The sequence below is a fragment of the Varanus komodoensis genome, unplaced genomic scaffold (genome assembly GCF_004798865.1).
Source record: "Varanus komodoensis strain SLA01 unplaced genomic scaffold, ASM479886v1 scaffold7_3, whole genome shotgun sequence".
In the NCBI taxonomy this organism is placed as follows: Eukaryota; Metazoa; Chordata; class Lepidosauria; order Squamata; family Varanidae; genus Varanus; species Varanus komodoensis.
In genome coordinates, this window is record NW_025336480.1 from 9,287,554 (window position 1) to 9,402,670 (window position 115,117).

Here is a 115,117-nt window from a genome sequence, read left to right on the forward strand (position 1 = left end):
AATGCTGCTAAAATCTGCTGAGAGGTCTGGGAGAATGAACAGGATTGTGCATCCCCATCTTTATTCCAGTGTAAGACATTCAGTGGAAATCAAGGCTGTTTCTTTCCCCAAAACTGATTGCCAACCAGACTGGAATAAATTGGACAGAAGTTTTCCTGCCTCGAAAGTGCAGGCTTAGTGGGTATTTTGATTTTTTTTAAATGCATGAAGATGTACAGAAGTTTCCATTCAAGCCTGAAACAAGTTTTCTATTTTCCACATTTCCAGTTGTGTTCACAATAATTGTCCTCATTTGGCTAAGTCAGATCTGTTTCTTACTGAATGGTGCTTGGCAGGAAATGTACCATTTACAGGATCAAATATACTATAAGGAATTATTTTAAATTTAAGATGTGATATGGTCCAGATTTTCAGATTTTCCAGCAGATTTTTTTGATGCAATCATATCAAAAAGTTTATACCTCTCAGCTATGCTGGCTGGGACATGTTGGGAGTTGTAGGTATTTTTTCTGTCTAAATTTGCATAGGAACACACTTTTAAAGTCTTATTGTTGGAAAAGGATTACCATGGCTCAAGAAAAGGAATGTTAATGGAAATGTCTTTCTGTTGGGTAAAACCGTGTGAGCTATATTAAAGATCAAGGATTTGCATTGTCATTGTGCTCTTGAAGCTCAGTTATTTACCTACTGTATCAATTTTATATAATGTGTATGCATGTGAGTTTGATGTATACTTTCAAACTGCCTTAATGTTAGGGACATCTTACAGTAGTCTTACCACCAAACTTTATGATTAAGTAGATACTCAATTAGAAGTACCTATCTGAATACCTAGTGTAAGACGTTCTTGCAAAAGTTGTAGCTATGACGTCCTTATTATAGCATGTTGTCTTTATTCAGATGTCTATTCTGATCAGCCCTAAAGATAATGTGCTAAAAGTATAAGCACAAATACACAATTAAAATGTACCACTGTGCCACCAAATGCTAACTTAGATATATTACTTTAAAGCATTTGCAGAAACTCCAGTCCTGTATCCAGTTAAGCACTGCTGGCTGTAAGTTCTGTTGAATTTAACAACAGGCATAGGATTAGGAACTGTTTTGCCTTTGACAGTTAGGTGGTATAGAATTAAAATAAATAATAATACTGTTAGGCTCATTTTTGGGAAGTCTCTGTGGGAAGAACATTGTACTTATTCTATAGGTGTGGATAATCCAGGGAACCTTTATACTATAATCCTCAAAGTCATAATCATTTTAAAATTTATAATCAAATTTTATTCAGATAAAACATGATGTTCTGATATCTGAATCATGATGTTCTGGATCAAATGGAGAATTAATTATTATGGGAGGGGGAGATGAACAGTGAGGACCCCATTGACCCTTTGATGAACAGGGTTCTGAGAAGGGCTTAATACCTTGATTAACAGTTGTTTCCACTAGGGGGAACTGCTTTCTGTAAATTGGTGCAAGCCACTGCTTCTCTGCTCTAGTAAACTTAACTGCTTGTCTCATTTCCCAGAATGCTGGTTTACAGCCCCAGTCCAATTAAAGTGATTTCTAACATGGTGCATATTGCAGGAATTTGTTACAGGAAAGATTCCTTTGCTGTTATTCCTCCTTATTCCTATGATCAACACCTGATCTGAGGTGTTCCTGGTCTGAGGCTTCCAAGGAGATTAGAGGTAAGAATTACAACAGTAATAACCTTGTCAATACATTAATAGTAACTACTAACCACTCCTTGTCATGGTTAGATTAGCACCTTCATTCAGATACTCATACATCCATTTTGGGTATCTTCTAAATACCAGCATTCCTTTAGAAATAATGCAATCTGGAAACTTTGGATTTGAGCTTGTTAGTTGCTTTTTAACTGCAAAACTTAGGAGCTGTTTATCTCAAAACATGAAAATTATATCTGATGGACCTCATTACTGCATCCCCACCCAAAAACAGACTACGGTCATGTTCCTGCCACTTAAAATTCCTTAACCTAGTATTTTTGTTCTCAGTAAGGTGAGTAAGGGGAGGCATGATAGAGGTGCTTTCAAATGGTGTGGAGAAAGTGGAGAGAGAGACATTCCCCCCCCCCCCATAACACTCGAACCTGGGGTTGTCTCATGAAGCTGATTGGTGGGAGGTTTAGGACAGACAAAAGGAAGCACTTTTTCACACCACGTATAAAGTTGAACTATGGAATCTACTGCCACAGGAAGTGGTGATGGTCTCCAGTTTGGATGGCTTTAAAAGGAGACTGGACAGATTCACAGAAAGGGAGGCTCTCAGTGGCTACTAGCCTTGGTGGCCGAGTGCTGCCTTCTTCCCCAAAGGGGGCCTGCCTGCATGCACCAGTTGCTGAGAAGCTTGGGCAGGTGGTCTTGCACCCCTCCTGCTTGAGGAATCCTGTGGGCAGCTGGTTTGCCACTCTATCTAGTCCATGGAGTGCTGTGAACCCTTGGTCTAATCCAGCATGGCTCTTCTTGTGGTCTTGGAAACTGGGCACGTGTCATGGCAGAGGACAGAATTGTTTACAGCATGTCGTCTCTACCCCGTTCCCCAACCAGCTTGCTGGTTCAGCAAATAGTCAGAAAAAGTTGGCAGCAGTGTGCGCACTGAGGAATGGTCCTTGCCTGAGTGGTTTGCAACTTCTTGCAAACAAACTGAGCTGCAAGGCAGAGTGGCAAATGAACAACCACTCCTTGCATGCAGGAGCAGAGTTCACTGTTCAATCGTGGTGATTTAGTTGTGAAATTGGAACAGGCAACTATCCCGAGGCTTTTAAAATGCATTAAAATTTGTCAAGGTTAGTGGTACAATCATGTTGAAGATGTACCAGTAAAAAAAAAAAATTTCTCTCCCTCTGGCTTTTTTCCCCACCCCTTTCTGTATTCCCCCAACCAAGGCTCCACCCAAAGTTAGAATACTGTTTTTTCTTTTTATTGAGCCACTGATTTGTTGTTGTATAAAATACCATATTTTTCGCTCTATAAGACGCACCTGACCATAAGATGCACCTAGTTTTTAGAGGAAAACAAGAAAAAAAATATTCTGAATCAAATGGTTTACTGAACTATTTAATAAACTATAACAGAATACAGTAATACCGTATTTCAACCTTGTAATGTGAACAGCAGTCAACAGTGGCATTAAGAACCATCATCACTGTCATTAACAAAAGAGAGACTTTAAAGTTCGAGTACTCATCTAGTTTTCGTTGAACCCACAGAACTCATCATCACTAGAGTCAGAATTTATGAAGCTCTGTTGCTCACAATCACTGACATCACTTTCTTAGTTAGTGGTGGAATTATTGAAGGAATCCACAATCTACACCAGTTATACAAGAGCTGCTGCAGACAATGCAATAACAAATCTAAAAAAGCCAGTAATGTCCACGCTGCCCTACTAGTAAATAATAGAAAAAAAACTTCTGCCAAAAAATGAGATATTATACGGTAAATCAAACACACAGCGGACTAAGTAGCCTTTGAAGAATAAACTTGATACATGAAGGTAATGCTGTTCAAATATCCACTGATCCTAAAAAAAAAAAAAAAATGTGTCTGATCAACCAACAGATAACTGATCCATGGAAAGCTTCCTGATAATCACAGGCACATTCCCCATCTCTTCCCCATGGACTTCATTAAAAGACGGGTTGCCATTTGAAAACACACACTGACCTGTGATTAACAGCTCTCACCTGCGCCGGAGGAGGGGGACGGAGCAGGGCACGCCGAGCGCGTGCTGGCCAGGTGGTGCCACGTGGTGCAGGCGGCCAGCAGCGTCCCGGGCGTCGGGCACACAAACATTCGCTCTATAAGACGCACAGACATTTCCCCTTAGTTTTGAGGGGGGGAAAGTGTGTCTTATAGAGCGAAAAATACAGTACATCTGATGGATAGTTGTGCTGGAGTGAATGCAGAGACTTGAAGCAATCTAGGGAAGTGCAGTTTTTGTTGTCGCTGATAGAAAAGTGGGGAAAAGTAGGTCCAGTTCTTCCATTAGGCCTAGTGAATTACTTGCTGTAGGAGGTGGCAGTGGTAGCCCTTTCTTGCCGTTTCTTAACATTGATTCAATTTATGTCCTTCCTTTCTGTTAAAAATGGCATTCAAGGCAGTTCTCACCAAGCTAGCCTGCTGCTTTTAGATTTGGTCTAGTGCAGGGGTCTCAAACTCGCGGCCCGCAGGCCAATTGCTGGGACGGGCGGAGCACGAGGAAGGGGCCCTGCGGCCTTCAAAGCACCGGCGGCACCTGGGCCGGCCTCCGGATGAGCAGCCCACCACCACCGCGGTGGTGGACTGCTTGATGCGGCCCAGCCTCACCCAGACTCTACTTCCAGCGGCCCCCAGGTAAGTTGAGTTTGAGACCCCTGTTCTAGTGGAAGATCCTGTAGCAAGACCAATACTGAACTAAGATTCAGTGGGGTGATCAGATTCTGTATAGGTAATGCAGGTGTTGTATCCTTAGCTTTCAGGCAGCAAAATGCCTTGGGCCAGTCCCAGGGCAGGCATCAATTGAGCATGCTCAGTCCAACTAGTACTTTTCTTCCCTCGAAGCCTTTTTCTTTAAAATTAATTCTTTGAAGGATTCTTCCCATCTGTGTGTGGAAAAGGTTTATGTTTGGTTCTCTTTCAATGGATGATTTGATCCTAGCACCTTTTAAAAGTAATGTGTTTTTTTAGTTTGCATCCCTCCTTCATACCAGAAAGTAACACTCAGGATAGCTTGTTTGTAACATTTAAGCCCAAACTTTTACAAATTGAAATTTAGAGCCCTGCCTTTTCTTGAAGTTTAAGGCAAAGAAAAAATGTGCTTATCTCAACTGTCAGTAAAGGAAGGAATTGAAAAGCTTGTGACAGGTCAACCCTGAAAAATTGTTTCCAGTAATTGAACAGAGAAGTTGAAAATGTGAAATACAAACAGTGTCTCTGAGCACATGCAGAATTCAGGCAAAAATGACATGCAGAGAAAGCATTACAGAAAAAATTCTGAGTAAAGAATTGGATAGGCTCAGGCTGGTCAAATGATTTCTCGTGGGTAAATTCAACAAGGTAGACATACATTAAACTCGTAGATAGTCTGTTCCTTATGGTGAATACTTAAGTGTGGCCCTATCTCTTTTTCTTTTGCTTGTTTGATGGGGAGCATGTTTTCAACCCTACTCAAAGAGGACACATTAATTTGGATTATGTGTGTTCTAGCTATTGATCTGAAGTAGACTATTCCTTTAAAAACCAGTCTGTGCTGTCTGACAGGGTACGGTGCACCTTGACTTGAAGAAGGAGGCACCTTTGGACGGGGGGTTAGTCTTTTCATAGGATCATAGAAGTGTAGCATTGGAAGTGTGGTGTAGTGGTTAAGAGCATGGGACTGGGACTCAGACGATCTGGGTTCTAGTCCCCGCTCAACCATGGAGCCAACTGGGTGACTTTGGGCCAGTCACAGACTCTCAGCCCAACCTACCTCACAGGGTTGTTGTTGTGGGGATAAGATGGAGGAGGAGATGTAAGCTGCCTTGAGCCCTTTGTAGGAAAAAGGCAGGATATAAATTGGAAAATAAATAAATAAAAATAAAATAAAAGTGGCTAGAATGCCAACAGGTCCAACCCCCGCTATTGCAGGACACTAAGCTACACCATCCCACTCAGATGACTGTCCAGAGGCTTTTTGGATGTCTCTAGTGAGGGAGAGCCCACAACTTCCCCAGGTAATGGGTTACATTGTCGTATTGCTCTGACTGAGAAAATTCTTCCTGGTGTCCAGTCTAAATATGTTTTTTTTAAACTTAAGTCCTTTATTCCATGCCCTGCACTCTGCAATGAATGAGATCTTGTCCTTCCTCTTTGTGACAGCCTTTCCGATACTTGTAGAGTATATCACCCCTCAGTCTTCTTTTCTTGAGGCTAAACATGGCCAGTTCTCTCGATCTTTCACACAGGACTTTTACTTTCTTTCAGTGCATTTTCTTTTTCTTGTAACCTTGTAAGTCTGAAGACATTTGTAGCACTGTTTGCTTGATATAGTGAAGAGCTTCATGTGCGTGGAACTCAACTCAGTATGTTTGCTAATCTGCTAATCTGCATGCTTGCCCTTACCTTTAATTCTTCTATCCTTACTACAGTTAGGCGTGGATAATGAAAATAGAGACACGGCTTAGGAGACAGATCGCAAAACTGAATTAACCCAATATCTATGGAAGGAGTAGGGTTGATTTGTTCTCATGCCAAAAGCAAGGAAGGAAACACATCACATCAGAAACAGCTTTAGCAGATGTTATTATTTCTTTACCCTCAAAACACACCCAACTCATGAGGGCAAGTTCTCGCTCACCCCTCATCAAATTGCTCCCAGTGTAAATTACTAGGCTATGTGAACATGAAGGAATTCAATTGAAACTGAAAAAAATCAATTGAATTTAAAACCTCATAATGAAAGACAAACTGTCTAATTTCTAAGTGTATTCAGATATTTAATTTATTTAATTTCTATGCCACTTGTTTGTCAGGATGACTCTCTAGGTGGTTTACATAATTAAAATGCACAAATAAAAAATAATACATTAAAGTCAAAGATAAATAATACAGCAATATAAAAGCAATGCTAAAATAACAACCATTGTCCTTGTAGTTTTAAATTCATTTGTGTTGGTAAATGCTATATTGTAGCACTGCATTTAAAAATTCTCCCTTTTAAATACACAAAGGATGCATGTTTGAGTTTTACTTAACCCTCACATTTTTGCTTGTTTTATATGTCTTCTAGTTACATGAATCTATAGTCCAGTATGATGTGGGCTCTGGGACTGACTGCCCCTGTTTATCTTGTGTCTCTACTGGAGCTGTAAAATTAGACCTGTAGAACAAGGCTTCCACTTGCAGAAGATGGACTTCTTCTACAAGGAGCAATCTTGATGTAGGAATTGCAGTCAGCGGAGACCAGGAGCAGATGGATGGAAGAAAATTTAATCAGGTGCTTAAGTAGAATCCGTTTGCCCTGAAATCATATTCTACTATATTAACATTAATTATTTAATTATAATTAATGATTTATCCATCGCATTAATAACACAATACATAAATTAATTGTATTAATATTAATAATACATTGATTACATTATTATTAAGATCTGTAGGGGGATTTAGAGAGCATTGCTCCACAAGTTTAGGCAGAAAAAAGACCTTTTTTTCTTTTTTCTCTCTCTCTGCACTTGCATAGGATTATTCCTCTAAGGATTTACAGAAGGGGTGGGCAACTTGCAGGCAAAAACACTTGGAAGGTTACAGTTCTCATTGTTCATCACTTTTGGGTATGCTAGCTAGAGTTGATGGGAATTATAGGCGGAATTTCTGAAGGGCAACAAATTGCTCACCCCTGACTTTATACCTTTCCTCTGATGGTGTTACTAATGCATGCCTTTATCAGGACCAGCCAGAGTGTCATGAGATAGTGAATTAGCTTTTAAATTCTACAGAACTCTTTATCAGGCTACATGTTAAAAAGCTGGCTGAGTATTGTAGTCACATTGTCTGCGTTTAGTCACAGCCTTAAGAGGGGAGTGCAGAGAGACACTTTTCTCCTAACGCTGGAAGTGTTCTTTGTGTCTCATAATAAACATACACATAACACACTCACTTGCATATAACCAAGTAGTGAGCGAGCCAGATAGACCCATTAAGCTATTTCTACAGCAGAGGTTTTTAAAGCTGATTACTTTTAAGTGCCTGGCAGATGTCTGGTTCTATGATGGCAAAATCTCAACGAGCACCTTGAGAGATCTAACAGTGCATCTGTTGCTGCTAGAAAATGAGGTTGTAGGAGTGATCCAGCCGGTCCCTGCAATCTTCCCCTGCTTCTCTTTCAAGCACACTGTTGGATTTGTGCTCATTGTGCCAAAAGGAGCACTCTAAATTATCCTTTACTACTCTCACTGTAAGGCAGCTTTCCCTTAACCTGGTGCTCTCTAGATGATGGGGATGATGGGAGTTGAAGCCTGACACACCTGGAGAATACCAGGAAGGCTACCGTGAGGTATGGGGAGCTTGCTTGAGGACTTGTTCCAACATCTCAGATCTTTTTTTCCTCCATTTTCCCTTATGAGACCAGTCTTCCTCCAGGCTCTCCTGGTGGCATTAACTGGACTTCTGATCTCCAAATAAACATGCAGAAGCAGCCTTAGAGAGGTATTTTTAAACAACCAGGATTACACTTGCTCTTTGCACTGCTGCTGATGATCTGAGGACAGTGGAAAGTGGGTAAATTAGTTGTCAGTCCTTGACTCCAATTTCCCTGTGTTCAGGTGGAAATATACTCCACTAGGGGGAGAATACAGGTGGTCTAGCACTGTTTGTGCCTTCACAAAACCGTATCCATGCTGTGGAGTGGAGCAGACTTGAAGCAAAGATGCATGCTGCAAGACTGTGTTCATGTGATTGAATATTTTAGTGACACTGCATTTCTGCCTAAGATTCCCTTCTGTTTCCCTCATGGATTTGCAAGCTCCATAATTACTTCCTTGGGCTTTTTTGCCTTACTTGAAGGCCAAGAGCCGCTCTGCTTTAAAAAATAAAATTAACTGGGCACTACTTCATGCCCTGTATTGCATCACAGGAAACATGGGGCAAGGCATGCATAACTATTCCTTCGCACTTTACTTGTGTAAGAAGTGGTTTAGAGACTGTTTATTTTCCTTGTCTGTATCTTTGACTTTCCTCCAACCTGCAGAACTTCGCAGAGCTGACCCCTGCAATCTAGCACATCATGTAGTGGCCACCCACCCTTGACCTCCACACTGCCTTGCCCCGGAAAAGTAGGAAACAATGGATGCTAACATACAAAGTTAGAATGTGAGGTCCTTCAAGCCCAGTATTGTTGTCCAGCAACAACCCTCCAGAGTTTTCAGCGCGAATTTTCAAGGTGAACCTGGAGATTCTTCCTGGGACTTTCTGCATTAAAAGCATGTGCAGTCCCAACGCTAATGCTAATGATGTCGCACCATTGCAAGGCAATGTTTGCACAATGTAACTAAAACTTGCTAAGGCCCAATTCAAGGTGTTGGTGATGACCTATAAAGCCCTAAATGGCTTGGGTCCTGGTTACCTGAAGGAGCGCTTACATCCATATATGCCCGGCCGCCCCTTGAGATCGGCGGGAGAGGCCCTTCTCCGGGAACCCTCCGTGAAAGAAATTAGGAGGGTGGGTACTCGGAGGAGGGCTTTCTCTGTGGTGGCGCCCAATCTATGGAATGCGCTCCCCAGAGAGGTCCGCCTGGCGCCGTCGTTATTTGTTTTTCGGCGCCAGGCGAAGACCTTTTTATTTAAGCGGCATTTTAACTGTTAATATTATTGGATTTTATCTGGCCAGGGCGGCTTATTTTATATTGTATTTTTGTATTTTTAATCTAATGTTTATATTTTTTAATTTAATATTATAATTATTTTTTAATTTATTGTTGTAAGCCGCCCCGAGGCTTCGGCAAATGGGGCGGCATAAAAATGTTTTAATAAATAAATAAGGCAACAAGAAAAAGTGGGGATGTACCGCTGAAGTTTGGTGACAGTGCTGAATTTTAGTGCAAATTGTAGCTTTCTTTGATTGGAGGAATAATTTCTTTCCAATTGCAGCTTTCACCCAGCAGTGCTAGCAGGTGTGTGTGTCAGTTTATGCTAATAAAACAGATTTGGTATAATTATGCCAAATCAGCGCTGGCTACTCAGCCAAGGGTTAGCAGGTTCAATAACTTCAGCTCTGTCTATGAGGGTGCTTTTGCTGTTCCTCCATGAAGATTCCCTGGGTCCTTCATGATAGTCCATCAATGGATCCATGACACTCTTCTTAGACCGAGACATGAAAGTGAACTTCAAAAAGTTGCATGAATTTATATTATTTAAATGCATTTGCTTTGTGCCAGTTGTCTACTAATTGTCGATATTTGTTCACTGATCTAGTTCACTAGATTTGCAATAATCAGGGGAGAAAGATATTTTTGTATATTGAATGTTGTGCCTTTCTGGAAGTCTTCCTTGGGAATTTTATGTAAACTAAACTTCTGATTTGTACATTATGAGGTAGGAGACCTAAACAAGTGGTTGTATTTCTGTAGGTATTAAAATGTAGAGCGCCATAATTTGCCTTTCTGGAAAGTGGGGGGAAAGAAATTCCTAGCACAACCTTGAAGTTAAAACATGGACAGCTGAAAACCATGAAACTTCTGACTGAATGAACGAAAGTAACCTCTTTGCTGCACTTGAGTGTAATGCTTTAAGCGCTAATTTTATTTTCTACTGAAAGGATTTTTTGTTGTCCATTGACAGTGGCTTTCTTCTGGCAGGATTTTTCAGCCAACTATCTGAATAATAATAATGTTTAAAAAGATCCTTTCAGTTCACAGGCTGCTGAGGGTGGTGTGATACTGTGATCTGCCAACACCAATTCAGGCTTGTGTTTCATTCAGGGAAACTATTTGCATATTCTCTGTTCACCTTATTTGCTTAAACATGTCTGAAAAGGCAAAGGTCTAAGCCACTGAAGTTGAAGAATGAGCCGTCTGGTAACTTAGTTAGGTTTTAATACTTGTTACTTGCTTGCTTTGTCACAGAGTGGAGTTGTGAGATATCAGGAGACGTCATGATATCTCTTAAAAATTATTCCGAGAAAGAAAAAAAGGAAAGAGCAACATGAAACAGCTGGAAGGGGGGCAGGGAGGAAAGGATTTCATTTGACATTTCATTTCTGTTAGAACTAAAGGCCATTTAGTTGGTGACCTATTCCGAAAAACTAAAATTTTGCAGCAAATAAACCTGTCACTGTATTAGAATTAGTTTGTAAAGGGACACTTTATGGTAGTAGGTTCAAAGTTAATAAAAGGCAATGTTTCTTCAAATAATATAAATTAATATATAGATTTCATTAAGATGAAGTGACAAACTGGATTTAGATAAATTTAAAAGTAGGTCCTTGTGTTTTTATTATTGAGAACTAAATAGAACATCCATTTGCAAGGTATTCGGTCAGTCCCTGAGTTAGAAACTTCTGAGTCACAAACAATTCATACTTACAAATGAGCTGCCATAAAGCCTATTAACTTTTAAAAAATGCTGCAGAAAATCACTGTAGAAAGAAAGGAAGCAAAAGCGGGGAGATGGTGGGCTGGCAAGCATGCCTTCTTCCCCTCCCATCTGGAGAAGGAAATCTGCGACAAGGAGGCACTGATGAATTTGGCTGGAAGAGAAGCTAAAGCTATTCATGGTGTCTCCAATTGCACAGGGGTCTTGTGTCCCTGAGCCCACAAATGTGGGGGGCAACTGTACGTGATCCAACTTACATACAAATTCAACTTAAAATTTCTGTTTTCTCAGGAATGGAACTCATTCGTAACCCAGGGACTGCCTCTACATATGATTTAGGAATTGCCATGAAGTTGTTATGTTATCAGTAAGATTTTACACTCTGATGAGATGACTGAAGAAAGTTAATTCAAAGCAAAAGTAGCTTCCTGATTGCCTCCGCTTATTCCCTCCACTTCCTATACTCTCTTCTGTGCAACAACTGCTTAGGTGCTAACACAACCCCTGCCCCCCACCATCTTCTCAAGGCTGGGCAAAACCAGTTCCACCAGTCCTTCATAGTAGGGCTTGATTTCTAGTCCCTTGATCATCTTTGTTCCTCTTCTCTGAATTTGTTCCTATTTGTTAAAGTCCTTCTAGAAGAATGGTGCAGTATTTGTAGTCCGACCAAATTAAATTATACCTAGCTTGCAATTGACTACAATGCCAAGATCCTTTTTACACCTACTGTTGTTAAGCTAGGCATCTCCCATCTGATTTCTCTTTCCAAATTGAAGAACTTACTTACTTGCTTAAGTTTCATTTTGTAACTTTCTCTCCAGTTTCCTAACCTAAGGATATTTGAAGTTTCTTTCTATCTTCTAAGGTATTAGCAGTCTCATTCAGTGTTCTGTTATCTGCAAATCTGATAAGGAACCTAACCTGTGCAACTCTTCCTCCACCTTATGAATAAAAGTGTTGCAGGGCCAGGATTGAATTCTGTGGTACTCCACTTGACACATTTCTCCTGTTTGATGAGGATCCTCCGAGAAACATTCTTTGTATATACTTTTCCTGGCAACTCCAGAATAAGTGCCATTAAACTTGGTAGGTAGCCCCTTTTGAAGCAATACCTGGAAACTGTTCGTGAAGATCACTGTTTTGGTTCTGCTCTAACAAGAAAGACAGAGGAAAAGACAGACAAAAAGGGAAAATAACAGGCAGGATATTTCAACATCCCAGTTCTAGGCTGGTTGTTTCCAGTGTGGTGCCCTCTGGAAGGAGTGACCTGCAACTGCTGTCATCCCCATCCACCTCAGATAATTGCCAAATTGGTAGGAGATGATTGGAACTGTAGTCCTGTGCAGCAGGTTGGAGGAGGGAAAAGTATCGGGCTCCTCACACACACCGGCTGAAAGTCCTTGTGTTCCTTGCCTATAATATATTACTACATTTATTTCCACCAGTTTTATAAGCCATATTCAGCTCCACTGCTCTGGTTAGGACTGATGTTCTAATGAGTACATTTTATTTTTCTTACATACCAGCTAGTCTGCAGAGTGCATCTGTGAGTTCTGTGCCTGCTGTAATTACCCTCTATTTGCATTTGTGCAGGGTTTTTTTTTGTTTTGTTTTGTTTTTGGGGGGCTCAATAGCATTCCTATTTCACTCAGTTACTTCATCCAGTGAGAAAGGATCTATGAAAAATGACATCTTTAAAGCCTGACCAACTAAATGGGTCTCTTCCTTAATTGAAAAGATAGGAAAATATTCCATTATTAAAGAGCACATGATCTCATGAATTACCAGAAACTCTTCATCTGGTATCATGAAAAACCCTACTAACTATTTTTTAAAAATTGCACAGGGATTTAATGAAAATCTTTACTAGCTTATTTTTAAAAAGATCTACACTTCTATACTAGATGGTATTAATATTGAAGGTTCTGTGCAACCTGAAACTTGGTATATACTTTTACTAGTAAAGTGGATCCATAAAAGATACAGGCTGGATTTGCATAATCATAGTGACTTCATGCTCCCAGCATGCTACTTATGCATAATGCAGTTTGCCTAATTACCTTCACTGTACACTGCTTCCTGTGTTATCTGAACCTGGTGGGATGTGGCTTCAAAACAATCTGACAACCCTACAACAGGTCATGAAGCCACCCCTCCTGCACACTTTGTTGGGCTCAAACAACACAAGACGCCATTTAGAGTTTGGAAAATCATGTTGCGTGTAACCAGCAGGCAGGTGGCAGGATTAGGGTTACCCTCATTCCCCACAAGATCCTGGAAATTTGGAGCTCTTGCCCTCCCAAGTCACCTTAGATATTCGGTACCTTCAGATATTTTGCAAGGTTCAGAAATTCAACAGCTGCATTCATTCCCAAATTTAAGATTATTACTTGCTGTGTGTGCAGATGTTAAAGGTACAAAAAAGGTAACTTTTGTTGAAAAAGTGGAAGCAAATGAAAAAGTTCGCAAGATCCAGAATTATATGTCAGTGACTCTATACTGAGCTTCTAATTGTTGAAAGGTGGAATATAAAAATATAGAACAAACCACTGGAAACAAAGAGGATCTCGGATATAGTGAGGGTTACCTAGTAAACCCTTTGTATTCACTGATGTATATTGAGTTAAGTACTTACCTACAACTTGGAAATGGAGGAAGCTGTTATTACATAGAAACAGAGTGAGTCAGAAGGGGTCTCCCGGGCCATCTAGTCTGACCCCTGGCTCCAGCCAGCTCCATTCATGACATACCCACCATGTACATGTCCAGCCTTTCTTTGAACACCCTCACCAATGGGACCTCAACCCACCTCCCGTGGAAGCCCATTCCACACCCTCGGGGGCCTAACTGTCAGGAAGTGCTTCCTGGCATCTAAATGGAACCTTGGTTCAACCCTAACCCTTATTGGTCCTTCCTAGTTCTGAATAGTGAAGAGGTTTATTCTTAGGGACACCAAGTAGAAGAAAGGGGAAAGAGAAAAGTGTGGTGAATAAGACTTGAGAAATAAAGTGAAGACCTGTTTGCATTCAGTTCTTGTTTGTGGATCTGCCTTACTGGGAGGAACAGTCAAGAGAGGCAAGAGGCTTGATGTTTGTAACTGCTGCAGGCTCTTTCTTAGCAAGTGTCTGGCCATCCTCCTGGGGGGCAGGTTCTGAGTTGATTGGGCCAGGGCAAAAGGTATGCTAACCTGTCCCCCTCCTCCCCTGCATGCACCTCAGAAATGTATGCCATTTATCTTAGACTTGCACTCAGTGGGGAGTTGAGAGAACTTACCTGCTGGTTTCTTCATTACTGAGATGTGATCATGTGTTCTTGTGCACAGTGTGCCCAAAGCTGTTTGAAGTGGCTGTAGGTATTTGGCAAGTAGGAAGGATGTTTTAGCATCTGGCTATCAATGAGTTCTCAGATGCTGCAGGGTTCCTAAACAACTCTGCAAAGGTAGAGCATGGATTTAAGTATTTTCTTGGCATGCTATTGCAGTTTAGGGAAAGTAAGCAAGCTGGAGGCTGGGTTAGAACTGCATTGCAAGAGTAGCCCAGCATCATGTAAAAATGCTGCCAGCAGGAGTATTTTATAATAGAAAACCTCATTTTAAATTTTATGTCTCAAGGGCTTAACTTGAGCAAGAGTGCAATGAAATTTCTTTGTGCAGTGCTTGGGTTCAGACCAGAAACATGCAACACACTTTTCTTTTGTCACTGAATATCCAACAGCAGCGTCTACATGTGTAGAGGCATAGGCCAGGCAACGTAATCTCCAGTATTGCTGCTGCCAGGCAGAATATTCTTTTGTGTGTACATATGGCTGTTTATGTTGCATGGACTTAATAGCCTTTAATCCAACAATACCTTGCCACCAGCTGCTGCTGAAGGATTGCCTTTCTTGAGGCAGGAACACCCCTATGCGGCTTTCTGTGTGTGGTGAGATGTGCAAAGGTAAAACACCATCTTTAGGAACAATGAACACCATTAAACTGAAAGTGTTTGCTCTTTCAGTGATAACATGGTTTGTTGTAATTTTAATATCCTGCTGCACTGAGCACTGGATGATCTAGACTAGCTATGCTCAAGGCAGTCTTGGCTCAGTGAGGAAGATGAAGGAAACCTAGCTAGTCCTGGAATGTACAGTTTTCTTCTTCTGACAAAACAACCTGACCCTAACCCAGTGGGGAGGTAGAATCTATTTTGAGTTTTATTTCGATCGTGGTAGAATTATCATGGTTTTAGTTTGTCCCAGGAGAGTTGAATAGTTCCAGTTCCACAATGCCGATTAATGAACTTGAGCTATAAGCCATACTCCAGTGACTGGACAGCATTGTGTGTTTGCCAGAAGCTTAGCTCAGAGGAAATGCAAGGTTTTCAGTTAATGATCCTGAGAATATTTGTTGTCTCAAACAGATGTCTGAGTTCCTCTCCCCTTAAGTAATAAATTTAAATCTAAGATTTATTGGAAGCGAGTAGAAGCTGAAAAGCACTGACTGCAGTGCAATGTAAGCAATGAACTTGAATGGGAGCAACCAGAAGAACTGTGATGCACAAATAACCAACAAGCTTTGCCTTTCAACTCTAGCTTTTGAAACCTGAAGGGTGCAAACCTGTGCATGTTTAGACGGGGGAAAAAGTTCCACAGCTCACCAGGACTGGCTGAGGCAGGCAAGCAAGGAGTCTTAGCCTTTTTTCTGCCTAAACGTGTATTGGCTCCCATCTGAATCCTGCAGTCCTTTAACTTGCTTTCTGAAATCTTGAACTTGGTGGGGCTGCATGGCCAATATATCTGTATCCAACGTATTACAGAATGATGTTCCTGCCTCTCTTCCAGCTATTTCTCTTATCATAATACAAGCTCCAGATTCTGTCTTCATCATTTTCTCTGCTTCTCAATTCTGCTTGCTTCTAGCTTCCTACCAACCAGCCGCAGCAATGGCTCTTTTCCTTCTCCCTCTTAGCCCCACCCTCCTATGACAGTATGCAAAAAATACATGCAGTCTGGCTAAGGCATTATATTTATATGCTCAGTAGTTATTCTATTTAGTATGCATTTCAGAGATTGAATATGCAGCCCTGTATGTAGAGTGTCTGTGCAAAGAACTCTCTGACGAATGTGTTAGATCCAAGGCTGGAAAGAACAGTGCTAGTTTTGAATAGCAAGGAAGCTTTGTATCCGCCTCAGAATCTTTTGGCGGGGATCTTTGTAGGACAATTTAGGTAGGGAAAAAGTTGATTGCAATTCTTGATGTACTTGCCTGGAGCTAGTCCTGTTAATTCAATGGGACTTGTTTCTGAATAGACATAACTGGAATTAACTACCCTATAAATCATTTGGGTGCCCAGGTGGCTCATGCCTTCCCCACAGTCCTTCCCACAAACACAATGTGCACATGTCCTCTCTCATGCATCGCTTTCTGCACTGGGAGAAGAGTCATCCTAGGATGCATTTGGGCATCCCTCCGCTGCAGCAGATCACTGCTACTGTGGGCCAGTTCACACAACACATGCCACGGAGGGTGCTGGGTGTAGGCAGCCACTATTTTGGATTGTGTTTTATGAGCCTGGCCGCTGTGTCTTATTTGAGGATTAAACCACAGCTAATCAAGGGCAAGCCTTGGGTTGCGCTATGTCTTGTGGATCTGCTGATCAACCCACAGTCAACTTGATTGAGGGTTTCAGACAGCATCTGTATGAATCTAGCTCGCACGGCAACCCATCCTTGTCATGTGAACCCCATCAGCAGCACTACCTATTCTTCAAGGAGGATGGATGAAGGGAAATACAGCTGCTTAGAGTGAAGCAGAGCAAGACAGGTGTTAAGCATCCTCTTCCTGCACTACTAGATGATGGAACTGGAGAGGTCTTTGGTTGCCATCCTGCTCAGGAGGCAGCATGATAGGACCTAAGCTCCTGTTTTGCCACATACGTTACATTAGGCAGCCACTCATTATGTGGTATTTGGGCACGACTTTCCAAATCAACCATGCTGAAATCAGTTATGGAGTATATGATGCCTACCTACCATGCCTTTCTTCTCAGCAGTAAGTCCTAGTGTGGCATTCTACAAGCATGCTTCTAGAAATAAGGTTGTATGTTGACACTGTAATTCCTGTGGAGTCGCTGCCCCAGATTAGAACAGGATGGCTTTGAGCTGCTGAAGTCAGCTTAGTGGCTGCTCCGTAAAGAAGAAGCGGTGGGGGTTTTTAAGAGAAAAGAAGAGCAAGGAGGAGATCTTCAGTCACTTTGTTGTTAATGGAAAGTCCACATTGGCAGCCACATTCTGAGGATTTCTCCCCAAAAGTGATCGAAAATCACCCTACCTTTTATGGGGAATGAATGGTATTGCGAAAATCTATGAATGGGAATGGATATTTGACCTGAAACAAGTCACAGGAAGGGGGATACTGTCTCTTGCTAGCAACATGTTAACATTATTTATTTATTGTGAGCCACCCCGAGGCTTCGGCGAATGGGGAGGCATAGAAGCTTACTAAATAAATAAATAAATCATAGTCATAATAAAAGGCCTCTGAAAACATACTGTGACAAACAGTTCAGTCACTAGTGTCCTAATTAGGGTTGTTGCCTAATTATGGAACACTTGTGGCAATTAAAGACACAATTAGTTCTGCTGGATCATTATAGATGTATTAGCTCCCCTTTGTTATGTCATTTTATGGATACATGTCATTGCTTAACTCATTCACAGAGCCTCTTATGGGAACAGTTTTGTAGGGGTTCCTCACCATAAGCCTATGAATGGGTGCATTGTGATCTAGTACTCATGTCTGAGTAGTTCAGGAGAAACAGATATTGTCAAAAGGTCTATGCAAGGTTTTTTCTTTAGTTGGCTTATTTATTTAATCCCACCTTTCCAAATTGCAATGACATGTGGAGGGAGACTTCACATCTTCATATGTGACTTCAAAAGGGTCATATGGTCTGTTTGGGAGATATTAGGAGTTGTAGTCCAACACATGCACAGGACTAGTTTGGGGGAAGGTTGAATAGGTTAAATTAAGGGCACAATTCCATGCATGTTTTGCCAGAGAACATGGCTGGGGCATGCTGGGTGTTGTAGGCCTTATGGTAGCATAAATGAGCGATATGCAGCAAAATTAAAAGCCATTCAAATTGTAGATGGGACAGAGTAAAAACATTTTGGTGTGGCATCCAGGGGCCATGAGGAAAGGGTGGGGGGGCATCTGATTTTCCAGCGTATGATGTGGTACTTCCTTGGCATTATTATGGAAAGGGGGGTTTTCTGCCTCTCTGCCAGCTGCACCAGTGACAATGGGAGAACAGGGAGAAGATCTTCCTCCAAGGATCTGAGTAGGCAGACTGGATCAGGGATGGCTCTTCAGGGTTGTTTAACTCTTTACCTGCAGTGATGCACAGGAGTGCTGAAGAGGGAGAGAACAGGGCCTCTGTTGTGGGTGTGTACTGGCAGCATATGGAATGATCAAGCATGTACAGCCCCATCACACCTGGCTATTAAACAGCCATGAAAGGGCCAGGACAGTGAAGACTTTGCCATGCAGAAAATAATGTACATAAAAGGACCTTTGAACTTCAGGCCTGCAGGTCAAATCCAGCCTGCTGTGCCCTAGTCTGGCTTTCTGAGTTTTCCTAGGTGGCCATGTCTCCTTTCTCTAGCCCTGATGCCTTTCCCCAGATGTCAGCCTATTTGGTGGTTTCCTGACCTTTGTGCATATTAAAAGATTGAAATGGCTCTCCTATGGTTCAGTTACCAGCAGTAGGAACTTTAAAATATCATTAGACAGTGATAACATATATTCAAAGATTAAATGTGGATTGTTCTTGAACCATGTGTTTTTGTTGAAATTTGAACTGTCGTGTTGTCTGAACCTAGCAGAGATAACAAACCATGGTGAACAACCCACAGTACATAATCCAGCAACAAACCATGGGTTCTCTTCTTGTATTTGTGGTTAACAAGCCATAGCTTTTTAGTGCAGGCGGGTTCAAGCAACACTGTAAGGCATTGTTTCAAGAACAACCAGTCTTTCAATTACAATGTACACTTAACACATACTTTAGCCCAGTATATACTGATATGTTTGCTTGCTTTGCCTTCAGCCCCACTCAGCCCTGGAATGAGCACTGAGACCTTCTCCAAAATTTCCTTGGCTGAAAGATTTTTTGATTTGTTTATAATATTAGCTGTTTTTAATAATCACTATGTTCCCGCAGAGAAAAGAATTAAGTTGGAAAAGGACAGGAAGGAGTTTGTGAGCCTGTTCTGTCAGGTGCTTCACAGCTCAGATAAAGGTCTGTGTGATGGTCTGTTGTGACAAAAGATAATGATGCCCTCCTTCTCTCCTAAGATGCTTGTCTGAACAGCTGCCCATATCAGTTCAGTATAAAATTTGCAAAGATCTAATATATGTAGCAAATGGTGTCCTCCGCCCCCCCTTCAGTTTGTTTTGTAAGGCAAACAGGTCTGTTTAGTCATTTTGATCCATGAATAACTTGTTTCTGTGGTTACACCAGCATACAGTTATACCAGCAGACATTTTCCTGTTTTAATCAAGCAGTCATCTTTTGCCCTTTGAAACCAGTACAGTGTCAGTAGAAACAAAAATGCCAAGAATGCAGAGAAGGGAGCTTTGGGACAATGATGGGGTGGAGGCTGGGAAGCTAGGTTTCGCAAGAATCTTACTGTATTTCCTGAGTTTGAAACAGTCAGTTCACCTTTTGTTTAATGGAAAGTCTGTTACCATTTCAGCAGATTGGACCACACTGGATTTCTTAGAGAGAAATCTGGAGACAGCACGTTTGCACTGAAGTGTACAGTGGTACCTCGGCTCACGAATGCCTTGGTTCATGACCAAATTGGGTCGTGAACAAAAATGTCATGAAAATTTTGATTTGGGTCATGAACTCCGCATTGGGTGGCGAGCAAGATCGCATCCATCTCCCCTGCACCCCCAAGTGGGGAGATGGCCACGATCGCAGTTGCATTTGTGCAGGGAAGACGTGCATGATCACGGCTGTGCTGTGCTGTGTCCGTCTTTCCTGCAGGAGCGCGTCTGCGCCAGCGTTTCTTTGAGAAGCACCACCCCAACATAAGTGTAACAAACGGAGTGTTGAATCTGATGAACAATAATGTGGTCTCTCATTTCCGGAGGGTTATGCAGCTCAGGAAAAAACAAGTGACTATAGACAGATTTTTCACCAAAATTGACCCTGCAGCTAAACAACAGAGAGAGGAAACCCCTGAAAGAGATCTCCCCAATGTCCTTATGGAGGGGGACTCTCCCTCAAAACAATAATCTCCCCCCTGCCCAGGTTAGTGTTCTCCACTGTACTGTACAGTACTTTGTCACTTTGCTGTTCTTTGTCACTTTGTTTCAATTTTTTCTGATTAAAAAACATAGTTACAGAACAGATTAACCTTATTTACATTGAATCTTATGGGGAAATTTGACTTGGGTCACAACTAATTTGGATCACAACCAGAATCGTGGGACGAATTAAGTTTGTGAGCCAAGGTACCACTGTGCTTAACTTCGAAGTGCAAATTGTGCAGGGCTGAGGTACAGTTTTCAAGTTTTCAAACATTCATAGTGCATATAAGGATAAAATCCATCTGTACATTCTTATTATGTTACCACTTTCCATGGGGATGATTTTAAGAGTTTATATAATTAGTCCTTATTCATAGAAACATAGAAAGAGAACATGTCAGAAGGGGTCTCCTGGACCATCTAGTCTGACCCCTGGCTCTAGCCGTCTCCGCTCACGACATGCCTGCCATGTGCATGTCTAGCCTATCTTTGAACACCCTCACCGATGGGGCCTCAGTGAGGGTGTTCATTTAGTATTCAACTTTCATTTAGCTGCCATTAATTACAAGTGGTTGTTTGCACAACTTTTGACCAGCCAGACCAAAGACAGCTCACCTGTGCATTATCTGACATGCTTGCTTCTTGGTTTTGTTTGCTGCAGCAGGAAGGCAACACATTCAAAAGTTTGTTGATATAGCTGCTCAAGAAACCAAGGTGGCCATCCTAGCCTTAGGAAAAATTCCAAAATCCATATTAGAGCAATACGTTGCTTAGCTCAGACACACAGATGCTATATTTCAAAATGGGGGATCAACCACTGCTTTGTTGATTGGTGAATCCCATCTGCAACCTGAGACCATCACATCACAAGCTGAAGCCTAATTTGAATGTCTACGTCCTACGTCATCTTAACAGTGACTCTGAAGACTTGTTCTAAGCATATTTTTCTCTGCCTCTGATTCCCCCCTGCTTTTTGTGACATTGTTCCTGATGAGATCTCAAAAGCATGCATGTTTGTTGTGCCCTTTGAGTTGGCCTGACAAAGCTATTATTGCAGTATGGATGTTCATATGTGCTTGATTGACTACATCCTGACATGTTTTTTGATAGTGCAGCTGGTAGAGCAGAGGACCTCAGAGAATACTTGAAGATCTCCTTGGGCTTCTGCTTCTGCTCTGTCTCAAAGTACCATCTTTCCTTGGGAGCATTTCCGCCTTCTATGCTGAGGCTCGCAGGCTCACCCAGCAAATTAAGTTATAAGAATTTCTGCTTCCAGAGCTTTGGGAAAGTCAGGCATGGGGAACATTTCTCTGTCAAGGGCCACATTCCCTCAGGGTGGTGGCGCTAATCTAATAGTGTCTCATGCTGATTGTGAGCAGGGCTCGCCACAGTGGTGGACACAGTCTGGCCAAAAGTGAACGGGATGTTACCTTTTTCAAAAATGGAGGGGTAATGACTGCTTGGTGCTTTCTTGCTTCCAGTGGCCCTTGGACAGCTGAAATCATGGCATCACATGGCAGAGCCCCATTTGAATGTCCATAAACTCTCTGCCGCCGCCTCTGCTCTCTGCCTATTTAGACATCCAGACTACAATACCCCATCCCTCTTCCACACACCCCATCAACCTATTTTTTGGAGTATAGTCCCTGAAAAAATGCTCTGGCGATCTCAAAAGCTTGCATGATTTTTGCGATCTTTGTGTTGGCCTAATAAAGGCATTATATGGATTTGGAAACTTTTTTACTGCTTCCCACTTTGGTGCCTTTAACAACAGCTTCATCTATACACATTGCTAGGAATAATTTTCAGGCTGCGACAGTTTTCAAGGCTGCCCCTGTTGAATTTCTGTCTGTGACGCATTTGAAGTTACAGAAAAGTTAAGGTTTGGGGAAGGCAGGAGCTGGTACCCTATCTATTTTTAATGAGTCCATTCTACTGTTAATGGAAGACAGATACTTCCAGATTGCACAGAACTCTTCATCAAATATTATATAAAACCAGTTAGCATAAAAGGTTAGATTTTTTAATATGCTAATACAGAGTTACAGTTAAATTACCATCTAGCTTAACTGGATAAAAATCAAAATACATGTGTATTTACAAATCCACTTAACAGATTATTTTGAGCTAGCCTTATAAGATATTACACTGTATGGATTCTGATGCATTTCTTAAGTCTGAAAATTCAGGATGCAGTCTTGGGAAGCTATTGGGAACTTTTTAGCTCTGTGTGCTACAAGAGAGTTTGCTTTGGTGGGGATTCAGGGTATTTCTAAAAGGTAATGGTGGGAGTCCGAGACCTTCAGGCATCTGCTCCAAGGGAGAACTTGATGCTTTACGGAGGTGATCTGTCAGCCTTTCAGGGACTCAGAAGGGGCGGAGCTTCCATTGTTCCTTTGAATGTTAGCAATGGTAGAGTGATGTTGCCTCTTGAAGGCACTTACTTGTCCAGAGCTGTATTTCCCTTGCTGCTGGTACTACTGCAGTTCTGTTATGGGAATGAGGAGTAATACCTTTAGGTCAAAGGATATGCTTGGTTGTGGGAATCTTGGAAGAATTCTTTGGACCAAGTAAGTAACTGCATTTTGGTGGGTTCGTGTGTTCTGTATATGTCAGGCTTGATCAAAGAAACTCTGGCACATGGGTGCCAGATCTGCTGCACTGTTATTAAGAGTGGGGGCAAAGAAAGAAGGCAAATTCCTTTTTGTTCTTTCCCCTGCAGGATAAACTTTAGATCACAGAAACATTGTTAATCCCTAGGAGTAGCTGGTACACAAATCTTGCCTCTAAATGCAGCTAGTGTTAGTACTGAACACGGTGTGCCAGGGACACACACTGAAATAAAACACTTGGGAGGTTGGGAATCTTTCTATTGGGTGTTATTTAGCATTGAAAGCACTGGAGGTCTATTGAAGCGGTATGATTTCCTGCAAATTGGCTGTTCAACGTTCCTTTGTAAGGGACAGAATAGAATCTATAGATGAAGATCCTGAGATTTGCAAGCATCAAAAGTAAGTGTTCTCTAATAAATCACTTTACATAATTTTCACTAATTTAATGGGATGCAAACAAATAGCTGCCTGGTAGTTGCCCCACTTTTGGAAGATGTCGGGCCGAAATAATGAATGTCATTTTAACCTACATCTTTCTTTCCCAGCCACATGCTGGGAAAGCTGGATATGTATAACAATAACTCAGGGGAGCAAAACTGAGTGCAAACTCAATGTGTAACAATAGAGCCGAGCAAAGAATCATATGAGCAATGCAAGCAGCAGCACCTTTTTGCAGTAATGCAGCTTGGATTTTTCCCAACAGAGTAAAACAGTGCAGCTGTGTGTGTAAGTTTGTTTGTGCATTCATACGTGCTTATGTATGTATGCAAGATGTTAAAGAGGTTATAATGGCACAATACAACAAGCAGCCCAATATTTTGCTAATTGGACAGTCAGTCTTAATGCAGTTGAGCGCTCTCATGCTGCAGCCTTTAACAATTCAAAAGGCATATGTTGTAACTGACCACTTCTGCAAACCAAGAGCTTCTGTCCTTGACCGTTTTAGTCCTAGATACTTTAGAGGCAATAAGCACTTTGTTTCCTAAGCTCCAGTCTATTCAAACATGATAGAACTAATGGCATTGTAGACTGGGCAGCCTTTTAATGTTTATGCTGCAGAGTGGACTTTGGCTTTTTATGGCTTTTCCTGTGATGCACAGTGAAAGTAGTGTTGGGAATTTGGGGCAGTATAGAGGATTTTTAAAAAGTTGTTAGGCTGAGGGAACAGTTCTTTCTGAAGTGTTAGTTGCAGTTGCTGGTTCAAGCCTTGCCCTGGTAAATACTGATTGACAGTGGAAAAACACTGGAGCCTCTTGTACTTTTTCTATAGGTAGCAGCAAAGGCAAATTGAGATGGTTGGGCTCTGAGATGTAGATGCAATGTTGCAGGATCATTTTGCATGAAAACATTGCTTTGGTTTCCTCAGGTGTAGGAGGTCTTGAAAATGACAATTTTGAAATGACACCTTCATAGAAATACTTTTTTTCATGCTTTCTGGTTCTGTTTGAAATTGCAGTTTACGTGCCTGCTTCTCCCACTGAAATATATGGAATTTAAAGGTGCTCAGTTTTAGCTGCAGTTTCAGGACTACAATCTCAAGTGTGATTAATTTTGGAAGTTACATCAATGGCGTTCTTGTGAACATGTTTAAAATTGGACTGAATTGTATAATACTCCATGCAAGCTTTAGAACAATACATCTCTTGTTGTGTAGTCTGTTGTCTTCCAGCTCAGTCCAATGATGGCTCAACAGTAACTTGTTTAACATTATGGTCTTCCTTAAAAGACTGTACATATAATTACAGTAATTGTAAGAACACAACTGCCATTATCATTATGAACTACTTGGGTACATTTGAAATTTTGAGAGAGTGTTTTGGGCACTTTCTCAAGCTTTCTCATGCTCCATGATTGGCCATGCCCACAGTGTCAACCATTTTGTAAAATGGCTGCCATGGGATGGGTCTTGCCATTCCCAAAATGGCTGTTATGGTAGATGTGGCCAGTCAGAAAAGTGGCGAGGCTAAAAACAAAGTTACTTTACCAAGAGCAAGAAAACCGTCTAAAGCACATTGCTTTTCTGCCCCATTTGACAGGAGGCAAACTGACAAGTTCAGAGACAAGTAGCTGGTCTTGCAATAGAGAAAGGGGATGAAGTGCTGCCTGAGTCTCAAATGCCAAATAATATATTTGCCTCTCAAAACAGTATTCATTGCACCAAAGACAAACTGGTGCTGCCCACATGGACCACGGGCCCAGGCAAAACACACACAGACATCAGCCTTCACAGCCTATGCAAAACACGTACACAGAAACCATCCCCACAGAGGTTGCAGCCACCCATGTTTTTATTTTTTAAGTATACCTTTGTGGCCTATGTGGGACTTACAGGCATTTTTGGCAACAAAGAGAGCACTGAAGACTGGTATGTTCCCTTGTAATATGCCAGCTTTCCAGTCAGAAAAGGCCCCTTTTTAAAAATTAAAACACACCCCCAAAATCAAGACGAGCAGGGAGCCTGGCAGATGCCTGGAAGGTGTTGGTGGGCACAATGTTGTTGACTTCACTAGCAGGCTGTGCAGTGTTAGCATTGTCAGTAAGGGTGTGCCCTACAAGCTAATGACCTGCAGCCATTTTTTGCAGTTACAATGAGTCGGCAGTAGGCAATCCGGGTGGCAGAAAGTCCTGGAAACAAATGCTTTGTACACTGCATTTGTGCCATTGTATGGAAAATGCTATTTTTTGTTTATGGAAAATCAGTATAGATAATCAGTCATGGGCTAATAAATCTTAGATAACACAATGGAGCTTCCATCTTTTTAAAATATTTCAAACTCTGGTCCATGGCTCTGATGCTGGAATGTGCTTAGCTACCTTTTATACAGAGTAATTGGGATATGGTTTGTCCTTCTTTAAAATGGGTATTGCATGGAAGTAACTAAGATCCTCCCAGTGAAGCATGCCTGCCTGGGTATTTTCCAGTTAACCTTACAACCTGTATTAGGTGCTGTCTTCAGCTCTGTGGCTATAAGAGTAAAGAGTAAAGTATCATTCATCAGGCAGGATGAACAATACTCCTGAGAAGCATGTTCCAGAGAGGTGCAGAAAATGTTTTTGAGCCCACTGTCAGACAGCTCATGCAATGCTCACATTAACACAACAGTCACATAAATTGATTCGGTCTAGTTATGTGAGTGTCTGAAAATGAACTCTTTTGAGTCTTGAAAAGTGGCATTATTGTAGCAGAGCAATAGATTAAATAAATGGCACTGTTTTATCAGCTCACTGATGTCAGAAGAGGGGCCTGCAGAAGCTAATGGCAATTCTGCTTCCATCGCTTCTAAGAGAAGTGGCTGCTTCTATCCCAGTTATCTAAAGCGGGCTCACATTCCTTCTCTGCCTTGCAAGAAGCTGCTGCCTTGCTCCCTTGACTTAGAGGGAGGTCACTGTAAGTGCTGGGCCATGTGCCAAAACAGGGCTGCTGACTCCAGGCTAAGGACAAGCCACTTGTGGATATAAAATCAGGATTAACCTTCGCAAGTACATAGTTAGATAATCTGTGAAATGAAGAATTCAAGTTTGAATTAGAGGTAATGGTGGTGACTTGCAAGTAGTTCAGATGTATTTTTATCGCTTTTATTTTAAAGAGTTTAGAATCACAGGGACCCCTCCCCCCATATTGTTTTTATTTTACTCTGAATCTGCTTTAAGGATTATTGGCAGTGCCCCTCTCTAAACTGTTTGCTTTCTGTATTGATTCCTTGTCAAGATATGGGTGTATATGATTCAGGATATGAATGTGTTAATCCAGGCAATTTTTCAGGCAAGCTTCATTTCTCCAGGTATTTCCTTACATATCCTAGGAAGGAAACAGGAAACCATGAGAGGTACTCAAGTATTCTGAACGCCTTATGATTCTTCAGTTCAGTGATACCTTCATCTAAGGAGTTTCGAGGACGGTGTTTCTTCCCACATTTTATCAATCTCATATTGGAATGCGTTTTCCCCCTATGAAAGTTTTAAGAAGTGCGCAGCAATGAGCAGATTTGTGTTAAAATCAAATGGGGAAAGATAGAAACTAAACTGTCTCTGCGTTAATTAGTTACTGAGTCACTTCAAGTAACTTAACAAATCACGGTTTAAACAAACTGTGGATTGTTGAGAGTGTGCTGGAAAGAGCAAGCAAGCATGCTAGTTCCCAACCTTCCCCACTGTACAAAAGAATCCGAGGGTGCTCCAACCTGGGTTGACCAGTGTGACATACAAACCTATAATTGTAGTAACAAATCTGGGTTGCACCTCCTGCAACAACCCAAAATTACAGGTTTGTACATTGGCCCAGAGTATGGTCTGAAGGCACATAATGTAGGGAGTGAGAAAGATTACTGCTTTGGATGCTTATTCTGAAGGACTGCTAGCTGGTCTCTAGAAGAATCAGAATGTGAATCAGAACTGGGAGGAGCCTTGGACTGTGGGCCATGCTGGGACACTGAGATGAGGGAAGTCGAGATGCTTAGCTCAAGGCCAGACTCCCCAGGTGAGTAGACAGTTTCTGGGAATAACCATGATGTACAGCTGACAGGAGGGGACTCGGAGCAGGGGAGTTTTTCAGACACAGGCCAGGCAGCCCCAGCTCTTGATCTCATGACATGGCGCCAGTAGAGGCGGGTGGCTCAATTAGAGGACTGGTGCGCAGAGAGGAAGTGTGCTTGTTTTCGGAAGGCCCTTCCCGAAGGGAGCCCAGGCGTGCTTATAGGGAGAGTTCCTGGAGGTGAATACTATATTGGGTTCAACATACTGCTTTGTGTTTGCTCAGGAATTCATCCTGAGTGCTTTGTGCTTTTTGGTCAGTAAGGAATGCTTTTCAAGAAGAAAGTCTAGCTTTTGAATGCACAAATAAGGAACCCAGTTCAGGGCACATAAGGCATCTACCATGTTGAATATAAGGAGGCCTGGGGCTGACCTGAACTTGGAGGGGAGACCACCTGGGAACCACATGTAGCTGCCTTGAGTTCCACAATGGGAGAAAGGTGGGATATAAATATAATAAATAAATAATACTAAACAGCCCAGGGAAAAGGTGTCCCTGAATTGTCCACTATAGTGGGATTAGATGAAGGGTTGGGAGCCAGGATATTCACACCTAAACGCAATCCACAGTTTATATAATTGTGAGTTGTTCTTCATGGATGTGTTTGAATTGGGAAAACGTTTGAAAATTTAGTTTAAATTTAGGTTAATTTGTATTGGGTCATTTGAAACATTTTTAGTTTGCTTTGGAAAATGACCTAGAGAGATGCGTTGGAGAGACTTAATCTAGTCTGTATATATTACCTGTATTTAGTAAACAACAAAGCTAAAAAAGTAACTTGTGTTAATTTTCCCCCAGTGACCTGAAATATTTGAAGTGGGGGGAGAACCCTAAAGCACATTTAATATTTAAATGTACTATTATGTTAGAAACTTTTATTGGGATAACTGTAAAAAATTTGAAAACAAAACCCTGTACTTTCCTTACATTTTTGACATCGTTTAAAGCATCAGAAAAAAACAAGGGAACTGAAAACTCTGGGCATACTAAAGGTGCTTCCCTGTGGGCGTGCCCTCGACGCTCATGAAACCTGAACTCAGGCTTATGAGCACCCTGTGCAGAGCAGGAGGGGCAGCTACGGTGATTTTCCCTTCCCTGCTCCTCCTGCTTTTCACTTTTGAAAATGGCAATCCAGCTGGGCTGCTTTGGAGTGGAAGGGAAGGAGGCTGCCGAAGACACATAAGCACCTGGCTCTGTGATCGCTGGTCATCCAAGCTGCTGTATTCCTGTTGAACTAGTAATAGTGAAGTTGACTGCAAAGTCTTCAAAGAAAATGAAAAATTAACATGCCGTTGTTTGGGAGATGAAGGTGAAGTGCTGAGCAGCACATAATATTAGCATGCCTAATAATTTCACTCTGGAGTAGATAATGGTTTGTGTACCTGTCCACCAGTTCTATTTTTGAGGCTAAATCTGCTTAAGGTACCTATTAACAGTAGCACCTGTGTGTCTCCTGTCACCACATGGAATAGGAAGCAGAAGGCAGTTGGCTAAACTGTAATGTGGGTAATGTGCTAAAGTTTGTGACAAACTAGTGGTAGATCAGGGGTGGTCAGGAAATAACAGAACTCCACAAGTTTATTTTTATATTTTGAATGTCCCCTGAGGCATGACTTCTTGCTGATTATTCCCATTAGAAAGAAACTTGTGGGCCATTGTGATCTTCATTTTAGAGCATTTATCAGCAGCCATGTGTATGCTTTCCATTTCTTGTCTGCTTCAATATTTGTATGTAATAAGACTTCTCTCTATGGAATAATGAACAGCTTCTTTTTTATTATATCAGCCACTCTTTTTGTATTGGCCATTTTTTAAATTCTGTCACTATAAATTTTGGGGCAGCATACCTCTTTACTGAGTAAAAACAATATAATCCTTGGGTAGGAGTGGAAATGGTGGAAAACTCATTATAGGCACAATCAAAGAAAGGTGAGAGCTCATTTATGGACTTAGGCTATGGCAATGCAGAAATCTTATTTCTCTGCTGCTGTTGTATCTACAGAGTTGCTATTTAAGGTGTTTAATACTTTCTTTTATAGAGGAGTGTGGAGCAGGGTGTGGAGTTTTCAGAAGCCTGCTGCGATCAATTTGCCATATATTTTTGGAGAATAGCGCTCTTACTCTACTGACCTAGATACCTATTTGTTAAATATGGAGTCTGAGATGGGTGGGATTGGGACACTATCTTACTATCTTGTCAATATATCTAAAGTTTGCAGCCTGAAGTTGTAGAGAATCTGTTTAGAAGTTTAAGCTTACCACTTGGTGTCTGTGCCTTTCATGGTCTTGGATTGAGAGCAGACTTGAAGATATGGCTTTTGGGGGTTCTGAATACATCCTTGAGGAATCAGTTGGGTGATCACCACTAAATAAATCAAGCAAGGACTTGATGATCTATGAAAATTATTCAGTGTTTATCTTGCCTTTTTTGGTTAAGATGTCAAAGGAGGTGATGACTTCTCAACTCCAAGTGCTTTTAGAAGATACTGATCATTTGGATATATTCTAACATGCATTGTATCATAGTCTTTGGATGTAAGCCTGAGGCTTCTTATTAGAAGACCCAGGTCAGGAGCTGGATTGAGGAAGTACAACCTGGTTGTGCTCTTCAATCTCTCAGCAGCTTTTGCTGCCTTTGCAAGTGGTAACCTTCTGGGACTTCTTATTGGGTTGGGCTATGGGAGCATGATAGTCCTAGAAGGTCATGCTGGGGACTTTTGTGCTACACCATGGAGCCCTGTGGGGCAGATCAAAGTTTTAACTTGCCTCTTTAATATCTACTGTTAAATGCATTTAAAATCTACATGACACTGTGGGGAGATGTCGTGCAGAATTTAGGTTACAGTGTCTCTAATATGAGGCCCATACCTCACTCTACCTCTGTTTTCCATTTACGAGCCCCAGAAACTCCCCAGGCATTTGTAGATAGGTTTTAGGTTTGATAAGGAGAACAAGCCTCAATTTAATCCAGAAAAGATGGAGGTACTGTGGATTGCGAAGTCAGTTGAGCTGAACTGAAGGAATGCAGCTGGTCTTGAACAGGGTTATATTCTCACTAACCAGGTAAGTTTGTAGCTCAGGGGTCTTCCTGGATTTACCTGTGTCTTTGGAGGTGCATGTGACTTTTTGGTACATTAGCTGTGACCCTTCCTAGATAGGTAAGATCTTCTGCTAGCTATTCAAAGGCTACTGGAACTTGTGAAATGAATGAGGTATCAGATATACTGTTGCTAAAGTATTTTTGGACCACCATGTGTGAAATTGTAATAGTGATTTTATTGTCCCATTAAAGAAGACCAGTTCATGTTTGAAACATGTTTGGTGTCTGTTGTAGAAAAATATTGACCTGCTGTTTACTTTAAAGGATGAGCAGCGTTGTTTAATTTTTTGATCCTGTAACTATTGTTGCATGTATTTGTATAGTGTTGTTTGAATTCATTCATTCTTTCATCATTGGATATTCCAAACTGTTGATTTTTTGTTGCCCTGGTTGTTGCCATTAAGTTCCAGTTGTATTTTCTTTCTGTGTTTAAGCACACCTTTAAGATTGGTTTGCTAGGTGGGTTTGCTGGTGGCTCCCCGTGAACTGCCTCCCAGCTGTGGCATTCTGCCAGCATTCAAGCAAATTTTTGAAATTTATCCAGCTTGGGTTGTTTTTTGTGAACAAGGTCTTTATCTTTTCAGCTTTGAAATTAATCTGGTTTATGTTATCATTTGTTTTAAATGACCTGTCTTAACATTATTTTGCATTGCTGTTGGGTTTTATTTTGATTCAGTTTTATAGTATGTTTATTTTTGTTTTATTTTTATATGAGCTGCCTTGTAAGGTCTATATTCTGTGTATGTATAAGTAACAATTTAGCTGATTCATTTCAATGAAATGGCTACCTTTTGATGAGGGAGATGGGACGACAGTGCAATTTGATCATTTGCAGGCTTATTTTATTAATATCCATGTCATCTGTTTAAACGGCATTTTGAAAAGAACACCCTTGACAGGATCCTGCTGTCAAAGGTCTTAACATTTAAAAATAGACACAAGATAGCAGAAGAGGAGGAAGGAAATGAAGGAGAAGAATATGAGAATTCAGTTTTATGTGCTTGGGAAGCGATTTGAAAGAAGTAAGGGGATGTTGCAGAATATTTTGGGATATAGTTTGGGGAATGGGGGTCTGCAGGGGTAAGTATAAGGGTAATTTCATAGGACTTACAGATGACAGAGTTGTGGGCACATATGTTCAGTAATGGGACATGCTGTCATTATAACCTGGGATGTGAATGGCCTGCTTCTTAACACACTTATTAGTAAACAAGTTGCATTTGGGTGCCAGTGCTCAGCTACAAAGATATTCATATGTCAGTTAGGAAGGATGCATGTGTCTATAATTTGATGTTTTCCCCTCTAAAATGCTTGGAAGGGCTGGCTCATCTGCAAGTATTTGAAAAGGAGAGTAAAGGAGTATCTGATAGAGCCAGCATGGTACATATTTAGTATTCTTATTATGAAATCTTTATTCCTTGAGTTCTTAAGTCTTTATCTGCTCTTTCAAGTTGTTAATATTTGGTTTCATGAGCAGGGAAACATGGTCTGGTAGTATTTGAATTTGTAAACAGCCATTCTTAACAAAGAGCTTTTGGAGGTTGGCTGCTACTGCTTAGTGCAGCATTCAGCTACTGATTCGGCACTGGATTTAGTCACATATAAGAAAAGAGTTCAGTATAGGCTGCTATAGGCCTTTGATAAGCAGAGACATGGTAATAGCCTTCCAGGTATTAAAGGAAATGTCTTTATAAAATACCATGACTTGGTTTTCTTTAATGCACCTAATCCTAAAACTGTTTGAACCTAGCTGTTTCATTGATGGGAAATGGCTGTTACAATTACAGATCAGTGGCTTTTACAATGCCATATCTCAGACAGTTGCTTCATCAGTTCCTGTATAGAATTGTTACTAGTTGCGAAGTTGCGTCCGACCTATCTTGACCCCATGGACAACATTCCTCCAGGCCTTCCTGTCCCAGAGCCCACACCAACTGCTTCAGTGACTCCATCTAGCCACCTCATCCTCTGCTGTCCCCTCCTTCTCTTGCCATCTATTGTTCCCAGCATTAGGCTCTTTTCCAGGGAGTCCTTCCTTCTTATTAGGTGGCCAACGTATTTGAGTTTCATCTTCAGTATCTCCTGTATAGAATAGGTCAACTCAAAGCTTTCAGTGTGTAATGGGTCACAATTAGTATTAGAAACTGCAGTGTGAGAACATAATATCAAACCTGCATCGGTCCAAGCAAGGGAAGCATTCCAATAGCACTGCACAGCAAGAATATCTAAAACAGGTAAACTGTATTCTCTTTGGACACAGCAAGTAATACTGTAGGATTCTGCTTAGTCAGGACAATAGTAAAACATGCTTATTTAGAATTAAAGCCCAATGCATTAAAATAGATTTTAATTATTATTAAAAGAGACAGTGTGGTATAGTGGTTAAGGGTGTGGGACTGGGATTCAGGCAAACTGAGTTCTAGACCCTGCTCAGCCATGGAGCCACCTGGGTGACTTTGGGCCAGTCACAGACTCACAACCCAACTTAATTCATAAGGTTGTTGTTGGGGGATAAGATTGAGAGCAGGAGGAGGAGAATGGTGTAAGCTGCCTTGACTTCTTTGTAAGAAAAAAAACCAGGATATTAATTGGATAGATAAATAAATAAATAGGATTTGCTTCCAGGTGCATGTCTATATGGCTACAATCCAAAGATCAATAAGCTACAATATGCTTGTTTCTTAGACCACATTATTTCTTAACTCTAGCAAAAGTCATATGATCCTAGTGTGTCCGCTTTCCTAATGGATTTTTCAGATGGTGTCCTTACTATGATCTGGAACACAACATTGGTAGAATAATAAGATATCTGCTGATTTCATTCATTGATTTTGAAATTATGGTAAGCGTATTACTGAAGAATTACTGTAATAGGATAAACTTTGGAGCATAAGCTCTATCTGATGTTTAATGGCATATTTTATTTAATAGCAATAGTGATAGTGGCAATACTTGTAGTTGCAATAAGATGTAGTTGCTGATGCATGTACACTTAGCTGCTTATGTAAAATATCTATAGCAAAACCAGTGGCATTAATAGATAGACTGATACCTACAGCCATAAGTGATCAGTTCATTTGATATTTATTTTAGTTGGCTGAAGTCCTAAATGTAATTGCACTAGGAACATCAGTGTGAAACAGTTGCAGCAGGTGTATTTCCAAATGCTGGAGTTCATTTATGATTGCTGTATTATGGGCAACATGTTCAAATGTTAGTTTAATATGTGACTGTATTTTAGAGTTATAAGACCTATAATATAGCAAAAATTTATTAAATACAGCAATCTGTGAAACTGCCACAGTATTCTGCTTTGCGTTATATGAGGGGCGTTCAATGTATTCTCAGTATCAGCATGAAGAAAGAGGAATAATAAATTGAAATAATTTTTATTTTTCAATGTAATCCCCCATAACTTCAATACACTTATTACATCTAGAAATTAACTTTTCAATTCCCTGTAAAAAATACCCTCCCCCTCCTTGTCTAAAAAATGTGCGTTAATTGCTGCCTTGAGCTCTTCATCATTGGAAAATTGCTTTCCATGAAGATCTTTTTTTAAATTTGAGAATGGGTAGTAGTCACTGGGGGCCAGGTCTGGGCTCTAGGGTGGGTGGTATATTTCTTCGAAACCACAGTCTCGCACAGCAGCCTTCGAAACACGCACCATGTGAACAGGCACATTATCATGAAGAAGCAACACACCTGCATTCAGTTTTCCCCGCCTTGCTTTAATTGCTGCTCTTAAATTATGCAGAGTGGTTGCATAAGATGCTGCATTTATGGTTTCACCTTTCTTCATGTACTCAATGAATAAAATTCCCTTTGAGTCCCAAGACACTGTGGCCATGATTTTTCCGGCCGATGGAGTGACTTTGAATTTCTTCGGAGGGTCAGTACCTTTTTTATGCCACTGCATGGACTCCTGCTTACTTTCAGGGTCATAGTGATGAACCCAAGTTTCATCTCCAGTAACAATCCGGTCGAAAATACTCGATGGATCTTCAGCACAGAGCTCTAAAAACTCCCTACAGCACTCGACTCGCACTTGTTTCTGAGGCACCATGAGCATCGCAGCACCCATCTTGCACAGACCTTTGAAAGGTTAAGATGGTCATGAAAAACAGTAAATATGCTACCAACAGATAGGTTTGTCATATCTGCTCACATTTTGATTTTTATTCAGGCATCTTCCAATACAAGTTTCTCAATTTTTTTCACATTTTCATTCGTAGTGGCAGTAACCAGCCCGCCCGAGCGAGGGTCGTCTTCAGTGTTTTCTCTGCCCCTTTTAAATTCACTTGGCCACTTTTGAACAGTAGATAATGAAGTTGCAGAGTCCTGGTAAATGGCCACCATCCCTTCGTGAATGATTTTTTGACTTTTTCCTTGTTTTGTAAGGAACTTAATCACAGCGCGGTGCTCGATTTTCTTCAACATTGTCATGTCAGTCATCATGGTCATCTTTCACTGAGGATTACTAGGGAACTAATGATCACACTTATTTGAAATTTTGCATGTATACCCTCAGGTAGTGTCATTAGCTAATGAAATAATTAAATTACCCACATCAATAGCAAATCAACTCGATACCGAGAATACATTGAACGCCTCTCGTAATAATAGTTTTACTAATATGTGCAGAACATTTTATCCATCTAAGTGTGTATAAACAATATCTAGGATTGATAAGCATGGAATTATCACTTGGAGCATCCAAACAGGGGAATTGTCAGGCAGGCCAAGCTATCTGACTTGGTGGGATATGTTTTAAGAGCTTAGTGAAGTCTCAAGGGATGCAAGTATCCATTTGAAAAAGAGAGAGGAAATGCATCACCAAGGTTTGTATGTCCTGATTTATACCATAGGAGCAAATTTGGAAAGAATGGTTATTAGTTGAATAGAAATCCTCTGCTTCCCATACTTCTCATAGAAGACTGTGACCAGGGCATCTGTGTGCCGTGCTCGGGCTGCTGTCCAGGTGCTGTTGATGGGGAGCTTCAGGCCCAGCTCTTCCTTCAGATGGTGCTTTAATTTTAGATCATGCATAGACTTAAACAGCTCTTCAGGTGGAAGATGCTTTCAGAACACAATTCTTCATATGGAGAACTGTCCTCTGGAAAGGTGGACACATGGCCACCCCACTCACAAATCATGTGGGCCTGATATAAAATAGAGCAGTTCTGAGTCAGAAAATGAAGATAGGAAAGACATGCTAGAACAAAAGTACCAGAACTGTTGGAAAAGTTATGACTTCCATCATCCCTAAAATACTGTGTACAATTTTAACACCATCCAGCTTCCCTAGAATTGTATTTACATTTCCTCTGTTAGTTGAGAGTCAGTGTGGTGTACTAATTATGACAACATGCTGGCCTGGAGATCTTGACTCCCACCCCCACTCAGCCATTAAATTCACTGGGTGACTTTGGGTCATAGACCCTCAGCCAACTCCTACCTCACAGGGTGGTTGTGAAGATGAAATGGAGAGGACGAGAGCCTTGTAAGCTGCATTTGATTCCTTGCAAGAGGAAGCAAGCTAGGATATAACTGCAATGTGGTGGTGGTCTTATGAAATGGAAGATTTTCTGTAGGAAAAATAAAGCACTGGAATTTTTTCCAGAACATTTTCTGTCCTGGAAAATGTTCTACCCCAGATCACTGTGTACCTGGCTGATTTAAGCATTTGATCACATTGTAAGACTTTTGTTGTTATTTTCAAGTAAGCCACTTCCCATCTCAGTTGTAACAGATATCTTGCAAGTGTGGTTACAGGATGTATTTTGCACAGCATTTCTTGGAAGCATCACCGTGGGTGCCTCTGAATACAGGGGGATGCTGTCATGGCAACAGGGTGTCGCTTAGCAAGCGTCCACTTTGTTCAGCCAAACCAGGAAAGGTTTTGAATGTAGAAGAGTGTTAAAAGCAGTCAAAGCTGCCTGAGGATGCGTGGCTGCCTGCACGGGCTACAAATGGATAGGCTGCCAAAGCAGTCTGATCTTCAGATCCATTGGGAAGGTTGAGAAAAGAGGATATGAAAGTTAGGCAGCAGCGACTTAAGAAGAAAACCCTATTGCAGGCACACAGGAAGTGAAAAAACAAAGAGGCTGCAGACCACAAAGACACATGAAAAACAAAGAAGAGATGGAGTACTTTGTGAAGCAGGACACACAAAAGAAGCATTGGAAGTTGAAGGACAATTAAAAGGATTCAGTGGAAAGGACAGATTTCTGTGGTTTTGTCATGATGTTGGCTTTGTACAAAACACTTGGTTAAAGTCCATGATGATTTTGTAAAAGGATATGACTTCAATAACTTTTCTTAATCTGTAAGGATCCTCAAATATGCCAGACTTCTTAAAGCAAACAGGGAGGATTTTTAACTTTTGCTGTTGCAAAACATTTCGTATTTAAATGCCGCCATAGGCTCTGGTGTGTATTTGTACGTGTGTTTGCAAATCAATCCTATTCTTGCAGAGCATTGCAGTTTATAAATCGAGCTCGTAGTCATGCTGGACCACCATTTGCCATTCTCTGTAGAGATTATGTCCCCCCACAGCACAAGAGAAGGCTCACACTCTTGTAAAGGTACAAATAGACCTTGCATTCCTTGTGTAGCAGTGTTGTCCTCAGCAGGTGCAAAGCGTTATTTCTCCTTTCCTTCTCCAGTGACTAAAGTGGTACTGGGAACAGAGCCACTGGAATAGTAAGACTGAAAATGATTCCTCAGATTTGATCATTTAGAAAGTACCTCAGCCTCCTTGCTCCTGTCCTTCTTTGAAAAGGTCACTTGACAACTTTTGTATCTCCCTTCCACTGATCCTGTAGCAGGCACTTGCATAATGTAGTCATGTGTAATGAGGGATAAAAAGTTCTGTGTTGGATGTTAGAGTACGATGAGGAGCTGGAAGCACTAAGATTATCATTATTAATTTCATTTTTTTCTGGACAGCCAGTAGCCAAAGCTTTCTCAGATGTTCGTAAGAATTCACAAAAATTATAAGTAACAGACTACAAAAATTTAAAGGAATTTTAACATTTAACTGGACTCGGAGGAATGGTGGAGGACAGGACAGCCTGGAGGAATGTTGTCCGTGTGGTCATGATGGGTAGGGCACGACTTTGGGACTAACAACAACAAAACATCTAAAAACCGTTTTGATAAAATACTAGATCTGAGTTAACAAACTTATTATCATATGCCATTAAATGTCTGGGAGTAGAAGAACAGACTTAACATAACATCAAAAATATGACAATGTTGGTACCAGGTGGGCCTCAGTAGGGAGATGGTTCCATAGCCATAACTGAGCAGGCCTTCTCTCTTACTGCTTATTGCAAGCATCCCTTGTGGGAGGTGCTCAGAGGAAGGCCTCAAATATTGAACCATAGTGTCCAGGTAGTTTTATGCTGGGAGAGGTTTTCTATCAGGCATTCTGGTTCTGAGAGTGTAAGGCTTTCCAGATTAAAACCAGCAACTGTAATTGGATTCCGAAACATACAGGAATCCAATGCAAGTGGGATATTTCCTGTGTTCACAGTTAATTTGGCTGCTGCATTTTGCACATGCTGCAGCTTCTGAACAGTCATAAAGGGTAGCCCCCCATAGAGTGTCTTGCAGGAATCTAACTTGGAGGTTATTAAAGTATCCATTACTGAAGTCAGGTTATTTCGGTCCAAAAATGAGGCACGGCTGGATTATCATCTAAAGTTAGCAGAAGGCCCTTCATGCTACTGAAGCTACTTGGAGGTTCAAGGGACAAAGGTGTCTCCAAGAGAAGCTACAATCCTGTATCTTCTGACCTGGTCACAAGAACCACCAACTCACAGTATCTCAGTTTTATAAGGATTTAGTTTCAGCTTATTAGCCCTCATCCAGTTCATTGTGGCGGTTTGGTAATAATTTAGCACATCTACAGCCTCACTTAGTGAAGATAAAAGGGAAATCGCATACTGAGGGCAACACACTCCTCAACTCAGAGGTTTCACATAAATGCGGAATAGCAGTGTTGATACTTTCTTTGTACTTCCACTGCCTTGAGAGATGCATTCATGTTCTTAAAACAATTTTTAGTTGTGATCATGGTGCCCGGGAATAATAATGACGTGGATTGCTCTGTGTGTGTGTGTATTTGAATGACAGAATTAGCATCTAATTCATCAGAATGTTTTTGGGTTATTGGTAGCATTATTTGTCTGAAAGAAATGAGGAGTATGGCACTCTGTCATTATCAGCAGAGCCCCATTCCGTGAGTCAAGGGAAAGCAGGTCAATTAGTACGGCCAAGCTTCTTTTTAGTTGTCCCTTCTTATGGCCTTGTCCACTTTCAGCAGCTGGAAATCTACCCTGCCCGCCCCCACTGGCTGCATCTACCAAACCAGGCTCAGAACCCTCTGGGTCTCCACTACCTCCTTTAGGTAGTGCCCTGGCTAGGTAGTGTCATGGGACAGGTAATGCAAAAAAAAAAAAAAAAAGAGAGAGAGAGAGAGAGACCACAAAATTTCAGTTAAGGATGTGCTAGAGAACATGTTCAGCAGTAAAGAATATATATATACTTAAGCATTTTTTCACTTCTGTTTATATGCTTCAGTTCAGTTGAGCACTAGCGTAACTCTTCCAGGATTTATTAGCCAATTTCCCAATTTTCCTTTAATTTTCTTATACTGAGAAAAGTTCTCTCATCTCCTTTTTTCCTTTCTTTCAACTGTTTGAATTTTTGAGTCCTTGACATTTCTGTATTGCGCCCCTCCCCCTGCCTCTTCTCCTCTTTCTCTCCCACAAAGATAACCCAGCTATTTCTCTTGGCTTCACTTCATTTTTTTTAAGCAAATGCAGTAGTTTTATCATTCTTTTTTCTCAGCTCATGTCCAAGTAAATTTACTTTAGCAAATTGACTTTAATTTTTTTTTACATTTACAAACTGTTCCCTTAGCCCTTCAGGGTTCTCTGAAGAATGTGCAATCCAAAACTAATATATCACAGTAATATTCATGTTATAAAAGTTCATACAATAAAAATCCATAAAGTAAAATACAATGAACTCTGAAAGATAACTGCAACTGTTGCTAAAATTACTTCATGTACAGCAGTGATTAAAAATCATTAAAATTCTTTTAAAATATAAAATGCTAATTCAGCAATTCTTAAAATGTCTGTGCCTAGCTCCAGAAAGATAGCAATGAAAGTGCCAGGTGTACTTCTCTGGGGCATATTCCATAGATGGGGTGCAACTACTGAAAAGCCCCTTCTCTTTAATGCCCCCCTCACCTCTTTAGGGGACAACTCCCTAAAAAGGGCCTTTGTAGCTGATCTTATTGGTAGAGTAGGGTGTTCCCTCAGGTATCCTGCTCTTATTCCGTTTAGGGCTTTACGTGTTAAAACAAGCACTTTAAATTGAACCTGGGCCTCAACAGATAACCAGTGTAATTGGTAAAGAATTGGTGTAATATGGGTGCACAAGTCTATTCTTGTTAACAAATGTGCTGCCCTATTCTGAACCAGTTGAAGTTTCTGTACCATTTTCAAAGGTAGCCCCACATAGAGCATGTTATAATAATCTAGCTGAGAGGTTACTCTGTCTCTCCAGATAAGACTGCAGCTGATAAATCAGCCACAGCTGAAGAAGGGTGTCAGCATCTGGGGCATGAGCGGCTGGGTATCTGGTCAGGGCACCAGGACCCAGACAACCGGTGCAATATACAGGCCCTTTCCAAATCGTAGTCAGGCAGTCCAGAATCAAGGTGTGTAACAGAAGTGCAGGGTAGACCAACCTGAATAGAGCAGCGCAGTCAATGCCAGTCAGGAGTCGAAAGCCAGGGAGACAAGCCTAGGAGAAGCAGATACCTGAGACTGGAGCGGAAGCTGGAGCAGGTGAAGCTGGGCACGGTCCAGAAGCAGAGGCAGGAGCAAGGCAACGGGCAGTTTCCGGAAGGGACAGGGACCTCCTCCAACAACATCAGGACCCCTTACTGCTGAGGCAGCATCTGAAGGGAAGAGCTGGTTCTTATATAGCTCTTCCCTCAGGGCTCCCGGGGGGGGGGGGGGGTGCTCGTCGCATCCCAGGTGGCTGCGGTTGACTGTGGGCCCAGCCCTGCAACCACCAGGGCTGCTATTCTGGTCTCTGGCCAGAAGAGGGAGCCCTAATGCTGCCTCAGAACCTCACAGAAGGTGCTCCTGCCCACCAAGTCCACTTGAGACTCAAGTGCTGATTTTGGTCCAGGAGCACCCCCAAAGTACAGACCTTGTCCAGGACAGGTTGAAATATTTCCAACCTGATGGATAATCTGCCCACCATCAGAGGCCTGCCCACCTCCATCTTATCTGTACTGAGACTCAGTTTATTGGCCCACATCCAGTCCATTACTGACCTCAGGCATCAGTTCAGAACAGATATCACCTCACCTGGGTTTGATGAAAAAGACAGGTGGAGCTGAGTGTCATCTGTGAATTGAGGTCCTCTCAACCCATACCTCCAGATAATCTCTTCCAGTGGTTTCATGTAGATGTTAAAGCGCATGAAGGATAAAATGAAGCCCTGTGAAACCCAATGACATTTCTGCCATGGCGCAGAGCAGTGGCAAATAGTAGCTTGGGGCTGGTTCAGTATGGGGGAAAAGAGGTAAACCACCTCCTTTATCCATGCTGCCGCATTACCACAACAGCGGCTGCTGCCGCTGCTTCCTCCTCCTCCTCTTCTTCAGGGTAAAAGAGTATGCAGCTCTACATGTGACCCTTCATATAATGTACATTTGACTTGATTGACAGTAAACATTCTTTTTTCAGTGGCTGGTGCTCAGTGTAGCAGAAGAGGACTGGAAACTAATTTCTTTTTTGTGTATAGCTGAAAGAGAGGAAATGCACTGTTCCTGGTTCTAGGAGAGTTGCTTGTTAAACCGTGGGAGCTAAAGACAAACACTAGGACTCCTTAGGATTTCCTTCCTTCCTCTCTCCTAAGCAGAGTTCTGAAAATTTAAATAAGGTGCAAAAGACAACATTGTACTTTTTGAAATAAATAAATCAATATTTGCATCTGAGCCAAGTTTTCATAACAAGTAGACAAATGGTAAGCCTGTGACTGGATTGGTCTATTTCCACCTGCAAGTGGCTGAAATCATGGCTGAACATTTCCTGCTATAAAATATCCACAGACAGAAAACTAGCGTGTGAGGAAAATAACTCGTTTGGTTTATTATATGCAGGGATTTAGTTCTCCTGTGGAGGAACATTTAATCTTGAGAGCCCCCAACCGCAGTGCAGACACAGGGTGGCTTCCTTGTGAGCTGTTGGCGCATGGTGTGCAGTGTTCATGGTCTCCCGTCACTCCCTGCATCCATTTGCCCTGCCCTGCAGAATGCCGTCTACCCAGTAGAATGAATTCCCGACTTCTAGACTTGATTATTTACAAATCATTACCCAGAGGAATGACGCCAAAGAGCTTGGAAAATCTCCAGATACACAGAACAGAGCAGTGTCTGTCAGCTTAATAGCACGCAGGAACACTGATGCACCCTGTCATCAAAGCTATTCAAGAGTCTTCTGGCTGGACAGCCACTCAAATACTCAGTTTTATTGGAGCAGTGAGTCATTGGAGAAATCCATCCGTTCTGGAACAGAGTATTCCCAAGAACAGACCTTGTGGGGATGAGCACTGGGGAGCTTGTGACCTTTGCTGTAAGATGTCGCAACACAAGATGGATCTCTTTGTAGAACCCTTGGGTGCATTTTACACATGAGCCCCATGATCAGTGCACTGCCATGCCATTTTGTTCAGCACACTCCATGTAGTGTGGAGACAAGCCCAGTATCAAAAGGCCCTCTGATAAAATGTGGACACGTGTTCTCTAATGGCTCTGAGTGAGAAAGAGGCATTTTTTGGTTTGGTTTTGGGGTTTTTTTTTTTTTTTTTTGCAATGTTGCTTCTATAACTATGGAATTTACTGTTTTTTACAGAAAAGTCTGCTTTCAGATTGAGCTATGGCTTGCCATAAGTTTGTCATTAGGGCTAAATGATATTTAAAATGGGAAATAAGTAATGTCAAATCAAACTTTTGTTTTGTTTTGTTTTTGAAGGCTGCTATTCAATGGGCTTGACAGTTTCTTCTCTCAATAAAGTTGTGTGGAGGCTTTAACTGCTCAGGCACAACAGCTTTAAGCTGGTCTGTATAGTACAGTGGCCACTGGCAGTGGCATTTCAATTGCAAAGCTCCCTGGAGGTATTGCGAAGCAGAAATCCACTACAGGAGTCAGCAGGTCACTGTGGGTGTCCCTTTCCCCCTCCTCCCCTCCACCCTCCACAGCCCCAACTTGTGTAGTAGGATTTGTGTTATGGCACCACCGCAGTGGTGGCAAACTCATCATGGGGTCAGTGTCCCAGTGGTGAAAGGACTCTGTAGATTAACCCCCCAAATTCTGCTTTGTTACAGCTAACGTCACTCTCAGTTGCTTTAGACCTTTTAACATTTTTGCTAAGATCTATTGCTCTGAGGTTGCATTTGGAGTACAAGTTATTGGAACAGTGCAGTCCAGGTTCTGCTGTCAGCTCATTCACTTTTTCTCCATTGCGTTTTCCAGAGGTTGCCATTTCAATCTTTGAAAAGATGCACGCGCAAGAGATGTTAAGGAACCTGCGACTTCCAGAGTTCGAAGACTTCAGCCAGTTCTTCCGAAGTTTGCCAGCCACCGCCTTGGTCGGGGTGGGTGCCTTTGCAGTCGTCGTGGCATACTGGCTGGCCAGCCGGCCCAAAGCAGTGAAACCCCCGTGTGACCTCTTGATCCAGTCAGAGGAAGTCGAGGTGAGGGTACAGCTTTTCATGAGAAAACAGAGTTAGATCTGTGAGTGGTAATAACTTTTCTTGTACTTTTTAAAGCAGAAGCCAATGCAGCTTTTGTTATTTGGATATTTCACGTATTCATAGGTGGTCATCTAAAATTGTTATTGTTGCAGTTGTTTTCCTTATTTTCATTTCTATACCACCCAATAGCTGAAATTCCCTGTGTGGTTTACAGCAGTACATAAAAGCAATACAATAAAATACAATAAAAACACCACAAACTCTTATGAACTGATGTTCAAAATTACAACTGACTATTAACAGAATGGCTTGTCCAGAGTAATTTTAAGATTTTTCTCTGGGCTGTGATGGTGAAAGACCCATCATTTTCCAAAGCTGAAAGCTGATATTTCAGTATGATACTTCAGTTGCACAGGGAGTTTGTGAGTGAGTGGGTGTTTTATATCATATCGCTTTCTAATGTGGTCATCACAGTGTGATGTGATACATTACCTGTTAATAGATGACCGGATGCTCTTACCATGTGGCATGACAGAATATCCAAAGTGTAGATGAAAGGTGAAGCTGAAGTAGGAGGAGGGAAAGCCTGTTTGGCAGTGGGTGGGGATTACAACCAGGAGCACGATGCCTAGAGAAAGAGGACGTCATGCAGCAGGGAAATGGGATCCCTGTTAAGGCATACATCAAGACAGAAAGGTCAATTTGCCCCTTCATCTTTTGCTCTTCAGTGGCAGCCATTGATATTTTTTCTAGAGTAAAAAAAAAAGTTTCTTCACACAAATTATAACTAAATAAGAACATAAGGAAAGCCATGTTGGGTCGTGCCAGTGGTCCATCCAGTCCAGTGCTCTATCCAGCCGCCCATCCCTCCAGCTGGATGGGTGCAAGATTCTGCCTTCCCCTGGGTTTTCTAGTACCACAATGGAGGAACACAATGCTGCCGCCTCCACTTTTTCCGCAGTATGCATAATTTTAAACATTTCTGTCATGTCTCCTCTTTCTTGGCTTTTTTCTAAGCTAAACATTCACAGTTGTTTTAACTATTCCTCATAGGAGAGTTGTTTTAACACCATCATTATAATTGTCCTTCTTGCAGTTTTTTCAGCAATAATGCTATTTTCCAGGTATGGTGACCAGCACTGCCCAGAATATCCTTAAGTGTGATTGCACCAAAGATTTGCATAGAGGGAGCATGATTTCGGCAGTTTTATTTTCAGTTCCTTTCCTAATTATGCCTTTGCTTTTTTTCAGCAGCTGTGCTCTGGGTGAACATTTTCATTGAGCTATCTACCAGTAGCTTTTTTTTTTTTTTTTAATACGCCTGTTTTCAAATGTTTTCAAAGAATCACATGCTAAATTAAATTCTGGTTTAGTAAAGCAAACTAATTTTGGGGATTAGTTTGCTTTACTAAGGAAAGGAAAGGACAGGACAGGACAGGACAGGACAGGAAAGGAAAGCCCACCTTAGGACTAGATAATATTTTTTTCAGTACTGGTCTTCGGAATAACTTAATGAGTAACATAAATGATGCAATAAAATATCTGTGTGACTGTTCTTGTTTGTAACACACTTTGTAATCCTTGGAGACATATTTGTAAAAGCATAAACAAAGTGAACTAATTATACTATTGAGATTCCTTTTATGGTTCTCAGAATTTAAAAGCATACACAAAGCATTACTTATGGCAGTGATGCAGTTTCATGATGCTTTGGAAGGAGGTACCTAGTATTAATTCAAATACATCATTTTGAGATGAGCCCAAGCAAACTACTTAGACATGGTGGGTCTTGAGAAGTGATTGTAGGCCATAGGTTTATGTTAGGCTTATTGCTGAATCAGAGAGAGTATTTATTCCATGGTTTTCTTTACCAAGAGAGTTAAGAACCACACTGTAAGCCAGCAAGATCAGACAGAGAAAAGAGTTCAGGAAAATACTGAACAAAAGTGCACACACAGGAATATTTTAAAAATAATCTCTGAAATAGGATACCTAGTTTGCTCATGTCGGCTAACGCAAGCTGATAAATGTAGGAACAGAATGCTAGACTAAGTAAGGGTTCAGTCCGATTCAACAAACCTTTTTTTCATAATCTTACAATGGTCAGCTACATCAAACATGATACTTTCTTCAACTGACCTAGAGAAGCAAAATTATACATTTGTTAAAAATCCAGGCTGTTTAGTAGGATTGCTTTAAGAACATGGCCAGCTTGGTCCAATTGTTGAAATCACACAACCCCTATAAGATCTGAATGCCTGCATGTAAAAGCTCTCCTCTCTCATTTTGCCTTGGCTAACCACCACTCCTCCCATGGCTTGGCCTTTTGGTTGGTCCTGCACATCTTTCTCTTGACTCTCTTTAGATCGATGTGTCTTTGCTATCTTTGGCAATCACTTCCATAAAACAAGGAAGACACACTTGGGGTACACCATTTTGCTAGATCTAAATGAGCCTCTACAATCTGTTCCTAGTTGTATAGAAAATCAAGCTTTATCTATTTCCAGATAAGTGGGAGTTGGAGGAGGAGGAATATTATTTATTTAATTTCTATATGATGGTATGATAATTGCTTGCTAAAGGTTTCTATTTATACACAAAATTACAGAACATTTCAAACCTGCAGTTTTACTGTATTGATTTTTCAGAACACTTTGTTTTGTACCTTGTGCTTTCAAAATATTTTCATTGCTGGCTGCAGGAAAATGCTCCCTATGGACACTGGTATGGAATTAAATGTATATTTCATGAGTTTTGCTGCATCATTCATATTATTTACAAAGCCTGGCAATAGTGGACGTGGGACAGGAGAGAAATTGTCCTTTACACAGCTGCATGTCTTAACCTTTTGTTATTTTATTTTTTTCCTCCTGACCTTGATAGTGTCTCTTTATATAGTTGAACTTTGCATAAGATGAATCTATGTATCTGCTATCATTGTTCCAATCCAGTGGATAAGTTTTAGTGGTATCCCTATTTTATGATTCAAAGGTTAGCCTACAAATTAACCTTCCTATTTCACAGGACAGAAAAACTGATAGTAAGACTGGAATAACCTTGGTTTTTTAAGTTGGGGAGAAACAAATTCTGCCTAAATAAAGCAAAGGAGCATAGAGACGGAGCTGCTTGATAATTTCTTGTACATGGCTACCAAATGCATTTTATATAATTGAAGAAAGGAGGGTCAGTGACTTGTTGATGCACCTTTTCTCCATTCATATTTTAAGTCTGGAAATGGAGAAGACCAGGATATTTTAATGTTGCTATGTGCTGCAGATCCCTTCTGACCACCCATGAACACAAGAATGCCCATTTGCAAGGTATAGTTGGTTGTTTAAACAATGCCAACAATCAGAATGACGGTTTATACAGTCATACAAACACAAAGGTAGGTCTTTGTCCCAAGGAGCTTGCAATCTACATTTTGACAGTGAGGTGGACACAAAAGGGTAAATGTAAGGATAAACCAGGCACCAAGGGAAGAATCTCAACAAAACTATTTACATAAAGTTAAGCTTCAACTTCTGTTTGTATGAGAATTAAGGAGTGTTTGCAATAGATTTATGAGCTTGCCACTGTGTTTGTAGTTTAATGGCTTTTATAACTTTGAAAAACTGGAACAAGCTCCAAGGGCCCATGTCGAATGTACAGGTTTGCCTACTGATCTCCTTTTGTGTCTACATTATTTTACTCTAGAGCTGGGATGGTGCCCGGAGATCTGTAATTGGTGACCGCTCACAATTGCTAACTCACTACTATGATGATGCAAGGACCATGTATGAGGTTTTCAGAAGGGGTTTCAACATATCTGGTAAGTCTTGAAGGTATTGATATTTCATACTTGGGAGCCACCAGTGGCTCAGGGTTAAGACTACCCAGAATGTATGTCTTAGTTCTGGAATGTCAGATGTTTCACGGCTGAATATGCTGGTAACATTAACGTCGGTATTAAAAATGGAATGGGCTAGAATATGATGAAAAAGTTTGCATGCTTAAGAAATCTACAAATTGTTTTGAACTACTGTAACAACTTCTAGCAATGTGGATTGCATGTGCTTTCCTGTTATTATTAGTAAGTGAAAAATAGTTTTGGAAGTACAGCAGATGTTTATTCTTGTATTTCACGTGTTTCTCTGTTCTTGCATACAGCAGGAATCTTAGATTATATGTGACTGAGCTTATAGAGCTTAGTTTTGACTCCCATTCTCCTGAAAACAAGCACAATATAATTAATATAATTAATTACGGTTTTCTTAAGCTTCTTCTTATAACAAAGGCAAATTATAAGTAGAAGTAGGGATTGTATAATGGTGCTGTTGTATATTAGAGAAAAGATAGGTTAATAGGGCAGCAGATGTTCTAAATGTCAGTCACCATCCCTTCTTTTACATGAGAGCTCCCAGCAGTACTTGATGGAACTTCTGGAGTATAACAATCCATTAGGCAAGACAGCTTCCCTAAGTCCTTTTGCATTTGATGATCCTCTGTATGATCTGTTGGATTGCTGACACAGCACACTGACCTTGATCAGCAATAATGGTTTATTCTTAATCATGCTGTCCTGCTGTGGAGCAGTCAGGGTATGAGGAAGTGCATTATTCACCATCTTTTCGGAAAGGATGGTTGTACTTACTGCTCCTGTCATCTGTTTTTCTTTAGAAAATGGTCCCTGCTTAGGATTCAGAAAACCCAAACAACCCTACCAGTGGCTGTCCTATAAGGAGGTGAGGTTGATGTTATATTACTTTAATGAAAAAATTAGAACACATTTTTGGAATAGTTCTAAGGTTGCTTGGCTCCAAATGTTGGCCTCTGGATGTGTTAGACCACAACTCCTATCAACCCCAGGAGAGGGCATTAAGTTGGGAGAGGCCAGTCTAATAGAATGTACAGTATTAGGGTTTTTTTAAATTTACCTCCTATCACATGCACAATCAACACAAAGGAATCATACAAGTTGAGCAATTTCTGCAGCTGTTTAGTTTTCCAAAGGTGTCACTTCTTGGCACAGGCCTGTCATTCAGTGTAGGTTCCTACTCCCTGCCACCGTTGTTGAGCAGCCTCTCACGGCAAGGAGGCATGAGAACAGATGCATTGTACTATAACATCAGTGAGTCATGCCAGTGCAGAGTCCTAAAAGTGCTGTTTTGAACTGGGATCATTGGCTGCTTATTCTCACCCTTGCAAGTGAGAATAGCTAAGTGCACAACTGCACAGGCTACTTCTGTTTAGTTCAGCTTGTTGAAGAATTTGGAATTCTTCAGGCAAAGGCAGAGAATAGAGGAAAAGGTAGTAAAGGATACAGGATTATACTGATAGTAATCCTGCTTAGAGCAGCTCCACTGAAATGACTGGGAATAGAGTTAGATTAACAGTGGAAACTGTTAACGTGATTATGAGAGCAAGACTGCCATTATAGGCTGTAGCTTCATATTGAACAAGCCTAGATTTCCCTTAGCAATACTGCATGTTATTTGAAAGTGTTTTCTTTCATTTTGAGGTTGCTGAAAGAGCGGAAGCTTTGGGCTCAGGCTTACTCCAAAAAGGATGCAAGCTGTCAACAAGTCAATTTATTGGTGTCTTTGCACAAAATCGACCAGAGGTGAGATTTAAGAACACAGGAGTCCATCTCCAACTTCTATTTTTTAATCATATTTATTGCAAACTGTAATTTATACCTGTTGTTACCTTCTTCCAGTGGATCATTTCTGAACTGGCTTGCTATACCTATTCCATGGTTGTGGTTCCCTTGTATGATACATTAGGCCCTGGAGCCATTCGTTACATTATCAACACAGGTAAAAATAAAAATTAAATTCATCTGAGTAAATACCTTCTTAGAATGTTACATTTTATGTATAAAATGTATACATTCTGGCTATTCAAAGGAATAATTATTTCATGAATTCTGATTCCCCAGTTTTAGTAAAATAATAGAATACACAAGCAGTAGATTTTGATCAACTGGTTACAGATTGTGATTTGACTACACAGCTACACCTGATTACTGGTTACATCCTTTGATGCAGTGATACAGGTCATTAAACTGCCCCAGGGCAGTTCTGTTGTCATTATGTGTGCAGTGTACTTTCTCAAGCCAAAATCCAGATTGATAACATTTGACAAGCACTTTAAGTCCTAATATCAAAACATATTTTTGGACACTTTGCAAACTACTAATTATTACTGTTGGGGTGCTAAAACACACACACTATCAGCATTTCAGCAGGGGAATCAGACCTAAAGGCTGGTCAAATTTATACCTCAGAATCACTTCAGAAACTATACAAGATGGAATATACATATTAAAAGTAGAGTCTATTTGTAACTCTCTTGTGGAGTTTGGGATTTTGGAGTAACGTTGTAATAATCCACTGGTGTGTAAAACTAAAGCACTTCACATTTTCATTTTACATGTTGGTCTTTTGCCGTTGACATTCCACATCATATTGATTGAAACTGTGAGGCAGTATTTTAAAAGGGAAACCCTCACAAACCATTGTGCTATCTATTTTATTAAAAGATTGGTATTTCCTTTTGGCTAAAGACCTTAAAGTTGTCCTTGACATTCATACAGTGCAGTAAGTCCATTCTAAACAGTACACATTAAAAACAAAAACCATAAAACAAATTGATCACAATGAACAGTCAGCACAAGAGAGGAAGAAGATGGAAAGATGCTGGTTCAAAATTTTAAAATTCTGAACCAGCATATATAAAAGGGGGAAAGCATGATAGCTGTGGTAGGAGCTGGGAGCTGTGTTAAAGTTCAGGGATTAGTATATATCCCTTTATCACTTTGTATAACTCTCACCCAAATGTCAATGGACAACTATGGCTTATTTTAAAGGGAAAGCTGTTTGATTGTCATTGTCTAAAACAGCTTTTTTCTTCTTTTTTGGTCTAGCTGATATTTCTATAGTAGTTTGTGACAAGCCTGAAAAAGCCAGAGTCCTGTTAGAGCATGTAGAGAAAAAAGAAACTCCAGGCTTGAAATCTATTATTTTGATGGACCCTTTTGAGAAAGACCTTAAAGAAAGAGGACAAAAGTGTGGCGTTTATATCCAAACTATGCAGGAAGTGGAGGTGAGGTTTTCTCTTATGCTACATCTTGTGTCAAATAAAGCAACTGTTTGAAAAAATAAAAACAAATAAATGTGGGTATACTTTTTTCTTTATATTCTGTCACACTTCACCAAGCCAAGTCATAGTTAGCACAGATATAACTGATTCCAGGATGCCAATGATGGGCAATTCGTATTGGTTAACAATAGAAATAACAATAGAAACATTTGATAATTCTAATTTCAAAACTCCTTATTACAAAAGCTGCTTTGCAGTTCTTCCCTTATCATTCCTTATTTGATCTGGCAACGTGACATAAGCAAAGAAGAGATAAATTGCATAAAGGCATCTGCTGAGATGATGTTTCAGATGAGGTGAGCAAGAGGACCAAGAGCCATGTTTTACAAGGGAAAGGAGCATTGCTGATTCACAGGTATTGAATCATGATCCCTTTATTGATATTTTTCAGGACTGTGGTCGGGAATGCTGGCATGCCCCTGTGGTGAGTATAGCCTGCCTCTCTGTATTTGTTTGGGAAAAGGGCAGCCCAGTCCACTGTTAATGGTTTTTGTTTGAGCCTTGCAAAGTTACTGCAAGTTGCACAAGATCCAGTGTCCTTGTTCATGTCTTGTTTGTTCGGTGCAGGGGTCTTTGCAATTGTTCCTGTGTTTAACGGAACTGTCATCTTAAATAGTTCCCAGTACAAGTTACTTGGGAATAATACAACTGGTCATAAACTTACATAATGCATGTCAGAAATTGTGTGTGTGTGTGCATAGAGATCGGGGGTTACTTTAGCATGTGGAGGTAAGATAGGAGTAGCATGGGAGGAAGAGCAAGAGAAAGTCTGGTTTGGAGCAGGAAGTGGAGTACCTGGTAAATCCAGGGCAAAACATTATTTAAATCCCCTATAGCAAACTTTTGCATAGCTGGATCATTTACTTCAGTGTAGGTGAACTGCAACCTTTATCTGAATAGGGACCATATCACTGCAGGAGAGAAGGATTAAAACTTTCTGCCTCTTGCTTTTGTTGTGAAATTCCACGGCCATGCACACTGCAGGTGCAGTTAAAAGGGAAGAAAAGCTTTACATTCCAGTAGAGATACCTTTTCTTTCTTATTTTTATTTTTAAGCCAGAGACTTTAAGATTTCTGGATGAAAATCAGAGGAAGAAAGATCAACACCACTCCCACTGCGAGGACCAGATCAGGACTATGGGTGCTAACACTGAAATAGATCAACAGAGAACATCTAGTTTGACTCCCAGTCTAGTACAGAGAAGCACAGAGCTAAGCTGCCCATTATATGTAGCCAACTTCACTTTTGCTGTGAAACACCCTATTCCATGAGGATGGGGGAGAAACATGCAGAATGAACTGGAAGATTCACTTCTATACCACCAAATAGTCAAAGCTTTTGATTACAGCTGTCAGAGTTGTCAGACCTGTAAGAATCTTCTTTTGCATAATTTGAATCAAGGGTTTCCTCCATATGAAGTATGAACCCTTTCGCACATTCAGGAGACGAATAAGAGAGGAATAATTCTTTGATGCTGAGTCTTCCAGAAGGCTGTCCAGTAGCACTTCTAGCAGGGCTGATGAAACTTAAGCAGAAGGGTGAGGGTGAGATTCTACTGGAGGAAGCTTGGCTTTCCTTTCCTCTTGTGATACTGTTACTCCACCAAAGCTTACTTTCTATGCAAATACTGAGGATCTGGGATGAGAATTCCAAAGTGATAAGAGCTATAGGTATGAAGGGACTTCTCAGCTTCAACTTAAAAAACTGCCACCTTTTGGGGAAATTTGCATACCGCTAAGAGTGATAAAGTAAATCACTGAGACCTTGATATTCCTAAGAAACTATTAGCAATTTTTTTTCACATGGTGTAGCAGCTGAGAAATACAAACAGGAGAAAACATGTACTCGTGAGTAAAACACAGGGCTGGGGATCTAGTGCCTAACCACTATTAGACCTATTCAGAAGTTGCTTTTATGCCTTAGCTCAACTCATGAGGAGGGAGTGAGGTCCTTCCAGTTAGCTCCCCTCCCCTGGCCAATACACGTATGTTACGTGGACTGAGCAGTCCCTCTCCATATATACAGTTTGGAGATGTGCAGGGAGCCTAGAGCTGCATGCATGAGGCTTCTGTCCCTGCAGAAGTCTGCAGTGTTTGAACGCCTGAGGAAGGGCTACTCAATGTACCAAGGAGGGAGCATGGCCAACTACTCCCTCAATGAGTATGGGAGTAGTTGGCCATGCTTCCTCCTTGACTTGATATATGAGGATGATTTCTGAATCAAATTATTTTTAAAATGCAAATAACTGTAACAGCTGCTTGGAGGCCGGCATTGAACTTCACTGGGAAATGGCATCAGTTAAACTAACAGCACGGCCTGTACTTGCTGACTCAGAAATAAGTCCCGTTGTGTCTAATGGGAATTAGTCCCACTTAGGTATGCATAGGGTCACAGTCTAGGATGCCTGCACAATAAACTATTCCCACAAAGGTTTCTATAAATATTTGAAGCAAAAGCTTAGGAAAAACAAAGAATTGACACTAGACAAGGTAACACTCTATGGAAGAGTATTAGAAAGGCATAGTGGGGTTAAGAGGCTGGACTGGGAACCTGGGAGGTCTGGGCTCTAGTCTGCACTCCGCCATGAAGCCGCCTGGGTGACTTTAGGCCAGTCACTGCCTCTCGGCCTAACCTGCCTCCCAGGGTGGTGGTGGTTGTCAGGATAAAATGGAGAGGAGGAGAGCCTTGTAAACCATGTTGAGTTCCTTGCATGAGGAGGAAAGGAGGGATGTTGTATTTGATTAACTATGGTGAGCTGCCCAGAGAGCTTTGGGTGGTATAGAAATAATAAATCTAATAATTTCTTGTAAACCTGCATTAGAAAGTTAATCATTGTTACCCAGAATTAATTTTTCTTTTATTTTTTCTTATAATTTTATAATATTTTTTCATATACTATTTCTAGCCTCCCAGACCAGAAGATCTATCTATTGTCTGTTTTACTAGTGGCACAACAGGTAAACTATACTACTTTTGTAATAGTGTTCTTTGATGGTACAATGTACAATGCAGACATTGTACAGAAATACCACTTAAATCCATTAAAATAATCTATAGATAGAAATGAAATAAATGCATGTGGAAATTATATATGGGAGTTTTTGTTTAACATACATCATATGTACCAGCAAGAGTACAAAAGTTTAATGATATACAAATTAAGTATGTGGAATGTATACAAATATAGACAACTGGTATATCCAATTAGGCCCTTTGTACAGTTATTTAATATATTCCAAAAGTAATAGAACAATTGATAGTAAGTACTCTGGGACAGTAACTACTGTGGTATAAACCAAATGTGTGAAATTGTGTGTTATTAAATTCAACTTGTTATTTCTAAGGAGTCAGTCTGGCTGAATCTTTAACTGTCAACAACACAAAGTTTCTTTTTTAAGCCTCCTACTTGAAATGATACAATGGTGGACCAGTTTTGGTAGTGAACTGTTATTTTGTAGTTTGATTGCTTCAACAAGGTTTCCTCCCTTCTTTCTGTTCAAGTAGAATGAGCACTATAATTGTATGGTTCAACAAAGATGATTATCACTCCAAATAGGCAGGTTTCCATGTCCCTCAGCAGCAAGATATCTTTAAAGCCATAGAAAACTTAGAAACAGTAACAGCCACTGCAATAGATCTGGTTCTCATGAAACAATTTGGGTGATTTTTACTCATTAATTGACTAAATCTAGCACTTATCACATCCACTGTCAGTCATCAGCTTGCAGTTGCCCTCTTGCAAATTGTGCTCATGGCATCCAGCCCCAGAAATTCTCATTTATTTAGGGGCTGAGCAGCCCAGAGTTAACCCAAGAACAAACTGCTCATCCCAAGATCTTGATGACTATGTTACCACCACCCACAATCATAAAGTTACCAACAGTGTTTATATTTTAGCCATTGATGTAAAGGAACCAATATTGCAAAGTAATGGCAGAACTGCTGAGATTACAGTACTTAATTTGTCCCATACCATTTCCCACATGAAGTGCAAAGCCTGCGGTATCCTAGGTTTCAGTACAGTTATGATCAGGAAGCTTGTATATTTGGTCTCAAGGTTATACGCTTCCTAGGAAAAGAATTTAAATTATCCCATGCCACCAGTGTTTCTCACAGCCATTGTTTATCACACAGTAAATAGCAGGCTTATGAGTGTGTCATTTGGGGTTTCTGAGAATGGCTAGCAGATGCATACAACCCCCGATACCGTCCCCTACACCTGAAGTACCTCACTTCAGCTGTCTTCCTAAAATAAGAAGACAGTTGTCTATAGCAGTAACTTAGGCTATCTTATGGATGTGGTTCTTATCTTTTGTGATTGTTTCCAAGACTGCGGTATTTTATTGTATTTTATTTGATGTTGTAAGCCGCCCCGAGGCCTCGGCAAGGGGCGGCATAGAAATGTTTTAATAAAAAAAAAAATAGGTGTCCATTATAATATTGAAAATATGGTGGTAATCTATGGTAGGAGAATAGCTATATATACATGATTTAAGAAATTCTCTTCTCATTTCTTCAACGCTTATTCTGGCTAGGTCCTAAGAATGGCTGGAGTGCTGGCTCACTAGTGTTCTTTGTGTACTCATGGTGGGACCTTTCCTACTATCTCCCAAAAGTATTTCCCGAGGAAAAGAATCTTATATAGAGTGGATTTGCTCCATATAAATTGCTGTGATTGAAGAAGCTGGTGTTTTCTTGTTCATTTGTATAAGGCATATCTTTTCATTTTATTCCTTCTTTATTCAAACTGGTTTTGTGCTCTCATTGCAAAGCTGCATGCCTAACAAATACTATCTATTAAATGTATTAAAGTATGATATGGTGTAGCGGGTATGGTGTTAGACTGGAACTCAGGAGTTCTAGGTTTTAGATCCCACTCAGCCATGAAGCTCACTGGGCGACTGTGAGCCAGGCACTGACTCTAAGCTTAGCTTACCACCCAGGGTTGTTGTGAGAATAAAATGGAGAGGGAGGGAGATGATAAATGCAGATTGGGTTCCTTGGAGGAAAGGCAAGAGATAAATGTAACAAAGAAATGATAAAAATAAGTTAAAATACATCTGGGAAATTTTTAGGCACCTCCCCAAATATTGACACAGTTTCTGGTAACATGAAAGATCAGTTATATCGGTGTTTAACTGTGCTTTTTATGTGAAATATGATTGGTTTAAAAATTAAAATACTGCAGTGATTGGATTATTTTACTTAAAGCAAGTTGACTGTGGTATTTTGAGTACTGGAGACAGCCTGGGGATTTGGGTTCCTGTGGTTCTGCTATTTTGTAGTCTAGAAAAGGGAAAGGGATATCTTTAGACATAAGCTTTCATGTGTTTCTTATATATCTATCTATTATCCTTCCATCCTTCAGGTAACCCTAAAGGTGCTATGCTGACACATGGGAATGTGGTTGCTGATTTTTCAGGTTTTTTGAAAGTGACAGAGGTGAATATTTTATTTATTTGTACAGCAAACATTGACAACAGACTGAGTTGTATAAATTAATTTGATGTCGAAACACAGGATGTAAAATAATCTCCTCTGTGAGATTCAGAAACAATCAGATAAACCAAAATAATTCAAGTGGTCTCTCACAGTAGCATTGGTCTATAACCATAGGGACCCAAAGACACACATTTTTCTACCCAGAAAGGATTTTAAAATTTAATTACTCATCTAAAAGAGGATGACATCCCAACTTGAAGCTAATGGGCTGGATCCAGACTTGGTTATGCTTAGAGTAGGTGCACTGAAATCAATGGGGGCAAATGAGTCAGGAATAATTCAGGTCCCTCTGATTTCAAGGAGACTGCTGGTTTCAAGGGATGTGGCTAAGTCTGGATTCAAGCCAATGTTTGAAACATTTTGGAACATTCCCAAATCAGGTTTGCAACCACAGGCATTAAATATTTAGGACATCAGCTTCAAAATCAGGTAACAGTCATGATTACCTCAAATGGGTCAGGCAACATTGAATAGTACTCTTCCTATAATATGCTCCATCTACTGGGCTGGGAATGGCTCTTTTCTCCTTTTATTGCTGTGCGCCAGACACAGTATATCTAAATGACTTTTCTACAGTAAAGCAGTATCAGCCTTTATTTATCCTTAAAGGTCAATCATGTGCGATGTCCCCTGGTAGTCCTTTGCACTATAACTACAATTATAGCTGCATTCTACCTTCATTAAATGTAGGTCCCATTCACTACCATCATACATGTTAATTATTTATTCTGAGATGTCTACATGGATGACTATAATCCCATTTAAATCTAAAATATAAGGAATTCCTCCCCAGGTTGAGACTGCAATGTAACAGTCAAATGGGAGCATTTCTGCTCCATGATTTCTCTTGATTTCGAACTGAAATAATATAATGCTTTGGGAGGTTGCAAGAGAACATAGAATCAAGCCCAGGACCAAATTATAAATCATGACTGATCAAGGGAACTCCTAACCCCATTTGTTTTATCTAAGCTTGCTAGTACTAAGGGCAGAATTACCTACCTTTTAATTCCTTTCCTCCAACACCCATTTTCTTCCACAAGTGTTCAGTCCCACTGATTCTATTGGACAAGTGGGATGCATTAATTAAAGGAAGCCACAGCCAAAAAAATAAAATAAAATAAAATAAAATCTGCCCTGTCTTATACAGATCTTTGGTCCACTTAGCTCAATATCCTCTACACCAAGAGTAAGTAATCTGGTGCCTTGCAGATGTTAACATGACCAGTGGTCAAGAATTATGAGAGTTATAGTCCAAAACATCTGGAGAGCACCAGAGTCACCTACCTCTGTGCTCTACTAACTAGCAGTAGCGGGAACTAGTAACATTGTAATCTGGTCTTCTGATCTTAATCTCCTGACTGCCCATTTATGCTAAAATAAGCACAGATTATTACGATATCAGGTTCGAACACTTGCAGCAGGAGAGGGCTGCTTTTTGCTGGCAAAACTTTGCATTCCAAGGGTACCAGGTTCAGCCCCTGACATGTCCAGCTGAGGCTGGTCAAGCCTTCTGTCTGAGAGGCCAGAGAACCACTGCTGGTCAATGCAGACCAAAGGCCTAACTTGCTTTAAGGCAGCTTGCTGTGTTCCTTATCCCTGGGGATGTAAGCACTCTGCTTTGTTGCTGAGGAAGTGGGCACTCCTTACATCAAAGAGATGTGTCTTACTTTGGAACTAAGAGAAGTGTCAAGGACAGCCAACACAGTGTTCTCTGGGTGGATGTTTTTATCTGGCAGCTCTAGCTCTTTGGAAGAAGAGCGTATTCATGCCCAGAACACACATGCTCTGTGTGGTGGAGGGAGCTCCCTGAAAACATCTTTGTGTTCTTCATCACTCCTGCTAACATAGTTCCATTGGTGTTGTGGCCTAACACATTACTTCAAAAACTGTTCTCTTTCTCGCTTAATAATCTTTACCCCTTTGCTCCTGTTAGTGCCATTTTTCTTTTTTATTGTTTTATGACTTTCTTGTTGTGTCTTCCTGTCAGTGTTTCTTTCCTTTCTGTCTCCCATGCCCTTCATCTGCAGAAAGTGATATTTCCGAAACAGGACGATGTGCTCATCTCCTTCCTGCCTTTGGCTCACATGTTTGAAAGAGTGATACAGGTAAGAAATCTGTCTAGACTGACCTGAGCCTTGCGGGGCTCCTTGTTGTGTTTTTTTTTCCAGAGTCAGTGGTCTCCTACATATGAGGATGTACACATTTCCTATTTGCCTTTAGCACACATGTTTGAGAGAATGGTACAGGTAAGGTCTTAGAGTCAGTGGAAGTCAACTTTCCCCTCTGATGATCAGTAAATTTATGAATTAACAGTGGGCTGATTCAGATGTACTGTCGAACCATAGTTTAACATTAGAATATGGGCATCACTCCACATTCACAGTTTCCTTCTCCACCCTGTGATAAGGTTGGAAGAAGGAGTTAGAAAGCTTTTGCTTCTGTTTTAGGCCTTGGCATGTTATTTAACCTGAACAAATTATGGTTAGTGGAAATAAGCTGACTTCAAACCATAGTTTATGAAGCTGGCTTGTCTTCACTTAGCACAGATAAGATTGGGCACAATTAAGGTTTTGGACAATATGATAAATTTCATTGTATCTAATATTAGAGCAGGGGCCTTCAATCTTGTGCTGTTGCCAGAGGAGTAGAGGGGAAGGGACGGCTAGGCACATTCTAAGCATGAATTTAGCATTAAATCCACACTCTTCCAGTAAGTCTTTTTTGAAAAACAAAATCACTTGTACTCAAGAAGTATGATGCAGTTGTTTCTCCACTCAGGAAGGCAAATTTTCAAGTTCGGACCTTGTAACATAAAACATTCCAGTTTATCATCTATGCTTAACACTGATACTAGGCATCTACCTGTCAAATACTGTCTTTCTGAACTGCTACAGCCAGAGGAAGCTCGTGCTAGCTTCTGTGTGGCCCACAAGATGTTGCATATCTGCTCTAAAACTAGTACTAAAATTTCTAATGAAATTAAATAATATAAGCAAATGTCTAAATAATTCCCTACTTATGGGAATTACAGTACTGTACGTTTTAGGGCTACAGGTAGTTCTCACATTGTACAAAGCACTTGGATTATGGCCTGGACTGTTAGATTAGGCCTGTTTCTGAAATGTTGTTTTATAACAGGCATATGAAGCAAAGAGAGATTCATCAAATAATACAGTAATTGTGCACATGCAGCTTTTTAGGCAAAATAGCATTCCCAATTTGAGAATACTACTTGGATTTTTCTACAAACATTTCCTATTGAATTTCAAGAGATAATGCCTGGCCTTTATGCTTCTGCCTTCCACAAGCATTAGTATAGGAAACAGCCCTGTAGACCTCATACGTGAAAATAACACTTGATAATGCATAAAGATCTGCATCCAGAAATCATGGATGTATTTCAAGTACATTTCCTTCTGATGGGTTTTTTTCACCAGACATCTTGCTGGATGTCTGGTGAAAAAAGCTACCCCAGCTGAGCATGTATGTGAATTAATGTAATTGATGAGCTATGCAATAGGTGGCAGAGACAGTAGCAATTTACACAACCACAGGGGCACTTTTAGCAGGTACCATACATAGATTACAAATGGATACTTTGGGGAGGACAGGACTGTTTACAGAAGGAAGAAATTGCGTGAACTGTCCCATGATACTGCTGAAATCCAAAAGAGTCTTTCAGAAACACCCGAATCCTTAAGAGAGCACCCTTTAAATGGGCAACAGAAATTGGGGTTCTGTTACAGAAATTAATTTTTCCTTTGCTTTTCCTATCACAGTCTGTAGTGTATTGCCATGGGGGCCGAATTGGGTTCTTCCAAGGGGACATTCGCCTGTTATCTGATGATATGAAAGCTCTCCGTCCAACCATCTTTCCTGTTGTGCCAAGACTGCTGAATAGGATGTATGACAAGGTAAGTTTAACATACCTAGCAGGAATGAAAAGAATCAGTGGTGATTACTGCACTGGTATTGAACTTCCTTGCTTCTTGCATTCTTCTTGCTTGTGAAATCCCTTGGTTGCTGCTATTTGCCGAAAGTCAGTAATAATCTACTTGTTTTGTGTGTTACATCTGAAATGTAAAACTCACAGATAAACTGATGTTCATGTATTTCATATAGACAGTAAAACTTGTATAACCTTTGAGTTAATAAAGGATATTCCATACTATATCTAGAAATGGATTGATCAGATATGAAATAATAAGATTTGGCACAGGGGCTCAGGCAACGTGGGTGCGGGGGAGGAACCAATTAATTTGGGAAGACCAAGCGCTTTGGAATGGCTTGCATCAAGAAAGCACCCTGGTCTGTGTCATCTGGCAGCTTTGATCAAGGCTCAGGTCTCCGTGTGGCAAAGCAGTGCCTTGTTTGTAGAGGACGAGGCACAATATGGGTGATGTCTCCATGGTGTGCCGGCTGTCACTATTGATAGACTCGTAAACTTTCTGTTCATGTATAATGTGGGGATGTTGGTGACCGACATTGTGAAAAGTGTAAAGTGGCAGAGATTGGGAGAACCTGCTTTGTTGTTGTTTTATCTTTTTATTCTAATAAGTAGTGTGGTGTTGACTTTTTATCCTGCTCTTCAACCTCAACCAAAAAGCCTGCTGGAGTAGCTTACAGCTAATGAATCAGACAAGACAGTGGAGGGTAGGGAGGAGGAACAATGGGGTGTTTTAGCAGTGTTGCTGGGATGGGTTTGCTTTCCTGATGCCTCTCCCTCTGTTATGTCTGCTGGGATGGCTATTGCTGGTGACAACTGAGCAGTGTGGAAGGCTTCGTGAGAGAGAGTCCAGCAAGGCTAGCAGAATGGTCCCACTTTCCCTCTCATGACTACATTGCATTGCCAGTGAAACATAGAAACATAGCGAGTCAGAAGGGGCCTGCTGGGTCACCTGCTCTGATCCCTGGCTCCAGCTGGCTCCGCTTGTGTAATACCCAATATGTGGTTGTCCACTGCTGGGTACTCAGCGTTAGCGACACTATAGGACTGGCCACATGGCAGTATGGCTGAGTATAGATTTTGGAGTAGGAAAGGGAACATATGAATCAACAATAAACTGCAGTAATCTAATCTGCATGACGTCTGATGCTACTTTTTGTATTTTTTGGCAGTATTTATAAAACAGCTTTTGATGAATATTAGCTTGGTTTGATTGGGAAATTTGGGATGATTGTCGCAAAAGAAAACATTAATAAAAATAAAGACCAGCCACAATTAGCTCATTAAAGAACTAGAAACTTCTTTGCAGTTACCAGATGTTTTTATTCTGTTGCCATGATATCCCAAAGAACTCTGTATAGCTGTGCCAAGTTAATTAGACAATGGAAGCCTTCAGGCTACCTTAATCTCTATATTTCAGCAATTTTGTTTTCTTAGTTCCTTTTCCCTCAGGAGGGAAGAAAACAAAAAGCATAGCACAAAATGAATTGCATCAGAATAGCTTTTGTTAAGTTTTAGCACTGGTATATTTATGATTAATTCAAACAATTAGTTATCCTGCTGGCATTTGTGAAGCCATGTCTGCTTTAGCCAGTGATAAATTTGGTCATTCTGTTCTATCCACATAATATTTTCAGTCTGACCCCTCCCTGCCATTCTGTTTTCCCTTAGGTTTTCAGCCAAGCAGACACCCCTGTGAAGCGCTGGCTTCTGGAATTCGCTGCCAAGCGTAAAAAGGCGGAAGTTCAAAGTGGGATCATAAGAAATGACAGTTTGTGGGATAGGTTATTCTTTAACAAAATACAGGTAAGGATCTGGAAATTTGAAATCAGTCTGCAAAGACTGATTCTAGTATGAATAACTCAAACTGGCTTTATACATCTGTCTAGCCACCTTTGTAAGAGGTGGGAGTTGCTAGGCTAATGTCCAGACCAATTTATTTTCCCCAACATAGCCTCAGAAAGCATCTTTTAAAGACTGCTTGGGTTTGAGGGGTAATTGCTGATGGATGTTTCCTGTGCATGGGATGAGCTTTCCCCCCCTCATATCAGTTTTTACAAGGGAGTCCTTTGAATGCAGCTCCTGTACAATTGAATGGAGTTGACACATGGAGTAAGAGAATCCCCTGCATGGGGTGGGAGTTTGCAGGGTATTTTGGGGAGTAGCCCTTTAGAAGCTCCAGAGTTCTTCTCTGACTCAGATTAAAATCCAGATTGGAGGAAGCTTCTCTTACCACTCTGCTTTGAAGTGTGGAAGGTTTGAGGCAAACATTATCATGCTCTCAGAGCAAATTCCCAGGACTGAGCCCCAAGACAGAACTTTATACAGCAAAATGAAGTGAACTGCTTCAGGCAGCACAGGTTTGGGGTAGGGAGTGGAACAGATGAAGGTGGCTGAATAGTGAGTGCCTCAAGATCAAATGTTATTCCCAGCCTGATGAGGAGTACCATTTGGGCCTTCTTCAAGCAGTGCTTCAGAGACTTTTGATGTAATTTTGATGGCGCGCCTGTAAAATATTTGTGTAGGGCTATTATCTATTTGTCATGGCATGACATGCTAGAGTACTTCTCTCTGTGATTGGAGGTGGGCCTCATTTACTTACATGGGGTGCACTGTCAAGAAATTATTGCTGAGGAGTGCAACTGAAGTGTTACTGGTCTTCCACTGTCTGTTACCTTTTTGTTTTTCATTCAAGCTTGCAAGAACATAAGCTGTGGATCTCACAGAAAATGTTGTCATCAAAGTAATAACCCAGAATTATAAGAATAGAAAATTAAATGATTTAAGCAGGTATCATTCGTGTGGAATCCCTATTCTCTTAACATGACAATCCCAACAACAAGCCATGCTGACTTTCTGGTTGGCTTGTGTGTACACACTCATATAGCAGGGATGTGATTTTAATTTGCCAAGAATCCACAGAGCAAAGGGGTGTTAGATTATATGACTGTTAGGTTACTGCTAGTCCTGCAATTCCAAGATTGTCCCTCAAGTGTAATAGTCAAGGCATGGCAACGCAAGCCAGTTCAGGTTAGTAAATTTTGGTTGGACTTCTGATAAGACCAGTTACAAAGCTGGTGGCTCTGTAACTGCTGTCAGATAGGTTTAAAACATTCTTGCCCTCTCACCTGCTGAGATGAAATTTTCAATCCACCAAATGCTGCTAAGCCCAAGCAGTTTTCAAGAAGCTTGAATGAAGAAAAGTCTGATGAATCTCCACACTAATATATAACAATTGCATGTAGATAAAATGAGATAAGTTGTCAAGGAACAAATGAAAGCAAGACTGTCAGGGATAGCTGGGTAAGATACGAAACTAAATAATAAAACTGTGCCTCATAAATGTACAAGTGGTAATTAATGTCAAGATATTGTATTAGACTTCCAGGTGACAACAGAGAGTAAAACAAAGGGTCCCAACAAGTAACCAAAGCAACACCAACAGATTGAGGGAATGAAAGCCAGAAAGACCTTAACAGAAATTCGAAAGAAAAGGCTGAGCGGATAATGAACAGGCATTAATTGAGGCCTTGTTCAGTAATACATGATCCAACCAATTGTGTTTCCCGGTAGAAAATGGTACACAAGAATTAGAAGAAGGCACTGAACATCCAATTTATTTGTCATAAGGGAACAAAATGCCTTATGGCCTACAATCCCTGCTGATTTAGAAAGATCCCCTGCTGTAAAATTTTAGACTATAAACCAGAGTCCTGTTTAATTTATATTGTTTTGGATGGCTTGTTTAGCCAGAGAAATTTTTCTTTGACTTGTGAACTGCTTGCCCTCATTCTGTAGTTGGCAGGATCTAAAGACTGAAATGTTTGAAGCAGGGCATGGATTCGGGATTTGGAAAAATAACCTTGGCCACCTTCTGAATTTCAAAGAGATGCATTCTCTAGTTCTGACTTGAGCAGTACAAATCAAGGGAGCTTACAATAAAATATATTGGTATGGTAATGGAATCCCCAAATCATCGGAATGAATGGGAAGATGTGTAGCATAGTTAACTACAGAGTGGAATCCAACAAGTGGAAACCTCCTGGAATTTGCTGTGGCAAGAAGAGGACTTCCTGTTTTCCCAACCCCACCATGTTGCTCTTGGTAGATTTTTCAGGGAGTGAGCATGTGTTGTTAGTGGGTGGGGGGAGTAGGGAGGTTGATTGGACCTTCTTCCATATTGTGTGCATACCAAGGACAGATGTGCTAGTGACTCTTCCCCCTCTGAAGAGTAATCTTTATCTTGTGAAGGAGAACAGAGATGGAAGGGTTAAATTCTGAAGCAGAGTCTGTAGATCTGAATGTTTGGGGGATCTAATAGGTTGACTGCCTTTGTGTGATCTCAGACGATCCTAAACATACCGTGTCACTCTGCACAACACCACTTGTCATTGTGTGCTGTTTTAACATTCTTCTAGGCAAGCCTCGGAGGCTGTGTTAGGATGATTGTCACGGGAGCTGCTCCTGCCTCCCCCACTGTCCTGGGCTTCCTCCGAGCAGCCCTGGGATGCCAGGTATGTTGCAGCTAGTCAGCTAGGCAGGTGCATGTTTTTTGATCTAAAAAAAATCTGTTCTTTTTAGAGAAAGGCACTTAAATGTCTGTTGGAGAATCCTGTAAGGACCATAATGGAAGTAGGCTCAATATATATTTAGTAAAACCTTATCAAGATGAGTTTTATATTAAACATTTCAGTCCCTTAGAAACATAATCTCAAGAGAACAAGCTAGTAACAAGGACCAAATCTGAAATTAGTGCTTGGATGTTTACCATGTTAGCAGGGAGAGCATCATTACAGACAGAACGGGCCAAATTATAAAGTGGGGGCAGGGGGAGCTAATATGTCTTCCAGCAATATCTTAGGAGAGCATCCCTAACAGCATTTGTGTTCCGAAGATAGTGCCCCCACCCCCAGCACCATTTAAATAATAACATAAAGACATTCGCTACCCTTAAATCTGCCAGTGAGCAGGCAGTGAAGCTGGCAGCATGGGCCATGCATCCACATCTTTCCTTCTGCCTTGGCTGCAGCCACTAAAATACCCTGTAGGGATGGCAGAGACCTGTCACACCAGCCTGGACTAACAATATCACTGGCCAATGTCAATAATCCAAATCTCAGTCAGTCTCCATTGTTCTTCTTGACCTGGGGTGCAGAATTTGAAAATATGCCCTCTCTCCATTCTTCCCAAGGAGTTTGTGTAATGGAGAAAATTCTTCTTTATCTCTCAGTTGTTTTTGTCATCTCCAACTTTGGGAATCAGAAGGGGTTTTGTTATACAAAGTTGCCATGTGTATTAGTCATAAGGATAGAAATGTGGCTCCTGAGCACAGTGCTGCAAAGAAAATATTGCTTGCTCCCTGGTGTTGAAGTAAAAACTAAAATTAATGTTGCAGGTTTATGAAGGCTATGGTCAAACAGAGTGTACAGCTGGCTGTACCTTCACTACTCCAGGAGACTGGACGTCAGGTACTAGATGAAAGATCTAATTACATTTTGAAGTACCAACACATTTGGTCATTTAGGCCTTGAAAGCAGCCTTGCATCAGCTAAGATGCGATGTGGGCGCATGGAGGAGAATTGCATGTACAATAACTGTGCATCCTTGCTGTCTTTTGATCAACATTTTCCCTGCCAAAGAGGAAAGCAGCTTTTCCAACCAATCAGTCATGTGTTTTTTCTACAGCAGGAACTAGAACTGTGACTAATGTCAGAGTGTATATTGTATAACACATGTACACTCCCTGACTGTATCTCATTTAAATTCTGTAAGCACCCATCCCTCTTTTGGAACCCAGCCTAAGTACTTATGAGAGATTGTGCTCCTGTTTGGATTTTGCGTTCCCCTTGGAATTGTCCTCGGGAACAGGGGGAGCTCATGACTATGTGCTTCTTCTCTGCACTGCAGGGACCAGTAATTTTGCCATTTCTTTTTTATTAGATAAACGATAAGCATGCATATAACTGCTTCAGCAAAGTTGCAGTAGTTATGTGACACTAATCTGATAAGTTTATCTTACTTTTTTTGGAAACACTTTAAAAAGGCACTATTTCTCCATGTAATTTGCAGGTCATGTAGGAGCACCTTTGCCCTGTAATTTAATTAAGTTGGTGGATGTTCAAGAGCTGAATTATTTTTCTTCCAAAGGAGAAGGAGAGGTAACATGTATATTATTAAATTTATTCCTGTTTCATTTATTCTTTTTTAAAACCAATTAACTACAGTGGTACCTTGGCTCACGAACTTAATCCATTCCAGGACTCTGGTTGTGGCCCAAATTGGTCGTGAGTCAAGTTAAATTTCCCCATAAGGTTCAATGTAAATAAGGTTAATTTGTTCTGTAGCTATTTTTTTACTCACAAAAAATTGAAGCAAAGTGACAAACAACAACAAAGATCCATGGCCATCCCCTCCCCCCTGCCGAGCGCAAGCACAGCTATCTCCCCGCCCTTCCAGCCCGACCACGCCTGTCATCCCTGCACGCGCCTGTGATCCTGGCGCACTGGGGTGGGGGGAGAGGGGACATGAATGTGGGCGGTGTGGGGAGAGACGGGCATGAACGTGGGCACACACGGGGGGAGACGGGTGCAATCATGCTGAGGGGCGAAATGGCTGAGATCGCGGTTGTGCTCTTGCAGGAAAGACGGGCGCAATCACGGGTGTGCCCATGCTGGAAAGACGGGCACGATCCTGGCCATCTACCCCCTGCCCCCAGCACAATCATGGCCATCTCCCCACTCGGGGGTGGGGGTGGGGAGTTGGTCACGATCGCGGCTGCCACCCAATGTGGAGTTCATGCTGAGTCAATTTTTTAATGAAATTTTTGTTTGCAACCCAATTTGGTCGTGAACTGAGGCGTTCGTGAGCCGAGGTACCACTGTATTTGTGGGGGGCAGGATCCATGGCTCCTCCAGACCAGGTGTGATGGGCAGCAAAGTAGGTTGCTCCTGGACATGATAAATCGGACAAGAAGTAGCAAGGATATCCTTGGGTACTCTAAAAGCAAAGCACGCAGGCAAGTCAGTCTTTTGGCTTCATTCTTTTGAGTACTGATGGTCGTCCCCCAGTGCCTGGTAGTAGCAGGAACAACTGGAACTGCCAGGAGCTTGGGGTTGGGGGTATGGGGTGCTTCATGGTAACTTACAGTACAATCCTGTGGTCCTCAGGAAGGCATCTGGGGGGCCATAAAATAGTGTAGATCTCCTTCTCTGTCTATAGGAAGGAAGATACACTCATGCAAGTTCTTTCTTTGGTGACTTCATTGTCTTTACTGCTCCTCCACTGGTGCCTTAGCTGCTGCCAGAAAGTCCTTGAATCTGGTGTACTCACATGTTCTTCAGACATTTTTAAAGTTATGCTCATGGGCAAGTGTTTATAAAATAAGGGTTCCTTGGGTGTCAAGAATGTTGTCCCAGTTCAGCCTCGAGGTTGAAGGTCTTCAGGATTCTTAATGTACTTTTCCCCATTTATGTGAAATCGTGACTGAATTTCACCTCCAACTTTATTAACCTCCAACTTTATCTCTCTTGCAGATCTGTGTGAAAGGTCCAAATGTTTTCAAGGGCTACCTGAAAGACGAAGAAAGAACCGCTGAAGCACTGGACAAGGATGGATGGCTTCATACAGGGGATGTTGGAAAGTGGTTGCCAGTATGTACAGAGCTGCTAACTTTTCGTGTCAGAGGAACCCTATTAAGATTGCAGTTGAAAATCTGCATCCTTGCACAGAACACTCCCACTTGGTGTACTGGGACTCAGAAGGAGTAAAGGAGTTTGGCCGTGCATTCATGAGTACAATGGCAAGCTAAGGATCCAGAACCTTAGTTCTATGAGAGTAAGGATACTGCTGCCACAGTGTATATCCTCTGCCCTGCAGTCCCTCTGCTGCACCCTCTAAATCTGCTCTGGAGGATCGGGGGACCCTTCACATGAGATTTGGAGGGTGCATGACATTGCCGGCAAGGAGCAAGGGGAGCAGTGGGGTCCAGAAATCCATCCCACCAGTGATATCCCTCTGCTGGCTGGATCCAAACCTGAAAGTAAAGGTAGCGTGATGCTAGTAAGAGCCTGTGTAATGTAATAGACTGTGTATCAGACTTGAATTGGGGAGATCAAGCTTCAAAGCCCTGGGTTCAAAATCATGGGGTGACTGGATTGGTCACTATTTTTCAGGCTAAACTGCCTCAATGGTTTGTTGCTAGCTGTTTAGAGGAAGGAAAAGATCTAAATAAGACAAAACCAGATTAATATCTGGGTTTGTGGTACTAAACACACTAACAAGCATGTAAGTCTCACGGAACATATATGGTAGGACTTTCATCCCAGGAAGCAAATACAGGACTGTGCTGAAGGCCACAAGCTGTACTCTTATTGCCAATTTAAGAAGCCAAAGACGTGACCTCAGCTTCTCCTGCCCATTAAAAGAAATTGAATTCTGCTCCACCTCAAGAGGCCTGCAACATGCTGCAGCCAAGTTGCCCCACGATTTTTCATAGACTGCTTGTTGCTGTTTTTACTCACAGAATGGTACTCTAAAAATCATCGATCGAAAGAAGCATATATTTAAATTGGCTCAGGGAGAATATATTGCACCAGAAAAAATTGAGAATATCTACATCCGCAGTGAGCCTGTCTCTCAGATTTATGTGCATGGAGATAGCTTACAGGTAACATTAATCATTCCTATATGTGTCCTGCAGTTTGGTCAAATTTTATCCCTGTTTTGTAATTTGAATGCCTCAGTCGTCACTTCCTGGGAATTCCATTTCAGAACAGGCCAGATGTAACCTTCATTTCATTTCTGGACTGAGGGTGTCTTCAGTGTTGTACCACATTGAAAATAGGATTTTGCAGAGTTGTTTAAATGTCTGAAGGAAAGTGCAGATGCAAATAGTTTGCTTCATCTTTCATGTATATGAAATCAGGGAACAGCATGCATGCATTATAATTTCATCACTTGCGGGTTCAGGATAAGGTGCATAGTGGATGTAGGCTGATGGTGAAGTGATTTGCTTAGCAGATATGTTAAAGTGCTAGAAAAGCAGTTTGCTAAATGCAACATTGCATTCTCTTACTAATGCCCAGTGATGGGATACATGGCAAGTTATCTGGATATTGTTAATCATGGACTGAGTTCTCATGTAACAGGTCACTGTGGGTCACTTGATTTGGTCACAGTTGGTTGGGACCACAATTGCATGTACTTGTTACTTCCAGCTTGCAGGCAGATTAGAAAACAGCCAAGGAACGTCCTGTTCCTGGGTGGTGTCAGTAGAAAGTGTGACCCCAAATTTCTGGGTTGTTGAAGGGGAGACATTCAAAAGTTTTAACCATGAGTTAAATTGCTGGGTTGCTTCCCCCTCAACAGACCAGAGTCACACTTGCTTGCTCCTGCATTGTCCTGGTGACATGGGTGGTTGTTATGTGCAAACTGGGCCACTGATTTGCATGTCTAGTGCTGCAGCAAGGAAATGTAAAGTCCTGGACATACGTAGTGGTCTTACAGGGGCCCCTTTGGGATGGCCTTATGTCAGCTGGAAAGCCCATAATGGACACTTTCTCTTCTCCCTCCTTCCCCACTGCCATTCCCAATTTTGCAATTGCATTCCTCGTGGGTAAGACTCAGCAAATCTGTTTGGCAACACCTATAAAAAAAAAGAAACCCTGTGTACATGTGGGTTGTTCCATTTCAGGGCTGCTATGGAATGTTCCTCAGTTGCCTAGATGCTCAACTCATTTACTTTGGAATAAGCATCATTTTGTTGCAGAGAATGATAATGTGTTTTAGAAATAACAACATGAGCATTTGTGACTCTGTACTTTCCTGGCTGGCTGCCCCCTGATTATAAGGATTTCTTTTAGAAATACTGTAATGAGATTACTGATTCTGCAGCAATTGCTGTCAGCCCCAGTGGACCATTTCAGGCCCACGCCTGCCCAGCTGGTGAAGCCAGACCTGCTGGCCACTCCACTCATCACCTGTTCCTCTCTGTGTGGATTTGGAGCGGTCCTTTCCTGTGACCCCTGGATGTCTTCCTTAAGAACTAACTCATGTGGCATCATTGCACAGATCTTGCCATGGCTGCCTGGATAGACAGGCAGATCACTTGTGTGCAGAGGCAGGGCATTTGCACACACACATGCACCCATGTTCAGATGTTGTCACTGGTCAATACTGGGGGAACTGCAGAGGAGAAATGGAAGTAATGTTTCTGCAAAACCATTTGCTTGAAAGCTGTTATCAGAAGTTACAGAACAGCATATGGCATCCTGCCCCACTCTCAGTCCCCTTCCTGCCCAGTTCCACAGATTTGTACCCACGCACAGATCTCTGGTGTTCAAGGTAAGCAGCAGCTGCCAGGCCAGTTTTGGGAAATGGGAGCAAAGGTCAACAAACATTAGCAACACTCCTCTTTAGAAGCAGGAAGAGCACGGACAAGGACAAGGACAACGAGTTGAGCATGTTATGCTGTGTCATGGATGTTTCTCCCAATTTTATCTCTTACCTTGCAGGCCTTCTTGGTAGGGATTGTTGTACCGGATACTGAAGTCATGCCAGGCTGGGCCAAGAAAAAGGGCTTTGATGGAACTTTCGCCGAGCTTTGTAAAAATGTGGTATGTTCTCTATGCACAATATGTGCATGCGCTAGAAGCATCAAGGATGTGCTGGTTTGGCAAAATTGTAAAAGAGACAGACATAAATTATGTTCTGCATTGATGGATCACAGTTTACCGGTGCACTAGAAAAGCTTTCTGGCCGAGCCTTTAAATAGCCAGAAATAAAGGTGATGGCACACTTTGAAATGCTTAAGGGCCAGATTGCATCCTATTTGTGCAGTAAGAAAAAAGAGCAGGAGTGTAGGGGTATGTAGGGTAATCTGGACAAGATCAACAGCATGTGGGAGGAGACATGACTATGTGCCATTGTTTTGCCCCAAGGCCAATATTTGTCCAATAGGACTTGTGTCTGTGTGTGTGCTGGGGGGGGGGGTGATTTTCACAGGGAAATTGAGATTGAACTCACAACCAACCTCAATTTAAGACCAAAAAGTGGCTTGTTTGGTCATATAAATGGGCCATGGACATTTATAAGTGCACTAATTAAAGTTGCTTTTAAAGTAACATGGTTAGACCCCATGTGTGTAGCTCACCGCTGTTTTAGGGGCTGGAACATCTGTTCAGAGGATTCCACTGGATAAACACAGTTGCACATTACGGAAGTAGCCAGCACAGCATCTTGAATGCTTTCCACTTTCTTTTTCAGTATTGTTCCATTGCTACATAAGAAATCCCTTGTTCACGTTTTTCTTGGTTTGAGCTGGGAATTTTAAAGCTGATGCCAAATAGTAAGATTCCTTTGCCATTGCCTAGTCTAGAGAAACTGGCAATATTCCAGAGAAAATATAGCCAAGCTGATGAAGAGAAGGTTTTAACATCTGCTGCGGATGCTCCAACACTTCATCTCCATAGCAGAAATGTTAACTTCAGTGGGAGTCGTAGTTGTAACTTAGTTGGAGAGCTAATGTAGCCATAGGAATGAAACTATATCCTTCTAGTAACCACTTCCACATTGCTGGGATGTGTGAGACTAATTCAGATGCTTGATTAAGAAGGCTGAGGAAGCAGGTATTCAGCGCTTTTTTAAAAGGTTGCAACCGCCTCAGAATAGGCAAAGCTCAGTGTGCATGGATAGCAAGCATTATATATATTCTAATGGTCATGGACACTGTCATAGCTATGGGGAGTTATGGCACTGTAGCTACTGCTTTCCGTGGAATAGCAATTACCAGTCATTTTAGAACCTCCATTTAAAAAAAATATTTTTTTGGTTTATAAATTCCTCCATACTTTCTGAAATCCCAAGTAAAGAAGCAGGAGTTAAGAAAGCTGAAAAACAGACCCATGCCAAAATAAGGATTTGAGTCCCTCTCCTGCAAGTATATACAAATTTACTTGGAAAATACAAATCCATAGAAACTTGTGCACAGTGATTCACAGGACCAAAATGCTGGTTATTATCCTACAGCAGGGACAGGGAGCCATTTTCATTTGAAGAAGTGTTACTGGCCAGAAGAGTCAGTCAGGGCCAACAGTCATTTGGGGGCTGAGCCAGAGCCAATGATAGGCAGAGACAGAACCAAAATTAGACAGCATTTGCAGTGCTACAGAACCCCTTCCCTCTCCGTGCCACCTATGCCTTCTCCATCTCCCTTGCATGCAGAAAATACAGTAAATTCAGAAAAAAGAAGGATCATTTGAATGTTGATAGGGCTATTTTTTGTTGGTAAATAGAACCAATGTGGTGTAGTGGTTAAGAGGGAGGGACTGAAATTCAGGTGATCTGGGTTCCAGTCCCCATGCACCCATGGAGCACTGAGTGACTTTGGACCACTCACTGACTCTCAGCTCAACCTACCTCACAGGGTTGTTGTTGTGGGGATAAGACAGAGGAGGAGGAAGAAAATGATGTAAGCTTGTTTGAGTTCATTGGGGGAAAGTGGGATATAAATCTAATAAATAACGAGAACTTTCTGTCTTAAATATCTCCTATGTTCTTATTTAGGAGCTGAAAAAAGCAATAATGGAAGATATGGTGCAGTTAGGAAAAGAGAGTGGACTTCATTCCTTTGAACAGGTAAAACTGAAATGCTAATAGTTTTGTTCATATCAAATGAGCCTCTTTTTTAAAAGGAATAGGTAAAGATCTTGGCATGTGTTATATAAAATCCCAAGTGCCTTTGTGATTCATTCAGTTCACTTTTATTCTGTATATGTATTTAAAAATCTCCATCTGTTTAGGAATGTATGAAATGTAATTTTAATGAAAGTCTCCTTATGATAGATAACATGATGAAACGTTTGATGTGCTGTTCCACCCACCCTAAGAACAGGACTGGAAAGATAGTCCAGGCCCTTAATTACCATTCTTATAGCTGACCTGGAAAACGCAGCTGCTATGTTTGCTCTTTGTGCAGAGACTAATCTCTTCCTGACGTATGCATGGATATTTTTGCAACAGACAAATAGAGGAAGTTTTCAAATACACAACCATCTATCACTTAAATATTACTTTTCCCACATGGATATGCACACAGACACATGGATGAGTACTCGTATTAAAACCTCCTTTAGGAAGTATCATCTTAAATGTTCTGTTGCAATTCTGTTTTTTTAAAAGTAGTTATAGCAACTATAAGTAACATTCAAATTATTAAATTTCTTATATGTGTGTCTAGATGTTGAAACATCTTGAAAATACACTATAGAAAGTCTCACAAAGCTTTTCTGAATTAATAGTTTGCCTGCATTTTTACTTTTGAAGTGAGCCAGGAAGGAATATAGAGAAATCCATCTGGTACACGTGAGCTATAGTTTGTTAACCACGCCACAATCATACGAACCGGAGCATAATCACATATGAAACGTTGCTATTACTGGTTGCTGCATCATGCATCTTAATCAAGCCATTTTTTCTCTGAACATCACAGCAATCATTCTGGAAGCGATTATAGCAGGGGTGGGTGACACAGAGCCCAAGTTGCCCAAGAACCCGGCTGCTTGCTAGCACAGTTTGGAAGCAAACCACTATGAATTCTTAGGACAGACAGGCAACTGTCTGCTTTAAGCCTCTGCAGCAGCTTGCTGCCGAATTTCAGGGATGTGGCTGTGGCAGGAAAGTGATCCATGGAAGAGTGCAGGCCAGGAGTGGAGAGTAGCCCTAAGACTCTGCAAGGCTGCTCACCTCTCAAAGCCCCTCAACTGGCCTTGCCCCACCCTGTGGTTCCTGCCAGTACCAGCCAGGTAGATATGGTTGGGCACCTGCCAAGGGCCCTCACCCCCATAGGGGACAACTAAGCAGAGTCCTCTGGGGTTGCTCCTCCTCATCACTATTGCATTCTGCTTATTTTCCTACCTCTTGCTGTAGAAGATGGTGGTGGAGAGCAGTAAGTTGCCACAGCCTGTCTGCTCTTAGCCTGGCAAGCAAATAAATGGCAGCATTGATGAGAGAGGAAGCAGAGCGATAGCAGCTGGTGCCCATGCTGGTACAACTCAGTGAGGGAGGGGGCCTGTGGAGGGCATCTCTTCTGGGGGTCATGCAAAAACTGGAGTTGGCATGGAGTCAGGCACCTCCCTTGTGCACTAAGTGCCACCCCATTTTAAGTGGAGAGTGGCACGCAAAAGGATTTGACTGGCGAACCACCCCTGCAGGAGCAGACTGAAGAGCCCTAAGCTTACCCAGATACATTTGGTTTTCTCTCTGCTGTCATCACTCAAGGGGAAGGTATGAGAAAACTAGAAAGCATGCAGAATACAACCAAGAGGAGAGAGCTAAGCCCAAGATGCTGAAAAAATGTTCTGTCCTTTAAGAATCCCAAGGGCATTTTGGCCCAATATATTATTTGCAGTCTTCTTTGGGGATTTGAAGATAGCCTTCTTAAAGAATAAACCAGTCTTGGGGTTTCTTAAAGAATAAACGATCTCTTAAAAGGATATTTTTGCAGCATGCTCTTGAGGCCAGCTCTCTCTTCTTAGATGGAGTTACTGTAGTGGCAAGCTGCCTTCTCACTGCAGGATCATCCACAGATTGGTACCACCAGATTACTTTTAACCCACTATGTTTACTATCTGTGCTAGATGCTTCACAGCTTCTGGGTGCCTCCATGGCGCATCATTGTGCTCAGGACTTGATGTGACCCAACTGAGCCATCCGATGATTGAATGGACAGTGTCCTTTTCCAGCATTTTGATCCGTTGCAGTAGCCTGTGTGGCATATACACTATGCAAGTTGTTCTCTTTCAAGAGTAACACACTCTTTAGCAATACCTATCTCTCTGAGCTTCCTTTAAGATGCTTCCAAAATAATGCCTTGAAAAACTTCTTCCTAGCAGAGAAAAATCCCTCTTTGTTACATTATTGGGCAGTGCAAAAAGTATTTCTTGATTTTAAACTCGCATTTTTCTATGTCAGTTATCTCTGCCGAAAGTGAAGAGATCTCAGCTTGCCCTAATTATGTCTTGGTTCTAGAAAATTGAGTCTTTTCATATTTGTATTTGATGCTGATATGCATTTTTAAAACCCTGTTGATTAAATATGCATTGTGCCTGCAATTAAATGATAAGTATTAAGAGACTGAATATTCACCACACTGTGTTTCTGCCTATATTGAGCAGACATTTAGAGTAAGGAAAGGTCTCTGGAACAGAGGAAATACCTGTTGAAAGAACCTGTAAACTCCAGCCTGTGCATATCTATGAGGTACCAGTAGTAGAAACTGTCCTTCCTTGCCAAATAAACATATATAGGATTGCAGCCTAAATCCACAGTAAAATTCACATTTATATTTCTTGGCTACCAGCACATGGCAATAAAACAAACAAAACCAATATAATATTGAGGGTGATAAAAACAAAATAATACAGTAAGAACACAATAAAAGCAACAAGAAACCCCAAGAAAACCAGCTATAATTTCAGAAGGAGGAGAAGGCTAATAATGTTATCAAGGTTTTCTTAAAAACTTGCAGTGATACAGCATTGTGAACACCTGGTGGCAATTTATTCCAGAAGGATGGGGTCACTACAGAGAAAGCCTTCTCTTGTATGATCACCCACCCACTTACTGCTTGCACTGGCAGGCAATTTATTTATTGTAAGCCATCCTGAGATGTTCTGTAGGGGATGGGATAGAAAAGCTTTGAATGAATGAATGAATGAATGAATGAATGAATGGGAAGGGTCCTGTCTTGCTGGTCTTAATGTACAGGCAGGTTAATATGTGTGAAGGCAGCCCTTTAAGTCATTTGGACCCAAACCATTTAAGGCTTTAAAGACTAAAATCTTTAAATTGCAGAGGATGATGATAATGTAAACTGCCTTAGATTTCTGCTTGGTGTGGGGAGAGGCAGGATATCAATATGTAAAGGCTAGCACTTTAAATTAGGTTCAGAAACACAGTTGTAGCCAGACCAGGTGGAATGGTATAGGTGCCATATGACTGAATTGTTGACCAAATAAATGGTCAGAACCCTGCTATTTGTTAGACTTGGATTATTGCACGTCTGAAGACCCAAGGAAAAACTATGAGCTATCACATCAGCTATTCTGCTTTATTGAACATGTAAGCATTTTTTCTAAATACAATATAATAGGTTTATATTATTTTTCATTTTCAGGTTAAAGGTATTTACATCCACTCTGAAATGTTCTCTGTACAAAATGGCTTGTTGACGCCTACACTAAAAGCTAAGAGACCAGAGCTGAGAGAATACTTCAAAAAGCAGATAGAAGAGCTTTATTCAAGCATCTCCATCTGACAGCACAGGAAAGTTCTTCAGAATAATGTACTCTGTAGCAATATTAGGATAATACTGAAGAGTGAAAAGGATGCCATTGAAATGAATAAGTATCTGACCTCCCATGTGAGCCTTCCGCTCTCTGAAGATACAGTCACTGATTCTTTGTCCCTCTAGTTCTAGTTCTTGCTGTAATGAATGCTCTAGAACAGGAGTGCAGAACATGTCATACTCCAGATGTTGCTGGACTACAGCTCCCATCAGCCTTAGCCAGCACAGCCAATAGTGAGAAGTTGTGGCAGTTGCAGTCCAGTGACAAATGAAGGGCCACACATTCCCTCTCCCTGCCTTAGAAGATTGCTTAAAACAAAACTGGACAACCATTAAGCTGTTTTAAGTTCTACTCCTTCCAGAAACAAATTGTTTTTACCTTACCAATTCCTTACCAACACAAAGTGGCTTAGATCTACCTATTTTGCATGACTGTCCTCTAATCTTACTGAATCTTGTTTCAGTAACCAATCTTAGTAGGGTTACCAAGGTATTTCTCTAGATGGAGACTCTTAAGTACTCTGTAGCAGCAAGAAGTTCTTGCCCTGATTGACAGGATATACCTCCTGTACACACCTTCCTTAGTAGGACACAGCCTCCTTTTCTGGTTGCTGTTGTGTGCAAACATAGCCAAGAACTCTTGACTTCAACCAAGCTCTTAAAAGTACTAGAGTCCTGCTTAGGGAGGTACCTGACAAAGACTAGTGGTCTACCTCAAATGATCTCTGATGGTCAAAGCCACAAATAAATTGGTTTCTTTGATCTAGAACTTAGAACTGGAATTGCTCGATTGTTCTTTAAATCTTTCTCTTTGTGTGTGTAAGACAGACAAAATATACCCTGAATGTATTTGTGTAATTAATTTGCACAAGAACAGAAGTAAGAATTACTAGTGGCACGTGGTAGATGAAAAGTAACCTCTAATTGTCAGCAATGCTGTGGGCCTTGAAATTCTTTGTATTTCTTGTGTCTATAATGACAAGCACTTTCTTAAGGGCCATGTTGAAGGTTTCTAAAACGTGAAATATACTGTAGATCAGGGATGGGCAAGGTCCGTGGGCTGTACTTTTTAAGGAATTTTATCGCCTTTTGTTTGGGGTGCTACAAACAAAAGAAACTTAGGAAACAGGAAGATAGTTGGAATAAATAATATTGCATAGTTTTGCTGCTTCCACTCTCCGCACTGTGTGCCCTAAGTATTTCATTCTGGCAGATTAGCTAAACCATGGAGGCTTTGAGTCCCAGCTTTCCCTTGGTGCCACTATCTAGTGAACTTCAGGACTCAGTATTCAGCAGGCTTCAAATAGCTGAAAGACTCTGCCCAGCCTCAACATACAGCAGATTAGCTGAATACAGCATCACATCTTAAGGCGTTTGAGGCTGGAATGAAGCATCTTTCTCTTCAGAACTGGCATCAACTGCTTTTCCTCCCATAACTGGCTTGTTCTCACCACCAGACCTGTGTCTCGTCCAAATCACAGTTTCTTACCCCTTCCAATCATCATCTGCCTCCTTTCAGTAAATCACACCAAGCACTTTCCACCCTTGATAGCTATTTTGCAAAGGTTAACTTAGCTGAATGAACGATGCAAAGGCAAAAAAGAGGCTTTCCCTACATCTTAAGGCTTCGTTTTTGTCTGCAGCATCAGGGCACATCTGCCTAAATGTTCATGGTTTTAGCAGGGAAACTTAGTACTCACTGCAAAGAACCTGCCTGCATCTTCATGTGGTGAAGCCTTCTCAAACCTGCTGCCCACCAGATGTTTTAAACTTCAATGCCTATCTAGCAGTGTCAGTAGTCAAAAACATCTGGATGGCTTTAGATTAACGAAGACTGAGGTAATATAGTTATTGCCAGTTCTGAAATAGTTTGAATCAAGGCTTATGAGTGGTATTGCCACAACTGTATGAGCCTTGCCATAGAACTAAATCCTCTGATAGAAGGTTATGCCTTCTCTGAAAGCATCCGTGCGCAGCAACTTGCACAGAAATAGTTTGTGATCATGTGGACAGGTGTAGCCTGTCCAACTTGGCTCAAATGTTACTTCTTCTATGGAACTTCATCCACCTGGAAGTTTTTAGAACATTTGAAATTGTCCCACTACATCAAGAAGTAATCCAGGGTTTGAGTCAACTGAACTTTGACCCATAAATATCTCCATATCATTTTACTAATTATAAGTACAAATATATTATCTCTCTCTACATAAAAATGGGAGCTAGTGTGGTATAATAGTTAAAAGTGCAGGCTGGGACTCAGGTGATCTGGGCTCTAGTCCCTACTCAGTCATGAAGCCACCTGGGTGGCTTTGAGCAAGTCACAGACTCTCAGCCTAACCTACTTCACAGTGTTGTTGTGGGGATAAGATTGAGAGTAGCAGGAGGAGAATTATGTGAGCCACTTTAGATTTTTAAAAAATGGTGAGATATAACTCAAATAAGACTGGTAGGTCAGTGAAGGCAAACTTTGCTCTTTTTTACAATAGACCCTAAAAGATTTAAGCTGAACTAAACCTTTGATCTAAATTTGCCATATAATTTTCTTAGAATGCCATAGCTGGAATTGAACATAGAAAAGTAAAACAAACAAGAGACAGTGAATCAGTGAACAAATTTTTAGGCAGAGCCTGGTTTATTGATGTCTGGTCTAAAGAAACTATTAAGGTTTCAAATGGGACTGCACATGTGATGCAGTACTTCTGGTCCATAATAGTTTCTCTGTGTTTTTCAAATGCATGTCCTGCCATCTTAATTGGCCAACTACAGAAATTTTGCCTAATGCTGGCAAGAGGTTATTCTCAAGCTTCTTTCTCTAGTCATATCAGTGCATCGTAGTAAAGAACAGTATTGGTTTTGGGCAGCCTTCCTCAATTTGGTGCTGCTGAGAACAATGAGATTTGTAGCCCAACACAGCTGGAGGGCTCCAGGTTGGGAGAGGCTGGTTTAGTATCTTAATTCTACCTTTAAACAATGGTCTGTAACTTAAATCCAAAGCTGAATACTAAGCTGCAGTATAGCAGGTGATGATAACACTTAACATTCTTTGGATAGAGAAGTATAAATGCATCATCTCCACATTATTCCTAACTAGATTGATGTATCACTCGGGAAGAACTATTTTAATGCTCATGTTCGTAGCTATAAATTCTGCAGAAAATCGGCACATACATTAAACTAGTCCACATGGTTTTGTCTGTGTGCAGTTGGCACTGACCCAAAAACACTCTCATGGCCTCATTTCCTTACACTTGAATTTGAGGTTGATGTGTATTAAACTTTACTTTTACTTAAGGCAAGCATAGGCCTATATTTGGTGTGATCCAGACAAGTACTCTTAAATTGGATTTTAATTAGAGAATCAAGAATGTTCTTAAACCTTTCTCATTCAAATGAAAAGGACTTACATTGCTTCACGATGACTGGATGATGCCTCTTTTTCTGAGTAACGAAGTTTTTGTTTTAGTTGTGCATTTCCCGCTCAAGGATCTGCAGTTTAAAGCACTGTGAGGAAAATGCCAGTAAATCTAACCTTCCCCAGTCTTGTGATTGAGTTGTGCATGCTGTTCTCTGCTCAGACATTCACACTAGGTTCTGTTCTTTGAAGCATAAAAAGGACTCAAGCTAAGACTTGGCCCCTATATCCATATTAGACTTGGAAAAATGCATACCACTGTATTTGGGCAAATGGGAGGAACACTGTAGCTTGGGGATGGATTGGTACTGGCAATCCATTTCTGATATAACTTGAAATATCTGTCCTGGATTCAAGAAGTATGTGGGATTAAGTATCTTTAAACTTTATGCACTCCTTATTGCACTATCATGGACTCTGCTTTACTCATGGCTTTATACCCCACTGTTACCATTACATGTAAGATCCTGGCAGCAGTGAATCAGATCAAGTGTATTGGAAGGCCCCATGCTCTACTCTACCTACACAGGGCAGTATCACTGGCGCCATGCCACTAGCCTAAAGGAGATCATGCTGGTAGAAATTAGGTTCTGAACTGCCCAAGAACCGTATCCACTGCAAGTTATATTGGTGCAAGTGGTTGCACAGTAGAAAGATTTGGTGGCACTCCTGTAGTAATATTTGAGGATACTTCCCATGGTTTTGTACCACTCTAATGCATCTACTCATGGGGGAAATACGCAGAATCAGAACATTGGCACTAGTGCTAATAACTCTATTCGAAAAGATGCCAGTAATATGTAATATAATGCATAGGTGTCTGTGTCTAGCACAGCCAAGATGTTATGCTGGCAGGCAGAAGCCACACACCAGTCAGCTAAAACCAGGACCAACAGCTATGAAATCCTATTCACAAGCAAGCCAGGAATACTTGGCCAGTGGAGTCAACATTTCTGACATATTTTGATTCATAACCTGGATGCTAGGGAAAAAGAGGTTAATTTGGTAACAAAATTACTGGAATTACACTGACACACATTCATCATAACAGTCAGAATTATACAGAACTGCAGTTCCTGAACTAATTAGTAAATGAAGCAGCTTGAACTACATTTCATTCTCATGATAGCAACTATGATACTTAATTTGCTCTTTCCTTCAGAAGTCCACTAAATATGGTCCTGCAGCAAAGTTTTGCAGCATGAGATTAAAATTTGCATGCTGGTTCTAAGATCTACATGAAAATTCTCAGTATTTCTATGTCCTTAAATGTGTTAAAAAAGAATTTATCCATGAACTAATATGTACATGCATGTTCATCACCTGAACTGTGCATATGTACATTGGAAAAGACTACTCTCTGAGTGAGGTAACATAGGCAGAATGAAAATTCCATCTGCAGCATTTGATCTATGTGCCACTTGCATGTGCAGTCCCATTAGGTGAAGAACATGCATGTGTGAATCTGCCATAGGACTGGACCAGGGTCTGTCTACATAAGTAATATACAGAGACCTACGTTTAACAAGAAAATTCAATTAGCTCTTCAGGTTTTAGAGAATGTGGCCTAGTTTTGCATTGTGAATAAATACTGCTAAACCAATATAGTTTTCCCCATAAAATGCCAATAATCCTATATCCTAGTAAAAAACAAACTGAACCATCAAAATGTAATCATATTTCAAAAAATAATTCTGAATTCAAATATGAACTTGCAGGGTATTCTACATGAAACAGAGGCAGGAATTTCTTTACAAATATTTTTACAGTGCATGATTGGTAATGATCAGAGTAAAATCCTGAGTTTTTGGATTTTATTGTTACTCTGTAAATCAAAAAATAGCTTCTGTCTCGTCTAATAACTTACTTGGAATGAAGCAAATTAACTTGAGGTGATAACCTTTGGTTTTCCATGTGTGAAAAGCACAAGCCAGTGATCTGTATGTAAATAAACTTCTATGACATGAATGTAAACTTTAAGAGAATATACTATTTTTGCATGGAATCCGACAACATAAAAGATGTGCTGATGTCTCACTAAAGGTATAGATTTGTTTTATTTAGAGATGGCTGCTACATTAGTTGCACATTGTTTTCTCCCTGTTTTGTATAATGTAAACAAACCTGTGCTGAAAACATGATTTTGGTTGCTTTATAGAAATCACCCAAATGAGGGTTGGAATGGCCAACATACTGTCACTATTTAAGTACCAGCTTGTCCAGTGTATTGGTGCCTCAAGTTTGAAGTCCCGATGCAGCCCTTTCCCATCCCCCCCTGAACTAGTGTACCCACCACCACTGCTGCTGTTGGAGAATTTTGCCTGACAACTCATTTTCCCATAAAAGCTGCTGCACCATTATTGCTGCTGCTGCTGCTCTGCAAAGTAAGATGAAATGCGCAAGTTGTCAGTTTAATAATTACTTTGATTTTTGATGTAGAAAGGATATCAGCTTAAACTTAAAGCAATAGACTGGACAAATTTTGTCTGACTGAGAATTGAATTGTTTTGATGGGATTATAGCTGATGAGATTTTTGCACTTTTATGAGTATGTTTAAACATTGATGTCACATGCTATATTTGTGAATTGATCCTTGACACCTTCCTTTCCTATATCCCCTTTTCTTTCTTATTGTATCTTTTGAACATAAATTTTAAAAGATTTGGGGGAGGGGGAAAGAAAGGATATCAGCAACAAATGGAAGACAGTTCTTGGATCCAACTTTTTGTCTTCCAAAAGCAAAGTTTACATACCAGCAGTACTTTTTTCCCCACAAGCTGTCTAATAAAAGCAGTTAAATCATTGAGGATTTGATCTTGATAATCCTCGGTTTGCCTTGAATATGTAAATATGGCGTGTCCAAATTTTAACCCCAGTAACTCCATAAGTAAGGGAACTTATTTAGAGGAAGAACTGATGGTGGTAGGGTTGCCAGGTAATGAAGGTGGGGCTACACAACATCACGAAACACATTACATGCCATACATTGAAACCAGACAAGACTGCAGGGCTACCTTTGGCCACTTGGGAGAAGATAGAAAAATTAAAGGCTGGGGAGAAACAAAACCAAATCTCAGGAATATAGAGCCAGCTAATGCTGCCCATGCTGGAGAAAAAGGATTAGCATGGAATCATGGATTGATGGTTATTTCTGTGGATCAATGGAAACACTTCATTATAGTTACTATTGGTAGAAATTAACTGTGTTATCCTACTGAAATAGGGAGGAAAATCTGTTTGGTGGGGCAATAAACATACTCATGTTTTTCTATTATAGTATCTCCTTTAATGAAGGACCATACAGATCAATCAAGTAGAGAAACTAGTAGTGTAGACCAAAATCGGCTCCTGCTAAAGTGAATTTCATTTCTGAAGAAACTTTTCTGTATGAGCTCATATGTGGATATGTGCCCATTGTTCCATTTGTATATGTAAGTTCTAATACCTCCTTAAAACTTCCAGGTTTTCTGGAAAATGGTAGTCATTGATTAAAGCGCCAATGAAGGATAGTGTCAGCAAGAAATCTGTGTACTAAATATAATTTTACCATGATCAAAAGTCTTGTGGGAACAGGAATGGGCAGCAATATTTGGCATGAACAATTACTAGAAAAGTCAAGATAGGCCGAACAATGCTAAAATGCAGTGGGGGAAGTTCTGCAGCAGAGCTGTTTCCCAGATGGCTTATCTGTTAGCACCACCTCCTGCCACTCTTAAAATCAGTGGGTGGTGAAGTATCCATGCCAGCTCAAGGTTGGAATAGGTTAGGAGCATGAGGAGTCTTTGCATCAAGCAGATCTGTGGCCACCCAAGAACTCACTGTTTTGGCCTCTTACCATCACAGTGATAGAGCTTTCTGTGTGGCCTCTGGTGGACCATCCCACCGGCAGAGAAGGTCTTCCCCACCCAGTGTCATTCAGTAGTCCTCTGCATTTGGGATCACACTCCAGGTACCTATATCCAATTATACAATAGCTCAATGCTGTTTTTAAAGGACTGCATGTTCCATGTATTACAACAGGAACCAATTTAGGCCTCTTCAAGTAAAAGCTTTTTTTTTTTTTGCATTTCCATGGGATATACATACAAGTAGGTTTTTGGTCTTTTTTATTATTGAAATGTATATGGGGAGAAAGGTTTAGGTCATAAACTAAAGCCCCATGGGGCTTACTTCTGAGTATCCTTATACAAGAACACATTGTTAGACTGTGAACTTGATCCATGATTTAAACAAAAAAAAAAAAAAGCAATAAATAGCCTGCTTGTAGAGTGTCCAATTGCAAAGGATAGCAGGGTTCCTCTCTTTAGTACTTTTGTAATAGAGGAAATTTCAGCTAGCACAACTTTAATTCTGCATGAACATGGCAAAACATCATCTACAGAAATATTAAAAGGTACAGAAATCCTGCATACTTTTGCATCTGGTCACACTATCTGTCTTCTTTAGGAAAGAAAAAAGAAATCCTGTGTATATCAGCCACAACCAAGGTTCCCCATTCAGGATTTTTTTTCTGTGAGACAACAGCACTTCTGTGCAGCCTTCACATCCTGTTTGTCATGCAATAGAGCAATGTCCCTGCATCCAAATAAGAGCAACACAGCAAAGTAGCAGAGAAAACAGCCAGTGTTTCCTACATATTGCTTATTCTATTTTCAACTAAAGAAAAGTGAAGGGATAAAATACAATGACCTATACATATGTGTTTAAAAAAGATCTTAACTGTAATTAAAGAAGTTTTTCAGTTTTGGTATATCTGCATGTATATCTTAAAAAATACAGAGAGGAAAGTGTGGGATTTTTGTTTTGTAAAGAACTGGCAAAATGTCAAGTTTCTCAAACTTGTTAATATTCCTCTTGACTGACAAATAAAATATTTTATAAAATCCTGTTTTATTCCAATGTACTGTCTGTGTAATTCAGAAATAAGTGCCTTTAGTACATCATGCTGATTTGGTTTTGTTTTGTTCTTTTTAATAACCAGAGATATACTGGAATGGAGAACATTTCAGAAATGTTCAATGAACTTACTTGATAATAATGCATTTTATGATCACTGCAGAGAATGCAAATGGGTGGGGGGCAGAGTGAGGGGCTATCCCAGGCAGCAAATACCGGCAAGAGTATGCAGCTTCGAGATGCTAGAAGGCAGAGATGCCCATGTAACAGCTTTCCCTGCTGCCCTCAGGTGTGGTGGAAGATTGGTGCCCAATCTTCAGTGTAGAAGTAAGATTTGACTGCCAATCCAGTAAGCTTTTGTGTGTGGACTGAGAGGAAGGGCACCTTCTTGTCTTCTTTCACTGTATTGGGCCAGCTCTAGAAAAAGAACAAAGTGTCACTCCGTTGCTTTTCCAAGATTTTCTGCATCCCTAAAGTGCAAATTTCTTAAATCTGGTATTTGATTATCTTTTGCATTTTTCTCTCAAGCTTCTGGAGTTTATTGACAAAACACAAAATTAAAACATACTTTGTATGTTTAATAAAACTTCCGGGACTTTCATCATTCCTCCAGCTAGTTGGGGAATTCTGGGAGTTGGAAGACCTTTTTCAGTCCAAATCAGGATCACACCCTAACAGATTCTTCCATTACTCAGTACTGGTGTCACCTGGTCTGCTCATTTGTGGTGCTGCTATTTTCTTAACACCAAAGGGCTCATCCAGCATTTTCATGGGTACAAAGTTAAAGTCATCTGGGATGGGTTATCCTCTTAAGGCCCTTAGATATTCCAGTACATCTTTAATAGCCTCAGCATAAAGGGCTGTCTCAACCTGGTGCTGAAAAGATGCCAAGGTTGGCACCAGGCTGTCCTGAGTGGGGAGGTCATTGCATTGATGGGAGTGGGACTAGGATGGAAAATACTATTATGGAAGAAAAATGTTAGTAAGTTTTGAGCCACTGCTCAGAACATTACCAAAACATGATTGCCTTTCTTGAGGCACATCAGTAGTTTTTACCATAATTTGACAGAAATAAATAATACATCAAAGTGCAGTCAAAGAAGTAAAGGTGTCCATCAACCGCACTTTTTCACTTGCTGTAACTATGGCGATTTTTATTGGATTGGTTTAAAATTGGGCACATTTATGGAGCACATCAAATAGTTCATGAATGCCAAGGTCATATCTCAATTGATGTCACTGTTACAAGCAAGAGATGCTCACAAATTACAAAACATAATATTGTGACACTCTTGTGTCCATTTTTTAAAAATACGTTATTCTCACAATGGAAACCTCCAACTATTTGGTTCGCTATTTTTTTTTTTTTAAGTGCATGTCAACCTCATTGCCTTTATTTAGGTTCACTGCCCAGTGCCATGGAAACCGGAACCAGGTGAGATGAGCTTTCATCAGCATGACTGGGCGGCCAAACTGGAAATTGAGGAAGATGAACCACAATTTTCAACAGATACTTCAGAGCGCCCCCTACTGATCAAACCGAGCTTTCATCTCTCGGTTTCGGCCAAAAAAATTTAAAACCACACACTACATGTCACAATACATGCGTTTTCCGTTAATCCCAGCCTAGTGCTTGATGTTCTTGACAATCAAGAGCTAGTAGAAGAACAAACCCACTGGTTTCATTAGCGCCCCGTCAAATATGGAATACGATGACCGAAGAACTGCTTTTTTAAAGCCCCAGGACGATCTTCTATAATTAAATTACCAGAAATCATGAAATCAAAACCCAAAAGTTTACCGTCCTTTGAAAAAATGTTCAGTGAAACTGCGCAAGACTCTGCTGCAGAACACAGAGAGAGATCGCTTCGGCTAATGGGCTCGACTGTAATAAATAAAATACGCGTCTGTCTACACACACGCACTATCAGCATATAGTAAAGGAAACGCCCGATTTCTACCAGCGAGCAGCTAACCACGGAGAGCGTGCGTGATGCAGCGGTTAGGGTTAGCCTGACTTCGGGAGATGCGGGTTCCTCTCCCCAGTCGAGCATAAGCTCGCAGGGAGACTTCAGCCCAGTCGCCGGACGCACCTTACAGAGTGGTTCTTGTGAGGATCAAATGGAGCCGCACCTAGTAAGCCTCCTGGGCTCCTTGCAAAAGGAAGCAAGGCGGGCTATGAACGTATCGTTATAACACTGCATAGAATTACTGTATAACATTAGCTTATAAGGGAGCTCAGAAACATAAAATATATTTCAGTAGATCTGTCGCGCTGCCACGCTAAGCAGGAGACGCGTTAAAGACACTCCACTACCGTTGCCAATCCTGCCCTTCCCCGCCTGTTTCAGAAGAGGGCGGGGCGAGCTGGCGGTCGGTGGGATGGTCTCCTGGATCGCGCAAAGCGATTCTGAACATTGATTGGGTGGTGGCGCTGCCTATTAGAACACCGCTGAATCATCCGCTTCCAACAGTCACCTGGGGGCGGTTCCGTTTGTTGCGGGGCGCGAGGGAGCGAGCGAGCGCTGCGGGCGGCGTGTGGGCGTCGAGGGCTGGGCTGCTGCGGGAGGGAGTCCTCTAGGAAATGTGGGTGGCAGCTCGCCCAGCCACGCGCAGTTGCAGTTACCAGCTTCACTTGCAGCCTTTGCTAAATAAGTTTCCGAAGCCAGGCGAAAGCTTGAACGTAATGGAATTGGCAAGGGAGGGTAACTTGCTTCAGTTTTAGTCAAGTAGAACGAATAGGGCTCTTTCATCGCCCATGTGTATGTAATTAACGTGGGTGTGGATCAGGTTCAGCGAATTGCAGTTGGGTTTGACTCCTGGAGTCTTTTTTTGAGGGGAGGGATTCTATTAAGTTTCTGTACGGCCCGTTAGCTAAAGCTGTTTGGGCAGTTTGCGATAATTTAAACCATAAAACACAACATGTTTGAAAGTAATATAAAAGATTAAAGTTGCAGTATAAAATGAAGATTTTAGCTTTTCCACACACGTGATGATTCTTTTTTGCTGCTTCTATTCGTACTCTTTCAGGATCGGGTGAAGTAACCAATACCGGTTTCAATTTCTGATGCTGGGGGAGGGGGTGTTAGCTGATATTTGATGCTAACTTTTGGGTGTCTGCCCCCATAATAGCCTTAGAGTACAATATGGTGCATTTCTACTCAGAAGTAAGCCGTAGCGAACTCACTAAAATGGGATCAGGTGGGCTTAATCCCACAGTTTGGACTACATAGGCATGGGATTGTAGCCTTCAATTGGTTTACTAATAACTTCCTAGAATGTTACGTAGTGTAGACCTGTATCCTTGAGAAGAACAACCTGTAAAACTTGTTTCTGTTCAGTGGATCTACTGCTGAGTAGCTGTAATTCATTTGCAGGTTTGCTCCAATTATTTCATTTCTGTAAGGTGAGCTGAGTTAGGTTGTGCTTTATTTGTTGTTTGCTTGGGGTTTGATTCTCTTAGACCAGCATTTCTTAGCTGGGTGCCCTCCTTTCATCCCCAAGCACAATGACCAAGGGTCAGGAATACTGGGAACTGTAGTCCTAAAACTTCTGAAGGGCACAGACCAAACTCATCTTGCATTCTTTCTGTTTCCTCTTTATCCTACAGTAGGCAGAGTTACTGTAGAGGGAGAGAAGGCAAACAAAGATGGACTGGATGAAACTGCATGCTTATTCCAGGAAGAGGCAGACTCAAAAAAATGTTCGCTGTCCTTCTCCTGTGCCAGGCGTGGCAGCATCTGTCACTATGGGCCGAAGGCATTCTAAAGCCAAAGGACCGCAGCCATGCCAAGTTCTGCTTTCCAAGCCTGGATGTAAACCTGTCAGAAGTAATTGTTTGTGTTTTACTCAGCTAGCTTGGCTTTCCCTGCTAATTCCATGTGTGTCTTGATTAAATGTTGGATTTGTTAGGTCTTTGCACATGGGTAAAAATGGATCTATCCTACACAGTACTATGTGGCAACTGTAGGGATGAGAAAGTAGGCCTAATAGAGGCAAAATAATAAAGTGCTAAATTTGTGCAATGGATAGTGGAAAAGAGAGTGGGGTGTTCATAACTCTGTATTTATTTGATTATTTATGAGAGTCTTATACTGTTCCCTGACAAGATTCTTTCATGGTTCAGCAATAAAAAGAAAAAAAACAGGAATAAAAGAGAAACAAGAAGCTGATTGGAGGGAGATTCCAGATAAATAAAAGGACGTGCTTCTTCACAATTCATAATTAAACAGTGGAATCAACTGCTACAGAAAGTAGTGATGGCCACCATTTTTGGATGCCTTTAAAAGGGAGTTAGACAAATCTGTGGAGGAGAAGGCTCCTTGTGGCTACTAGCCTCATAGCCTGTGTTCTGCCTCCTTTAAAAGAAGCAGTATGTTGGTGTCCACTAGTGGCTGAGAAGATCATAATTGAAAGATCCTCTGTGCATCTGGTTTGCCCTCATGTGAACATGGTGCAGGATAGGGTACACTGTTTGTCTGATCCCGCATGGCGTTTCTTGCTTATTTAACCTCTACTGCCCAGTAGCTGAAGCTCTCTGGGTGGTTTAAAATAATCAATTAAAACATGCTCTAAAATGCACCAAAATATATCACAATATAATTTCTTATGTTCATAACAGAACAGAATAGTAGGATATTTAAAATCAGATTATGCTAATAACATGGTGGCTGGTCAGTCAGGGAAGATGAATGTTCAAACTTCTTTTTAAAACGTGCATTTAGAGGCAGATAAATTTCTCATTTCCCGTGATGTGTTGTAGAAAGCTCCTTCATGTTTGGATAGCATGGGATGGGCTTATATCAGGGATGTTGAATCTCTTTCACCCTGGAGGCTCAATTTCATTTTGGGGAAGCTCAGTAGTGGGCAAGGTCAGAGACAAAAGGGCCAAAAATTTCAACATGTTTTAGCTTAAAGCTGTTAATGGCGATAACCAAACCTTAGATAAGGCATTGCCCCTTTTAGGATGGGAGAAATGTGCAAAAGCTAGAAAACCATGAAGTGATCCAGGGAAGGAGGGCTGGATGTGACCCTCAGGTTCTGCATCTCTGCGCTGCATGGTCCAGTGAGGCAGAACATGCTCTTTGTATGTAGTTTCTGATCCCTGAGATTTTCAGAGAGGAACTGAGCAGCAGCTGATTAAACAGACCTCCTCCTAAGGTACTGTGTGCTGCTGCCAGTAGGAATAATTGACAGTACTGAGCTGCATGAACAAATAGCCTTATCTGGTGTAAAGCACATTCCTGGGAGTTTGGGAGGTGCATTTGTAACCTACTCCCCTCAATTGCTTCTTTGTGCATGTTTGGTATGTGACTGTCATGGTTTGGGAAGAGAAGCAATGTAGCTAAAACCTTAGCTATCCTGCATGAAGTTGATCATGGGATGTATTAAATTGTTAACATTACTGTAGACCCTGAGCAGGTTGAACATGGTCTACTTAGACTATAGTAGGGCCATGATTTAGAGAACTATAGGCCTAAACTCTTCTGTCTTTACAATTCATGGTCTGGTGCTTTTTGCAGTAGGGCAAACCACTTTCATGAATGAGAATGTCAGAATCCATGTCAGAATGCACAATGACTAGGACTGTGTGCGTTTGCATTAACATAAGGCATGCCGTCCCTGTGCACCTTGTCTTATGGCAGAAATGCAGCTTTTTTTCTTATCACTGAAGAACTGAAATTTGGTACAGGCAACTGTGGCAGGGAAAGTTGCTCAGCCCAGTCTAGGGATTAGGGCCGCAATTAGGAAACCTGTAGGCTTCCAGAAGCTGCTGTACTACACATTCTGTTAGACTCAGCCCACCTGGCCAATTGGTGAAGGATGAAGGGAGCTGAAATCCACAGCACCTAGAAGACCACTGTTTCCCCTCTCCCCTGGGAGAGCTTTGAAAAATATTTCCTCTAGAAATGGTTCATGCGTCACTTCTGTAATATTGACTCTAAAGTGGTTGTTTTCTGTACTCTTAGAGTCCTTGATTTATGCATTCTTAAGAGGTATTGGGATGGGAGAATGTTGTGCTCTGATTGTGTTTCAGCTCTAGAAACCCTTTAGCAGCAAGAATTGGGTTCCAGTTACTTAATGTGGCATATAAATATGTACTTTTACAGTCAGGACACTGATGCATAGTTGAAGACTGGCAATTGTCCCAGGGCTGCTCTTTTGGAGACTTCTCATGAAATTCAGTGTATTAAAGGAATGTATTTCTAACCATATTTGGAAGCAACCATTTTTAAGAGTTGCATGCAGGCTTCACTGAGTTGGGACACCTGTTTTTATCTGTCACCAAACATAAGTTGTCCCATTGTTCTTGGTGGGATAGAAAAGGTATTCATGCAATGAATTCTGCACTGGGTTTGCTTTGCAGGGAATACCCTTAGCATTTGATCCTTTCAAAGGGTTCCTTTGAAAATGATCATGGATAGATTCTTACCAGATGGGCTACACTTATGAAATTTTGTCTCCACATGAACAATGAAAGGAGAATGCTGCTCCTTCCACCTCAATAAAACTAGCAGGATTCAACTTATGCCGCTCCTGTAACAGCACACTGAAATTCTTTTCTTGACTATTTATGAAGTGTAATAAACTAATTTGCCAGAAGGGGGAGCATTTCTCCTTTGGAAGATGCAGTAAACTTGCTTGGGACTTTTTGCATCGGGATGGCTTTGCTTCTTTTTCATACTCTGAGACAACGATGCTTATAGTAAAACCTAATGGCAAATTTCTCGAGAGAGAGTTTAATGATAGATCTCAAAGCTGTGTTAAGGCCACTGGAAAGCTGCTACCATTGTTTCTTGGAAGATCATGGTCAACCAGATCACCTCTCCATTGGTCAGAGAAGGAAGAGCTGCAGGGAGCTTGCTTTGCCTTTTTCTGCCAGAAAGAACTCAGACAAAAACGCTTCAACTTATGTCAGAATTAGCTTTTTTTCTTCTCCTTCCCAATCCCTTTTACTTTTGGATCCAGTCCTTGCACTATAAGCCTAAAGGGACAGCCTGATTATGGCTCTTCATAAGCCACTCTGAGAGCCATTTTTTGGCTAAAAATTTGGTAAAATTAATTTATGTAGTAGCAGAAGTGGCAATAATACTAGGGCATCCAAGTGATTGTGGGTGTTAGAGGGAGAGGCAGAGGATCGATTCTTAATTTTTAATGTCAAAACAAGTCCTTTGGATGTATGCAGGACTTTGACTTAGGTTCAGGTTGTAAGATAAAAGATATTAAACATGTGATTCTTTTTTGTGCATTGTGATGGTTTGAGAAAATACTCATTTTTCCATAGAGCAGTTTGGGAATACCATTGCAACAGCTTTACCAAAGATTCAAGAAACCTCTGATGTGGCCCCGATGGGTTGCCTTTCAGCTGAACAAAGGTGTAGTATAGTTGTCATTCCAAATAGTCTATTATTTGATTGAGGTGAAGGGATGGGGGGGGGAGCTATATATGATATGGCCAGTAAATGTGTACTGTATGTTTAGGCATTATTGCCAGGGTAAGACAAACTTGCCCTATTTTCAACAACATTCCTTGAGCAACAATAGTATGAGTTGCTCCTTTGGGAATCATAGGATTCATGTTGATGAATCATATTAAGCTTCAAATTAAGAGCAGTCCCCATTTGTCCAGATGACGTTCTAAATATCAGAAAAGATTTCAAATGTCTTATTGAAAATAGAGGTCCCTAATTGTGCTGTATTATCTTCTAAATAGCATTGAATTCAATTACAATGAAAACAGATGTGTGGAGAAGAATATAGATATCAGTGAAACAGACACTGTATTAAAGGTATGAATACTATTATTTAACCTCTGATCCCTTAATAAATCTGACTGTGGAAGCACAGGTGCTGGCAATAACCAGAGTTCCTTTTACCAATGTCAGTTGTAAAATCAGCTGTAACTCTATCTGGGGAAAGCGGATCTAGCTTCAGTTATGCATGCACTCGTTATAGCCAGACTGGGACTCTACTGTGTGGGACTGCCTTTGAAAACTACTTAGAAGCTTCAGCTTGTGCAGAATGCGGCTCCTAAGTCCTTGTTAGGGCTAGATGTTAGGGCTAGATCACATTACACTAATTCTGCATCAGCTGTGCTGGCTGCCAGTGTGTTTCTGGCTCTGATTAATAGCACTGGCAATGACCTTTAAAGTCCTAAATGGAGCAGGACAGGTTATTTGGATACATAAAATGCAATGCAAGTAACCTGGTCTGTCTGCATCTGTATGAACCTGTCTATGCTCTGAGATCATCTTTGCAGATCCTGCTGATTACCTCTGTTAAGCTCTGTAAAGTTGGTGGTTTCTGGATTGATGGCCACCTCAGTGGTGGTCCTTAACCCATGGAATCCCCTCCTAAGGAATATATGGTTCACCCATATATTTGTAAATGCTTTTAAGAAAGTTTCAAATACCTGTTTTCTCTGGCTTTTAATTGGAAAGTTTTTGTCTAAAATATAGCTGAAATACAGCTTCAAACATCCAACTGTAGCAAAAGTGGATGTTTGAAGCTATATTTTATTACAAGTTACGTGCTTTTTAAATGTAATGTGCTTTTATGATGTGTTTGTGACTTCAAAGTGTACAGCTTTTATGTCATATGCCATACTAGGAAACTATGGTTTTGAAAGTTGGCAAAAATTATATTAATTCTGTGGCTATTTGGGTAGCAAGGATGAAAACAAAACAAAAAACACCACTTTCCCATTCCATCCTGCCAAAATAATTGAAGTTATTTAAAAAGGTTTCCCTGTAGCCATTAATGTCAGGTACCCAACTTAACTGGTCCCATCTTGGAGAATATTTTGTTCTTTTTGGGAAATTTTAATGTTTAGCCTGTATGCTGTGGCCCTTTTTAATTGCTTTTATAGATGTGTAATTTATTATGTTTTAATTGGTTTTTAATGTGTTTTTACTTTATTGGTATGTTTTGCATTGTAAGCACCTAGGAAGGCTTCCGCAATTATAGGCAGCTTATAAATATATGTAAATAAATACAAAAGCAATAACAGAGCCTAACAGGTGACTGGGTAAGAAAATCTTTGCTTAGAAGGATTTTTTCCAGGAAGTACTGTAGGTCCAGCATCAAGGGTAGGAGTGGTTGGGCGCCTGTCAAGGGCCCACACCTCAGCTTGGGCCTAACTGCCAAGAGCCTCTTGGTCTTGTTCTTTCTTTTCACCATGAAGACTCGCTTCGGCCCCACTTGTCATCTGACCCAGATGGGGTGGGGGTGACAAGGAGGAACAAGCACATGCTGTTACTTGCTCACTGACTCCCTCCCTGCCAAACAAGGGAGTGGAAGTACTGATCAGGAGAAGCAAGAGCAGCTGGGGACAATGGGAGCAGGAAGGTAGACTCACTAAAGGAGAGCTGCCTTGATAGTGCCTTGCCCAAGAGCCCTCCAAAGTCTGGAGTTGGCACTGTGGATTTTGCAGCATGAGAAGCAGAAGTTAAGGTTTCAGCCACATCAGGCTTTGTCATCTGCATCTTCATTGTTGGTTTTAGGATTCTTTGCAGTTGAACTCTGCAAGTAAAAAGAGCCCAAGAAACAGTGAAACTGCTTCAGGTGAGTGTGCTTGTGTCTACCAGGGTCAAGAAGTCTTGACTTCCAAGTATGTGCTGAATTTTTAACTGTTCTTAATTGACTAATATTTATTATTTTCAGCTGATGTATATTACCTTTGGTGATTTCTGCCAAAACATAGTAGAGAAATTGTTAAAATAAAAATGTGAATTAAAGGAAGAGACATTTAATAATAATTTTTCTGGCCTTGGTGCAAAATGCTGCCTGTTACCTTTGGGGCCCTAAATGGCTTTGTACATGCTATTTGAAGGACTGCCTGCACCTGTGTGGCATGTCATGAGTGGAGGTGGCTGGAGCCAGAGGTCAGACTAGATAGCCCAGGAAGACCCTTTCTGACTTGCTCTATGTTTATAAATCTGGCTAGGTAAGATAGGCCTAGAAACTTGGTTTATGTGCCTGCTGGCAGGAATGAATAAGAAGGATTTTTTAGTGGTGGCCTTGTTGTTGGGGAATTCTCTTCCTTGGGAATTGTGTTTGGTTTCCTGGTTGGTGGTAGAGGCCAGAGTGTGTTCCCCTTCAGGCCAACACATTTATGCAGTTAAGTTGATAAGCAGTCTGATACTACTGTCTCTCTGTTGGTGTTTAATAAATTCTGGTTGAATTAGCACTGTAATAATGTGTTGCTGTCTATTGGGCAAAATTGGTGTCAGTATTTTAACATCTACATTAATTAATGAAAGGTGTTGACAATTGGCACAATAAGTATAATCCTTGCTTAGGCTTGGGAATGATTGTAATAGAGCCACTATTTAACTAATGCAGAGAGAGTCCAATTGAAACATACAAGAATGCAAACCAAGTAGTTTTAGAACCAAGAAACTAGAAAAGGTTTTTATACCACTCAATTGTAAACCCATTGGGACCAGGTAATTTTCTAGTATTCACATTTGTAATTTCCTCTGCTTATGCAGGAGCTGAAACAAACTGTTACTCTGAGGAATCTTTACATGGAAGATTAAGCTACAGGAAAAAATCCTTCCATATTCTGTACTGATACGTTATTACCCTACTCTATGTATCCAAATCAAACTCTTAAAAATAAAATATGCATCCCTTTCCAAAATTGAATATTGTGCCCTTACTCAGACAGTATTATGCAAAACAGGTAATTTCAAGTTTGAACAATGCATTTATGTTTTGCCTTTTAATTCCAGGAATGACTCTGCCCACAGGTGTTTCAGACTTCCTGCTGCACTGTTTGGATGCAGATTCTACCATGTGCTGCGATACAGAACTTAGTGACTATACATGTAGTTATTCATCACCTGAAATCTTTAGGGAGGAAAGAAGTTTAGGTATACACTTTTTATGTTGTACATGTGAGAGGAATGTAGTTGAGGAAGGCTGTATCCCTGAATACATCTGTATTTTTGTTTGTGAAAATTAGAATATATGGCACTGATAAATTGCTTTTTTATTTGTTCAGCCAAGTCCCTCATATAAGCATGTGAATTAAGCTGAGCTAATCGGTAGTTGCCAAATGCCTCTTAATGTGTGCACAGGGGCTGTTTCTTTAATCAAAAGTATGAGTTCAGAATGTGCTTTCTTCTTGTAAGGTTTAATGTGGCGACTCCTGAGTTGAACTGAAATTTCTGTTTGCCCAGTTCTGGAGATAAAGCAATCCTCCATGCATAGGCAGCCAGTTATTTCAGATTATATCTTCAGTAATTTGTTTTAAGGGGATATAGAGTCTTTGCAACTTATTATTTAGCATTTTTGTATACTGTCTCTTAGCCGCATGGCTCTCTAGATGGTTTTCATAATAAAACTTTATCTCAGTCATCAACATCTTGTTACTGCCATTGAAATCTATGGGAATTCAGAATCATTTCTTACAAATGTATTAATCTGGTAGAACTTCATATATTTCAAAATCAGGAGGACAACCATATTGTCTTCTCTGTCCAGAAGGAAGCACTGCTAGTCCTGAAGAAGGGTGGCATATCCGATGCAAAAATTCAACACTCTTGGATACCAGCAAAGCTATCAACATAGACAAGATGCAGCAGCTGCCAAATCTTTCAAAGATATTGGGTAACTCTAAGCATGTTAAGTAAGTGTTTGATTGTAAATTTGACATTAACAGTTGTATCTGTGTTAGTCCCGCTTATAGCAGACCCACCGAAATGAATGTGGTTTAAATTATACTGCCATGGGATATAATCACGAACGGCAATTCTGTGCAAAGTGGAATTAAATGTGCAGCAGTGAGCAGGGATGTGGTAACTTGGGTTGCTCCTTCTGCACTGTGGCAGTGTGGATAATTTTCAAGGAGGAATCAGGGAGTTACCAGTTTGCCTTCTCCCTGAGACCTGCTGGGGAAGATATTCTCCACAGCCTGTTTTGTGTGGCGCTGTAACTCACAGGGAGAACCTGAAGACTTCCACATATTGGAATCCAATTCCTACTACTATATCTCTGACCATGGCCAGTGATCAGGAATGATGAGAGCTATAATTCTACAACACCGGGAAGGCTACCATGTTTCCCATCTCTGCTGAGGAACAGCAGAGAGCCAGTAGTCTTGTGTCTACTAGGAACAGGCTACCTGTTGTGCTTCAGATATGTTTGACTACATCTCCCATGATAGCTGACCATTGGTCATGATGGCTAGGGCTTACAGGAGTTGTAGCCAAAACCCAAGTAGAGGGTGCCAGATTACTGAGCCATATCTTACACTGTGATGGTGGGATGTGTAAGGCACGTTGCAGACCTTTTTCCTAGGCCGTGCAGGGTGCCTAGTTTTGATACTGTGTCTGTCTGGGGATAGTGAAGTGGAGGCTGCAAATCAGATGAGAAGGGCAGTGAGTGGCTGGGAGATTAAATGCTGCCTCTTACCACTTACCTCATGCAAATCCTCCCCATCCCTCCTGTCTTTGAGCAGAGAAGGTGTGCCTTGGGATCCTGGTCCTGTGTGCTGATGGAGGCTTAATTTGTCCTAAGGCTATTGAGGGATGCCATCTGCATGATGTCACATTGCGCTGTTAGAATCATTACTTTTACTTACCAGTATCATACTGCTCTACTGAATTTAATCTTCACTTTAGGAGGTCAATACCGGAGCATTACAAGGTTATATATAAGAAGATTTGCTTTTTTATTGCTGCTGTTTATGACACTTCGAGTTTGTTCCTTTCATAGTGGAAGTTTTCTCCAACATGTAACCACAAAACCACGATTCATCTAAATTAAGATATGGTTAAAGGCAACTTTAGTGGGGTCTCAATGTGTTCCTTCAACATCGCAGTCTCAGTTAAACAAGCCTTGCATCCTGGCTAGGATTGTGAGAGAGCATTGCTGTCTATGAAGATCTTTAAGGGATCACCAGTTGAATGGGATCATAGTGGTGGTGGAAGCATAATTTAATCTGCCACGCTGAACTGATGATTGGTGCTGTCAAAGTTGAGGGGGTAACTATTCAGAAGTCTGCACAGGATCCCAAGGATTCAGACCAGAGTAACCTGTTCCCCCGTGATTCTGGATGAGATCATGAGTGCTTGATGTCAATGTCCTTTTATGTTGCACACTGCAGTTTTGTAATCAAAAGCTTCCACGGCTTCTCATTAGGCTATTCCGCACATTCAGTTTTGTCTTCCCACAATTACTCCCTGAAGGGCATTTGTGTAGAGAATGTGCCATAGGAAACCTGGGTGCTCCCGCCATTCTTGTTTCCCATGTCTGGGAATCTCCCCCGATTGAAGTAGCTGCTGCCTCAGTCCTGGAAATTGTTGCTGAGATGTAGCAACTGTAACCATGGAGATCCCCTCTTTCAGAAGGCTTTTTCCAGACACAAATGCATCTCCAGGGATGCTGGTAGAGCATCATGTTAGGACAAAATTGACCATATGAATTGGCCTCTTGACTGGTTTCCAATATATATAAAGTGCTGTTGGCTATTGGGGAAGAAATATCTTTGCTCTTCCACCTTGGAAACTTTTATGAGCAGCTAAGCTAGTAACTCCTTTCTTGGTTTTTGAATGCTTTTAGAGAGGAGGGGAAAAGGGGAGAGAGGCTAACACTTTAGTTTCTCCATCAGCGACAGAACATCCAAGCAGAAACTGCATTCTGAATTGACAAATGCTTCAACCCTGGCACCAGGTAAATAATAATGCTGAAAATAAGAAAACTGTCATGAACAAATTAATGATCCAGCTAAGAGATTTATTTTTGTTAAATGGTATTGAAATATGTTCATGTCAGGGACCTGTCAGGGACCTGTGGTATGATGTTGCCCTTCTAATTATATTTGAAATTGCCCCTCTTTGTCAAGATTTGGAGTCTTTATTGTGCACTTATCATTCCTACTCAGTTTATTTCTTTAATTTCTATACTTCCCAGTAGTCAAAGCTCTCTGGGTTCGGTGCGACAGTTAATATAAATGTCGTAAAATACAATATAGAATAAAACAACAAGTAATCATAAATTTGCATTAAACATTAAAACCACATTTTAAACCAAGCAACTAAAACCGGTCCATACCACTAAGCCTGCTCAAAAAAGGCTGACAGTGGCAATACTTCTCACCTCATAGAATAGTAGAATTGGAAGGGGCCATCAAGGCCATGTGGTCCAACCCCCTGCTGTTGCAGGACACTAAGTTACACCATCCTACTCCAAATAGCACCTCCATCTGCTATTTGGAGTTTCTAAAGTGAACAGTTTTAATCTGGTGCCAAAAGATAGTAAAGTTGGCTCCAGGTGATCATTCTGTAATTTGGGGGCTACCACAGAGAAGGCACTCCTCCTCCTTACCATCACCTTGGAGGTGGCATTTGAACGTAATGATATTGAACGTAATATCCTGGTAGATTGCAGTTGGAAGAGAGGTTCGCCCAAGCCATGTATAGGTTTATAGACTTTATAAGTTAAGACCAAAACTCTGAATCTGGCTGAGAAGCATGTAGGCAGCCTGTGCAAGCAGGTCAGAACTGGAGTTATATGTTTGGACCATCTAGTTCTGGATATTAGTCTGGCCGCCACATTTTGTACAAGGTGGAGATGCTGAACTGTATTCAATGGCAGTCCCATGCAGAGTAATCTAGCACAGTGATCTACTCTGGCAAAGGAGGTAGCACATAGTCAGGCTAGTAGCCACTGAGAACCTCATCCCTCATGAATCTGTCCAATCCCTTTTAAAAGCCATCCAGATTGGTGGACATCACCACTTCCCATGACAGCGAATTCCATAGTTACACTATACGCTGTGTGAAGAAGTCCTTCCTTTTATCTCTCCTAAACCTCCCGCCAATCAGCTCAAAGTCTCCCACTGGAAGTCCCTCACTTTCAGATCCCTATTTCCATGCCCAGCTGGAGAAAAAAAAAAAAGACAACAACAAGAACAAGAACAAATCCATACTGTGGCTTGCTACATGTGTTGAGGCAGTGATACGTTGAGACGGTCCCATGGCTGTCATGGAATCCTGAGCTGCCCCAGATAAGGTGTTTTCAGCATGGATGTCAATAGCCTCCAAGACCAACAGTCTGGGGGACCTTAGCATTTCAGCTGAGTCCACCTCTGTCAGCTCAGCAGGGTGGGCATTTGGTTACAGGTGCTTAAAATGGTGTCAGCATCCAGGGTTTTTTTTTTGGGGGGGGGGGGGGACTGTCACTGGAGTGAAGGGAATCCAGCATTTTTTTGCCAAAGCAAAACAAAGTGCAAGTCCCCACCAGTGTAGATGCATTATTCTACTGTACTGCAGCACAAAGTATGGAGAGTCAGGAAAAGAAAGTAATTTTATGTTGATCACTGGTCTTAATTCTACAGTGAAACTGGAAGTAGAAACTGGAAACAGTGTCAGCTAGAAAAGCTTTTGATGGCAATTCTCATACTAACATTCCCTTAACTTAAAACAGCTTCCTTTTCATCATTTGCACTGTTTCCCTGACTTGAGTGAAGCAAGGTAAAAGATGAGAAAGAAGATCTTTTAGGTTAAGGGGCGCAACACACAATGAAGCAATGCACAAACTGTATACACATGCTAGCTCTGGGGCAATTCTCTTGAGGTTGTATAATACTTCCTTTCTGTGCTACCCCATGTTTTCTTTTTTGAACCACATAGTGATTCCTGAGGCATCTTTATATCCATGCTTTTCCTTGTCAGGATTTCCATAAATGATCCACCAGACATAGTATTTATCAGTTTATCATGGTATTTATCATGGCATTCCTAGCCAGCAGGAAAATTTATAGAAAAAATAAATATAGTGAAAAATAAGTGTAGCTCATTAAATGATTTCAAAATATGTGGCTTTTGAGGCAGTTGGACTTGCACAGTAGCTGCATTTTAAATGTTGTAATGTCCACTCAAGTAATGCTCCTGCGGGATATTCAAAAGCCGTGCACTGTTTTAGCAGAGGGCCCTTCCCAGAAGGGGAGGGCCATGCTCTAAGCAAGCAGGAAGTGGTCTCTTGGTAACGCAAGTCCCTGTCCCTCATGTCAGTCCAGTGCCAGTAATAACCAGCGTATGTTATTGAAAAAGCCACTGCCCTTATGCACCCCACAATTAGGTTTAGGTAGCCCCAACTCATAGACCTGCAGTATACTTTGTTCTTATTTCTAAAAACATTTTCTGTTTGGAGCAGATGGCTAGTGATGGATGAGATTATGGTTGCCTATTTTATTATTATTTTTTACTTACAAATATTTTCCCCTTCAACTAAATAGTGCTTATTCCCAAGTAAATATGTTTAGCATCTAAAAGGCAGAGGCAAACTTCATAGTGACACTGCTATGATATGATATGGTATATCATATGATATAATTTAAGACTGGTAAGCAGTGTTTGCTTGCTCTAACACATGAGAAATATAGAATCAACTGTAAAGCGTAGAATGGCTGTGGGGAAGGAGGGAGAAGGAAAATGTGAATGCGCTTTCACAGCTGAAGTAACGAGGAGAGCTTTGGCTATTGGGTGATCTAGAAATACATACAAATACACAAAGCCGCCTAAAGCTCCCCCCCGACCCCCGCCCATCCCTGGTAAGAGTGTTACACTCTGTAGTCTAAAATTACCAGCTGCGTTGTTTCCCTATAAACCAGAATATATGTAAGTTTCTAGAGAACACTAGTCTCCACCGCAACTGCCTCAATTTCTATTACCAGGACTTCACTGAAATACTTTCCCATCTACCACAGCTATTTGGCTGTAGACATTTGTTCTGTGCACTTACAGTGTGTGTCATTTTTGCTAGAGCATAGTCCACTTTTCAACACTACATTTATAAAAAGGCCAGGGTACAAAATATTAGCTACTCAGATGAAACCCCTTCCAGTTTTTCCTGCTAACCTCTTCTCTTACAGCAGCTGTCAAGTTCCTTCTCCTTTCCCCCACCTCCTTCCATGTTTATTCAGTTTTGGAAGGACAAAACTGGGTGAATTTGTGAAAAAGTGGCTCTCCCCACCCCCATTGTTAGGCTGGAAAAAGGGGAGGGGTGAGAAAAGTCAACTAGGATGTGGGCTGGGGAGTAGTGCTATCGAGCCAGAGAGGAGGAGGGTGAGCATGAAAGAGGGAAGAAAGCAGAAATGGGCTGGGGGCACAAGAAGAATGTTTCAAAATGTTGCTGCCTCTCCCAGCCCCTGAGGTCAGGCAACCTCAGACTGGATTGGTGTGTTGGTACAGCAGCAGGGCAGGACTTTGGCTGCTGGCAGGGCAAACCTACAAAACGGAGTGGCTTTTTCTGGCTAGTGCAGCCTGCACCCCATCTTTCTTGGTTGCCATGGTAACCAGAGCTGTGAGAACTGATTCATCTGAAGTACCCCCCCCCAAGCCCCGCTTCAGACTTGCAAGCACAAATACAGTTTTAGAATCTCATTACACCCATGTGGAGTGATTTTGAGTGAAAAGACAGGCTGCAGCATTAAGGGGTGGTTCAAAGCTCAGAAAATGGGACTAAAGGAATGACACTGCAACTCAACAAACTGCAGTTGAAAATGAGCCTGGCAAATGGCAGCTCCCCCTCTGCTCAAGCTACTCCAAATGTTTCGTTGTTGCTGCTGCTGTTTTGCAGGGGGGGAAGCATGCAAACTGTTGTCTACAAAGGAAAAAACAGCCGAATCACAATCTTCTAGAGCCTTGCTACTGTCTCCAACACAAAAAAGACAGGTGATAGTTTTAACAGCCGTAGGCTGCCCTGTATGAATGGTGCTTCCTGTATTTAACCACATTCCCAGTGTGCACTGCATTGAGTGGAAGCCCCTTAGGCAGGGATATATTGTGCATCTTGCTTGACTACAGCCATGGCTGTGAGAATTTTCAGTTGAAACATTCCTGCTTATTGATCAGAGCGGGACAAGTGGAGGTATTTATTCCCCACGTGACAGGGAATATCTAACTCCCCTCCCATTCTGGAAGAGTGCAGGAACATCCCATGACTTTTTGGAATATCAAGCTATTAATCATTACAAGTTTATTTTGCCCGGGATTATAATAGTTCTCTTGCCATTATTGTATGGGGCAGGGTCTGTTACAGAGAGAACTGCGTGTTACTTTAACAAACATGCTTGCAATTTAATAGTATGGGAAAACATTTGCAGGTGCACCTTGCTAAATAGAAGGAACTACTTAACTGTTTGCTTGCTGGTTTTACCTCCATAGTTTCTCTTCTTAAGTGCACCCCACTCCCACCCCGCATGCACTAGATTTTTTTTCTGGTCTTGATGTTGGCTCGGTGAAAGGAGAAGGGGAAGATACTGGCTGTGGGGAGAGGATGCTGAGTGAGAAATAGGAAAAGGGTTATCCTTTCCCCTCCCATTCAGGTGCTTCACAGGTGTGAATGCTCCCCTCCCATGCAGTAGCTATGCAAGGCACATACAGGGAGCCTGGGCTTGCTTTGTAAAATGTGGTGCTACCCTAACACTGGTGGTATTGTAACAACGCTCTTCCAAATAAAGCAACCTACAAGTGGATTTCCAGTATAGCAGGAGTGGGGAACTCATAGCTTTCCAACTGTTTACCCTACAACTCCAATCAACCCTAGCAGCATAGCTGATTGTGATGGCTCATTGGTGTTGTAGGCCAAAACATCTGGGAATCCACAAACTGCCCATCCCTGTATTATAGCATTAATTGAATAGTTTTAATGGGAAATATTTGTTGTAATCAATTTAAGCATAGGGTACTTAAGTCTGGATTTAGGTGCACTGCATGAAAATGATTTAAACCTGAAAATATAACATTAAAATTGTCATTCATTTTCTTGACCTTAGCTTAAATGGGTACCTAGCAAGATGTTTTACAAAGGTAGTGTTTAATTTCAACATAATTTAATTATTTTAAAAAATAATGCACTTATAAATTGACCATTTTCCCCCTTGACTTCTGTTTCATATTATATAAGAGCAAGTGCAGTATGAGATTATGAAACAAGCAACTATCGATTCAAATCTTAACTTTCCTCTCCCATGGACTCAGTATGTGGCCTTACCTAAGGCACTACCTCTTTCAATCTCCCTCTTTCATTCCCTACAAAAAGGTAGTAATAAACCTGACCTGACACAAGCTGTTGTTGTAAACATTACTGAGACAATGGATTTAAAGCAGTTTGATCACTCTAAATGCTGTAACAGTATTCCTTCTGGGTTCCGATTTTGCACTAATACGGTTCTTTATATTATTGTAGATTGACAATCAGCAGCCCAGGAAAATGAAGTGCAGGAAAAAAATAAAGTTCAAAAACCTGTTAGAAAATACAGCTTCCTCATCTTCTCCTGTCATACTGGGTTCAGTTGGAAGAAACCAGTCAGCCATATCTTGTACAGGCACAGCTGAAGCATTTCTTTCCAAACTGTCAGATGCTGACATGGTAAGTGGTTTTGTCCTGGGCTTCTCCCACCATGTTTAAGACAGTGGTGCCCTTAAGCGTGATGTTTGAAGAGCACATAAAAGCTTTCTTCAACCTGTTGCCATTCAGCTGTTTTGGACTACAAAACCCAACATTCCTGGCCATTGACCATGCTAACTGGGGATGATTGGAGCTGATGTTCAAATTGTCTGGAAGATACCTGAGTGGGGAAAACTGCCTACCCTTCAATCTCCACTGTATTGAACAGGGAGGTCTGAAGAAGGCATCTATTGTATTCACGTAAAAGTGTATAGAAATACCACCAGCAGCACCATCTGGAGAACTCCATGGCACAGAAGTCTGGTGTTACCTCCCACCTCCACCTGTCTCCTCTATCCTGCTTCCCACTTATATCTACTGCATCATTTCATAAAGTCCAACCAAGGCCTGACTAACTTAGTTTGGTTTTCATGAATAGTTCTTCCTTAAATCTCTTTATCCAAAGCAGTGAACTTCTGTGTCCAAAATGAGTTCAAAGTATCCAGTGACAGATATGAAGTATGCTGTTTGGAGAAGAATCCACTTATCTATGTCAAAAGGATTTCCCTCCTGTGAAGGAATTCATTTTAAACATAAATGTAGAAACTGAAATGGAACTGCAAGTAGAATACTGTTTTCATATGTAGAAAATGAAATATTTTCAAATTAACAGCAGCTCTGGGAACTTGCTTTTGATGCAGTTGTATATCTTTATAGGAGATTAGGTCTAGAGCAGTGAACATAAGAAAGAATAAAGATTTCCTAACAAGTACAGCACTTCTGCAGCCAGAAGATTTAGAGGTTAGTGAAATCTCTTGACAGCCATTTTGTGCTTTTTCTTCATGCAATGATAAAATTGAAAGAAATGTGCCCTATTGCTGCATTTTTAATCAAACCCAAATTAACTTTTCAAAACCAGTCTGAGGTAACTGCTAAAGTTTATCAGATTGTGTAAACAGCTGTTGGGAAACTGAGGGCCACTTCTATGTAAGGCTTCCCTACACAGAAAATACGCTAATCACAGAAATAAAAAGTGCCAGTCAGAGTGTGAATTGGGACAGCGGGTGTTCCGCCTTCCAAATGTGTGGCAAAGTAGACACTTTTGTAAATTGCATGATATTGGTGTCCATAATGCAGAAACAAAGTTGTATGCTTGAGCATATCTATTACTTAAACTACTAATCGCTTTTCCATCTGTTTTGTTTTTATTTATGAATATTTTATGCACCCTTTTCAGAAGCAAAGAGTAACAGGCATGGTTGCTTGTCTTCCATGTTACTCTTAGAATACTCCTATGAGGAATATTTAAGAGAAGAGAAAATTGTTTATTGGTAACTTTGGATTTTGTATATTTAAGTGAGTGTGAACATGTCCACACCTTATTCAAGTAATTCAAGTAATTCAGAGAAGGGATGTCTCATTGACTGATGTAGACAATATGCATTGAATTACTTTTAACTGTGTGGTTGTGGAAAAAAAGTTCAGAATGATTGTACTAACAGACCCATAGCTACAAAAGATTTAACACTGGAAATAGTTGAAGGAGATTCAGCAGTGGAGGGGGGGGTGACTCAAGCTGGGGCTCATAACTGAGTAGGGATGTCAGCTAAAGCCTTTCCCAGTCTGCTTCAGCCAGTTTGTTTCACTGGTTCTTCTAACAGAAGCTCAAACAAAAACAATATAAAATTGCTCTCATTTGCCTTATTCATCATTCAAGGGAACTGGAAAACTGGTAGATATTTATTCTGGAACTCTCAAGATTGCTATACTAAATTTTCACCCAGTTCACAAAGTAAGTGTCCCTTTGTCTTGTGATGATCTACCATTACCCCTGGGTCCACAGAGATGTGTAGGAGTGTGACAAAGAAATTGCAGCACTGTCTCTGACAAACAGACTGTTTTCTTTTTCAAGACCCTGACAAGTTGCATAGGCAAAATGTAGGATGAGGTTCTACATGTGGAAGAGCTAATCTTAGAACTGGGATGGACAATGTACAGCCTTGCTGTGTGGATAAAATTCAACAGTTTGGTGTCAAAAAGCCACTGCTGAATTTCAGTAGCAAACTGCTTTGGAGATTTAGAAGTGACACAGCTTGAAAACAATCCTGCTAAAGAAGCTCTCCCCATCTGCTGATTCACTCCTTTTAAGATACTCATGGGACCATCCAACATGGCTTCCCATAAGCCACCAAACTCAGAGAATTACAAGCATCCGATGAAGGGCAAGAGGAGCATGGAGCTGAGAATTGTCAGTGCTCCTCCTGTTCTCCAAAGCAAACAGCTGGTTTCAGCCATCTTAAGTGTTCAGCCCTGACTTGCAAAGAGAGGAGACAGTAGTACAACCAGGATGCTTTATAGCCTTCTCTTCTTCCCCTGGAATGCCTACCCCACTTTTCTCTGACAGCACTGGCTCTGGGGTTAGTCTTACAGCTTTGGAGCTGCAGTTGGTACTAAAAGAACCATGTGGCTGTAAGAACACAGAGAAGGTGCTCTAAATTCAAAGTCCCAGCTCCAACCTCAGAGCACTTCTCTGACATTGGAGTAGGACTCCAAATTATCCTGTGGCCATAAGATTGCATCTCCTAGTATAGGTTTGCATATTTTAATTCACACTAAAATAATTTCTTGCTCTTTTATTTTGCTTTGGTATAGCTGGATTTGTCCTCTGTGCACAAGGTCTCTCAAAGTGAAGACATCTTGCCAAATACAAGTAGTCTGTATATCAATTCAGAAGAAATTGTTCCTGTGTCTCTGTCTCCAGAAAGGATGATTCGTCAGGTTATACATAGTTTTTTTTTCCTGTTTCAGTGCTACTTTAAAATACTTTGGAATTGCTGTTGTAATAAAGATAACATAGGAAGATGAGCAGCACTGAATTGAATGGACATGTAAAGGTAGATGTGGCATTTAAAGAGATGTCACATTATCGCACAGTCTTATTATACATTTATATGTAAATAAAGACCAATTCAGCTGAAGCAAGACAGCAGATAAGACTGATGGCTGGCCCAGAACATATGCCTTTCATGCAAAATGTAAGGTCAGAAGCAAGCTGAAAATGAGGACAGCCTAACTGAAGCTGGGTTGCCTTGAAGCACTGATTGCTCTCAAGCAAGAGCCTGCTACTGCTGGAATAATGTTTTGGATCCATGTTTTTTTCCCCATGTCTTTCAGCATTTGCGAAACAAACCAGAAATCTGCTCTATCATTAAAGCTTCACCAGGATTGAGACCAGTGAAAGTTATCCAACATCCACTGAACAGAAAAACATTCTTTCCACCAGAATCAACTGAAGGTAAAGTGAGAAGGAAGGGATGCAGAATATGCCTTTACTATGAGAGCAGCAGGAATTACTTAGGATTTTGTTTTTATTTTTAAAAGGTCCATAGCTCCGCCATTGACTGAAGGTATTCATGCAAAACTTAATTCACTTCTTTGTAAGATTCTAAAGCAGAAATTGGCAGGACTAAGTAAGGGCATCCCATTGGAGCTTGTGTTCAAATCCTTATTCAGCCACAAACTTTCTGGGGCTTCCTTGATTGTCATTTTTGATTTTTTAAAAAGTGGGATACCATTGGAATAAACATGCTGGATAGCTTGGGGCAAATCCTGATGTATTGACCACCATTTTTAATGTTGAAAATGGAGACCAAAGCAAGGTGGCCTGAAAAGTTTAATCACTCTAATTATCTTGGTTAATTTGCAAGGGCATATTTTAATTGGTGACACTGAGACTGAAAGGCATGTTTGTTAGTCTAAACTTTTTTGTTTTGTTATAGGGAATTAAAAAAAGCATAATAGTACCCTTTAGTGTTAACTGTTAGTCATAACATATATTTAAATTCTTATCTTCAATGTTATCAAAAAGGTTATTGGTAGTATATTTGGGTGTTTGGGTGTTACATCCTTCAAAAACTTGTTTACAGAAAAGGGGCTGCATTTATCACGTTTTGTAGGACAACTTGGTGGAAAAGTCTGAGTTGTCTTTTGCTGGAATTATGCAGTTCTCCGATGAACTATTACTCGAGTTCCCCAAAATACTAAAGTGTATCTGCAAAAAGAGAAATTGAGACATCATTTCCAATGAAAATTGATTTGTTTTTCAGATATTATTGCAAGTTCAGAAAACTGGGAGAGCAACAATGACAGATGAGTGCTTCCATAGGTCAAGGGAACATGATGGAAAGCCCTTCTGTAAAGTGGGAAAAAAGGAGCACCTTATAGAACCCTGTACAGCTACAATTGTATGAACAAGGTGCAATCAGTAAAAGGTAATTAATACTCAAGTTCTATTTGAATGAATGGGAGTAATGTTCTTAACATTACACTTAGATCCTATGGATGTCAATATTTATTTCCAGTTTTCAGATGTAGTCAAATGTGAGTTTTGGATCTTTATTCCTACTATGCAGAAAAGTATTTACTACTTTAGTGACTGTTCGGTCAAAGACACATAATAAAAATATTTGACTTGATATAAATGAAAAAAGAGGAAATGAAGACAATTGAAATGTAGGAAGAGGCTCAACTGAACATTTGGATGTTGTTAAATTTGAAATACTAGTGATATTTTTAAAGAAAGTTGTGAACAAATATATTTCAGGGTATGTATTTTGGCAGGTGGGAATAATGTTTAAGAATTATTAGCTTGGATGTGATTATTTTGCTTCATGTTCTATATGTGATTGTTCTGTATTGCTGCAAAAACTTGGTATTACTTCATGTTTCTTTACACAATTGTCAAATATGTACTGAGAATACTTCCAACTCTTGATAAGCCTCCGGAAGATGTCTTAGCGTGATCCCAGAAACCCAGTTAAGTGGAAGCACTTGGATTAGAGACAATAGAATCTACTATTGAATCCTAATGTCACCTTTATTAGGATTGTGAAATTGAGTAGAATGTCAGTATGGATTTGAAACTTCAAGCTCTAATTCCTTTGTCATGAGAGCAAGTATATGTAGAAAAACTGGACTGTTTCTTTCATTGTCTTATCTCTAATAGAGCTGCTTACATTTTCAACTACTTCCAACATGAAGCTTTAAGACTGAACTTTACAGAGTCCTTGTTCCTACTAACTGGTTTTGAGAAATTAGCCTCTGTGATCTGTGTTTAAAACAAAATGTCCCATGAAGTTTGTTAATGACATGGTGTTTACATAAATTTCAACATGTAACTCTTTAACTTATTTTTTTTTAAGATGGAGGATGGTAGGACCTAAAACTCCTCAAATTTTGTACCAGAAACAAGATTTGCAAATAGCATATCAGCATAAATAAATGAAAATATGCAGGTGGAGATGCTTTGATTGTCTTCATTGGATTAAAATGAAAGCCCATTTCAACCTGTGTGAACTTGTCCTACCTTGGCAGCTGCTAGCTGTTCCTGAGAATTGGAGGAAGACTACATGGTCTAAAGCTGGTAATTAACTTTCACATGTAATATAAAGGGAAAGAGCAAACAAGATGCCTAAATAGTGATTCCAGCCTAATCTGCATCTACTTCCCCTCAGTTCTTTTCAGCTGTCAGCATGCTTGGGATTGCCAACTTTTCAAAGTCAGTTCCTGTAGCCTTGGGGTGTTGAATCCAGTATAAGTTGTCCCACTGTTGATAAAGACAAGAGTTGGATCCAGCTTTTTTGTCTCATTGAATAGGAATAGCCTACTCTTTTCCTGAGTGGAGTTCCACTCAGAACACTTCTGCTAGTGGAAGTGAGGTGAGTCTCTTATCTGCAGTTGCTTATGACCCCTTGAAAATCAGCTTGGAGAGCAGAGTGATCCTCTGGAATACAGAGTGATGTGGTACTGGGGCAGCAGAGAATTTGCGAATTCAGCAGCAGTGATGGGGACCATGAAGAAACTTGTGGTGTGGGGGCTGTACATATTCCATTAGCTTAGTGTTGTTTACCTTTGCATGTGATGCTTGTGAAAATGGTACCAGTAAATCAGGTTTGGTTGAAAATACCAAACTTGATGCATATTTTACCATAAAGATACAACTCTGGAAGTGTAGTCATGAGCACATTTATTTCAGTAAACCTTATCTTCTCTATATCAACTATGTATAAGTCTCCTGGATGATTTGCAAACTTCAGTATGCATATGATTTCCACCTGAAACACATGACTTGTAGCCAGAAGTATGTTACTTGGCACTAAACACAGAGCTTGGCAGATATATTAATTTGGTATTTCTGTTACTGCACAATGTGCTATTGGTATATAATATACTTGTGTTGAAAACTTGCTCGGGTAAAAATATCTTCAATTATTTTTTGATTCAAGTTGCTAAAGCTCAATAAGTACTGTGAGAGGAGTTCATTTTCCTTTCCTGAGGCTGAATTTGTTGAGAGATAAGTATTTGAAGAAAATAAGAAGACGGAGATAATCTTCCCTATTTTGTGGGTGCACTGCTTTTTAACTATCTTCTTCAGACACTGATATTGTTGGGAAGGCAAGCTTAATACTCTGGGCAATTTCCTTGATGTTGTTTTCCAAAACATAAAATTGGATAAGGTCACTGTATAATAAAGATTCACCTCTAACGGAGGCCTTCAGTGCTGTTGACACAAACACAGCAACATACTTTGAATGACAACACACTTCTGATTCCAGCCAGAAACCATCTGCATGAGGTAGCTCTGCTCCGGTGTCAGCTTAAACTTCATCTTACATAAAGAAAACCTGGTGAAAGGAGAATCTGTTGCTGATGAAAGTTTTTCCTTTTAGTCAACTGAAAGTGGGCTCTACTTGACTGTTAATTTGATTGAAAATAATGCTTCTGACTCCACAGAAATATAATCATGGTGACTAGAACAGAAACAGGGAAAGTTGTGGGCCTCTGTTGGGCTCCAGATCCTGACATACCTATCAGGTTGGCTTGCCTGACGGGAACTGTAGACCAACAAGATCTGGAGGACCCAGGCTTTTCAATCCCTGGACTAGGACATTTCCAAGGAGACAAGGTGCGGCTGTCTCTACTAATCCTCATGAGCAGTATTGGAAACAAAACACTTCCATCTGAGGTGCTGCCTCTTCAGGTCACCAGGACCTCTTCCTGCTCCCCATCCCACCTGCCACACCTCACCAAAGTCAAATTGTACTTCTGCAAGCATTGGAGTTCCTCCAAACTTGTTGATATCTATCTCTTGGGTGTTAGTGGTGCTTGTTTTAGCTGGTCAAGCAACGTTACGCACTACCTGAAAATCAGAAACAGAATTATATTAACTGACACCAGGTTAAGATTCTTAAGCATTTCTTCCCATTTTTGGAAGAAGATACTGGTTGCATAATTCTACTCATTTTGAGAATACAAAGGATTCTTAATATCATGAATAAGGCATCTTCTCATGTTGTGCTCTCTTTCCTGTTCAGTTGGGCTGCAAATGGTTCCACAATATCAGACTCTTTAAAGGCTGCAAGTTACAACCTTAGATTGGTACAGACCAGCCATCAAAATGCTCTCCTCCAAAGTTAGTGGGATTGCTCCTTGAGCAACATAGGCCCGAAATAATCCTTTGGTGGATTTTAATGACATCATCTCTGATGAGTCACAGCCCCTCTAAAATGACTAGCTAGTGGAAAATGTGCAGTGGAGATTTTATAGAGCCTGATTATCAGCCTAATAATGCAGACTTTCTACGGCAGTATAATTCAAGTGCTTTACTGGGTCACTCAGTTGAGCCTGCAGTTCATGGGTCAGTATCTGCAGAATCTGAGCCTGTTCACATGTCACATTTTAAATCCAACAACAGAACACACAGAATTTAGAATGTATGAGCATATGAGTGATTTCTTCTACCAGTTAGCATCACTTGGAAAAAGGAAGGGAAAAATATGCTTCTCATTAATCAGAGTACTTTGGGGTTTGTGTCATATATCTACGGCATGTCAATGGACTTCTTTGTTGCTTCATAGTTATTGCTTGCTGAGGCACAAGTTGGTGGGGAAGGAGAAGAGAAAGAGACTGATTCACATAGAAACCTACTGAAGTTTTCGGATTCCTGCTTTGGGATATGCCTCAGTCTGGTTTTACACCAGTTCATCATAGGCAATATGCAATGCCATGCTCTAGTATAATGAGACACAATGCTATGCACATTTATGCAAGAAAAATGTTCTAAAACTCCCAGTGTTGCTCAGTCAGCTTGGGACTTTTTCTGTTTAAATATGCACAGAACTGCATGGATTCTATACTTCTACAGAACTAAGTTGCACCAAGCCACAAGGGGCACCAACAGCATGTGACAAAAGTGCTCAAACCCTGCAGAAGTTCCCCACCATTCAGACTTTTCCTGCCTCAGCTGTTGCCACAAATAGCCATTTTATCAAGCTAGAGTGGGGAGATGAAAAGGGGAGCAGGGTGATTCTGCTAGCCCTGTTAAAGCACAACTTCATTTCTTCTTTCTTTCCCATCCCCTGTGCCTTTTTAGATTTGTAATCCTGCAGGCAGAGACAAATTTGCTTGATTGTGAGCTGCTCCAGGAGGCTTTTTGGCTGGAGATTGAGATAAAATAAGTAACGCACTGAAGCTGTAATGCAGTGTGCTGCCTCCCACGTATATACTGAACATACAGGGGAGGGAGCTGTATTGCAGTTCATGCATTTAGAGATTTTCCATACTTTTTCTGCACTCATAATTCTTCCTTCATGATGCTTTACATTTATGTCATTCACCACGGCCTCTCATGTTTTGTGAGCACTTTCATGGCTTTCTTTACCGCAAAGAAAGTCTGGCATATTTAGAAATGGCACCATTGAAGGCAGATGTGCTGATACAATTTCACTATATCATCTGGTAATTCTTTCAATTTCGCTATATCAATTTTGCTATATTGAAGGCAGATGTGCTGATACAATTTTGCATCATCTGGTAATTCTTTCATGGAACAGAAAGAAAAAACTTCAGGGGTGAAAATAGGTGTAAAGGGGCCAGTCTTAATCCCAGAAAGTTTCGGGAAGCAGCAGCCTTGAAGTGGTAGGTGAGAAGCCCTCATTCAGAGACGCCTCTGCTGTTTGTGTAACAGAAACTTATCCATGTATGCAGAACATCCTCATGTTCAGAACCACTGATTGTCCCAGGGTTCCTGATGTCATGAGGCAGCTTTTGCATGTAGGAACATGAAATTTTGTGAGAAATCACAAAAGTTGACCATATAGATGTTGGTGCCAGAGCCTACAGACATACAGAGTTTGGAGTGAGGCCAGTAGTTTTGGTGCTGCTTCCTGCACGTCTTCAGAGTGAATGCTGCGGGGGGGCGGGTATATCAATCTAGAATCCTGCCAATACGTTTGGCACCATGGAACTACATCTTGCCCTTTTATGATCAAGCTTAGGGCCTGTGAAGGGTGTTTCTTGTGATTAGAGGTCTCTGGGTGGCTGTAGTTGCATTTTAGTAACTGTGCAGAAGGCCCTTTTCTATTCACCTTTCAGCATTGTTGCCATGCCCCCTTCTTACCTCCCTGTGTCAGAGTTTGGTATCTTGGACATGGAGCAACACCGAACTCGCTCGCTTTTCTGTTTTTTCAAGGTTAAGAAATTTGGCACAGGAAGGGGCCAAATGTAAGAGGGCTGAGTTGTAAAGAGAAGGGTTGGAATGGGTCCCTCTGTAAGTGGCTGTAGGAGCTGCTTGAAGTGTTTAGCCTTTGCAGTTATCCCAAAATTTCTCACTTGTGTTTTGTTCATGAACTTCTGTATAGGACATTTGACAAAGTATTCAGTCTGCTTAACCATTTGCCTGCTCCCCCAACTGTACTATCTCATAGGGAGGAGGAGTGGTGGGGGGAGGAGAAATATGGTTAGTGTTGCACTGGGACTCAGGAGATCTAAGTTCTAGTCCCCACTTGGCCATAGAGCTCAGTGGGCAACTTTGGGTCAGTCACTGACTCTCAGCCTAACCTGCTTCACAGGGTTGTTGTAAAGATAAAACAGAGACGTGATCTATGGAAGTTGCACTGAGTACCTTGCAAGAGAAAAGGGGGCAGAAGAGAAAATGTAATAAATACAAAATGAAATAATAGTAAACAGTGCTTTTTTTTTGTCATAGAACGCACAGGAACGGAGTTCCGGAACCTTTTTTCAACAGATTTTCCAAGTTTTAAAAGTAACTTTTGAAAATTTGATGTTTGGTCCATGTGGATTTGAATCATCCTGTCGAGTGTAGCAGGTCGGCGGCAAAATCATTAAAACGGTGCATGCGGGCTGCTTGTGTGTCGAATCTGATGCATGCGTACTTCGTCCGGGCTAGTTGCGATGGCGCTGCTTGGCTAGTGATTGGTTGTGTGGTCGCACGCTGAGTGCTTACTGCAGGCGGCGACCGTTATGTTTTGTTACACAACTGACGTGTGGGTATGTGTACGATTGACTACGTGCGAAAGGTAAATAATTTCATGAGTTCTGGCACCTTTTTTCTTACCAAAAAAGCACTGATAGTAAATAAGAACAATAACAGCTATAACATGCATAAAGTGCCTTTTGAGAGTATGTACTTGCTATACCTTTGTGCTGTAAGTTTAACAAGCATTGGTATTATGCACATATTTCAGCAGGGTGTAGTGATTTAAGAATTAACAGCTTGCTTTTGGTCACTTAATGCATTAATGGGACAGGTGGGAGCTCCTTCTCATGGTACCCTTACTGTGTGGATCCCACAGCAATTCCTTCTCAGGCCAGAAGGGTGACATCCTGTGGAAGAGCTTCAGCTCCTCAGTGCAATGCCCCATCTGGAACAGGGATGACAATGATGTAAGGAGGAACTACAGGACTGGCAGCTCCCCAGTGCTCCCAGTGTAATGTGGGGGGGGGGGGAATTGGGTTGAGAGCAAAATCAGCTCTTCTGGGGTCTCAATCCAATCCTTTGGGATTCTCCAGGTGGCTATGCCCGTCCCCCAGTGTGCCTGCAATTTTAATGGTTTCGCAGCTTTTGTGCAGTTTTTCTCATTCTGAAAAGATGAAATGCCTCTCCTAATGGTAAGCTACTTCTCATAAGCAGTTTAAGCTCAAACATGCTAATATTTTGGCCTCACCCTACTTTCCTTCAGTCCTGCACCACAGGAATTGGAGCTC

The 115,117-nt window shown here is 41.0% G+C and overlaps 2 protein-coding genes across 2 annotated transcripts; both read left to right on the forward strand.

Moving 5' to 3' along the window:
* Positions 1 to 1,669: 1,669 nt before the first annotated feature.
* Positions 1,670 to 81,982, forward strand: ACSL6 (acyl-CoA synthetase long chain family member 6). Its single transcript, XM_044454531.1, has 21 exons — positions 1,670 to 1,691; positions 43,186 to 43,406; positions 47,103 to 47,217; positions 48,066 to 48,130; positions 48,907 to 49,008; positions 49,105 to 49,204; positions 50,314 to 50,492; positions 50,941 to 50,973; positions 53,456 to 53,507; positions 55,919 to 55,992; positions 58,083 to 58,160; positions 59,835 to 59,969; positions 61,673 to 61,807; positions 64,420 to 64,515; positions 65,397 to 65,469; positions 66,071 to 66,159; positions 67,534 to 67,650; positions 68,523 to 68,666; positions 70,513 to 70,614; positions 72,563 to 72,634; positions 76,173 to 81,982. The coding sequence occupies exons 2-21, from the start codon at positions 43,212 to 43,214 to the stop codon at positions 76,311 to 76,313; spliced, it is 2,097 nt and encodes a 698-aa protein (XP_044310466.1). The 5' UTR covers positions 1,670 to 1,691; positions 43,186 to 43,211; the 3' UTR covers positions 76,314 to 81,982.
* Positions 81,983 to 87,293: 5,311 nt separating this feature from the next.
* On the forward strand, positions 87,294 to 108,430 carry MEIKIN (meiotic kinetochore factor). Its single transcript, XM_044454600.1, has 13 exons — positions 87,294 to 87,335; positions 88,263 to 88,482; positions 91,938 to 92,028; positions 92,367 to 92,442; positions 94,156 to 94,216; positions 95,389 to 95,529; positions 96,143 to 96,287; positions 97,282 to 97,306; positions 103,853 to 104,035; positions 104,771 to 104,854; positions 106,706 to 106,831; positions 107,228 to 107,348; positions 108,160 to 108,430. Exons 2-13 carry the CDS (start codon positions 88,302 to 88,304, stop codon positions 108,204 to 108,206), a joined length of 1,281 nt encoding a protein of 426 aa, XP_044310535.1. The 5' UTR covers positions 87,294 to 87,335; positions 88,263 to 88,301; the 3' UTR covers positions 108,207 to 108,430.
* The last annotated feature ends 6,687 nt before the right edge of the window (positions 108,431 to 115,117 follow it).

Excerpts from the sequence above, each read along its gene's own strand:
- ACSL6 (XM_044454531.1), top strand. The coding sequence starts at position 43,212 with ATGCACGCGCAAGAGATGTTAAGGAACCTGCGACTTCCAGAGTTCGAA. Across the intron at positions 48,131-48,906 it reads AGTGGCTGTCCTATAAGGAG|GTTGCTGAAAGAGCGGAAGC; the intron begins GTGAGGTTGATG and ends TTTCATTTTGAG. Across the intron at positions 59,970-61,672 it reads TGAATAGGATGTATGACAAG|GTTTTCAGCCAAGCAGACAC; the intron begins GTAAGTTTAACA and ends GTTTTCCCTTAG.
- MEIKIN (XM_044454600.1), top strand. The coding sequence starts at position 88,302 with ATGGACTGGATGAAACTGCATGCTTATTCCAGGAAGAGGCAGACTCAA. Across the intron at positions 92,443-94,155 it reads AAACAGACACTGTATTAAAG|GATTCTTTGCAGTTGAACTC; the intron begins GTATGAATACTA and ends TGTTGGTTTTAG. Across the intron at positions 107,349-108,159 it reads TCCACCAGAATCAACTGAAG|ATATTATTGCAAGTTCAGAA; the intron begins GTAAAGTGAGAA and ends TTTGTTTTTCAG.